This window comes from Bubalus bubalis, chromosome 13, assembly GCF_019923935.1.
Source record: "Bubalus bubalis isolate 160015118507 breed Murrah chromosome 13, NDDB_SH_1, whole genome shotgun sequence".
NCBI lineage: Eukaryota > Metazoa > Chordata > Mammalia > Artiodactyla > Bovidae > Bubalus > Bubalus bubalis.
Genome location: NC_059169.1, coordinates 56,952,236 through 57,082,193, shown reverse-complemented (window position 1 = coordinate 57,082,193; position 129,958 = coordinate 56,952,236). Strand labels below are relative to the sequence as shown.

The 129,958-nt window shown below is 45.8% G+C and overlaps 1 protein-coding gene and 2 long non-coding RNA genes across 3 annotated transcripts; all 3 read left to right on the top strand.

Moving 5' to 3' along the window:
* Positions 1-6,386: 6,386 nt before the first annotated feature.
* Positions 6,387-9,681, top strand: LOC123328912. Its single transcript, XR_006543914.2, has 2 exons — positions 6,387-6,701; positions 9,477-9,681. It is a non-coding gene; the product is annotated as an uncharacterized LOC123328912 (long non-coding RNA).
* A 15,510-nt stretch (positions 9,682-25,191) lies between these two features.
* Positions 25,192-31,913, top strand: LOC123328995. Its single transcript, XR_006544077.2, has 4 exons — positions 25,192-25,346; positions 25,612-25,741; positions 27,856-28,042; positions 31,454-31,913. It is a non-coding gene; the product is annotated as an uncharacterized LOC123328995 (long non-coding RNA).
* Positions 31,914-35,233: 3,320 nt separating this feature from the next.
* On the top strand, positions 35,234-94,652 carry USP12 (ubiquitin specific peptidase 12). Its single transcript, XM_025262864.3, has 9 exons — positions 35,234-35,477; positions 67,524-67,604; positions 75,196-75,409; positions 80,808-81,034; positions 82,985-83,061; positions 83,182-83,265; positions 87,561-87,758; positions 90,240-90,318; positions 91,442-94,652. The coding sequence occupies exons 1-9, from the start codon at positions 35,430-35,432 to the stop codon at positions 91,541-91,543; spliced, it is 1,110 nt and encodes a 369-aa protein (XP_025118649.1). The 5' UTR covers positions 35,234-35,429; the 3' UTR covers positions 91,544-94,652.
* The last annotated feature ends 35,306 nt before the right edge of the window (positions 94,653-129,958 follow it).

The following is a 129,958-nucleotide window of genomic DNA, read 5'->3' as shown; positions in this document are numbered from 1 at the left end:
GGACCCCGCTTTCCCAATGCAGGGGTCCCTGGCTCCATCCCTGGTGGAGGATCTAGATTCCTATCTGTCGCATCTTGTGTTGCGACTAAAGATTCCGCAGGTTTCAGTAAGGATCCTGCTTGCTGCAGCTAAGGCCCTAAGATGGGGGCGGGGGTGGGGGGGCGGGGTGGCAAATAAAGAAGTCTTAAAAATACCAGACTCTGGCATTTTTAGTTGTTGGCCGTTACAATCACTCCCTTCCAGCTCCCACAGGTCATCTTTCCTTTCTTACGATTCTCCTTGCTAAGGCTCCTTGGATAAACGCAGGCTCTGCCTTCTCCCTGACAGCATCTCCACAGTTGAGCGTCGTCCTCAGCTGCACACAGGCCATCTGCAGTCACTATAATAAGTCATATCTGGGCTGTAGTTTGCGTGCATGGACTTTGTTTTCTTCAACACATAGCAGTGTTAAGCCACGTGGCTCAGATGGTAAGGAATCTGCCTGGAATCCGCCTGCAATGCGGGAGACCTGGGTTCCATCGCTGGGTCAGGAAGATGCCCAGGAGGAGGGCATGGCAACCCACTCCAGTATCCTTGCCTAGGGAATCCCATGGCGGACTAGAGTCCATAGGGTCACAACTGAGAGTCGGACACTACTGAGCGACTAGCACACACGTGCACACACATACACACGATTTTAGTTAACTTAAAAAAAAAAAAAATCCTGGGAATTCCCTGGTGATCCAGTGGTTAGGACTCTCTGAGTCCACTGCAGGGGGCATGGATTCGAACCTTGGTCTGGAAACTAAGATCCTGCACTTCAGTTCAGTTCAGTCATGTCCAGCTCTTTGATACCTGATGAACTGCAGCACTCCAGGCTTCCCTGTCCATCACCAACTCCCAGAGCTTGCTCAAACTCAGTCCATCAAGTCGGTGATGCCATCCAACCATCTCATCCTCTGCCGTCCACTTTTCTTCCCACCTTCAATCTTTCCCAGCATCAGGGTCTTTTCCAAGGAGTCAGTTCTTCACATCAGGTGGCCCAAATATTGGAGCTTCAGCTTCAGCATCAGTCCTTCCAATGAACATTCAGGGTAGATTTCCTTAAGGATTGGCTGGTTTGATCTCCTTGCAGTCCGAGGAACTCTCAAGAGTTTTCTCCAACACCACAGTTCAAAAGTTCTGACAAAATGTGGTCCACTGGAGAAGGGAATGACAAACCACTTCAGTATTCTTGCCTTGAGAACCCCATGAATAGTATGAAAAGATCCTGCAAGCTGCGAAGTAAAAAAAAAAAAAAAAAAAAAAAATCCTTACTTGTCATAGTAAAATTGTTCTATGTCAAATTTCTATTTTTTAGCAGATCCTGTTATTTATCTTACTCATCAGTGGATCTGGACTAAGGGTAACATGGTTATTACTCTTAGCCTAAGAAAAACATAATTAGTATGAAAATAATAGTATAACAAGATGAATTCCAAAATTAAATGTGTTCTTGCTGTGGCCTACCGTTTTAGACTTTGTACATATGTATTTGTGCATATGTATGTGTATATTATCGGAGAAGGCAATGGCACCCCACTCCAGTACTCTTGCCTGGAAAATCCCATGAATGGAGGAGCCTGGTAGGCTGCAGTCCATGGGGTTGCTAGGAGTCGCATACGACTGAGCGACTTCACTTTATTTTTTCACTTTCATGCATTGGAGAAGGAAATGGCAACCCACTCCAGTGTTCTTGCCTGAAGAATCCCAGGGACCGGGGAGCCTGTTGGGCTGCCGTCTATGGGGTCGCACAGAGTCGGACATGACTGAAGCGACTTAGCAGCAGCAGCAGCAGGTGTATATTGTATATCTTTGTACATATGTGTGTACATATGGATGTGTGTATTATATATATATATCTGTCTATATACATATATTTGGGTAGAGAGGGAGAAACTGATATAGAATTTTTAAATATATATACCCTGAAATGCACTGATCCTAAGTGTTCATTTGGATGATTTTTGACTAATATATACAATCTACTATATACAATTAGTATATATACAATATACTAATATATATACAATCTATATATACAATCAGTATGTATACTAATATATACAATCTTATAACCAATATCTCCAAGCAAGATTAGAACATTGCCTATGTTTCTTCCCAGGTAATCCCCTCCCCAACTAGAATAATCCAATATTCTGATTTTTATAACCATAGATTAGTTTTACCTATTCTTAAATTTCACATAAATGGAAATGTATGTACAGTATGTACTCTTTGTTGTCTGACTCTTTTTTTTTTTCAGCTTAGTGTTTCTGAGTTTCAATTATGTTGTTGCTGGTATCAGCAGTTGAATTTATTTTTTATTGCTAAGTAGTAGTCCACTGTATGAATATACCACAGTTTGTTTATACATTCTTTTAATGGAAATTTGGTGGTTGTTTTTTTTCCCTTGATTTTATGCTGTATGAATAAGTTTTAGTCACTCAGTTGTATGCAACCCTTTGTGACCCCATGGACTGTAGCCTGCCAGGCTCCCCTGTCCATGGAATTTTCTAGGCAAGAATACTTGCCCTTCCCTTCTCCAGGGGATCTGCCTGATCCAGGGATTGAACCCAGGTCTGATTCTGGGAAAGATCGAAGGTGGGAAGAAAAAGACGACAGAGGATGAGATGATTGGATCGTATCAATGAACGTGAGTGAGTAAACTCTGGGAGTTGGTGATGGACAGGGAGGCCTGGTGTGCTGCTGTCCTTGGGGTTGCAAAGAGTCGGACACAACTGAGTGACTGAACTGAAATATTCTTGAGGATATGTTTTCATTTCTCTTGAGTAAATACTGAGAGCATTGCTTGATCATAAGGTATGTCTAACTTTGGAGAAAATTGCCACATGGTTTTCCAAAGTGAACCCTTATTTTATTTATTTAGCATTTTCCTCTGAAGAGAGACTACAGCATTTATTTTTAACACAGGCTTTTAAAGTAGGTTTGTGTCATTAGCTCCATTGTACAGATCTGAAAACCAAAGTGGTTTCCTAAATGTCTGATGGTCAGTTTATCCCATTTGAGATCATTAACTGTAAAAAGAGTAAGAAAAGGCTTGAAACTTAAAAAGAAATGTGAAGTAAATTAAATGTAGAAAGTAGGAAAACTCAAAATTCATTTAATATTTATAAGCATCTAGATTAAAACAGGTACCGTTCTGAGGGATGGGACCATAAAAATGAATAAAACATGATCCTTGCCTTCAAGGACTCCAAAGAGCTTGGTGGAAGAGGGAGGCCACAGACTGTTCTAGGTGGACTAGCAGAGGACACGGAGTGTGAGCAACACTGGAGTTCTGTGGCTCATTCACTGCGCCAAGGTGAGCGGAAGGGGTGGGATAGAAGAGTCCCTGGGTGAGAAAGGAAGCTTTGCAGAGAAGGCTGAACTTGATGAAGGAGGTACTCTTTGACCAGAGAACCTGTAGCAAGGGTATTTTAGGCAGAAAATATCACTGCTTCTGTAAAGGCATACAGATGGATAATAACTTTAAAAACTCAGAAATGAAAGTCACCTAATAGCTTTAGAAAACAAGGTCAACAAACGAACTGGAGTGTGACATTGAAATGAAACCAATTTTTGACTTCCCTGGTGGCGCGGTGGACAGGAGTCTGCCTGTCAACGCAGGGGACACGGGTTTGATCCCTGGGCCCGGAAGATCCCACATGCTGTGGAGCAACTAAGCACCTGAGCCGCAACTACTGAGCTCGCACTCCAGAGCCCACGCTCTGCAACAGGAGAAACCACTGCAGTGAGAAGCCCGTGCACCGCAACCAAGTGGAGCCCCCGCTGGTTGGCAACTAGAGAAAACCCACGTGCAGCAACGAAGATCCAGCACAGCTGAAAATAAATAAAATATTTTTAAAATAATAATAAAATGAAGCCAATTTTATGATTTTGCACCGGACTTGAGTAAAATACTAAGCAAAATCTGTAAGTTTGCTCACTAAAGTAAGTTCATGGGACTTCCCTAGTGGTCCAGTGGTTAAAAAACTCCACACTCCCAATGCAGGGATGCAGGGAGCATGGGTTTGATCCCTGACCAATCTAGACAGCATATTAAAAAACAGAGACATTGCCTACAAGGGTCCATCTAGTCAAAGCTATGGTTTTTCCAGTAGTCATGTATGGATGTGAGAGCTGGACTATAAAGAAAGCTGAGCACTGAAGAATTGATGCTTTTGAACTGTGGTGTTGGAGAAGATGCTTGAGAGTCCCTTGGACTGCAAGGAAATCCAACCAGTCAACGCTAAAGGAAATCAGTCCTGAATGGAAGGACTGATGCTGAAGCTGAAACTCCAATACTTTGGCCACCTGATGTGAAGAATTGACTCATTAGAAAAGACCCTGATGCTGGGAAAGATTGGAGTCAGGAGGAGAAGGGGAGGACAGAAGATGAGATGGTTGGATGGCATCACCAACTCGATGGACATGAGTTTGAGCAAGCTCTGGGAATTGGTGATGGACAGGGAGGCCTGGTGTGCTGCAGTCCATGGGGTTGCAAAGAGTTGGACACGACTGAGCGACTGAACTAAACTGGGGAACTAAGATCCCTCATAGTGCGTGGCTCACTAAATAATAAGAATAATAAAGTAGCTCATGTCTCTATTTCCTTCCTGTGGGAAGATACTAGCCAAGTGTACATTTTGTTTTATTTGGGTTTTCAGAAGACACTGGCAGTTTAACTCCAGCAAGGCAAAATTTCTAAGCTAGGAGAAAGCATGGATGTGTCCTCTTATGTGTGAGACTCTAGTTGAAGACTCTGCTTGAGTATCAGTAACCTCCATTGGATTTGCCTTTGTCTTGGTGGATTGGCACGAGGACAATTTCAAGAACTGATGAGTTTCTAGTATAAAAAGCATATAATGAGAATTCTTGTCTCCGGGAGAATGTCACTGTAATGATAGCCAAAATAATGAGGCAGAAATACCATGAATAATTGAAAAACACATGGTGAAGAATAATTATGCAAAATAATCTTTTTTCCATTAAAATTTTCATTTGAGATCTTGAGAAGAAGCAAAAAAAAAAAAAAAAAAAATGAACAAGAGAAACTCTTTAAAAAAAAAAAAAGAAATCAAGTAAGACAGGACTTTCCTGGTAGTCCAGTGGTTGGGAGTCTGCCTGCCAGTGCAGGGGACATAGGTTCGATTCCTGGTCTGGGAAGATCCCACATGCTGCAGGGCAGCTGAGGCTGTGTGCCACAACTCCTGAGCTGACATGCTGCAACTACCGAAGCCTGCCTGCCTAGAGCCCGTGCTCTGCAACAAGAGAAGCCCCCGTTCGCCACAACCACAGAAAGCCCACACAGTACCAAACACTCAGGGAAGCCAAAAATAAATATTGATTCTAAAAATCAAGTAAGACAGAGTGTACCCTTTCAGAATTTGATTCTCTCCATGAAAAAGGCATAAACAAACATGTGTCCATGGGATTAGGCATTTAAACTGAATCTCAACTCCCTAACTCAGATCCACTTTATCTGCATCCAGATTTTTCTGTTCCGAAATCCTACTTCTTCCTCCAGCTTCTAAAATATCTTTAACTGCCGTAGACACTAAGGCCAGAGCACCATGAGGAAGAACTGAATCAAATATCAGGAGCCTTGAGGCAGAAAGTGTATTGAAGGGAAAGCTGGGAAAGCCATTGCAGTGATTTATGGAGACCTAGTTATGCTTTGACAGTAAGGCACAGCTTGGAAGTGTGGAAACAGATACAATGTAGGGTTTTCTAGTTTGCAGGAAGCATCTAGGAGATTGTCAGACTTGTAATAAATTCAAGGAGAAAACTAGTCAGTTGGAGTCAACTTATTCCTAACGATTACATTAGTTTTTCCAGGTAACACCATCACTTGGAGCCATTCCCATCTCTTCCAGGCAAACTTACTTTTTGTATTTGTAGAGAAGGAAGAAAGAGACTATCCCTCTGATCCCGTACTCTTGCTTCATAATAATTTTGAATAGGGCTGACAGACCAATTTCATGTCTATTGTTAGCCCTTATTGACTATGGGTACCTGGGCCTGCATTGAGAAATTTCTTCTTCTTTTTTTTAATGACCTTATTCAATGCTCAAAGCAATAAACATAATATTGAGTCTTTATTTCACTTCAAATTTCAAGAATCTAAGTTGAAAAATCAATCGGTCTCTCAAGGCCCAGGCTTCATTCATGTGGAAAATTAGAACTTACTGGTTCAGAGACAAAAGACTTTGTCTTAGAAAGGTTCAAAAGATTTCCTGGATGATAAATGGGTCTTACAGAATGCATTTGGATGAGTTAAGTGTAAATGAATCAAGCACAAGGGATTAAGTTATCCTTAATTTATTTCATTTCCTATTTATTTAGAAAAATGTTGCACTTTGGGGGCTTCCCTGGTGGTCCAGCCCTTAAGATGCTGCACTTCCACTGTAGGGGGTCCAGGTTTGATCCCTGGTCAGGAAACAAAAATCCCACTTGCTGCATGGCTGACCAAAAAAGTTAAAGGAAAATGTGACATTTTGACTCCTTTCACCCCTTTCTCCCATCCTTCATCCCTCTCCATCTCTGGCAACCACCAATCTGTTCCCTATATCTTGTCTTTTTTTTTAATTTTAGAGTCCACATATAAGAGACATCAGGCAGTACTTCTCTGACTTTCACTTAGCTTAATGCCCTCAAGGTCATCCATGTTGTCGCAAATGGTAAGAATTCTTTCTTTTTTTACAGCTGAGTAATACTCTGTATTTTAGTAGGTAATATATATTTTTTTCAATATGTGTGTGTATATACAAATAAACTCTAAAGATATATCAATAAACTGTTAGAACTAATAAATGAATTCAATAAGTTTGCAGGATACAAAATCAATACATAAAAGTCTGGTATATTTCTATATATATACATTGCTAACCATCAGAGAAATTAAGGAAAATTCCCATTTTTAACTACATCAAAAAGAATAAAATTCTTAATAGTTTTAACCAAGGAAATGAAAACCTGTATACTGAAAACTATACCACATTAAGGAAATAAACTGATGAAGGCACACATAAGTGGAAAAATACTCCATTTTCAAGGACTGAAATGAAATTAATACTGTTAAAATGTCCAAACTATTTGAAGCAAGCTATAGATTCAATGCAATTCCTATCAGAATTCCAGTGGCAACTGTACAGCTCCTGAATTGCCTTGAACTGACTTGGATTTTTAATTTATACTGTAATTAGGCTAATTTTGCTTCACTATTATTCTGTTATGTCTGTAAATTTCCAGTGAAACTGCTTGTTAGGTCAAATTTCTGGGAAAAGCACATAAATATGGAACTAGCACTTGATGAGACTTGTTAAAATTTCTCTTGGAGACACTTTAAAAAGAAATCCACAGAAGTTTTCTCAAAACAGCCTTTCTGGTTGTCAAGTGAAATAGGTGAGCAATTAGGCTTTGGTCCTCTGAGTAGACTCAGAATTTTCTGCTGACTGGCCGTGTCCTGTCTCCACTGCTCTGCTATCATTCAGGTCCTTGGCTGTACTCTCAGGGAATAAAGAAGAGTTTGTGGTTGAAATATTTTGACTACAGTACTTGATGACAAAAGACTAAAACCTTTTTAGCCATTAGAAAAATTACTTGGGCTACAGTTTCATAATGCCAGGAATTTCTGAAATAGAATTTTTTGGAAAACTGACAGTAACTTTAACCATTGTAATGAACCACAATGACATCAAAACCATCAAAGTGGTTTTGAAAAATTTTTAGCGCTGGAGTTTGTAGCTGAAGCAAAAAGTGTTATGTGAACAATCTTTGTCAGACATTATTTTAGTGCTGCTAATTTTCACAAAGCTTTCACATTTTGCAAATGCAATCACACTGCCAACTATTTTCTTCAAACTAGTTTTCAAGCATCTGTGATACTTAACAGTTGGTTTCTGTAGTATTTGAAAGCCGATTTAGGTGCACGAAATTGGTAAGGCTCAATTTAAATAATTTGGTAAAATTCTATTTATTTTTAGTTGATCTAGGAGAAGATATTTGAAACTGGAGAATAAACTGGATAGGAAACTTCTTAGGGTAGTGGTCTGATTTCTTTGGCACTGCTGCTGCTGCTAAGTCGCTTCAGTCGTGTCCGACTCTGTGCGACCCCATAGACAGCAGCCCACCAGGCCCCGCCGTCCCTGGGATTCTCCAGGCAAGAACACTGGAGTGGGTTGCCATTTCCTCCTCCAATGCATGAAAGTGAAAAGTGAAAGTGAAGTCGCTCAGTCATGTCCGACTCTTAGCGACTGCAGCCTACCAGGCTCCTCCATCCGTGGGATTTTCCAGGCAAGAGTACTGGAGTGGGGTGCCATTGCCTTCTCACAGGGGATTCCAAAAAATTTAAATGTAAGTTTCGTAAGAGTAAGGACTTAGTCACTTTGTATCCAGTGCTGAGAGAGTGGAGCATGAACGTGGCTCAGTCGCCTCCAACTCTTTGCAACCCCCATGGACTGTACAATTCATGGAATTCTCCAGGCTTAGCATGTAGTAACTGCTCAAGAAATAATTGGAAAGTGAAGTCGCTCAGTCATGTCCGACTCTTTGCGACCCCATGGACTGTAGCCTACCATGCTCTTCCATCTGTGGTATTCTCCAGGCGAGAATACTAGAGTGGGTTGCCATTTCCTTCTCCAGGAGATCTTCACAACCCAGGGATCAAATCTGGGTCTCCCACATTGCAGGCAGATGCTTTACCATCTGAGCCACCAGGGAAGCTCAAGTAAATGCTCAAGAAATAATTGGAAATAGAGATGGAAAAAATGGAACTGGATGGGAGCAATAAGAAAGCCCAATTGGTTCAGTGTTACTATGGTAATTTTTAAAAATACTGATTATTTGGCTGCATCAGGTCTTAGTTGTTGCACGTGGGATCTTCCTTGGGGTCGGCAGGCTCAGTAGCTGTGGCCTGGTGGGCTTAGTTGTCCCACAGTATGTGGGATCTTAGTTCTCCAACCAGGGATTGAACCCACTTCTGCTTCATTGGAAGGCAGATTCTTAACCAATAGATCACCAGGGCAGTCCCTGGGCACAACTTGATAACGCTTTGCTAGGTGAATGTTCCCATGCCCTGTATAACTCAGCAATTCTATCAGTAAGTACCTACAACTGCTTCTGCACATGAACACAAGGAGACATCCTTAAGGACATTCATAGCAAGATGAAAATGGTATTTCCACCTTCTTTTCTGCAAGCATTGAATAGATGCAGAGTCTATCTCTGTGGATGAAGTGACCTGGAATTTTAGTTATATGAATAACTCATTAGGGAAGTGCTTAAAAATAAACAGAAGATTTTCATAGAACTACACATTCCTTTTTTACTCTGGGTAATTTTAACATGGCATCAGACTGGCAAGTCACCTCTAATAAAATATAAACTGAAAACAGATTTTTTTTCCTTCATTGTCTAGACTATTTAATTTTGTTCTCCTTTGCTATTTTGTCTAGTTTCCAAAGGAGCGGCTTCATGTGAAATTTGTGGGAAGGCTGCTATTCAGAGTTTAATGCCATTATGTAGTAGCCCCGTGAAAATCCAGCAGGAAGAATGTAGATACTTCTAGAAGATGCTGAAAACTATTTGAAAAATGAAGAATTCATAGACATAATTTCTCTAAAGTCATCGAGTTGGAGATTGAATAAATGGATAATTGAATGAATGGGTTTTGTAATCAATTATGTCACCTGGTCCTAAAAATATTCCTCTAAGGGCTTCCCTAGTGACTCAGATGGTAAAGAATCTGCCTGGAATGCTGGGTTCAATCCCTGGGTCGAGAAGATCCCCTGGAGAAGGGAATGGATACCCACTCCAGTAATCTTGCCTGGGAAATCTCATCGAGAGAGGAGCCTGGCTTGCTACAGTCCATGGGGTCACAAAGAGTCGGATACAACTGAGTGACTTAGATTTTTTTTTTGTCCTAGAGAATGAAGCATGTGATAAAGCCAGTGAGTTCCATGGTCAAGATCCCACTGGCAAATGACAACCTCTGCAAATGCATCTCTTTACAACATTGTGGTGATAGAGAAGACAGTCTCTGAGTTCGGGAATGCTAGTGCTGGTGGAACTCCTGGGGGGCAGGGAAGGCACATGATTGGAGCAAAGATCTATCCCACTGAGGCTGATTCTGCTGGAGGGGTCTCCTGCTTACCCCTTGGGGCACGGTGCCATCTCAGGGTCTCAGTGTTGATCAGATGCCAGCAGGTTGGACATTCAGCCCCTGAAGAAGCCAGACCAGAGTTGGAGAGGGAATAAGCTACTGGCGTGTAAAGCTTCCACCCTGCCTCCTGAGTCCTTTGTTCATGAGCCCTTGGAGCAGGCTCGCGGGTGACGAGGAAAGACTTACACAGGTCCACAGGGTGGATCAACTTGACCACCTGATTATTGCTAGGGGCTAGGTTTTCCCCTCCTCATATCCATGAATTTATGTATTTGGAGAAGGGCCTTAAGGGAGATTGTTGTTGTTGTTTAGCCAGTAAGTCGTGCCCTATTCTTTGTGACCCCATGGACTGTAGCCCACCAGGCTGCTCTGTCTATGGGGATTCTCCAGGCACGAATACTCAAGTGGTTGGTATTTCCTTCTCCAGGGGATCTTCCCGACCCAGGGATGGAACCCACATCTCCTGCATTGGCAGGAGGATTCTTTACCATCTGAACCACCAGGGAGGCCCCTTAAGGAGCTGCTGCTGCTAAGTCACTTCAGTCGTGTCCGACTCTGTGCGACCCCATAGACGGCAGCCCACCAGGCTCCCCCGTCCCTGGGATTCTCCAGGCAAGAACACTGGAGTGGGTTGCCATTTCCTTCTCCAATGCATGAAAGTGAAAAGTGAAAGTGAAGTCGCTCAGTCGTGTCCGACTCTTAGTGACCTCATGGACTGCAGCCTACCAGGTTCCTCCGTCCGTGGGATTTTCCAGGCAAGAGTACTGGAGTGGGTTGCCATTGCCTTCTCCCTTTAGGTGATTCAAGTTAAATGAGGCCCTATAGAGGGAGCACTAATCCAACAGGACTGTTGTCCTTAGAAGAGGAGGAAGACTAAATGTTCATTATAGCTCAGTAGAGCTGGAAAAAATTTGAATAAACAAAAATGAGGAACAAAGGGGAAAAAAGACGAGGAGACCTCAAAGAGCTCTCTCACCAGTGGTGCTCAGAGGAGAGGCCTGGTGAGGACTGAGAGAAGGCCGCCTTCTCTTAACCAGGAAGAGAGGCTTCACAGAAACCAGCCCTTGTGGCACCTTGCTGTTGGGACTTTTAGCCTCCACAACATGGGGAAAGAAATGGCTGTTGTCTAAGCCTTCCAGGCTGTGGAATTGTAATCTGGCCACCTGTACAGATTCTGTACACATTCCAAAACACATTCCAGCCACACGTCTCTCCCACACCCTCCCGCCACTAAATGGTTTATTTTTTCCAAATCCCCGATCAGCGTGGTGAACCCGCTACCACTGCCCATGAGTCAGGTGATCATTCCTCAGACCTCCTTCCCTTTTCTACAGTAATTCAGGAGGACGCGCCCTACCCTCCCTTCTTTCGGACCACCCCTACTCATTGGCTTATCCCTGCTGTCTGGCTCCATCCTACCATGTACATCCATGAATAAATCCAGCCAGTTTCTCCTTCTCTGCAAGTGGCTGCAAGGAGCTTTCCATCGGTCCACCAGTGTGTGTTGAGAGGGGAGCAGTCAAGCTGTAGGAAGAGGTGCCACGGAGCATGGACCGCCCAATTTGAGGTTTCTAGACCTGCAGAGCCTGGTCTCAGTGCATGGCATGCCCTGGGTGTGAGGGGTAGTGGGTCAAATGGTCAGTCCCTCTGGGGCCCTCAAACTGTCCAGGAGCTGCTTTTCAACTGCAAAAATAGTTATCAGCAGGACTATTTCCCTGGTGGTCCACTGGTTAAGAATCTGCCTGCCAGTGCAGGGGACATGGCTTTGATCCCTGGTCCGGGAAGATCCCACATGCTGAGGAGTAACTAAGCCCATTCACCATAAGTACTGCAGCCTGTGAGCCTAGAGCCTGTGTTCAGCAATAAGAGAAGCCACTGCACTGAGAAGCCCACTCATTGCAACAAAGAGTAGCCCCCACTCATCGAAACTAGAGAAAGTATCCGCTCGCAGCAATGAAGAATCAGAGAGAGTAAAACCAAAAAAATTACTGAAAAAAAATGATTAATCAGCAGTTGGCTTTACTTGGCTCTTATTGGGTCTTCCCAGGCCCTCCCCACCCCCAACCCCACCCCCATAGCATCTCCATCTGCCACAGATTCTCACAGGCCACTGGGTCTGCAGCTCACAGGGCTTGTAACACAGCCTAGATTTGTTTCAGAACCTTTCATACCCTGTGCCCATTCAAAATGGGCAGCCTGGTAGGTTACCTGGTGAGTCGGTCAGAGGGGCACACAGCAACTCGTGGTTGAAGTTGCCTCTAATATCTCGGTGCTGTGTCTCCCAAGGGGGTGTGGGGTGAGGCACAGCAGCTGTCTCCCACTTGCTGAAGAAAACATCCCAGCATGCCCCAGGCCCTGGGGACCATCAGTGATGCAGCAGCCCCTGGACTTCCCAGGGGGTTAACTCCCGACTCCTTGGCACGTGTTTTGCCAACGCACCTAAGGCTCCTGCCACCTCCTGATCCCCGAATCCAATTAGCATAATGCCATCAGAGTAATGGACCAGCATGACGTTCTGCAGAGTATCAAGGCAAACAAGCGCCCTCCCGATCGTGTCCAAACAGCAGGATTTGATTTAGTTCTGAGGCAGAACAGTTACGATAGAGTGTTGTCCTTGACACATGAAGACAAACTGCTTTTAATTTTTTTGCTGATAGAGAAGGAGGGTAGTGAAAGCATTTTACAGATAATTTGGTGCATACTAGGTGCCAGAGAGTTGGACTGTGAAGAAAGCTGAGCACTGAAGTATTGATGCTTTTAAACTGTGGTGTTGGAGCGGACTCTTGAGAGTCCCTTGGACTGCAAGGAGATCCAACCAGTCCATCCTAAAGGAGATCAGTCCTGGGTGTTCATTGGAAGGACTGATGATGAAGCTGAAACTCCAATACTTTGGCCACCTCATGCGAAGAGCTGACTCATTGAAAAATACTCTGATGCTGGGAGGGATTGCGGGCAGGAGGAGAAGGGGATGACAGAGGATGAGATGGCTGGATGGCATCACCTTCTCGATCGACATGAGCTTGGGTAAACTCCAGGAGCTAGTGATAGACAGGGAGGCCTGGCGTGCTGCGATTCACGGGGTCGCAAAGAGTCAGACATGACTGAGCGACTGAACTGAACTGAGGTGCCAGAACAGTGGAAACAGTGACAGACTTTATTTTCTTGGTCTCCAAAATCACTGCAGATGGTGACTGCAGCCATGAAGTTAAAAGGCGCTTGCTCCTTGGAAGAAAAGCTATGACCAACCTAGACAGCATATTAAAAAGCAGGGACATTACTTTTCTGATAAAGGCTTGTCTAGTCAAAGCTACGGTTTTTCCAGTAGTCATGTATGGATGTGAGAGTCAGACTAGAAAGAAAGCTGAGTGTTAAGGAATTGATGCTTTTGAACTGTGGTGTTGGAGAAGATGCTTGAGAGTCCCTTGGACTGCAAGGAAATCCAACCAGTCAATGCTAAAGGAAATGAGTCCTGAATATTCCTTGGAAAGGCTGATGCTGAAGCTGAAACTCCAATACTTTGGCCACCTGGTGTGTAGAACTGACTCATTGGAAAAGACCCTGATGCTGGGAGGGATTGGGGGCAGGAGAAGAAGGGGAGGACAGAAGATGAGATGGTTAGATGGCATCACCAACTCGATAGACATGAGTTTGAGCAAGCTCTGGGAGTTGGTGATGGACAGGGAAGCCTAGCATGCTGCAGTCCTTGGTATCTCAAAGAGTTGGACATAACTGAGCAACTGAACTGAACTGAGATGCCAGAAAGTGTTGCCTTTGGAGCAGCCAACCCACAGCAACTCTGATGAGAGGAAGCCAGGGTTTTAAACACGCTAGCCAGTCTCCAAGCTCCTGCTGGTGCCTCCAGGTACTCAAATCCAAATAAAAGCCAATCCTACAGGTTAGACCATGGGATAGGAGGCAGAGCAGAGGAGGCAGAGACTGGGTCAGAGATGCAAATGGAAACCAGCATGACATAGTGCACACTTGATAAACGAGTGAATAATTGGATTCTGATGTTAAGGGCTTCTCTGGGGGCTCAGTGATAAAGAACCTGCCTGTGATGCAAGAGACCCAGGTTCGATCCCTGGGTTGGGAAGATCCCCTGGAGAAGGGAATGGCTACCCACTCCAGTATTCTTGCTTGGAGAATCCCATGGACAGAGGAGACTCCCAGCTCCCACTGCCTGTTTTGAGACCCATGACCCAGGTCCCACTCGGCTCCAACTCTTTTCTCTTTCTTGCCCTCATAAGTAATTGTCTTATTTCTGAGCCATGTTCTATCTGTTTTTCTTTTCTCCGTGTATATTTTGTTTGGCATTGCTTAACATCTGCAGAGGATGAAGTGCATCCTGACTGGAAAGCCAAGCATTATTATTATAATTTGTATCTTAAATCATGGAAAATTCATTCCTTTCTCCTTATAGGGTCTGTTCTGCAACACACTGACATTGTGTCGTTCTTACTTTTCATGCACAGGCAAAACCAGACATTACCTTTCAGATCATCACAGTATCCCTTTTCTGAACTCCGAAACATAGTTATTTCATAAAGGAAACAGGCATGGGAGAGAAGACCTTTGATGTTCAGGGGGTTCACCTACTGTCTCTACCTGCCGCCAGCCCCGCCTGGGGGGAGGAGCACATGCCGAGGTCGTTTGTAATCTCCACTTGCAGTATTTAATGCCGCCTTGTCAGCAGGCTTCTCCTTATGGGTCACCCTAAGTCACTTCTGCTTCTCCTTCGCTTCTCTCCAGTCTCAATGGAAATGAACAGCTGGCTGGCCATCCTTGCTCCCCTCCTCCCCTCCCCTCTCCTCCGGAGCAGAGTCCTTTTGTAGCAGGAGATCATTCTTTAGTCACTCTGGAGTCATTTCTCTCCCTGGATGACTCACACCCCTTTCTTAAAGGTCCGACCTCGGTTTTATCATTCTGAGCGGTTAGTCGTCTTAGTCATCAGATGGCTTTTCTTTGAAATCCTCCCTAAGCTCTTTTCCTCTCTAAGCGCTGAGGTCTGAATGAGTTGGATACTCTTCTGCAGAGCATTTCCAGGAGGGCTGAGACCATAATCCTTTTCATAATTCTTAGGATTAAAACATAAAACACAATGAAGTAAACCACTGACAACTGTGCCCTGACAAATAAGGAAGCAAATACACGGAGTTGGGGGGTTACCCTCATTTCTCTTAAATATTCCCGTTATGTTTCTTGCTCTGAACCAGGTCCTTACCTGTTAGGCTGCTGTCCTCCCTGATGTCCATTTTCTCCTTTGTAATCAAACCCCTAGTTATTGGCTGGACAAGTGACCCCTCAGAGTAGGGACTCTTTCTTAGGCTCCTTCCTAGCTCAATGGGGCTGTGATCAGCGGAATGATATTGGAAGTGTTGCATGTGACTACTGACAAATAATTTTAAAGGGTAAGCGCAGGCCCTGCGATCCTTTCTCCCTTCTCCTTGCTGGAAAAGGAGATGAGATGGTAGGGACCAAGCACCTTTAGGGACCATGAGGATGCTAAATGCGGAGAGAGACCTGTACAACTATTGGCCTGCATCCAGATGATCATGTTAGAGCAGCCTGGGCTGCCTACCTTCTGGCTTGTTTTATGTGTGAGAGATATTCATTTCTATTTTCATAAGCCTTGTGTGTGTGTGTGTGTGTGTGTATCTGTGTGTGTGTATGTAGGGGCAAGAGTATGTATTTATTTCACGCAGCTAAACTTGACTCAATGGCCTTAGGAGGTGTTTATATATGTTTTGTTTTGTTTCACTGGCAGAGAATGATACAGAGACTATCCACCTGGTTATGTTTTCCTCTCCTCTGTGTAAGAAGAGCTCAAGTGTACCAAATGCTTACTGGGCTTCCCAGGTGGCTGAGTGGTAAAGAATCTGCCTGCCAATGTAGGAGACGCAGGAGATGAGGGTTCGATCCCTGGATTGGGAAGATCCCCTGGAGGAGGAAATGGCAACCCTCTCCAGCATTCTTGCCTGGAGTATCCCATGGGCAGAGGATCCTGGTGGGCTACAGTCCATGGGGTCACATGACTGAGCATGCATGCACCACTAATGCTTTCTCTCTAGCAGGTATTTGGTATGCCTTGATATTAATCCTGATATACATGCTTATATGATGCTGCTTTTATTTTCTTTTTCAATGAAAGTACACTGACACCGAGAGGTAAATAACATGCTCAAGGTCACACAGTTGGTTAAGAGTGGATACAGGATTTGTATCCGACAGCCTGGCCCCAGAGCCCACTGTCTTGGTACTTCATATGAATGTGGATTCTGTTCCCCAAGGACCTATCAAAAAGGTGTTCATAATAGCTACCATTCACTGAGTCCCTGCTCCATGCAGGCGCACTGCTGAGACAGAAAGCAAATTCTAGAAGGCCTGAACTGAACTGGGCAGAGGGAAGCAGAGCGAGCAAGGCAGCCAGGGGCCTGAATGGCATGTGTTTCCAACATCAGAGCACCTTTCAACAGTGCTGGGTGGCATAATTTTCCTCTCTTTCCACTGATGTATTTTGAAATTGTGATTGATACATGCATTCTTTTTGAAGCTCAGTAATCCACAATTCTTTCTTGTACTTCTGTCTAAATTACTCTCTTAAATTGCTTCATCTGGACTCTCCCTTTGTTTTATGTTGAGAATACTGATATCATACAAATCTTATTCATCAAATGCTTAGATTAATTCTGGAAAGTACTTACTCTGAGGTACATCTTGTCTTACTGACTCATATCCAAACTCATCATGAGACAAAAGAACATGACGTATAATAAAAATACAGTAATTTCTCGGCTATTAACCTGCAGATATTATACATGACTTCAGCTACAAATAAAGTCAAATAAAAGATTCTTCGGTGTCACTTAATAAACGAACATTTAAAAATCATCCCCTTTTAGACTAACAACCTTGGGAAAATTCAATACTCTATATCCTCAATAAACTATTGATTGATGGCATGTGAAAATAACCATTCTTTTTTAATTCTCCTTTAGCTGTTCTTTAACAGCACAAAACTCTTCTCCATTTGCATTTTGAACAATTAGTAAGGTGAACTTTCAGTCCAAATTAAGCTATCTTTCCCCATGAAATTCTGTCATACATTTTTATGCTCCTCTGCTTCTTGAATAATTGATCTCACCATCTTTTTAATTGAGAGCTACATATGAAAGTGTGACTCATGAGTATAAATCCTACACATTGTAACTTTGAACCAATATTGCAAATTAGATTCTCTGAGCCATTTTTTTTTTCATGCTGACGCACTGTAATGATACAAATAATATCAGCTGCAGGATATAAAAGCTACTTTTCATAGCTAAATTGGTTATAGCTTTGAACTACCCAACTAGTACTTGAATATGGAAGCAGTATAGTTTCTATAGTATGATGCAGTACTGTAAGAACAAATGGTGAGCATAAAAACCACTCCTTGTTACTCAGTCACTCAGTTGTGTCCGACTGTTTGCGACCCCATGGACTGCAGCACTCCAGGCTTCCCTGTCCTTCACTATCTCCTGGAGTTTGCTCAAACTTATGTCCATTGAATCAATGATGCCATCCAACCAACTTAACCTCTGTTACCCTCTTCTCCTGCTCTCAATCTTTTCCAGCATGTGGGTCTTTTCCAAACCACGTAAAAAGAGACAAACTCCATAGTTTTGATCACTATTAAAAAAATAAAATTCTGTATTGCAAAAATGTGGCATTCAAAAAAGCAAACTACAGATTTGTAAACTAAATATACCAGACAAAAATATAGAGAGCTCACAAAAATAACTTAAAAAACCATAGGACACCAACAGAAGCATAGGGAAAGACTACAGATACAAAATTCATGAAAAAAGAGGTACAAACAGCTAATAAACGTAACAAAAGTTATTCTCAAAAACAAAGAGATGCAAATTAAAATACACAGCGATTTAAAATATCGCACCTTAGCAAACATTTAAAAGTAATGCTCTGTTAAATAAATTTGGTTGGAGTGCACATTCTTGGTTTGTTCTGATCTTAGGGAGAAACCCTTTGGTCTGAATCCATTAACTATGATGCTAGTTGTTCATTTTTCATAGATATTCTTGATCTGGTTGAAAAAGCTCCTTTTTATTCCAAAATTCCCGTTTGTTCTCTAGTTTGCCAACAATGCCCAAGGTTAGCAACAATGTCACAAGACAGACACAGATCCTCTGCTATGGGAGTGTATGTTTGCACACTGTCTCTAAAATCAAGTTAGCACTATGTATCAAATCTATATGCTATATGTTTAATTTTTTTTTCTTTGGCCACACCCTGGGGCATGAGGGATCTTAGTTCCGGACCTGGGATCAAACTGCTTGCAGTGGAAGCTTGATTCCTAAACCCTGGACCACCAGGGAAGTCCCTGTGCCATATTTTATGTCAGTACTTTTGCTTCCACAAACCAGACCTAAGTCAGTCAGTCACTTGATATATGCCTAAAGATTTATTTACAAAAATATTCACTGAAATGTTATTCGTAACAGTGACAAACTGAAAACTAATGTAAGGTCAGTATTAGGACAATGGCTAAGACAATTATGGCTGAACATAAAAGAATAATATGCAACCATTCCTTTTCAATTTGCAGAGGCTTTTTAATGCTTGTAAGTGGTGGGGCGGGAAGTATGATAAAGATCAGTTCTGGTCCAGGACTCTGGCTTCAGGGTCAAAGACGTGCGATGAATGGATTTGAAGTGACAGGGCTCTGAGATCCTGAACAGGGACATGATTGGGGGACCAGAGACTGAGGGAAGACTTAAATTAGGGTCACAAGCCCACAGATCTGCGTTCAGTGGGGGAAGAAGTAGAGCCCAGTGTAGGAAAGAAGAAACAGAGCAAGAGTCATCAGTGAGGAACAGAACAGAGGAGACAGAGACCATGCTGCCAATGCAGGAGATGCAAGAGACTCGGGTTGGATCCCTGGGTCAGGAAAATCCCCTGGAGGAGGAAGTGTCAACCCACTGGAGTATTCTTGCCTGGGAGATCCCATGCACAGAGAAGCCTGGTGGGCTACAGTCTATGCAGTCCTGAAGAGTCAGACACTACTGAGCAATGAGCACTTAAAGTAACTAAGGTTCCAACAGACAGAGAGGGGAGGAAGCCATGATTTCCCAGGGGGTAGGAATTATGTTTATCTTGTTCCCTACTGATTCCCTCGCTATAAGCTCATTCCTGGTTCTTAGTTGGTGTCCAGAAAACATTTACTTAACAAACGTTTGTGGGCAGGGTAAAGGGAAGAGACACATAATCAAATTCCCAGCCATGAGGAAACAGGTTTATTCATATAAAACCTAGTTTTCTTTGGTAGGAAGATAAGCTGCATGAAGAGGAGCATTGGAATTTAAATGGGAAAGTTATCTGTTGAGTCCAAGTGTGCTAGACTAAGGAATACACAGTAGATAATCATGATGGTGGACTGGAAATGTTCACCTGCAGTGGTTTTCAAAATCAATGAAATAGACCAAAGATGAATAACCAAGTGTAAATCTATTAAAAGAGAATTGGGGGACTATAGATGCAGACTGGGTATTTGACAATGTTAAACAATTATTGTTTGTTTAGGTGTGATAATAATAGTTTGGTGATCTCAAAGAAATACAAAGAAATATTTACAGATAAAGTAAGAAGATATCTGGATGTTCTTCAAAGTCATCCTGAGGTGTCCAGGAGTAGGGGTACAGATGAAACAAGCGTGGCTTTGTATTGATAACTGCCAAACTGGGTGATAGCAAAGGAACTTTCTGGGGTGATGGGAAAATTCTTTATATTGATAGGGTGTGGCAGTCAAACAAGTATATGCATGCATGCTGAGTTTTTTGTCCAACTCTATGCAACCCCATGGACTGTAGCTCACCAGACTCCTCTGTCCATGGAATTTTCCAGGCAAGACTACTGGAAGGGTTTGCCATTTCCTACTCCAGAGGTTATTCACAACCCAGGGATTGAATCCAAATCTCCTGCGTCTCCTGCATTGGCAGGCAGATTCTTTAACACTGTGCCACAGGGAAGCCTCAAACAAGCATATGATTTATCAGAGCATATTGTACACTTAAAATCCATGCATTTTACTACATGCAAATTTTCTATAGAAAAATTGGATGATGAGTAAATTGGGTTCTGTTTATTCAATGGGTAAGTTGGTTTGTATTTACCCAATGGGTAAATTGGGTTACTATTCCCTCTGCTTTTTTAATATAGTTGAAAATTTTCATAACAAAAAGCAAAAAGGAAAGAAGAATCTACTGCAGTCTTGGCAGCAGGGAAATTATTTAAATTAGAGTAGTGGCATGGAAAGAAGGCAGAAAGATGAAGAGTGAGATCTTTTAGGTTCAAACAGGTGATGGATTGCTGGATGGAGCAGGATTTGGCCTCCCTGGAACACTCACCTGGTGTTGCAGAACTGCGGTTGGTTTGGGTTGCTTTGACCCAGGCATTAGAACAGGAGAACACAAAAGAATTCATTTGGTATTTTCCAATGCAGTTCCCATTTTCTCCAACCAGCTTCATTACCTGCATCATCAAAATGCCTGCTTGATATTCTCATCCACGGAACTGCTACTCCACCATCTCTCAAGGGAAGAAAAAAAGAAAACAGTGAGAAGAAATTTTCTTTGATGTGCTTTGGTTTTAGGGTTGAGACTTTTTCAGACCATTTCATAGTAGAACCAGGAGGAAGGATATTTAGGGCTTTCCAGGGTATGCTTAATCCTAGAGATCTGGTACCTTGACTCTTTCCCTGGGTGGCTTCTTCTGTTCAAACTATGTCGACAGAATAGACGATATTGCCTTTTTCATGTCTGTTGAGTTGCTTTCATTTTTATATTTGAATGGGAGCAATCTCTCTGGGGGTATTTTCCTGAAGATCTGATATTCTAATTACTAAAAATGACTATGAGTAGTGTTTGATGTAAGAGTTAGGGAGCAGGGATGGTCGAGGAAAGTTTTCAGGACAAGGTTGGCAGGTCCTGAGCATGTAACTAGTGTGAACAGGTTCTAACATGGCATGTGCCTGGGCGGGAAGGCAGGGTATTCACCCAGAGCTTTACAATAACGCTCTGAGTAACAATCAAACATACCGTTAAATGCACTGTCCCAGAAGTATGCTGACAGGGTGGGAAGAAGACACTACCGGAGGCAGCTCTGGCCCGGAGGTGGATCGTTCCCCCAGTCCTACTCCCAGTGGACGCGTTAACCTAGCCTCTCTTCCTTGCTTCTTCTCTTCTCCAGGTTTTTTAGAGCTTAAATGTTTGGTCTTCTGGTCTGAAGATCAGAAGTCTGACACATGCCTCACTGGGCTAAACTCAAGGTCTGGGCCAGGCTGCATTCCTTTCTGGACACTCTAGGGAGGGGTCATTTCCTTGCCTTTTCCAGCTTCAAGGGACCACCCACATTCCTTGGCTTGTCCCCTTCCACCATCTTCAAAGCCAGCATCCTAGCATCTCTTGAACCCCCTCTCGTCATCACATTTTGCTTCTTCCCTTCTGACCGAATGCTTGCTTTGGCCAGGGTGGCCCTCATCCCGCAGACAGTCTCACGCCTCAAGGAGAGCTGACCTACAGAGCAGGTCTGGGGGCGAGCCTGCTTAGTCACCCAGCAAATCCCACACCTGTACCCTGCCAGTGATCTGCTCAGAAACTTACTTGTGTCTGTTTTCTCCACTTAAATGTGGAGGAACTCCACGAGAACGTGGATGGTCACCTGCTTTGCCAAGAACCTGGAACAGTGTTGGGCACAGAATTCTCATTTAATGAATGAATTCATCTTTTCCATTCCCCTTTGGCAAACTTTAATTGCCCACCTACTTTATGTTAGGGATGCTTCTGAGTGCTGGGGATGAGAAGATATGCAAGACTTAAGGATGGGCTTCCCAGGTGGCTTGGTGGTAAAGAATCCACCTGCCAATGCAGGAGACATCAGAGACACAGGTTCGATCCCTGTGTCGGCAAGATCCCCTGGAGGAGGAAATGGCAACCCACTCCAGTATTCTTGTCTGGGAAATCCCATGGACAGAGGATCCTGGTGGGCTACAGTCCATGGGGTCATGAAGAGTTGGACATGACTGAGTGACTGAGCACACCTAAGATCAAGGAGTCTAGCAGGGAAGACAGGCAGTTCCCTAACAATGCAGCCTGGTAAACACTGTCATGAAGTCACAGAGAAGGCAGAGTGGGCAAGGCTTCCCAACACCTCCAACAGGGAGCAGATCATGAAGGATGAAGAATTAGGGCAAATGCAGTGACCACGTACCTTGTTGCCCAAACCAGGACACTGTGCAGAGTAAAAGGAAGGCTATTCATAATTACACCAAACAACAGGTGTAAGCAGAGACCGCTCTGGGCAAACCATGCTATGTGCGCCTTGGCGGAAGCCCGTGGGGATGGGGAGATGTTTGTGTGTTGTGGTGAGGGAGGGGCCGGGCTGGTATGGCAGGTGCCCGTATGGGGGGTGTATTCTGGTGAGCAAGGAGCCCAGGCGTGTCCTCCAGGGTTGGGGCCTGTGGGGCTTCTTGGCAGGAGAGCAGCATGACCAGATCTGCGTTTGGGACAACAGCTCTGGCCATGATGGGGAGAAAGATCTGGAGGGACACAGACCAGAGGAGTGAGGCCAGACCAGAGGAGAGAGACCAGACCAGAGGAGTGAGGCCAGACCAGAGGAGAGAGACCAGACCAGAGGAGTGAGGCCAGACCAGAGGAGAGAGACCAGACCAGAGGAGTGAGGCCAGACCAGAGGAGAGAGACCAGACCAGAGGAGGGACAGAGACCAGAGGAGTGAGGCCAGACCAGAGGAGAGAGACCAGACCAGAGGAGGGACACAGACCAGAGGAGTGAGGCCAGACCAGAGGAGAGAGACCAGACCAGAGGAGGGACACAGACCAGAGGAGTGAGGCCAGACCAGAGGAGAGAGACCAGACCAGAGGAGGGACACAGACCAGAGGAGAGAGACCAGACCAGAGGAGGGACCCAGATCAGAGGAGGGAGACCAGACCAGAGGAGAGAGACCAGACCAGAGGAGGGACACAGACCAGAGGAGTGAGGCCAGACCAGAGGAGAGAGACCAGACCAGAGGAGGGACACAGACCAGAGGAGTGAGGCCAGACCAGAGGAGAGAGACCAGACCAGAGGAGGGACACAGACCAGAGGAGAGAGACCAGACCAGAGGAGGGACCCAGATCAGAGGAGGGAGACCAGACCAGAGGAGAGAGACCAGACCAGAGGAGGGACACAGACCAGAGGAGAGAGACCAGACCAGAGGAGGGACACAGACCAGAGGAGAGAGACCAGACCAGAGGAGTGAGGCCAGACCAGAGGAGAGAGACCAGACCAGAGGAGGGACACAGACCAGAGGAGAGAGACCAGACCAGAGGAGGGACACAGACCAGAGGAGAGAGACCAGACCAGAGGAGGGACACAGACCAGAGGAGAGAGACAAGACTGCAGGAGGAACACAGAATAGAGGGGGCACACCAGACTGGAGGAGGGAGCCAGACCAGAGGTGCACGCAGAGGCTTCTAGCAGGATGCAAGGGCGTGTTCCAAGGACTAGGTGCTCCTGAGGTGGCCCTGATGGAGGGGCAGAGGAGAGAAGGCAGAAATAGGTGACGCTCACGTTCCCAGCCTCAGAGCCCGGTGGCTTCTGCTGGAGACAAGCAGAGAATGACTTCAGCTGCTTGGCAGACTCTGAAGAGTCATCATGGAGCTAACACAGGAAGCTGAACCTCGAAAGGCCAAGTGCCCAGCCAAGCGGGCAATCCAAGGGCTGAGTCACTCCATCAAGGGGTCAGCACGGGTGGAAAAGAGGAGTCCAGGTGACTCACGGGGCCCAGGGAAGCCTGTGAAAGAGAAGTGCAGAAGCAGATGGGCAGTGGGGCAGGAACCGAGGGAGGCCTGGTTTCACACTGAGCCACAGGCGTGCCTGGTGTGTTTGTAGCCTCCGCATCCTAGTAGTGATTCAGAAAGGAGCGGGGACCCCTGGGCAGACCCATGGGGGCACTCGAAGGCAGGCCTTAGGGCGGGGAGGCATACGGGGTGGCAGAAGAGAAGCTGTAGGCAGGTCAGTGTGGGGCCCAGAGGGCGAAGGAACTCAGTCTAAACGAATGCATTGACCCTGTCTGTGTATAAGTCCTTGGGGAGTATTTTTTGTGATTATTTTTTATTATGGTGAAGTGTATAATCCATAGCATAAAATTTACCATATTAACATTATTAAGTACAAAGTCCAATGGCGTTAAATGTGTTCATGTTGCTGTGCACCATCGCCACTGTCCATACCCCAGACCTTTTCATCATCCTTGATCGAGACTCTGTACTCATTATAATAACGCTAACTCTCCATTTCCCTCCTCCCTGTCCCCTGGCAGCCACCATTCTCCTTGTCTCTATGCATTCAACCCATTTTATTATTTATTTATTGGCCACATTCCATGGCACATGGGATCTTAATTCCTTGGCCAGGGATTGAACCTGTGCTATTGCAGTGGAAGCACCGAGTCTTAACCATTGGACTGCCAGGGAAGCCTCTGATCATTTAGGTTCTTCATGTGAGCGGAATTATACAGTATGGCCTTTTGTGACTGGCTCATTTCACTTAGCATCATGGCCTCAAACCACTGCCATGCTGTTGCATGCATCAGAAAGTTGTTCCTTTCACAGGCCAAATAAGAAATAGGAAACACTGTTCTGACTGAATCATCTTGTTGAAGAGAAAAGAGGAAAGAATTCATGAGAACGGTCACGCACTCTCTTATGTCACTCAGCCTGGGGGCCAGCGGAGGCCAGTCCTTACATGCAGTATCTCGTTTAATCTCCCCAACAAGCTGATGACGTCAGGGTCTTCCCCTTTGCAACAAAGAGGAAACTGGAGCTTAGAGGGTGAAGAGTTTGTTCAGGATCACAAACTGGACACCCTGTGGGGGTGAAGGGGAGGGATCCAACCAAGGTGACACCCTAATACTTTAAAAAAAATTTATTTACTTACTATTGGATATATGGGGTCTTCATTGCCGCTTGAGGGCTTTCTCTAGTTGCGGTGAGCGGGTTCTCTTCGTTGAGTGCTGGGCTTCTCACTGCAGCGGCTTCTCTTCTCGCGGAGCACAGGCTTGGGGGCGTGTGGGCTCGCCAGTTGTGGCACATGGGCTTCATTGCTCCGAGGTACGTGGGATCTTCCCAGACCAGACATTGAGCCTGTGTCCCCTGCGTTGGCAGCCGGATTCCTATCCACTGTACCACCAGGGAAGTCTGAGACGCCCTAATTTTAAGTTGAAACCCTCTAGTATTTCAGAAGTCGACCACTGCTATCTACTAAGGAGTTTTATACAATTTTGTTTTTCCCTTATTTATTATTTTCGATGTCTGTTTCCTATTTCTTATGAATGATTAACTATTGAATCCTTAAAAAACTCCTTGCCGCTTGCAGGCAGCAAAGATGAGGGAGCAGTGGGACCAGGTGTGGCCAGTTTGTCAGAAGCAGCAGCCCCTGGCTTGAGCCTTGAACAGATGGGCGTGCGCTTCCCTGTTTCCTGGAAGACCTGTTGAAAGAAATTCTGGTATTATCTGTCATTTTTGCTCAAGCTTTGTGCCAGTAAGCAGATATATCTGCTCCTGTGTGTAACTGTTGTTCAAAAGAGAAATAAATTTTCTACTATGCTTGGTGAGCTTCTCTGGTGGCTCAGACAGTAAAGAATTGGCCTGCAATGCAGGAGACCTGGCTTTGACCTCTGGGTCAGGAAGATCCCCTGGAGAAGGGAATGGCTACCCACTCTAGTATTCTGGCCTGGAGACTTCCATGGACAGAGGAGCCTGGTGGGCTACAGTCCATAGAATCACAGAGTCGGACACGACTGAGCGACTAACACAGACACACACACACACACACACACACACACACACACACACTATGCTTAGTAGAATTGGCCAGAGGGAATTGGGAAAGGCTAAAGCAAAAAAAAAAAAAGTCCTACAAAAACACCTAGAAAAGGTTAAGATGCAGAAGTGTCTGGGAGGATGAGCACTCTTCTGGAGAAAAGCACCGGACTGTTTCCTGGACAGGTGTCAGGCAGGAGGTCATGTGATGGTGGTCGTTGGTTCATTGGTTATATGATCACATGAGGGTGATCTCAAAAGAGATGAAAAGAAATATCATCTCTTTTCCATCTGGGCCTTGAGGATGGAGCACCAGGAACAGGAGAACAGACAGGGTTTTCTGTGTTCACCTCCTTTCTTCCCATCTCTCATTTCCTCCATGACCTCTTCCTTTTGACAGAAAGTGAAAGTGAAAGTGAAGTAGCTCAGTCGTGTCCCACTTTTTGCTACCCCGTGGATTGTAGCCTACTAGGCTCTTCCCTCCATGGGATTCTCCAGGCAAGAATACTGGAGTGGGTTGCCATTTCCTTCTCCAGGGGATCTTCCCAGCTCAGGGATTGAACCCGCATCTCCCGCATTGCAGGCAGACGCTTTAACCTCTGAGCCACCAGAGCAGGAGAAATACCCATGGCTAGCCCTCTTGAGGCAGGCAGACAAAAGCTTGCCCTTCTGTAAAGAGACTGCTATCTTTCTTAACTCACAGAGTCTGAGCTAGTGTAGACAGAAGAGTCCAGAGTCTTACAGGAGGTAGTGTCAGACGTCAAATGTGTGTTCTATTTAGGCAGAGATGGACCAGAACTGAACTAGGCTCCCATTGACAAGTTACTTAAAAAAAAAAAAAATTTAGATTGTGCCCAATAATTTTAAAATATTGTCACATAACTACATCTTTTGGTTTAAAAAAATTCAATTTACTCAACATTTGAAATTGACATACTTTTGCATATTCCCAAACTCGAAAAGCATAAAGAGTTTGCACCCATTCCCACTTCCTCAGTCCTGGGAAATCACCATGAACAGTTTCCTGTATGTTCAACAAGAGTTTCTGTATGCTAAATATAGTTTGGAATTTTTGCCTTTGTCTAACATCACTATGCTCGGCTATTTTAATAGAAGATTCTTCTAAAAAGAAGAAGTGGGTGTCACGCCTGTCTGTCTCAAGTGATGACAGAGCTTGCGCGTCTCAGGAAACCCCTGGGGGCTACACTGCCCCCTACTAGGTGCCCTCGGCAGGCTCCTCAAAGTCAAGTGCACAGGAGGCCCGGTGGGTGGTAAGATGCAAAAATGGCAGTAAAATCACAGGTCAGAGGCAAATGTTTACGATACAAACTCCAAGTACATGGTTAAATTCTGGTGAATCATATAGAAAAACTGCCCTGACATTTTTGAGAAGTAAGTCATAAGGAGAGGTCAGGATGAAGTAAGATGCTGCCTCCACAGAAAAATCCTAAAGGCACAATCAAGAAAGTCAGAGTCATGATTGGGAAAGTCAGATGTAGGTGCTTCAGACTTTCAGAGTCCACAAAGTGCATTTTCTCTCTTTTTTTTTCCTGATGCACTTTCTTACAAGAGCTGAGCAAATGCTGAAATGAAAATGCTAAACTCCAGACGGAAGAGACTCAGAGAAGCACTGGAGTGTCTCTGAGTGCTTTCGGAGATTTCACATTCACTGCGTGGATTATTTAGCATAAAACAGTTCTACCTGCTCTGGAGGGGGCATGCTTAAAGAGTAGGTGTTTATCAGTTTCTGTTCATTCACTGACGTTTATTCACTGAACACTTAACTGTTCTTTCTCAGGCCTTGGGGATAGCTCTAAAACAGACAGGGTTCCAGTTATCACAAATTTACACACGGTGGCATCAGAGTGGGCCTCCTGGAGAAGGTGACCATGTAAAGGAGGAGAGTGTTCCTGGGAGAAGGAATGGCCAGTACAAAGGCTCAGAAATGTCTTGGAGCTCGTTGGTGTTTGAGGAAGAAGACGGAGGTGAGTGTTACTTAAAAGATATAATTATGTTACTCTGAGATTTTCCAATTTTTCCCTTTGGATCAGATGACCCTACTCTCCAGTAAGTGGTAGAATTCTGGATGACCTAAAGAAGAAACAAGCACCTTCTTCTCTGCACAATGATAATGCTACAAATCACACAGTTGGTACTTAGCTGACTTAAAGTGGTTTGTGTACACGTCTTCTCTCTCAACTAGATGGCAAGCTTCTCGAAGGAGTAAGCTTTTTGTTCCTGAAGTGTCGGAAGTATTCAACAGATATGTGTCACTAAAAAAATGCAATTCAGATGCACAAAGTTGAGTAATCGCATGACTGGAATGGTTCACGTTTGTATCCAAGGTTGTCACTCTATGGCTGTCTCTCTGTGTTCTCCCCTTTTCACAGGAGATAGAGTGGCTGATTGAAACCATTTGAAAACATATCCACTTCTCAAGTCACACTCAGCAGCTTTTGCACTTTTTCTAATCAGCCAGGATGCTCCCCAGTTTTCTCCCCAGCCTCCCACAGTCAGGCCCTGCTTAGTAAGGAGCCAAGTACTGAACAAAACCATTCTGGGTTACCGCTGTGCTCACCAGAAGTCACGGTTTTTCTCCCCAGTTACAGATCAGTTAGTTTGGTGTCTCCTTGAGATTCTCTACCATGTTTAGGCTCAAAAACAGCAGGATGAAGAATCCAAATAGAGAATGGGAAGGACTAGAAACAGGTTTCTCTCTTTTTTAATATTTATTTATTTTTATTAAACAGTTCATTTTGTATTGGGGTACCACCATAGCCAGTTAATGATGTTGTGATGGTTTCAGGTGAACAGCAAAGGGACTCAGCCATACATATACACGTGTCCATGTATTTACTTGGCTGCTCCAGGTTGTAGTTGCAGCATGTGGGATCTAGTTCCCTAACCAGGGATCAAACCCAGGGCCCCCTGCATCGGGAGCATGGAGTCTTAGCCACTGGACCACCAGGGAAGTCCCAGGAAACAGTGGAGTAGGCTGCTTCTACCACTTAGTATGGATGGAGATAGCCGTAGAGGTTCCAGAGACCATAGCCCTTGCTGGTCATTGTAGGTTGGATTGCATCCCCTTAACACTCCACCATCATCTCCACAGATACCATGGACCACTCAGTGCCCCAGCCTTAGACGAGCCTCAGGCTCAGATGGGTGTCCTCTGTGGTCCCATCCCTCACCACTGTTCGTCCTGTTCTCCCAGGTTGTGAAGCTGGCCTCACCTCGTCCCTCCTGCAGGCAGACGTTCTTCACTCTCTCAGCTTGTTTTCCGTAAAACTCACCTGTTCGTCCCCAGAGGACCATGTACTTCCTGAGGCCACAGATTTCTCTTAAATTGGTCAGTAGATGACCAACTGATATTGGTTTTAAGGAATGAACTAATTTTTTTCAGTTTTAAATAGAGTATAAAGGGGCTGTGCCTTTGGCCCTCTATTTGAAGACCTCGATTTAAACAATGACAAAGTTTTAAATATATTAGCTACAATGCCATGCTGCCCAGCAAAATAGAGTTGTATATCCATAGAGCATATGGTTCAACTTCATTCGTCTGAATTAGAAATCAGCCTTGAAAAGACAGTCACTGATTTGTTGATTGACCAACAAAAGAACATCATTGTTTTGATTAAATGATGGGGGGGCTTCCCAGGTGGCACTAGTGGTAAAGAACCTGCCTGCCAATGCAGCAGACGTTAGAGATGTGGGTTCGATACCTGGGTCAGGAAGATCCCCTGAAGGAGAGCATGGCAACCCACTCAGGTTTTCTTGCCTGGGAAATCCCATGGACAGAGGAGCTGGCAGGCTACAATCCATAGGGTGGTACAGAGTTGGCACGACTGAAGCAACTTAGCATGCTGGACAGTTTGTTGTTTTTCAGTCACTCAGTCATATCCAACTCTTTGTAACTCCATGGACTGCAGCACTCCAGGCTTCTCATCCTTCACTGTCTCCAGGAGCTTGCTCAAACTCATGTCCATTGAGTCAGCGATGCCATCCAGCATCTCATCCTCTGTCGTCCACTTCTTCTCCTGCCTTCAATCTTTCCCAGCATCAGCATCTTTGCCAATGAGTTGACTCTGTGTCAGATGGCTAAAGTATTGGAGCTTCAGCTTCAGCATCAGTCCTGCCAATGAATTTTGTTGTTCAGTTCCTCAGTCATGTCTGACTGTTTGTGACCCCATGGACTGCAGCACACCAGGCTGTCCTTCACCATCTTCAGCAGCTTGCTCAAACTCATGTCTGTTGAGTTGGTGATGCCATCCAACCATCATTCATTCATTTCAATGAATATTCAAGGTTGATATCCTTTAGGATTGACTAGTTTGATCTCCTTGCTGTCCAAGGGACTCTCAAATTTGAAACCATCAGTTTCACAGTTCGAAAGCATCAGTTCTTTGGTGCTCAACCTTCTTTATGATCCAGCTCTCACATGCAACTGGATAGGTAGATGATGTCAATTAGTGCCACCAAGAAGGTTAATTCATTCAACTGTCAAGCATCCAGAGAGAGAAGGGGAGACACCCTGGGTTTTCAGTGTTTGGTCTGGCCCCTGGCCCTGTACTGTGTGGGCAGTGCTGAGATAAACATGGTAAAATGAGCACAAAATGATCCAGGTCCAAGGGCCTTGGGAGCTTCTGTTAGAAAATGCATCTAAAATACAGATCAGATTACTGGCACACAGCAGAGCCTTGTCCCATCAGAGGGAGTGAGCTAGCAGCCTGCGAGCTGTACTCGCCCATCCTGATTATTAAAACGCCGAAAAGCTTGCCAGTCTATGCTGAATGCCAGACACGTTTATAACCGTGTCTCCAGGTTTTATCCTTGTCACACTCCTCTCTCTCTCTCTCTTTTTTTTTAATATGCTGTTGAGTCTCTTAAGTTGTGCTCCTCTGTCCTCCACTATCTCCTGGAGTTTGCTCCAATTCAAGTCCATTGAGTCCGTGATGCTCTCTGAACATCACACCCGTCACACCCCTCTGGGGTAGGCATAAACATTACTCTTATCTTCCAATTGAGGAAAGTAAGGCAAAGCACTATCTGAGTATATTTTGTAGCTAAAACCTGGATTTGGGTCCCAAAGGAGTGAGTACCTTTCAACCTCATTCTGTTAGAATCAAAATGAGGCACTTTGACATTTACTGGGTTAGCAGGGTATATAGAAGTGTGACCTCGGGAGCTGGGTTAAAATCCTGGTTCTATTGCTTACTAGTTGTGCAAGCTTGGAAAGTTATTTCTGGGCCTGTGTTTCCTCATCTGGAATGAGGTGGTGGTGGCACTGACTCCATGCCTGGTGCACAGAGAAGCCCTTGATAAGCACATCCTGTCATTGTGGGTGTCTTCCGCACTTCTCCCCACCTCCTCACCGTGTCCTTCCCTCCCCATCACAGGCAACATCTCACTCACTGATGTCAGCTGGCTGCAAACCCTAATGCCTGCAGGGGAGAGAGAGGCAGCAGAAATATACAAAGTGACACATGGTGAACTGGAGGCAGGAAGAGAACAGAAAATACAAAGTGACTTGCAAGGAACTATACAAGGAAATATATAAAAGATTGTGCAAAATTATTCAGATGAAGCCATTTAAATAAATATCGTGCTGACCAAATGGAATCAGCTTGGCCCTAGGTTGTTTACTTGGTTGGTCCCTGAAGTTATCTGGGTGTAAACTGGAGCTGATACACTCAGGGAGGCCCGAAAGAAGTCAGTTGCACACAAACTCATCTTTTCCCTGCATACAATGAAGCTCTTTGTGAAGCTGATATGGCTACAGGTGAAGACTGTGTTCTAAGCCCAGATAATCCCTTTCAAGCTCTGGGGGCGAAAGTGTGACATTTCAGCTTAATCTTATCTTCAACAGCATTGCTGCTGCTGCTGCTAAGTCGCTTCAGTCGTGTCCGACTCTGTGCGACCCCATAGACGGCAGCCCACCAGGCTCCCCCATCCCTGGGATTCTCCAGGCAAGAACACTGGAGTGGTTTGCCATTTCCTTCTCCAATGCATGAAAAGTGAAAGTGAAGTCTCTGAGTCGTGTCCGACTCCTAGCGACCCCATGGACTGCAGCCTACCAGGCTCCTCCGTCCATGGGATTTTCCAGGCAAGAGTACTGGAGTGGGGTGCCATTGCCTTCAACAGCATTAAAGATGGTAGAAAACAAAAACCAAAAAACACACACCAGCGTAGCACCTAGTGCATGGAAGACGTTCTTCTTTACATTTGTATTTTTCTATTCAACTTTAGGCTGGAGACCCGAGGCATTGAGATATTTGCCTTTTGGATCTGTGATATCACCCAATTTATTTAAGTTTTTTACCTCACTGTGAGGCATGAGAGGTCTTAGTTCCCCGACCAGGGATCAAACCTGCATCCCCTGCAATGGAAGCACAAGAGTCTTAACTGCCGGACCGCCAGGGAAGTCCCTCACCTGAAATTTGATGACTCTAAATTACAAAGGTCTGTACAGTCAAAGCTCTGATTTTTCCAGTAGTCATGTATGGATGTGAGAATAGGACCATAAAGAAGACTGAGTGCTGAAGAACTGATGCTTTTGAATTGTGTTGGAGAAGACTCCTGAGAGTCCTTTGGACAGCAAGGAGATCAAACCCATGAATCCTAAAGGAAATCAATCCTGAATATTGGAAGGGCTGATGCTGAAGTTGAAGCTCCAATACTTTGGCCACCTGATGCAAAGAGCTGACTCATTAGAGAATACCCTGATGCTGGGAAAGATCTAAGGCAGGAGGAGAAGGGGACAACAGAGGATGAGATGGTTGGATAGCATCACCAACTTAATGGACATGAGTTTGAACAAGCTCCAGGAGATGGTGAAGGACAAGGAAGCCTGGTGTGCTACAGACCATGGGGTCACAAAGAGTTGGACATGACTGCGCAAACTGAACATCAACCAACACAACTCCAGGTAATTCTACCAGAAATCCATGTAGGAAAGTCCTTGTTCTTACGTGCATGATTGCAAGCTCATCAGTTGTGTCTGACTCTTTATGACCCTATGGACTGTAGCCTGCCAGGCTCCTCTGTCCATGGGTTACACTTACATGTAAATCTGGTGGCTTCTGTTCCATGGACAAGGAAAGATCTCGGTGGGCAGCATAGACAGAGGTGGGGCTCAAGTTCTGGTGTGGACCTGCTTGATGGGACTAGATGAAGATAGATTTCAACCCAAATAGGGAGACAGCATCGAGGGGCATGGCGACACTGGTAGGAGGCCCAGGCACACACTGGAGGCCTCAGCAAGATGGACCATAAAGAAGGAATTCAGGCGGTGATACTTCCCGGTCTGGGCAGAGAAACAGGGAGATGAGCACCCACCACCCTGAACGTGTGTCTTGGAGCTTTCTAGTACTGGCTCAGGTACCAGGGCAAAGAGGGTGGGCCTGGCTTCCCAGGAGGCAGGTGCCTGGAGCATCAGGCCAGCTACTATGGGACTTAGTTATATTCTGTTTGCAATTTATTTTCCCCCCAAGCAAGCTTATAATGGAAATCACTATGGAAACAGCATGCATGTACCAGAAATCTATTTTTCACCTAAATTTTGTTTGAATGTTTTGTTTTTTTGAATGTTTTGAACTGAGGAGATAAGGAATATCTGATTTTAGAGATGTGTCTGAATTTCTGCCCCACTGAAATGGGGGAACCCAAAAAAGCATTCCATGACCACAGTTCTTTAATTGTGAAAAATCACAGCTTTCTAATACAATAAGGGCTTTCCAGGTGGCTCAGTGGTGGAGAATCCGCCTGCCAATGCAGGAGCCACAGGAGATGCAGGTTCGATCCCTGTGTGGGGAAGATTCCCCTGGAGAAGGGAATGGCAACCCACCCCAGTGTTCTTGCCTAGAGAATCCCATGGACAGAGGAGCCTGGCCAGCCACAGTCCTTGGGGTCGGTAACAGTCATACATGACTGAGTGACTGAGCACACATCCAGGCTAATACAATAATTTATATTCTATTAACTTGAACTTCTTTCTCAAATAGGAAGAAGTGAAGCTGAGCTGCCTGACAGGAAGGACAGGGTGCAATGATGCATTTTACAAAAGTGGAAAATGGTAACTGTCCTCACGGCTAACACCAGCTTCACCATTTCTCACAGGACCTTTTTCTCGCTTGCGGGACTACTTGTCCCTGGGAACATCATCGTCACTGCTGGGTTGAGATCTTTCCTATTTTGCAACTCGATTTTCAGAACAAATATATTTAGAAACTATATTTATAGCCAAATTCTAAATTTATGGCCAACAAGCAGGCAGGAAAGCAGCTTCGCCCCCTTCCTCGTAATTTACCTTTCTTGATTCAAAGAGCTAAATATATATAGTTTCTTCTTTGCCCCTTTCATGTTTATTGAATTAATTTGTCTTTCGCTAAATCATGGTGTTTTGACCCAGGTTATTCACCCAAAGTGTGTAAAAAGAGACAAACCACCTTGCATTTTAGCTGTTTGGGATGTTGGATGACCCGGGCTATTTTAACCGTCCAGAAGCAGGTTTCCTCCCATCGCACCCAGGATTATCGAGACCGCCCCTCAGTTTTCTGGGCAGTGGAGGCTATCTGTTCCTTCGGCCGTGGTAGAGGCTGGAGGTCAGCTCCTTTCAGGATGGACGCTGGTCGCCCCTGCGACCCTCTTCGTCCCTCACAAGAAGCTGAGGCTCTAGGACCGCGAGGGCCGCGGGCGGGAGGCGGTGCCGCTCGAGCCCCGCCCCGGCCGAGCGCGGGGTGGAGCCGGCGCGGGAGTTCCCAGAGTGGCGCGTTCAGGGAGGCGGAGGGAGGTGGAGGGAGGTGTCCACGGGGAGAGGGAGGGCCCGGCGCTGGAGTGGGCGGGGCTCGCGGCGGCAGGAGGGGCTCGCTGCTGTGGGCGGGGCCGGCACGGGAGAGGGCGGGGGTGCGCGGCGGTGGGCGGGGCGGCGGCGGCGGCGGGCGGGACCGGAGCGGGACTGGGCAGGGCGCGCGGAGGTGGGAGGGGCGGGGCGGTGGCGGTGGCGGTGGCGGTGGGCGGGGCGGGCGCGCCGCCGGGCCGCGCAGCTGCCGGGCAGGCTGGGCATTAGGGCCTCGGCGGAGCCCGCTCCCCAGCGCGCTGGGCGGGGTGCGCGGCGGGCAGGCGCGGGCCCGGAGGCAGCGGCTGCGCCCTGCGCCGGGGAGGAGCCGGGGGCGGGCGGGCGGCCGGCAGGCGGGGGCTGGGGCCCGCGGCGGGGAGTGCCGGAGCGCCGGCGGCGAAAGCGGCAGCGGCGGCTGAGCAGGTTCGGTGCGTGGGTCCGCGGCGGCTCGGGGTCGGCCCGCCGTGCGAGCGGGCGGCCCGGCTGCCTCCCTCCCCGCCCGCCGCCGCCGCGATTGGGTGGAAGATGGCGCTGGGCGGATGGAAATCCTAATGACGGTCTCCAAACTCGCCTCCATCTGTACCATGGTAGGTGCGGCGGGCGGGTGGCCCGCGTCCCCGCCCTTGCCGCCCGCGGGGCCTAGCGCGGGGCCGGCCGGGGGCGGTTGGACGGCGCGGCCCGAGCGCGGGCGGAGCGGTCCCGGGGCGCTCGGGGGCAGGGAGGGGCGCGGGCCGGCGGTGCTCCCGATCGCCGCGGCTCTGGGGGACCGGAGGCGGGAGCACGCGCGTGGTGCCCCCGCCTTTGCGTCCGGAGCGCGCGGGGCCGCGGCGGGGTAGGCAGGTCCCGCTGCCGGCCCGCGCGCACGGAAGTCGGCGCAGGTCTGCTCCCCGCGCCCTGGCGAGGCCGCGTCCCCTCGCCGGGCCCCGGGGACGTGTGTGTGTGCGCGAAGGGGGAAACTTTCAAGTGCTGTCGAAACTGACCCCCCACGCCCCCCCCCCCCCCACCGTGTCTCCTCCTCGAAGGTGACTGAGCTCCCCAATTTGCAGCCGGGGAGTCTTGTCTGGGAATGCCCGCTGATCCTGAGAACAGCTTAAGCGTTCCTGTCGTTTGTTTACTTGAACGCACCAGACGCATCGGTGTGTGACTTGGAAGTATTTCTGTGCGGGAACTGACGGCAGCATCTCTGTCTTGTGTTGTGTCGGGGGCTTTTAAGTAGAAGGGGAAAAGAGCTCCTGCCTCGTGGACAAGTCCCGAGTTAAGCAGAGCGAGCGTGCGTTTAAATCTTGGTGTTCTGTGCGTGGCCGGGGTACCCGTTGTCACTCCACAAGGTGGGGGCGAATTCGTTTCCTTAGCTCCTCATGGCTTTAACATCTGGCGATCTCTCTGGCGATCTTAGTTATGAGCAGTCTCAGGAAAAAAAAAAAAAGTTATTCTTCTACCACGTGGGCCTAGCGATCACGTTTATTAAAGACTCCTGCAGTCTTTCCTTCTGTTTTACGCCTTCCCAGCCCTTTTTGTGCCTGTGGGAAATTCCCCCCGCCCCCCACCAGCTGTCTTCCTCGTATGGGTGGTACATTTCCTGTACCTTTCTTTAAGGAGCGGCGAATCCGATCGGAAAGATGGCTTTTAGCCGCAGATTTCTGAACTGCACCCTGAGAAACAGTATTTTTAAAAATGGCTGAAATCAGGTGGGATTAAAATCTACAGTATTAAAGACATCACGCTGAAGAATGAATCATGAAGAGTCCATTTCCTCAAGTGGATGTTTTTCTCCAAGAGTTCACGTTTTAGGAAAGCATTGATGTTAAAGGGACCGTTTTAAAGGATGATTTCCAAGGGTCAGGTAGATTAATTACGCTTAGATGTGTCAGTTATCATCTTACTCTGTTTCAGAAGGAATGTGATAATTAAGTCTTTGAAAATGGTAATCTCGATAATCTCGCCAGATTGCTGAGCCTGCACAGATTGCCGGGTCATGGTTCCCTGTCAAAGTCTAGAGTTTCTGGAGAGATGTGTCTGTCTTACTGACTGCTCATCCACTCCAGTATTTCAGGTATACATTTAGCACCTACTTCGTGCAGGAGGGTGTGCTGAGCACTGGGGATACAACAGGAGTCAAGTGGGACTCTTGCTTTCATGGTTGTTTACCTTCTAGTTAAGGGAAACAAGCGTCATTCACATCAACGAATTTATAGATGCACTAGTCACATTAAGAAAATGAGGCAGAGCAATTTGCCACGTCAAACACTGAGTGGGATCTTGATCTCAAGAACCTTATACTCTAGAGTTCTTTCTAGGGCTTCTGCTCTGGTCCATTAATTGCATGTAGTGTGATGTGTGTATTGTTGGCAGATACAGAAACATCAGTGCTCAGCCAAATGAGATTGCTCCTGAAGCAGTGTTAAAGTTGGGTGTGTCAGTGTTCATATTTGAATAAAAACTCTGACGCTGTCCGAGATAGAGCTGAACATCTCAAAGTAGCCTGCGATCTTTTGCTTAAGGAGCACTTCAGCCTATGTTCTGAGATATCACCAAGTAGACAACGAAGCAAAGCAAAGTATTTACCTGTGTGTCTTTGTAGATTTCTGGCGCATTCACAGCTCTCTCTCAAGCAGGTAGCCTTACTTGAATAATCTTACAGCTGTCCATCCCCAGCCTTCATCCCCACTCATGTCTTTTCACAGCATTTTTTTAATCTCAGTACTTCCCACACTAGCTATGTTGTAAAGTTTTCTCTTATCGCCTTATTATGATGGATTGTAAAGGCCTTAAGCGGAGGGACTGTTGTTTATTTGTGCAGTTTGGTAGAGCACTACCTTCTGCGGACGGTCAAGAGTTTCTCCGGGTCCCTTCCATCCCATGCTGATGTCTGGGGGGAGTGAGTTTGTCTAAATGTGGCTGAGATTGAGGTTGTGTGTTGGGTGGTGGGAGGAGGGAGCTGGATCTCTCAGAGAATCAGCAGCTGTGAAAACATTTATAATGAGTTGACATTTTATACTATAAATAATAAAGTTGACAGAATTTTATTTCACCTGTCAACATAAGGCACTTGGGCAAATCAGCAGTCCCTTGGACTTGGATTGGATTAAGTACCTGTTAAAAGCAAATGTCTTCCAAAGTGTCTTCTCCTAGATCACTGTTCTGCTGGCATGGGAATGTTAGTCGTTTGTTGCTCTTAAGTCAATGTTACAGCCTAATCGAGTGAGGAATTGCGTTTAGGCTGCAGGGAATCCATCTGCAGGGTGCCTCTAGAAACCCTTCTTATTTATAATGTCCAGGAAGTAATTTCAGTATCACATGGTGCTTTTGCCGCCAAAGTAGCTCCTGACTTGAGGGCCTGACATGGAGTATTTACCCAGTATTTAATATTGTACTTCATCGTGGTGAAATAATGGGAAAGTGACAAATGCATGTAGAGGGGCGGCCTGCGTTTGGAAATGGAAGTGAACTTGTAGAGCAGCTTGTAGCGGCTGGGACCAGGTGGGTGACCACACGGGCTGTCAGGAAGCACAGTAGGGGTGCTCCGGGGATGTGAGAGACATCTAGGCTTGTTTGGGTTGTAGGAGTCCTGGCCAGGGACGGGGCATGGGCCGGGGCTTAAGTAAAGGAGAAGTTGTGGCAAAGGAAGGTGGTAGGCGGTGGGGTGGCCTGGCTTCTTGCCCGTCCCCAGTCCCTGGGGTCAGCTAGGTCCCCTGGAACATGGGACTGCTGAGCCAAGACCATAACCTGCAGCTTGGTGTCTGACAAGTTTGCTTTGAAAAAGGCGTGGGAATCTTGAAACTGACTGTACTTACTGCAGGAAAGTCACAGGTGAGACTGGCTACTTGTCTTTTCTTATTGAGTCTCACTGGGGTCACTCACCCATGGTGCCTTGTTCATGGGGGTGAGGCTGTAGGGTAGGCTCTTCTTGTAGTCTGAATATTCTATTAAATAATAACATTCTGTGTTCCTTCTTAGGAAGTAGGGTGGATGTGCTGTGCTCAGTTGCTCAGTCATGTCTGACTTTGCAACCCCGTCGACTGTAGCTCATGGGGATTCTCCGGGCAAGAATACTGGAGTGGGTTGCCATTCCCTTCTCCAGGGGATCTTCCTGACCCAGGGATCGCACCCAGGTCTCCTGCATTGCAGACAGATTCTTTACCATCTGAGCCACCAGGGAAGGGTGGATGTAATTCTTTTATTGGCAAAATATTTAATTAATTTTTATCTATATTTTAGTAGTAAAATTAGTGTTTCTGTGACAGGAATATTTAAAGTGAGTTGCTGTTGGTTTTCTAATTTTGCTGTTTTTAACATTAACTTAGGAGGGATGAAAACTTCAAAAATAAGGCGTCTTCTGTCATATAATTGGTTGGATAGGAAATGTTTGAAGATGTGTTTGAGGACCTTAGTGGATAAATCGTTGAGAATAAGTTTTATTTAAGCCGGCTGATCTTCTGAATTTGGCCAGAATACGTACTGAACATAAAAAATTATTCTCATTATAGAAAATTTGGAAAATATTCTATTAAAAAGAGTTTGGAAACTCTGAAGGCAGCAGAAAATAATTTACTTTACCCTCCCCCCCACCCCCAGAGCTTGTTTTGTCTTTAAAAAAAAAAAAAAATTCATCTGTTTTTGGCTGCTCTGGGTCTTTGTTGCTGCTCAAGGGCTTTCTTTAGTTGCGGTGCACAGACTTCATTGTGGTGGCTTCTCTTGTTGTGGAGCCACAACTCAGAAGTTGGGGTGCATGGGCTTTAGTTGCCTGAGATATGTGAGATCTTCCACCATCAGGGATCAAACCCTCGACCCTGTGTCTCCCTGTATTAGCAGGCAGATTCTTTACCACTAAGCCACCAGCCTCCCTTTAAAGTCAGATTAACTGAAGCTTTCCTGAAAGTTTTACTGTCTCGAGAAAGATTATGTTAGCACTTGTTTATTTAGCATTAATTCGTTTCCAGCAATCTTCATTTTTTAGATTTAAACGATCTGATTTTGTTTTGATTTCTCTCTCAGTAGCTCCGTTCTAGAAGCTTAATATAGTATTTTATAATGTGTCCTACCGCATGGTATAATTAAAAAGAGCAGTTGGACCAGAAGGAAAACTCTAGTCCAGATTTTGACATTTAGATCTGCGCATATGGGAAAGTCTCTTAAAACTTTCCGAGTTCATTTTTCTCATTTGTAAAATAAAGGGGTTGGACTAGACGCTAATAAATATTCCTTCTGTGTTTGTTTCCTTCTAGATCTAAAACTCAGTATTCTCTAATCCTTTTAGAGTTTATAAATGACTGTTGATTTCATCATTTTGGGAATGTTAATCATGTTTAATTAATTAATTTTACTTTTACTTTTTTGACCTCCTTCACCCAGTTCTCTCTACACTTCACCCTTGTCGCCTCTGGCAGCCACCACTCTTGTTTTCTGTTATCTATGAGCCTTTTTTTTTTTTTTAAGATGCCACATATAAGTGAGCTTATATGGTATTTGTCTGTCTGACTTATTTCACCTAGCATAATAACAGTAATATCCATTCATGTTGTTGGAAATGGCAAGATTTTTTTTTAGTGGTTGAGTCACATTCCATTGTATACATATACCTCATGTTCTTTATCCATTCATCCATTGATGAACAACCTCATGTTCTTTATCCATTCAACCATTGATGAACAACCTCATGTTCTTTATCCATTCATCCATTGATGAACATTTAGATAGTTTTTTTCCATATCTTGGCTATTGTAAATAGTGCTGCACTGAACAGAGGGGTCCATTTATCTTTTTGGATTAGTGTTCTCATTTGATGTGATAAATGTCCAGAAGAGGAATTGCTGGATCATATGGTAGTTCTATTTTAATTTTTTGAGGAGCCTCCATATTGTTTTCCATAGTTGCTGTATCAACTTACATTCCTGCCAACAGTGAGCAGATTCTCTTTTCTCCACCTCCCCACTAACACTTGTTATTTTTTGTCTTTTTGACACATTCTAACAGGTGTGAGGTGATACTTCCTTGTGGTTTTGATTTGTATTTCCCTGGTGATTAATGATATAGAGTATCTTTTCATGTAACTTTTGGCAAATGTGTATGTGTTTTTTTCAAAAGATGTCTGTTGAGATCTTCTGCCTGCTTGGTAATTGGATTGGCTTTTTGCTATTGATTTGTATTAGTTCTTTCATATATTTTGGATATTCGTCCCTTAGCAGATACATGATTTACAGTAGTTTCTCCTGTTCAGTAGGTTGCATCTGATCATGTTTTAGATAACATGAAGAGCATGGACTTAGATATAGTTAAATATGGATTATACCTAGTTTGCTAGTTTTTAAAAAAATGTTGTGGAATTTATGGATAATTATGGTCCAAAGTAAATGTTTCTTCTTTCAAAAGCATTTAGTGGAGGTGGAGAAGGCAATGGCGACCCACTCCAGTACTCTTGCCTGGAAAATCCTATGGACGGGGGAGCCTGGTAGGCTGTGGTTCATGGGGTCGCTAAGAGTCGAACACAACTGAGTGACTTCACTTTCACTTTTCACTTTCATGCATTGGAGAAGGAAATGGCAACCCACTCCAGTGTTCTTGCCTGGAGAATCCCAGGGATGGAGGAGCCTGGTGGGCTGCCGTCTATGGGGTCGCACAGAGTCGGACACGACTGAAGCGACTTAGCAGCAGCAGCAGCGATATCACTATTTTATTCATTATGGGGCTCAATCCACATAGCTGTTTACTTATTTTTGACATTTTTTTCTTTTCCGATACCATTTTTTAAAGATTTTTGAATTGCTGCCCTTTTTGAGGGCTTTCCTGGTGGCTTAGATGGTAAGGAATCCACCTGCAATGCAAGAGACCTAGGTTCAATCCCTGGGTCAGGAAGATAGATCCCCTGGAGAAGGAAATGGCAACCCGCTCCAGTGTTCTTGCCTGGAGAATCCCATGGACAGAGGAGCCTTTACATCCATCGGTTGCAAACAGTCGGTCACGACTGAGTGACTGAGCAGGTATAAGCCCTTTTTGAGATTCCACATTTATTTTCACGGGTGTGAGTGTGATCTTGGACAAATTAGTTCTCTGTACCACGATTTTCTTATCTGTAAAATGGGGGTGAAATAACGCCCACTTTATAGGGTTCTAGAATGGTACTGGCCCATGACTAATCATCTGTTGTGTTTGTAGTTATTATTATTACCTTTGTAAAGTGGTTTGCTCCCCTCCATGAGGTAAGGACTCATTGGCACTTCTAGTTAATGTCAGGTTAGCAAATACTAGTAACCAAAATGGAAATCTTTTAAATAAAATGCCATTATTTTAGTTCATTTTCATCATAAGCAACATGAGTTTATTAATAGTATATGCTTCTGAGAAAGCACACATTTATTTTGAAGTTAAGTGGGTTAGATCATAATATTCAAACTAAGAATGTGGATTGTCTTTTTTCTCCTGTTTTGAGTAGTTTGTAAGAACTACTGCTTTTGGCTGGGAATAAAAATGGTCTAAATTTGCAACATTCTCAAACATGTTTGAGAAGTTTAGATAAGTTGGGAATAGTACTTTGAGAAGACAAGTCTTATTTTTTATACTGAAAAAAAGCACACCAACTTGTCATCATTGGTAGAATGGAGTTTGTGTTTTAAAGTCAGCTTCAGGCCTTATTTCCTTTTGGATTTTCCTGTTTATTCCTGGGGCCACATTGTTGCATTTGATTCCTTCATGCCCTGGTTCCCTACCAGGATGATACTTCTTGTTGGCCTGTGGTGCAGTTACCGAACCCGCTTTTCCAAGAGGATTGTTGAAATATCTGTAAAATGCTTTGTGTTGGAAGAAAAAGGTAAATGCCAGGTATAACGGTGAGTTATATGAGATGCTGAATCAATAATCCAGAGACCCAGTACTGTTGAAAATACCCATATAGAAGTCATCATCATTTAACACCTTATGCACAGAATTTATATTAGAAGGAGATGAGAGAGATGGTTTGTATACATAATTCATCTTGGAAGAAAAACCCTGACGTCTACTTTCCCAGAAGTACTCAATCAAGAAGAATTTTGTGATGCTGTGAAGTACATGATATTTAATATAGAATGTGATTGTGTGAGTGGTGTGGGTCTTCATAATCCTGTATGTTCACTGGCTTATCCTTTGCTGCTGCGGCTTCCAAAGAAAGATCGGCTTTTTCTCAGAGTTGTGTGACGTCTATAGAACGATGTCGAAGCTTGCTTAGGACCTCCATCTGTAGTAATCCACACATCGAAAGCTGCAGGCCAGTAAAAATTTTTTCCAGCTCAGAACAAGTGGATATTTTTCCAGTGCCAGCTGACAGATATTCTTATTGAAATGCTTCATAGGTTCAGGGACCAACCCTGCACTTTCTACTTGTGAATAGTGGTCTCATCATGGTATATTTTAAAGGAGTTAGAGTATTGTTGCCTTTGGTTTTATTTTAGTCTTTTTTCTTTCAGTGACCTAAGCCAGGCTTCTTCCTGATGCTAAGTGTGTAAATGCTTTTCATGGACGGTGTGATGGATTTATTCTTTTTAAGCTAATAGCGATGTGTTCTTTTTTGTTGCCCCCTGTAAAGAGTGCCTTTTCTTCATAAGTGCTTTGAGGAAGTGTTCACTGGGACCTGCATGCTGTCAGGGTGTACGCGGTACTGAGAATACGCAGATGAGCATGATGAGCTCTGGTCTCACAGGACCTTCCCGTTCAGTGTGTCCCGAACAGGTCATAGTTGTGCCCAGAGAGAAATCTTCTTGGCTGCTGGGCAACCAGGAGCTGTCTGGATTGACCAGAGACCCTTGACCAATTTGCTTCCAGAAAAGAACCCGCCTGCCAGTGCAGGAGACATGAGAGACTTGGGTTCAGTCCCTGGGTCAGGAAGATCCCCTAGAGAGGGAAATGGCAGCCCACTCCAGTATTCTTGCCTGGAGAATCCCATGGATAGAGGAACCTGGCAGGCTACAGTCCAGGGAGCCACAAAGAGTCGGACACGACCGAAGCGACTTAGCAGACAAGTACGCGTGAGAATAGGCTTACCTGTATGTTCCTGTGGGCTCCACACTTAGTACTCACTGTGTGTACCATGATGAGAAAAAGGTCGGGGAGGAGGCCAGACGTATACAGCACATCAGGAGTGAGGAATAATCAGTATGTGAAAGAGGAAGTGGTCGTTTCTCCCTCGGAGAGAGAGGAGGGCTTGGGGAGGAAACCTCTCGGAAGAGATCGGAACTTTGTGCTGTTGCTGTTGTTCAGTCGCTCGGTTGTGTCCGACTCCTTGCAATCCCATGGACTGCAGCACGCCAGGCTTCCCTGTCCTCCAGTGTCTCCCGGAATTTGCTCAAATTCGTGTCCATTGAGTCACTGAAGCTATGTAACCATCTCATCCTCTGCTGCCCCCTTCTCTTGCCCTCAGTCTTTCCCAGCATCGGAGTCTTTTCCAGTGAGTCGGCTCTTTGCATCAGGTGGCCAAAGTCTTGGAGCTTCAGTTTCAGCATCAGTCCTTCCAGTGAATATTCAGGGTTGAATTTAGTGCAAGGAAGTCAGTCACTGTGTGAGCAGGAAGAGAGGGGATTCCAGGGGTGAGCAGAGGTGCAGCCTCCTGGGATCTGCATTTATCCTGAGAAGGTGTAAGTTCAGAGGAGAGTTGGGATAAAGGTATAGTGGAGTTGATAAAGGTAATTGGTAAATTTTACTACATTAATTGTTAAAATGTTGCTTTTAAAAAAATATGGTGACAATAACATGATGAAGTAGAAGGGACTAATGGTAGTTAAAAACTTGTTAAAAGTCTTATCCCCTATCCAAAAAACCTCCCAAAAAACAGTATTAGAAAATTTTAAGTTGTATATGCATGGTAAAAATTAAGGCTAAATAGATACCTACACAAGAAATGATTTTCCTTGTTTCCAAACTAGCTGAAACTTTATCACTCAAATTCTGAGGGCAGGAAAATAGGAAATATAAGATTGAAAAAAAAAACAAAAGAAGAAGATAAACAGAAAACCAAAGTAAAATGGAAGAAAGCTGTTTTATTAATTATAATAAATCTAAATGGATTAAATTCATCTGTATTATAGTGAAGGAACTATCAGATTACATAAAGAACAAAATATCGCTTAAAAACCATTGTAAAGCAAAAGGACAATGTATATAACAATAACACAATACTATCATCACCTCTAAGAACTTAATGTGCAGATAGCTTTTCTAGATATTTTAAGATCATTTAAGTCCTTTTTTTGTTAGTCTCATACTCCTTCTCACATCTGTCATCTTTAAGATCCTTTCAGAGCGAGGGAAGCTCAGGGAATATCAGCCCCACTTTCACAGAGTAAAAAAACAAGCTTCAAGTCGTCCCCAAAGCGACTGGGGGTGAGATCGATGTTTCTTGACTCCGTAGTCCGTGATGGTATCTACAAGGCAATACGTTGCCTCTTTCATGGTTGAGATAAAATTGTTTTTCTTTCCTTTTTAAACAAGAATTTGGGAAACTTTTTTGTCCCTAATTTCTAAGCTTCTCTGTATGTGTGTGTAGCTTTGAGTCCCACTCCACTTACTAATTATGTGTATTTGGATGGACCACTTACCGTGAGATGGAATCATTCTCCCCATTAGATCAAATGAGAGAATGCCTGTGAAGGGAGATGATCCATGTGGAACTGCTTTCTTTGCACTGGAAACATATATGGAGATCCCCGTGGTGGTTGATGATGGGCATTCGTCCTCAGGGGCAGAGGGCGGGGCGTGTCTGGCCATCTGGGCTGTGGCATGGCAGCGGGCTCCCAGGTTCCCTTTGACGAAATAGAAGTCAGTGCAGAGTTTGAAAATGAATGTTTTAGTGATCCTGGTCTTGCGGTGCTCAGGTAACTGATGAAGCACAATTTTAGGTTCTCTTTCATTAAAAAAGTCTTTTAGGGATTTATGGTTCATAGACTTTTTTTTTTCTTTTCTTTCTAATGAGGTATCTGTGGGCTTGGTTCTCCTACGACATGCAGTTCTTTGCCAAATTATTTGTGCTGTGAGGGAGCAGTTTACTTGTGATGTCAGCTAACTTCTTGTTGTTTCCTTCTAGTGACATTTTTTTTTTAAGGTCTAAAATTATAGTGAATCAATTGTGTTAATCTCTATAGTATTCATCTACCTGAGTTTTTCAGGAATGCCTGAAAAGAGAGCTTTAGTAATTCTTTCAAATTATGATTGTAGAAAGAGAGCCCATCTGGGCACAAAGAAAGGAAGCAGTGGAGTAAGTCCTAGGGGCAAGGAAAGAAGAAAATAAGAGCCCCCTATTCTCTGGAGTGGAAAATATGTTTATAATGTGAGATCCTGTAGACATAAACATTTCCTCTGCTCTGAACCTCAGTCCAGAAAGCCAGCCACTGTCATTTTGAAGAATTTGTTTTTTCTTTCTTCCCTAGAATGTTGTTCCACAGTTTTTTTTTTTTTTTTTTGGTTTGTTTGCTTTCCCTGATGTTGAGACGATTCCCTGGTGTTTAATCTGCTTCACGGAAGTGCTCTTCTGCAGGATGATCAAGGTGGTACCTTGGGGTAGCAGTTGGTACTTTGAAGTTTGCACGAGGAAGATGTGTCTTGAAATAGCAGAGGAAGGGTGTTCTGGTTTCTACTGAACAAGACAGCATGTTTAGACGGTTTCAGACTTCGGCCGTGAATGACGTGGCTTTGGTTCATCCAGGAGCAGGCGAGGAATGGAAATCAAGTGTTCTCCGTGTCCCCCTGAGGGAATCAGGGTTACTAAAGGTGAACAGAAGTCAGAACAGTTTTGAAATGTCAAAGGCTCAAAACTAGATACAGTTGATCAAAAACGAAACCCCAGGTACTGTATTAACGACTCTGCTAGGCAAATTTATTATTTTTGTTTTTGTTAATTTGCATGTCATTCTTTAAAAAGACAGTTCATTTTTTTTGTTTGTTTTTCAAGACTAGTTTCTCTAGTTTACTAGTGAGTTTTATTTGTTTTTGCTGCATATTTTAACTTAAAGGAGGCTTACGTCTCCCTCCCAGGGGACGCAGCCAGCCCACAGGACGATTCCCCTCCCTGGTTAAGCAGGTGCCCCGGGGGAGCTGGTCAGCCCAGCAGGAGAAACCTAGAGGCACCTGTGAGCGCTCTGGTGGGTTTTCCCTGTGAAAATCCAGCCCTTGCCCCATGACCACGCTTGCAAATCTGCCTCGTTGTCTTCTTCTTTGAAGACGTTCATACATTGCCCTTTTCGACCGAAAAGTGGACTCTCTTACCTTTTCTCATCTCTGCCTGTGGTTTGTTTTTATTTTTGTCCTTTCGAGGCGGCGTGGCTGCCTCTCGCATGTCCTCCTGCCTCTCCCCCGTGGTTGCAGTGTTTCACCCCAGATGTCATCTTCTCTCCTTTTCGCTCCGGGAACTGTGCTGTGGTTCTTATACCACCCTGTATGTTGTGCTAGTGATGAGCTGGCTCATTTCCGTGGTCACTTTCGAGGCAGGGTGGTGCCTCTCTCTCTTGTCCTCCCACCTGTCCCCCTGTGTGTTAGACATGGGGTGGTAGATATGCCTCTGAGGTTGCATAAATTGTTTTGAACTATTAAAAATGAGGATTTTAAAAGGGAGCACTTTGAATGTGTTACCCCACCTCCTCATCCTTGCTCCTGCTGAGAAGGTGTCCCTTCTAAGTGACTCGTCCTTTTTCTCATGCTTTGAATTTTTTCTCCTTGTCTTTGACTTTCAGCGTTTTCACTATCACATGCCTGGTTGTGGGTCTGTGTGTTTATGACCTATAGATTCTTAAATTCGGGTTTATGTTAAATGCCTATACCATTCAGTTGAAAGTTTGGGTTTTTTTTTAGGGGGGTACATTTCAGTTATAATATATCAACTTCATAGGCCAGAGTGATTAAATTCATTCAAAATCATTGTGTCTCAACCAAGAATATATTACTGCAGTTAAATATTACAAACATTCTCACAGAAGACATTCTTAAGAAAATTGGAAGCAAACTAAAATGAAATGATAGTATGAATTCCTTTCAGGAGTTGTATATTGGCATGCCTTTAGACTAGCCTCGCTGAGTATTTATGCTACAGATGAAATTGCTCGGTGTGAGCTCTTTGGAAAGGCAGTGCTCTTGAGGGTGTCCTGCATGCTTATCGGATGGTGTATTAGCTTCGTAGGGCTTCTGTAACAGGAGCTGCAAGCTGAATGGCTTAGAACAAGGGAAATTGATTGTCTTACAGTCTGGAGGCCAGAGTCCAAGTCCACGGTCTTGACAGTGTACTGCCCACTTGGAAGGTGCTGGGCTCCCTGCCCCGCTGCCAGCATCTGAGCGCCTCACTTGGAAGTCTGAGCCTCAGGTGTCCCGTGGCTTGTCAGTGGCCACCTTCCCCTGTGTCCCTTCACATCATTTTTCCTCTGTGCATGTCTATGTCTCAATTCCCCTTTTTAAAAGGACACCAGTCATACTGAATTGGAGTTCACCTTAGTGACCTCATTCTAGCTTGATTACTTCTGTAAAGACCCAGTTTTTAAATAAGGTCACAATCCACGCTGCTGTGAGTTAAGTTTTACATGCATTTTTTTTTTTTTTTTTTTGGTGGGGAGGGTGGGAATGGATACAGTTCAGTTCATAACGGGTGACTTAAAGAAACATTGCCATCTCAATCCTTTCAGAAATCAGATAGGGACTTAAAGAGCTGTAGTTTTTTGGTGGTGAGGGGGGAGCAACCAGTTTAAGTGTCTTTTAAACTAACTAGTGTAAATATCTCTAACGTCACTTGTGAGCCAAGATTGGACCTGTGCAGTGGTGGACACTTAATATTCCATTAAACCAATGATGGCTGACATTTTCTGGAAGTGGATGTAGTTGGCTAGCTGTGTCATTTTTTTTTTTTTTTTTCCTTTGTGATTGATCATTTGCTACCCTCTACCCAGCTTCCCACTCCCAAGTCTTTCACAGATGTGTGATGTTTTCTTTTAGTTACATGGATACTTACTAAGAAATTTTACTGTCTTACTGATTATAACAGGAAAAAAATGTGATGGACAGCAATGTGTAAAGAAGCCAGAAGTCACCAGTAACCCATTAATCATTTACTCGTATTTGATAACATGTTTTTGTATCTCTCCTGGTCTTTTCCATACATGGCAGACATGATTTTTAAAACACAATTTGTATTATTAAATATGCTCCTACCGTCTTGTGGGTAATTGAGTTAATTATTAATGCTAGTGCTCTCATAGCAGATGTTTTATTTGCTCTTGTATCTTTCTATTCTCTGACCTCTTGGAAACCAAGATATATTTATTTTTGTTGTTTCTTGTTCTGTCTTCTGACAACCAGAGTTTGGTATTACAGATTTACAGTTTTGGAGTTTAAAAAGAACCTTTTGACAACTGGCCCTTTACAGTAAGTATGTGGTGCAGGGGAGCTAAATCTGACATCCTGATACTTCACAGTGATGCGCAGATTCTGAATGAACTCCTTAAGCATCATGGTTTAGTTTGAAGCTCAATGGGAGCTAGTGTACATTATTATTAATTTGTCCTTCCTTCTGAAAAGCTGCCAAACTGGAATGGCAAGCATTGGAAGAGAGTGGTTATGCAGGAAGTCTCCAGCCAGCAGACTGATTTCCAGAGGTCTTTTTGAAAGTCAGTCAGTTGGTGCTCATTGACTCTCCCGCGGAAACAGTGTATATAATTTAGTTCCTTAGCCAAACGGATAAGGCCTGTTTTAGCCGGAGGGTTACTGTGGTTCAGCCACATTATGACATGTGGTTCATGCAGAGGGGCTGCTGTTGCCACCTGGGAAGGTGGGACTCAGTCGCATGTTTTTGCTGCCTGTTGTTTTTCAAGAAGACTCCCTGGGGAAGGTCTTGCACTTCGCTAGTGATCTGAGGTGGACCTGACATGGGGAGGGGGTGTGATGAGGAGGGGGAGCTCTGTGATTCTGACCCGCGTTGCACTTTCCCCTCTGCCATTTATTAGTTACAGCCATGGGCCTATTGCCTTCAACCCTTGAGTTTATTTTCTGTATAAAGTGGGCCCCACATAATGTGCGTAATAGCTGGGTAGTGCTGACTGCATGCTTGTCATTATTCTAAGCCCTTTGCATACATGAATCCGTTTAGTTTTCATGGTAGTTCCATGGGGTTGGAACTGTTGTTTTCCTTTATGGGTGGGAAAAGTGAAACTGAAAGTCGCTCAGTCATGTCTGACTCTTTGTGACCCCATGGACTATACAGTCCATGGAATTCTCCAGGCCAAAATACTGGAATGGCTAGCCGTGCTCTTCTCCAGGGGATATTCCCAACCCAGGGATCGAATCCAGGTCTTCTGCATTGCAGGCGGAAAAAGAAGAGAAGCGAAAAGCAAAGGAGAAAAGAAAAGATATAACCATCTGAATGCAGAGTCCCAAAGACTCGCAAGAAGAGAGACGAAAGCCTTCTTCAGCGATCAATGCAAAGAAATAGAGGAAGACAACAGAATGGGAAAGACAAGAGATCTCTTCAAGAAAATCAGAGATACCAAAGGAACATTTCATGCAAAGATGGGCTCAATAAAGGACAGAAATGGTATGGACTTAACAGAAGCAGAAGATATTAAGAAGAGATGGCAAGAATACACAGAAGAACTGTACAAAAAAGATCTTCACGACCCAGATAATCACGATGGTGTGATCACTCACCTAGAGCCAGACATCCTGGAATGTGAAGTCAAGTGGGCCTTAGAAAGCATCACTACGAACAAAGCTAGTGGAGGTGATGAAATTCCATTTGAGCTATTCCAAATCCTGAAAGATGATGCTGTGAAAGTGCTGCACTCAATAGGCCAGCAAATTTGGAAAACTCAGCAGTGGCCACAGGACTGGAAAAGGTCAGTTTTCATTCCAATCCCCAAAAAACGCAATACCAAAGAATGCTCAAACTACCGCACAATTGTACTCATCTCACACGCTAGTAAAGTAATGCTCAAAATTCTCCAAGCCAGGCTTCAGTAATATGTGAACCGTGAACTTCCTGATGTGCAAGCTAGTTTTAGAAAAGGCAGAGGAACCAGAGATCAAATTGCCAACATCCACTGGATCATGGAAAAAGCAAGAGAGTTCCAGAAAAACATCTATTTCTGCTTTATTGACTATGTCAAAGCCTTTGACTGTGTGGATCACAATAAACTGTGGAAATTTCTGAAAGAGATGGGAATACTAGACCACCTGACCTGCCTCTTGAGAAATTTGTACGCAGGTCAGGAAGCAACAGGTAGAACTGGGCATGGAACAACAGACTGGTTCCAAATAGGAAAAGGAGTACGTCAAGACTCTATATTGTTACCCTGTTTATTTAACTTATATGCAGAGTACATCATGAGAAACGCTGGACTGGAAGAAACACTAGCTGGAATCAAGATTGCCGGGAGAAATATCAGTAACCTCAGATATGCAGATGACACCACCCTTATGGCAGAAAGTGAAGAGGATCTAAAAAGCCTCTTGATGAAAGTGAAAGTGGAGAGTGAAAAAGTTGGCTTAAAGCTCAACATTCAGAAAACGAAGATCATGGCATCCGGTCCCATCACTTCATGGGAAATAGATGGGGAAACAGTGGAAACAGTGTCAGACTTTATTTTTCTGGGCTCCAAAATCACTGCAGATGGTGACTGCAGCCATGAAATTAGAAGACGTTTACTCCTTGGAAGGAAAGTTATGACCAACCTAGATAGCATATTCAAAAGCAGAGACATTACTTTGCCAACAAAAGTTCGTCTAGTCAAGGCTGTGGTTTTTCCAGTGGTCATGTATGGATGTGAGAGTTGGACTGTGAAGAAGGCTGAGCACCAAAGAATTGATGCTTTTAAACTGTGGTGTTGGAGAAGACTCTTGAGAGTCCCTTGGACTGCAAGGAGATCCAACCAGTCCATTCGGAAGGAGATCAGCCCTGGGATTTCTTTGGAAGGAATGATGTTGAAGCTGAAACTCTAGTACTTTGGCCACCTCATGCGGAGAGTTGACTCATTGGAAAAGACTCTGATGCTGGGAGGGATTGCGGGCAGGAGGAGAAGGGGATGACAGAGGATGAGATGGCTGGATGGCATCACCGACTCGATGGACTTGAGTCTCAGTGAACTCCGGGAGTTGGTGATGACAGGGAGGCCTGGCGTGCTGCAGTTCATGGGATCGCAAAGAGTCGGACACAACTGAGTGACTGATCTGATCTGATCTTTACCAGCTGAGCCAACAGGGAAGCAAACTGAGGCACAAAAAGCTGAAGGAGTTTTCCTACCGTCATGCAGATCTAGGGTTCAGATCCCTTGAGTCTGGGTCCAGAGTCTTGGTTTATAACTGTCTCACTTAACCGGTTGTCCAGAAGCACTGCTCTGAGGTTAATGGGGGGCTCGCAGGTGGCTCAGTGGTAAAATACCCACCTGGCTATGTAGGAGACGTGAATTCGATCCCTGGCTTGGGAAGATCCTCTGGAGAAGGAAATGACAACCCACTCCAGTGTTCTTCCCCAGGAAATCCCATGGACAGAGGAGCCTGGCAGGCTAGAGTCCATGCGGTGGTGAAGAGTCAGACATAACTAGGCGACTGAGCACACACACATGAGGTTACTAGGAGGAGTAAATGAGATGGTATATTAGGGATCTGGTTCAGTAAATGTTAACTCCCTTCTTCAGCTCTCAAGTAGTCTTCCAGGAACCCTGTGTATTCATGGCTGACTATATACTCAATCAAATTATGAATTTCCTGTATCAGCAAGGTAAATTTTAGTAACATAGTAGTACTTCGCTTGACCTGTCTGCACATTACCTTCTTATTTCAGGTGGAAATCCTCAGTCAAAATTCAGGCAGTTTTGGGGTGAGTGGAAAGGGAGGGACAGACCCTGGGAAGGGTCTGCCCAGGACATGGTGGAGTCGCTTGGTGTCAGGCATCATCGGCAGCTGGAAAGTCTGAGGTGTCAGCGCACTTGCCGCTGGAGGGTAGGGCCATCTCTCTGTGCTGGTTCTGAGTTATACTTAGCTCTTTCTTAGTTTAGGTTCTAGTGGGAGAAATTAACCTTTCGATTAAAAGTTATGTGTTCAATAAAGGAATTGAATTCTAAGTGGGCAGATTCTGATGGATCATCTCAAAATCAGGGCTTCCTTCGACCTGACAGATCCATTCCTCACCTGTGACAAGCCGTGGCAGTTTTCTAATGCTGTCTCTCATGTACAACATAGTACCTGTGTGTGACTTCACCTGCGTTTATATATATCCTAAGATCCGCTGGAGGAGGGCATGGCAGTTCACTCCACTGTTCTTACCTGGAGAATTCCATGCACAGAGGAGCCTGGTGGGCTACAGTCCAGCAGGGGTCGCAAAGAGTTGGACGCAAATGAAGAGACTTAGCATGCATGTACCACATAAAATAAAGTGGGCCTAGGGCTTCCCTGGTGGCTCAGATGGTAAAGTGTGTGCCTGCAATGCGGGAGATCTGGGTTCGATCCCTGGCCAGGAAGATCCCCTGGAGAAGGAAACGGCAACCCACTCCAGTACCCTTCCCTGGACAATCCAATGGACAGAGAGTCCCTGTAGGCTACAGTCCATGGGGTCGCAGAGAGTCAGGCACGACTGAGTGACTTCAATTGGGTATATGAAATTGCTGTAGGAAAGCTCTGTCTTTCTAAAGAAGTTTCTGACATTATTTTATCTAAGAACAACTGTTTTAGAAACAATTTTATACACGTGTGTAGCACAAGCTGGAGGAACCTTACTACTGTGGTAGGAATATTGGATGTATCAGCATTACAGAAATGAATCTTCCTCCATTAGATGTAAACTAAGGAAAGCTCTGTTGAATGTGTCTGCAAGCTTAAATGTTGTATTTTGATCTGTACGCTGAACTTCTTTACCAAAGAAATCATTAATCTGGGCAAAGTCCAGCAGAATGTTAACGGTAATAGATAGAGATGTGTAGGGTGTTCAGTTGGAGCAAACTGAAAAGAATGAAAGGTGCAGTCGTGCTTGGGAAGGTAAAGATTTAAGGTGTAGAATGTGAATACAAGGCTGCGTTCTCGTCTCACCTGGGGCCCTCTGGGACTGAAATGTGTGCCGACACCTGGCCCACACTGTCTCAGGCAGAGCAGGGCACCGTGGTCCTTCTGCAGGGTCAACGTTGATCTCTCTGTTGTATCCTGGGGTTCCAGAATCAGTGTTTCTTTAAACTCAAGAGACAGAACGATGGCAAAACTAAAGGGGCAAACACCGCACGAGCTGTGACAAATGCAGAGCTTCAGAATTGAAGACTGTCACAAAGTTCGCAGCTTAAACCAGCATGCGTTTGTCATCGAGCAGATCCACTGCCAGGTGAGGCTCTGATGAGAACTGACCTCTGGCCAGGGCACCAGCTGCAGCCTTGCAGAGGGCACAGGTTGGAGGGGTCTGGCTTTTGGCCGGCTGTCTGTAGGAGACAACCCTCAGCACTGAGAGGTCGCCTCTATTTCCTGGCTGTGAGACCTCTCTGCAGGACCCCTCCTCCATGTAGCCCTCCCCTCCACGTGGCCCCCCTCTGTCCTGGGATGGTCCTCTCAGCTCCTGGCAGCCTGTTCCTTCAGAGCCAGTCAGTGAGTCAGACAGCACGCCAGGGAGCGGTGCAGAGTCTTCTATAACCAAAGAATCGTTGTCCCGTGACCTTCGTCAGATTCTGTTGGTTAGAAGCAAGTTGCTGGCCCTTCCTGCAGTCGAGGGGAGCCCTTTAACTCTGTCCACCACAGTGATGCCTTCCCAGCAGCTTGTCAGTGTGAAGTCAGCCTGACTGAGGCTGTTTCTCCCCTTGCTTGGTAAATGTCCTGCTTGTGATTATTTTCTGTGAAGGGGCCACCTCTTTCTAAATGAATCCGTTATCTGAATCACTTCTTTGGCAGTTCATCATGTTTCCCATTCTGTTTTAACCAAGCGCAGTCTTCTTTCCTAAAGAAAAACAGACGTCTCTCGGGTCAGCGCTTCATGTCGCGTGCCGCCGTGCACCATCTGCTGTCTGCAGCCCAGGGTGTCTCTTGACCAGCCTGTCTTCTTCCTTCCCACCTGCTGTACACCTCCTGGGTTATTCTGAGGTGAATCCCAGGTACCATGTTATCACTGAAATTAACTTTTCCTGTTGGGCCCTGGTTCTCCTCTCCTACGCTGTGGGTTCCCTGCAAATAGGGATCGCCTTGTCCACATCTTGCTTTGCCTGGTGGTGCCAAGTGGGTAGGCAGCTACACACACATGTGCAAAGTCATTTCAGAATCCCTATCGCTTTCCACATAGACTTGTGATGGTGAAGCAGTCCTTTGATAACAAGACTCCGCAGTAACTCAGGCCTGTGGTGGGAGGATTCCTAGACAGAATCCTGCCTGAGTTCTAGCCGGAAGGAACCCTGTTCACACAAAGCTCGTGTGTTCTGGGTGGGGGAGACGTGTCCTGGCCCCCTCCCCAGTGCACTCCTGGCTGCACTTGTTGATGTATGATTGTATCCTCCACAGAGACCAGCCGATATCTTAGGATTTGTGTATTTCATAGACCTCAGTGGCTAAGTGTTTATGTAAATGTTTGGAGGTGCAGCTGAGACCATAAAGCATTACCTGTATTCAGCTGATAAATTTTGTTACACTTAGAGATCTGAGATAAAAAAAAAAAAACTCGGAATGTTTTCATTCATTTTTGATGCCTCTTCGTTCATCTTCAGGCTGCTTGTAGGTGCCTCTGGCAGCAGCGTTTTGTTCCTGATGTCTCTGTGTCATCCGGCCCAGCGTGTCTGCATGGCATCTCCTCTCTCGTTTAAGTGCATCCTGTGTAGGTCTCTCTTTATGACACTGGTGGATACTATGGCTTGGGATGGCGTTCCTGTTCACAGAATGGAGCACTGCTTTTTATCTGCGTTCCTGTTCACAGAATGGAGCACTGTTTTTTGTCTGCTTGTTTGCTGATACCCCACATAATATATCACTAATTGCTGACCTAGTCTTTCCTTTATAAAAGTGATTTTTAAAAGACTATTTATTTTATTTATTTGGCTGCACTGGGTCTTAGTTGTGGCATGTGGCATCTAGTTCTCAGACCAGGGATCGAACCCAGGCTCCCTGCATTGGGAGCTTGGAGTCTTAGCCACTGGACCCCCAGGGCAGCTCCCTGTAAAAGTGATTTTAAAACTTTGTTAGAACATCCATTGGGAGAAGGCAATGGCACCCCACTCCAGTACTGTTGCCTGGAAAATCCATGGATGGAGGAGCCTGGTAGGCTGCAGTCCATGGGGTCACTAAGAGTCGGACACGACTGAGCGACTTCACTTTCACTTTCCACTTTCATGCATTGGAGAAGGAAATGGCAACCCACTCCAGTGTTCTTGCCTGGAGAATCCCATGGACGGAGAAGCCTGGTAGGCTGCAGTCCATGGGGTCGCACGGAGTTGACTGAAGCAACTTAGCAGCAGCAGCAGCAGAACATCCATCACATTCTGTAATGAGATCACGTCTCTAGCATTACAAAATTATGTTCAAGTTGTGTTCAAGTTCCTTACTTCTTCTGTAGAGGAATTAGAATTACTGTTTGTTGGGGTTGTTTCAGACTTCCTCGGCTTACTCTTCGCTGTTCAGAAGGAAGTAACTGTGAGAGTATTTTTGGTAGTAGGAAAGACTTAAGGGGACCTGAGTGGAGAGCAGGTCCCTATTCTTTGGGATTTGGGGGAGGGGGCACCATGTGTCTGGGCAGGTGATGTGTGTGCTCACCGTGGGACTCACGTTTCCCTCCTCAGACTGAATAGAGGAGACCTGTTCCCCACCTCTGTGTCAGTTTCAGAATATAATGGAAGATGATTCTAGACGGCAAACCAAATGGGATAAGGATATTTTTGAAGTTGAGTCACCTTTGGTCTGCACACTGCTTCTCTCCATGTTCTATCCCGTGGGAATCAGCATCACTAGAAAGAGCAGTCCTTTAGTCCTCTTCTTTGGAGTGTGGTGACATAGTCATAGTGTGACTAATAAGTTTTCAAATTTGTTCTAATTTATAAAATCTATTCTGAAGTAGATAATGGATCTATGAGTTTCTTTTACATTTCTGGATGTAATAAGAAAGCATTGTTGGAAGTGACTTCAGGGAACAGCGGTCTGAGTGAAACAGCCTTTGCTGTGGGGTGCGAGTTTCTGCTGAGATTGGTTTAGCACCAAGAAGGACTCCTTTCATGACTGTAGATGTTTATTAGCAGAGCTTGTTATAGGATTTAGATATATTAGTGTTGTGTGGAGCGCAGACTACTGGAAGTGATATTATACTTGTTAATATAAAAACTCTTATGAGATCTGCTATAAAGGACCCTGTGGCCAGTGTGAGCACATGCACGTCTGCTTCTTCAGTGGCACCATCTGTGGGAGTCACAGAAAGGTGTGTCGGCGTGCATGTGCTGAGTGGCTGGCTATTGGTGCTTTGTCTGTTGAACTGCAATAGAGCTAGAGGGTGAGCGGCGTTACCGATGCACCAGATCCTTTGAGGGATTCCTAGAGGACTGGAAAGTAGTGATGGGAAAGAAAAGAAGCAAAAAACAGACCAGCCAGCTGTGGTCCTCCCCAGAGAGCCCCTGTGGAAGCTTGAACTTGGAATCTGCCGTTCATGGTTGGCTGTGGCTGTGATGCCGTCACCATGGTAATCGCATCTAGCCTCTGGCTTGGGAGAGCTGGGTCAGGGAGCCTTCTCGCTTCCTATTGACACAGAGTAGTGGGCACGTGGGGTCAGGCCAGAGACCTGGTCTTTGCAGAGAGTGGCTGACCTTCTGTCTGGGGGTGGGTGGACTGGCCGTTAGGGCTGGGGAGAGAGCAGGGACCGGCATGTGATGGACTGGGTCCCCGAAGACCTAGGGCCAGCCCAGGGTGCAGCCACCCCCAGCCACGCCCCCTGGCGCTCTGCCTCCCTGTCCCTCCTAGCTCTTCCAGGACCAGTGGGGAGGAATCCCAATCAGAGATGCAGATGCTGGCCATCTTTCTTTCACAAGTTATATCTGCTAAGCGGGGGTTTCCAGACACTTAAGGGAAACCGGGGAGGGAGAAAGAGAACGGGAAACTTGAAAAGTTCTCCTTTAAGTGACAATAGTTAAATGTCCAAGGGCCATGTGTCTGTTCCTTAGGTTTTTTTCTTGTTGACTTTCCTGAACTTTGTTGCAGCGATGATTTTTTTTTTGGTTTTTGATAGTTGTAAAGTTTTGCCGCCTTTGTAACTCACCTTTTCTTACGTCGAAGTTACTCAACGTCTTTTTGTCTGCTTTCGAGTTGAGCTCCCGGGCAGCATTGGCTGCCCTCCAAGCTGCTGTCTGTGGAGCTCCTGTGTTGTGAGTGAAGTGTGGTGGGTGAATTGTCACAGAAGCAAATGTGAGTGGTCCAGCCTCTGCCCAGGTAAACAGGTAGTAGGGATGGGGAGGAAGGAGGGACATAGAAGGAGAGTTTCACAGCAGTAATTTACCTACTTTATGAGATTGGTAAATCTGGCTAGAGAGTTAAATATAGAATTACTAGATTCCCTAAAGCAATCTTATACCCAGTAATTCGTAATAAAAACTGGGAGGTGGCGTGGGGAAGGAGAACCGGAGGCGTGTGTGTGCCAGTTTCGCATTTGCAGAGCAGATTTAAAGCTGGTAACGAGACATCTGTAATTTACAGCTGTGATAATAACCACTGTAGCGCTGAAACCAAGCTGTTAGCAGCCGGTGTCTCTGGGGAAAGGAACTGAAGGGAGGGGGCGACCAACAACACCTTGCTTTTACTCTCTACCCTCTGCACTTTGCATTGTGTTCAGTATATGAGCTTGCAGTATTTATTAAATAAGGTGTTACATGAGGCGCACAAAAGGGATTTGGTGCTTGTTCTAGTATTTATTACAACTGTCCAGGGGGTGCTAACTTAAGACTTTTGGATAAAGAGCTATGTGTTTTCTTTAACCTGCCCAGTAGCTTCCCAAACAAAGTACAAGTGAGGTAGTTCGCTGTCTTCTGTTGGAATTTTCCGTTGTGTTGTTCCGTTTGGTTGAAACCATCACTTGAGTGACTGATGCTTCTGATAGCCTTACAAAGGGCAGCTTCACTCTCGTTGTTTGCTTTCCAGCCCCATGAGCTTGGCAGAGTAGGTGTTTTCCTGTATTAGGAGGTGCAGAGACCACACCAGCCTTGGTGACTTGTCCGGAGGTGGTGCTGAGCTTGGGCTCAGACTCTGTCCCCGATTCCCAGCCCCCACACAGGATCTCTGTAGCATTCCCAAACTCAGGCTCCCACTCCGATTTCTCCCTGCATTTGGAACATTGTGTTCTAGTTGTATTAAAACAGGTAAGCCTGTGTTTATTTTGAAAGGTGAGTTCTGTTGAGGTTTTTCAGCAGTGCCGCACACGACGCTGGGAGTCACTCAGCCTCTCACTGTTGGGCATCTGGACCGCACTTGCTCTCTGCCCTTCTGTCCCCGTCTTTCCTCAGACAGCAGTGCCTCCCGGAATTTTCCCTGTGTCTTTATTTTGCACTCTTGTAGCTAGCTCAGTCAGAGCAGTGGAAGGTAGGTATTGTTTGCTTCAAGGTTTAACTCATCTTTTGGGCTTATGACACTAAACAAGCAATGCTTGGCCTTATCCGATCCTCATGGTGAGGTTTTTTAACTCAAGAAATTATGGATTTCAGTAGTGACTTGCTCTCCAGGAAAACAATGGTGGGGGAGGACGCGTGATTAACTCTTGTCTTGGGATCCCAGTATAACAGCCTTGACACTTGATCATGAAGTCCTTTTCTTAAAATTGTGGTCAGATATATATAACAAAAAAAAAATTGCCTCTTCAGCTAATCTTATGTATAGATTTCAGTAACATTAATTACATTTGCCATGTCGTGGCAGCTGTCACCGCTGTCTTATTCTAGAATGTTTTCATCACCCCAGCCGGAGCTCCATGGCCATTCAGTAGAACTCCCCATTCCTCCCTGTCTGCAGACTTTGCTTAATCTAAAGTTAATCTACTTTCTGTCTTCTGTGAATTTGCCCAGTGGAGGTGTTCCATGTCAATGGAATCCTACACTATTTGTCCTCTTGGGTCTGGGTCCTCTTATTTCACTTAGCATAATGTTTTCAAAGTTTATGCATGTCATGGCATGAATCAGTACTTCATTTCTTCTTATGGCTCAATGATACTCCATTGTATTAGTCCATGGTTTGTGTATCTGTTCCTCTCTTGATGGGCATTTGGGGTTCTTTCTGCCTTTTGCCTTTAATGACTAATGCTGCTGTGAATGTTGACCTTCCTGTTTTCAGACCTTTTGGATATGTACCTAGGATGGAAATTGTTGAGCCATATGGGAATGCCATATTAAATTTTTGGAGGAACCAGTAAGTTTCTTCACATCCTCACCAATGCCTGTTTTCTGTTTCCCCCCCTTGATTCTGGCCAGTTTGATGGGTGTGAAGTGGCACCTTGTGATTTTGATTTGCATTTCCCTAGTGAGTAGTGATACTGAGCATCTTTAAATGTACTTGTTTGCCATTTGTGTATCATCTTTGGAGAAATGTCAGTTTGAGTCACTTGCCTATTTTTTGGTTGGGTTGTTTTTTTGTTTTGTTTTGTTTTAATTTAACTTTACAATATTGTATTGGTTTTGCTGGGTTGTTTTTTTTTTGTTCTTGGATTGTAAGAGTGCTTTATTCTGGGTGTTTATCCCACTTGGTCATGGTCGGTAATCCTTTTAGTACATCCTTGAATTTGGTTCACTAGTGCTTTGTTGGGGTTTCTGCATCTATATTCATAAGGGATAGCGCCTGTAGTTTTTAGTGTCTTAGTCTAGCTTCAGAGTCAGGGTGATGCTGGTTTCATAAAATGAGAAAGTATTCTCCCCTCATTTTTTCCGAAGGGTTTTAAAGCCTGTGGTTGTAAGTCTTCTGACATAGTTAATGCTGAGGGTTTTTTAGCTGAACAGTGGTGGTGGAGGGCCTGACCCCAGGAACTTCCCCCTGTGTCTCCTCTGTGACGTCTTTCCATTCTGCGGGGTGTTTTGGACAGGACTCCGCGTGCTGCCAGCTGCAGTCAGTTCCTTTCTGTGTCTAACAACTATTTCAGTTTGATGATAATTTTAGTTTTTATTACAGTTAGCCCCTGGAATCTGGAGTATGAACCCTGTTGTTACAGTAACAGAATAATTCAGTCAGTCAATAATTTACATAGTTTTGATTTCACTTCAGCTTAATAATACGTTGTAGCTGGATGGTGATTTTCCTTGCAGGAGTGTGAGGGACTTTTCACATAGTTCACTTTACTGTAACACAGGATTTGGGGAAAACTGAGGGGTTCATGTTTTTGTAAGTGGGAAAACGTTGGTCCCCGTTTTCTGATTGAGCGGTTTGGCAGTTAGACCTAATATACGTGTACTTGAATATTGGAACAGAAGTCTCACAAACCACCGTTTACTCTCTCGGTAGGGAGAGGCACTGTGACCTCTTGAGCGTCACTGAAAAGGGAGCAGCGGTTGTGATACTCTGCTACCTACTGAGGGCTGCGGCCTTTTTGGTTCTCAGATGCTTACTGAGGTTCATCCTTTCTGGAGGACTACTGCTTTGGGATGACTTTTAGGATGCCTGAGACTGAGAGTATGGGAATGGTTTGTTTTCTCATGAAAATGTTTGTTGTCTCTGGTTTAGTGTCGGGGTACAGTGTCTGGTTTAGCGTCGGGGCATGGCGTCTCTGGTTTAGCGTCGGGGTATGGCGTCTTCCAGGGGAACAGTCGTGGGCTCTCAGCCTTGTCTCCCTTCTCCATCTTCTGGTTTGGGAGACAGGAGCTTGCTTCTCACATCTCACTCTGGATTCACCCCTTTCCTGCCCGCACTCACTTCCTCCTTGCTTTGTCCACATCCTACCTCGCCTCTTCCTGTGCCTCCCGCACTGTTCTCGGTTTGTAGGGTCACTTGCTTCTTTGATCTTCAGGAAGCCTTTCCTGCCTGTTTTGGCAGTTCTCCTTTGGCTCCCGACCTGATCTGACCCTCTTCAGTATTAAACTGGGAATGATAAATGCTGGATTTCAAGATAGGACTTGAAACACAACAGTGGGGGAAATGTGTTTTCTCATATTTGTATTAAATACAGGCTATCTAGTATAAAGAACTGTAAGCTGTCTAATGGAAAGAAGGAAGTGCCGGTCCTCTGTATCTGTGGGTTCCGCCTTCCAGGATCAAAAACATTTGTGAACAAAGTCCCAGAAAGTTCGTAAAAGCAAAACTTGAATGTGCCGTGCGCTGGCAGCTGTTCACATGGCATTTACACTGCACTAGGTGTGACATGACCTCGAGAGATGGCTCATGGGTCATATGCAAGAACCGCGTCGTTTCGCATGATGGGTTTGCGCATCCTTGGGTTTTGGGATCTGTGGAGGTCCTGGAACCAGTTCCCCACAGATACAGACAGACGACTATGTTCTTGATAAGTCCATTTTCTATATGGAGGTGTTGATCTTTTACATTTTCATCCCTTTTTATTTCTTGCTAAAATGTATAAAGTTTGCTATTTTCTTAAGCATTGTACACTGAACATAATTAGCTTTTCCAAATACATCTTCACAGATAACCATTTTTTAATCATAGTCAAGCTTTAGATGGTAGAAGAGATTTCCTTAATTTACTGCCTTGAAAACATTCCTGGGTGTCACTTTGCTTTTGTGTAATTGTTTCTTTCAACGGCAGAATGCAGGGCGGTCAGATGTGTTTTCATGGTTGACTGTGTAAACGTTGTCCTTCAGAAGAGCCATCTCCCGACTGGTTTTCTTTTTTCCTATTTGCAGCTGTGTCCTCAAAACACAGTATCTTTATCAGTAAACAGAAGGTATCCTTATAGTTTCTACTTCTCTTCTTTCACATGGGTTGGTGGTTAATTTTCGGTGAGACACTCAGTTTTTTAAGAATTGGACTAGGCCAGGCCAGGGTGTTGTTAGGAGAAGGCGATGGCACCCCACTCCAGTACTCTTGCCTGGAAAATCCCATGGACGGAGGAGCCTGGTAGGCTGCAGTCCATGGGGTCGCTAGGAGTCGGACACAACTGAGCGACTTCACTTTCACTTTTCACTTTCATGCATTGGAGAAGGAAATGGCAACCCACTCCAGTGTTCTTGCCTGGAGAATCCCAGGGACGGGGAAGCCTGGTGGGCTGCCGTCTATGGGGTTGCACAGAGTCGGACATGACTGAAGCGACTTAGCAGCAGCAGAGTGTTGCTAAGTTGCTCAGTTGTGTCTGACTCTTCATGACCCCATGGATGGCAGCATGCCAGGCTGTCCATCACCAACTCCCGGAGCTTGTTCAAGCTCAAGTCCATTGAGTCAGTGATGCCATCCAACCATCTCATCCTCTGTCATCCCCAGCATCCAGGGTCTTTTCCAGTGAGTTGGCTCTTCATATCAGGTGGCCAAAGTATTGGAGCTTTTTTTTTTTAAACTGTCTCCATAATTACCATTGAGTTTTTTACTTTCCATTATAATTTTCAGATTTGAAAGTTTTATTTGATTCTTTAAAAACAAATCAGCTTAGGCTTTAAATTCTGATGTTTGTTCTTATAATCAGGCTTTTGCTGTTTCTTTGTATATACCAACCATTTGCTTTATGTCATGTCTGAAGTATATTAGCATCTTGAGCCTTAATTCTTCTGTCTGTATTTTCACTGGTTTTTACACATGGTGCTTTGTTTTTCTGCTTTTGTGTGTATGTGTGATTTTTGACTGTGAACTCAATCTCCTGGGAGTTTTACTTGCGGGAATTCCTTGTGGGTGGATTGAATTTGTCTTCTGGAATGAGTCTGTAATTCCCCTGTTTGCTAGTTGTGGGCACCATCCACTTAGGACCTTGTTGAATTACATTTCCTGCCTGATTTTGTTTGTGTGTGTGAATCTGGGTCACAAGCTTTGATGGGGGCCAGCTTGTGGTTATGACTGTTAGGAAGATACTGGTCGTCTCTCCCACCCCCAGGCCAAGGACAAGGCCGGCAGGTTCTTTTGCCATCTCCTCTTGTGGTGCAGGGTTATTTCTTGTTCCGCCTTTGCTGAAGACACAGCCCTCTCGGCTCCCTTGCCATGCTTGGGTCTCCTGCCGGTCCCCGTCTTGAGTGGGCCCTGAGCCTCAGCCCTGGTCTCCGTGCCCTGCTCGATCTGGCCATCAGCGTAGGGTGCTCGGGTCGCTGGTGTCGGCAGGTGCCTCCTCGTGAAATCCATCTTTGGCATTTGCTCATCTCTCAGGTTCTCCCATCACTTGATTTTTGGTTTCTGCAGATTTCTTATTTTCTCACCAGCTCACTAAATTACTGTATATTTTTTTTAATTAAAAAATTCATCCACTTTTTGGTGGTTTTCATCAGGAGGGTCATAAATATCTAATCACTTCTTTGTGATGAATTTGTAGCAATAGGTCCTGAGTCTAAAATAATCTTACGTGGTAACAGAAGAGTCAGAAAGAATGTTTTTTTCCTTTAGTGTGTTGTGTTCTCAGACAAAACAGATGACATTCCTGATCCCCATGGCTTTAGAGCAGAGATTCCTGAGAGTGCCAACATTTCTTCCCTTTGTCCCAGTGAAGAACCATGATTTCACGCAGCGTTGTTAATTGCAGTAGGAACATATTTCTCAAGTGTGGGGATGGGAGACTGTTCAGAGCCATCCCCGTTGGATGTTGACAGGTTCTAGGCTCAATTTAAATCTTGGGCTGCTGGATGGACTATTACTTGATGTGATACGGTTTGGCAACCTTCAACAGAATCTTAGAATCTTCAGGGGATGGTGTTTGAGAACTCTTGTAAATGTACTAAAAAAAATTGTATAGCACATTTTCAACTTGGTGGGGTTTTTTTCTTTATTATTATTTTTAACCAATTAATGTCTAACTACAGTGTTGAAAACACTTCTAAATTAAAAAACAAAAAAAGAACCACTCATCAGCCACTGGATGAGTCTACACTCTGCCTTTGTAGTTAGCGTTTGGCTAGAGGCAGGAATGTGCTCTGGTCGTTTCTGCAAGAGTCTTGAATTCCTGCCATGAGACTGTCCTCCGGCACGTTCACAGAATCAGCGCCGCAGTGTCATCGCGCTGCACTAAGGTATAGTTTACTGCGCTGGACCTTAACTTAGCAGTCACGTCCGTAAGTTCCGTGCTCTCTGTACTTCCCATTGCAGTCTGCTGCCCTTACTCCATCTATAACCATCTATGGTGCTTGTCATGTGCTGGTTGACTTGGTTCCTAGAGTTTTGTGTTAATCTAGTAATGTCCTCAGAAGTGTGGATAAAAGTGATTAGACATGATAGAATGTTGAGTTAGAAGAGACTTTAGAAATTATCTGACCTTTAGCTGTGAAAACCTAAGTTGGTATAAGGGCTTCCTTGAACACCCAACAGATGAGCTTAGAGCTGGGGTTTGGAAAATTGCTGAAGAAATCTACCCTGGATATTCATTGGAACGACTGATGCTGAAGCTGAAGCTCCAACACTTTGGCCACCTGATGCAAAGAGCTGACTCATTGCAAAAGACCTTGATGCTGGGAAAGATTGAGGGCAGGAGGAGAAGCGGGGGACAGAGGGTGAGATGGTTGGAAGGTATCACTGATGCAATGGACATGAGTTTGAGCAAGCTCTGGGAGATAGGGAAGGACAGGGAAGCCTGGCATGCTGGGTTCTTGATTCACCCTGAGGGCGAGAAATGCTTTCCTTGGGTGTGCCTGCTGGCTTTTACTGTTGCAAGTAGATGTCCTTTGACAGTAGCACCTTTTCTAGCTTTTGTGTATGTGTGTATGGAAAGAGGTTATACTTGTTTGAATGACACCAGTATCAGTTTGAATTCTTAGTGATAGTTTTCAGCACACGTGAGGAAATTCCGTGACAAGACACTCGAGCTGGCGGTATGGACAGTGGGCTGGTAGGCTCCCCACAAAGGGCTCTGGTTCAGTGGATCTTGAAGTTGCTGTCATAACTGAATTTCGTGTTATTATTAAAAAGTTCATGGAATGCCAAATTTAAATAGTATCTGTGAGCTAGGGATTGTATCAAGGTCTTATATAAAGCCGAATAGTATGTCTTAAACAAGTAAACATCATGTATAAATACAGGTGCTGGGTGGCTGGAATGTATTCAGGCAAATGTCTTGCTTTGGTTGAGCTTGACCACCAGCCTGCCTGGTCCCTTCCATCAGGCCTTGTTTTCGGGCCTGGTGTGTCAGGAAGCCAAGGAGGCGCCACCTGACAAAGGGCCGGGCTTCCAGGCTCAGGAGGCAGCAGGGGCGCGCTGGGCACCGGGTGGTGTTGAGTGCGGCTGTCCTGGGGAGGCACCGTGTGCGTGTCGTCCTGTCCGCGGCTTCATACACAAGGCAGCGTTCGGCTGTTTTGTGGGTAGTGTCAGTTGTATTCGTCTGGTCCTGTGTTTTCTGGGGAATTTTGAAGTTAACAGCTACTCTGTCTCCAGAATCGCTCTGACTTCCCTTTCAGACTGCGTCTGGAGTGCATTTGCTAGCACGCGCTGGTGCTCGGGGCCTTTGTCACCCCCGTCCCCCCAGTCCCTTTTCCTTCGGGGCCCCAGATGCACAGACATGTCGACCATATCCCTGAGACCGTGGCACACGGTTACTCTCTGAGCAAGGCCCTTCTTTTGTTGGGTGTCGTCTCATTCTCTGCTCTTGTCTTTCACCCCCTTCACTTCTGCGTCCTGGCCTCCTCCGGCCCCACTCAGGTGTGTGTCATGTACATCCTCCCAGCCCCCTTGCCGTGTGCTATTGTGTATATACGTGGTGGTGGTTGTGTTGATCTTTTTTCTGTGTGTACCTAGTATTATGTGTTTGAGAAATAACTGTGTTTGAATGCACTCTGCTTCGTGTCTTCTGACGGCTACGTGGTATCTGTCATTTTATAGGCCATCTGTTCGTAGATTGCGGTCAGCTGTGCCGTCATCGGTGAGATTTAAGGAAGCGTTCTTTTTTTAATTTTTTTTCATATTATTTATCTATTTTTGGCAGTGTTGTGTCGGTCTTTGTCGCTGTGCAGGCCTTTTCTCAGGGGCTGTCCTCTAGTTTCTCGTAGCAGTGGCTTCTCTTGCTGTGGAGCACACGCTCGAGGCGCGCGGGCTCCTGTAGTGCCAGCACGCGGGCTCAGGAGCTGTGGCCACGGGCTGAGCTGCTCCGGGGCACGTGGGATTTTCCTGGACCAGGGATTGAACCCATGTCTCCTGCGTTGGCACGTGGATTCCTTACCACTGAACCACCAGGGAAGCCCTCAGCAAACATTCTTGTCCCCCTTTGTTCTGCGTGAGAAATTTTCATGCGTACACTGCTGAAGAAGTGTTAGGTTGCTGAAGGTTGCTAAGGTTCCTGTTTAACTTCATGTTGTCTCTGAGATCACGCACCTGTGAGACCACAGATACAGCAGGGGCTCTCATCCATCACATAAGAATCATGTAGGAAAAGGAGCAGGATTTAGTAGAATTCCTTGATCCAACTGTTCCTGCAAACTGTTTTTTGTTTTTTTTTTTTTAGTCATATTATTAAAAGGCTTTCTTCTTCATTGTCACCCTTTATTTTCTTTCCATAATGTTAGGTAGTTACAGGAAACAAAATCATTTTAAGGATCTCTCTGTAATGTGTATGCATCTGTGATAGTATTGGGAAAATACCCTGAATACTGAGATTTCTCCTTTTCATCCCATAGGGCGCCAATGCCTCGGCATTAGAGAAAGAGATTGGTCCAGAACAGTTTCCAGTCAACGAGCACTATTTCGGATTAGTCAATGTAAGTATCAATGTAAGTTAATACATAAGTAGCCTATAGAATTGTGCTTGGAAGTAGTCTTAAGGACGATGAATGCAGTTCATAATTTATTAAAGGAAAATTGTTCATTCGCATCAGCAGATTTAATGCAAGAAACTCGACTTGGAATTTCAGAATTCTCTCTAATGGAAGAGAGAGAGGCACTGCCTGAAGCCTTAAGAGTCTTGGAACAGTTTCTAATTTATCAGCCTGATTTTTTTTTTTTTTTTTTTCTATTTTGTGTCAGAATTTTCTCATAACCAAAATCTCATATGGCCTAGACCAAATGATCTGATTCTTTGAGAATTATATACATGTCTAAATATAAGTGGTCTACATGTACAGATAGAAATAAATATAGTTTTGTAAATGTCTCTGTGTGTCTGTAGAATCTAAAGAATTTTCTTTAGAATTTTGAACTCTTTCGTGAATCATCAGAGAACACCACAGATCTTTACACGTTTGGCATGGTAGTTTATGCTATTGTACTGTACTGTTCGGTGGATCTGTAGCATTTTAAATATATATATATATATATATGTATGTGATAATGCAGGTATGAAAGTAAGTTTTATTAAACTTGGTTCTAGCATGTCGTTATGTACACATGGATTTCTTGTGCGATTTGAGGAGGGCAGATAAAGTGGTGTGTGGTGTCACCTTGCCAGGGGACTCTTCTTTGTCTGTGCTGGACACAGAATCAGCAGTGCCCACCCTCCTCTGTATTCCCCTCCCTGGAGGAGACCACTCATCAATCCTCTGGCTCTTTTTTCTGGAATATGTCCTTATAGAGTAAATAAGGTAGTTATACTTCTATTTATATATATATATACTGACTTGCTGTTTTGGCAGAAACAGAAGCAGGAACTTTGCTGTCTTTTCCCGTCATCCCTACCCAACTTCACTTTCCCTGGTTCTCCCAGTATGAAATTAATCTTGGCCTTAATTGTCACTTATTCTTAACCAAAGTCTTCAAGAGAACCAAAGAAAGCCAAGAAGACCTTGTGTCAGTTTCCACGGAGCTGTGCCCAGCAGGCCCCCTCTGTGCTCTCCTGGTGCCTGGCAGCGTCTCTTCTGTTGCCCTGCACGGCCCCTGCACTTGACTCCTTCCCTCCATCCCGACCCCTTCCCAGCGGTTTCCTCCCTTGCTTTGCAGAACACAGCCTGCAGTCACTTGTTAAGGAGGTGTGCACAGGTATAAACTCTGAGGTCGTGTGTACCAAAGACAGGTTTGGTTGTCTGTCTCTAAGTGTCAGTTGGACGTCCATCCTAGGGTATACCTGTCCTTCAGAGTCTTTGGGGCTTGCTCGGGTGCTTTCTGGCTTCTCTTGATGCTGAGAGGGCGCTTGCCTCTCAGCAAGTCAGAGAGCCTCTCAGTAAGAGAGCCATTCTGGCTCTTTCTCTCTTACGAACGTGCCTTCTTTTCCCCTTTAGAAGGTGTCTGGGAGTCCTGAAGGGTGTTCTCTGTCCCCAGTGTTCTGAAATCTCATCCTGTCTCTTGATGGGAACCCTGTTGTGTTGTTTACTGACCCATTCAGACTAATGATGTGTGTCCCTCAGGTCTAAGCCATTTCTGGTACTATTATTGGGATAGTTTTCTTCCTGTTACTGTAAAGTCTGTTTTGTCTTTTTTTTTTTTTTTAATGGTTAATTGCATATTGAAACAGACTGATTCCTTATTTTTATTTTTTATTCCATTTTTGATCATTTCCCTTAGTCTGCATTTTAGACTGTATCTTCAACTGTTTTATCCACCCTTTGCATGTTTCATTTTTTAGAGTATTACCTTGTTTGTTTTTTTTTTTAAATCTTGTTTCATGGAGGCAATATCTTCTGCTCCTTTTCTTACGATATTATTCAAAGATTTTGTTGTTGCCGAGGTTTTCTTGCACTCACTGGATTGTTTCTGAGACCTTTGAGTTTATTTCCACTCCCCCCTTCACCTCTTTTTTAGTATCTTTACTATTGGAAGGTTTCCTCAAATTTTGTTCATCTAAAAGAGTGAAATTTTCTCTAAGTTTGCTGCTGTCTCTAGTCTATTGTCATCTTCTTTAGCCTTTTGAGTTTTTGCCTAATCTATTCTTTTACTGTCATTTTATTTGGGGTTTCCTGGGGAAGAGAGTTAAATGAATATTTAATTTCCCTTGTTAATTGAGAAGTCTAGCCTCGACTTCTGTATAGTATCTGAAATGCTTGCACTTACATTTAGAGTTGCCTAGCGATCAGAAGCCTCATTTCAGTTCTGGGGGAGTAGACCCCATTTTCTTCAGTCTCACTGCTCCTTTTCTGTGGGAACCACTCTTACCTGGTTCAGACCCCAAAGCTCATTTGTGTCTTGAACTGTCGTAAAGCTGTGCCCATTGTTAGTGTCCCGGGAGAACCTCTTTTCTTTAAAACAGTAGTGTTTTCTATATTGAAGGCTGTCTTGCCTTTAGCTTGTCCTGTGTAAGCATTCCAGCCTTCTCCCTTTTGTGCCTAAGTAACTTTTTTGCAAATAACCTCCAAACAAGTAAAACAACATACTTGATAGGATATGAGTCCTAAAGCTCTGTGGGGCTTCTTGAGTGGCTCTGTTGGTAAAGAATCTGCCTGCAATGCGGGAAACCTGGGTTTGATCTCTGAGTTAGGAAGATCCCCTGGAGGAGGGCATGGCAACCCACTCCGGTATTCTTGCCTGGAAAATCCCCAAAGACAGAAGAACCTGGTGGGCTGCAGTCCATGGGGTCTCAAAGAGTTGGACACGACTAAGCACAAAGCTCTGTGGTATTTTTTTTTTTCTGCTAATGTTTTTAACTCAATATGATACCAGTATCCAAAAACCATTGTTGATTGTGTTACCAAAAGTTTCTAAGAAGGTATCATTTATATTACTTCGTATGCACCAGTCTAAATTCAGAAGGTAGAGTTTGTGTTTCTCCCTGAAGCTGAATAAACGAGGTTCCAATAAAGCCAAGGAAAGCCGGAATTTCCGATCTCTGTGCCTTGTTACAGTGATGAAGAATTGAGATCCCTGAGATCCTGAGGTAGCCAGGGCTCCGGCTGTGAAGGGTTGATGAGACCTCGAACTCTGCTCAGAGATCAGTGGTGGTGAGAGTAGGCTCAGCTGACCTGGGACAACGATACATGCTCCTGTGATCTTTGGTCTTGGGCCACTTTACAGCTGTGTTGTGTGCCTTGAACCGTTTTCCATGAGCTCTATTTTCAACTGTTACATTGTCATCACCCTTCTCTCTAGTTTCCTTCTCCTTTTTTATTTGGAGTTATCACACTATTTATAGAGTCCCTTAAAAGCTAAGGTTGGAGCTCTGAGGAGTTGGGGAGATGGCTTAGTTAATTCAGAGGTGAACATTTGAGCATTTTCCTCCTGTCCCTATGCCTGTCTGCCAAGTCGTTAGTGTTTATAAACAACACGGAATGCAGCTGCTTTCGGAACTCGGTGGTTAATCTTTCCTAATAATTGGATTGAGGCACGTGTCTGTTTTCTTCTAATCAATCTGTTCTAGCAAAGCGTGCATTTCCAGGTTCATTTTAATCAATCTTACAAAAAGCAAATACTGAAAGCGAATACTGAAAAGAGTTCCTGTTAGGTCTGCCTGATTGAATCCCTTTTTGCAACTAGTAAAGTACTAGAATCACTCAAAGGCATTTGCTTTTGGGAAACTGTCTGTGCATTTGGGCAATTAGAAAAGTAGACTTTTTTTTTTAATGAAGAGAAGGAAAAAAACCCCATAGTTTAATTAACCTACCAGAAAATTCAGAGTGGTTACTCTTCACTTTGTTCATAACAATCTAGTTTCCATTACTTTCAGTTGTAGATATTTTTATCTTGGAGGAACATTTTCGCAAATGATAGCTTTCATGGCAGTTGACTCTTCATGATAACTCTGATGTCTATCCCTGTGATTTGCATAATACATATAGTGGGGGTTTCCTATTGAGTTAACCCTTGTGGATATGTTAGTATTTCTGATGTTGCAGGATGTCAGGAGAAATGTAGGTGCCTGGTGGGGTACAGGGGAGTGCAGAAACCATCTCGAGAGGCGGAGGAGCCTTTGGGTGCTTTCTCTTGCTGTAAAATCCCTCTTTTACATGTCGGCTGTTTGTGCAGTTAGCTGAATTCGTTGAAAACAAATGGTTTTAATCTGATCAGCCAACTTGCCTTTTCCCCTTTATATCTTGTAGCCAATAAATACTTAGTCTAGTGAAGTTGAGTGAAGAGTCATTTAGACTGCTAGTGTCTTTTTCCTACGTTTTGTGCAGTTGCTCCATTTTTAGCAGCCTTTCGAGAATCATTTTAACTTTCTAATACATAAGCCCCCAAACACAAGTTGGTTGGGATTAATGAATCTTTTTGTGAGGCTGAACCATCTTATAAAAGGCTTTCTCCAACCTGAACTGATAGTAGTCATTAGTTGGAACTCTGAATGCAGGGAACAAGGGTCACCATGGAGGAAAGAGAAATAAAAATGAAACTTACCATTTGCAGGTTACAGGGTTGAGTAGGCTGATGTCTCTTGGTTCTATTTTCTTTTGTGTTGATTTCATTCTCCGTTAGTTTCTTCCCACCTGGTGTCCTTAGGCTGCTCAAAGCCTATATTGTCAGAGATCGCAGACTGTTCATATCAAACCTGACCAAAGAACTCGGGCCAGATTGGATCAAGTGCCTGACCCTGTGGCAGCATCTGCAGAAGGGCTTGTGACTGACCCCCTTACAGAATTTGCATAGAGAAGTCAGTTCCTGTGAGGAGGCCTGGGGCTGGGGAGCAGGTGAAGGGGGGAGGAGCAGGTGAGTAGGGGGGAGTAGGTGGGGGGGGCAGGTCAGGAAGGGGGTCAGGATGAGGGTCAGGTGAGGGGGAGGAACAGCATCCCTGAGAATCTGGATTAGGTACCCTTGGCTGCAGGGAGCAGGTGGTTGGGGACGTGCCTGAATAGAAATTGTGGGGAGAAGAGGGTCTTCCCTTAGAAGGGGATGTTCATGGGACAGGCATCATCACCAACCAGTGTGGGCGACAGTGGAGCAGTTAGCCATTTAAAACATTCTGTTGACATTCTGTTGACATAATAGTGGTTAAAACCAGTAGTTTCCAAATGGAATATGTAAGATGATTCATTGGGGGGTGGGGGCAAAAGTATGAGCACTGCTAATGTTTACTTTTATCTAAAAATGGAAGATAGATTAAGCTTTGCTGATTCTTAATAAATGGACAGTGCTGGTACCCGTACGCTGTCCACACGTGTGATGGCTCTTATCACTTCAAGTTGCACAGTGCTGCAGGCTGATGCTACCACCCCTCTGGTTTATTTGTGCCTCTGCCATCTATCATGATTTAAGTGTAGACCTGGGGATTATAGGATTTAATCTGTTTCAGCTAAGCTAATTTTCCAAAAGGGACAGATGACTCAAAAAAGGTTGTTTCAAAAATAACCATGTAGTGATGAGGTGTGCCAAACCACACTAAGTTCTTCATGCAGATCATTGAGTTACTTCTTCACAAGATTGTAGAGGTTGGTGCTGGTATAAACGTCATTTACAGATGAGGAAACCGATAAAGAGAGTGGCTTGGTAACTTCCCTAGGAAGGCGTTGATAGTAAAAACCCATCCTGTGCTTTAAAGTCATCTGAAGTCATTCTTTAAGTAATTCTGCCACCAATTTGATAGACATTTAGGTTTATTTCTCTTTATTTTCGATTTTAGGAATTTATTTTTTCTTCCTGTTTTAATTCAGTTTTTTAAAAATATGGATACAGGGCCTTTCCTGGTGGTCCAGTGGCTAAGATTCTGAGCTCCCAATGCAGAGGGCCCAGGTTCGATCCCTGGTTGGGGAACTAGATCTAACATGCTGCAGCTAAAAGTCGGCATGCTGTAACTAAAGATCCTGTGTTCCTCAGTTGAGACCCAGGGCAGCCAAATAAATCTTTTCTTAAAAATATGGGTGCAAAAGAAACTTCTTATAACCATGTACATGCACAGCGGTCTCACTTTCATTGCTCTCTCCTCTTTTCCTTCTCTCTATAAATAATCATTTATATTAGCTTTTGGTTTAGCCTTCCTAATTTTAAAATATCAGCAGACGTGTGCATGTGTTGATGGACATAGTTGAAGGGTTGCATTCTTCAGCACTCCTCTGCAGGTAGCCTATTAGAGTTTCGCGTATAGGACCTTACCCTGGGAGAGTGCTCTGAGAACTGTCCTCGGTCCTTGTTTACTCCCTGGATCCTCCCTGAGTGACTTCCAGGTGTTTTATTAGCCTGCTTTTCACGTCATCGTCTATTCATGGGAAGGAAGAAGGAAGGCAGAAAATATTTGTCAAGCTCTGTGTTCTACTCTTTGTAAAGTAAGACTGTTTCCTCCCTTGTCATTAAATAGAAGGAAACTCGTGCCTCCCTGACATCTAGTGGTTAAGACTTCGTGTCTCCAATGCAGGGGTGCAGGTTTGATCCCTAGTTGGGGAACTAAGATCCCACGTGCCTTGGGGCAAGGCCAAAAAAAAAAGAAGGAAACTGAAGCTGAGTAGTCGTGGTCGCCTGCTCCAGGCCACGTGGCCAGTGAGAGGTGGCGCAGCCATTCAAGATTCAACTCCAGAGCGAGTCCACGTCCTCCTCATGGATTGAGCATGGTGTGACCTGGCATTTCAGCATGTCAGTGGTTAGGCTGTCACACTGTTGATTCTTTCATCTAATACTTCAGAGTATCCTGTTTTTTTCTTATTTTCTGTTTTTATTTTTTGGGTGGCACTGAAGAACTTGATAGTAAACTTCACTATTATGTTTTTATAAAATAATTTTTGAGAGTTATATTTTTAAATGTACAGTATAGAAAATAGTTCTTATACAACCAATCCTATCAAAAGAGTGAGAATTGGGAAAGAAAAAAATTCTCCAGAATCCTAAACCTTATCTAATTTCACTATTTAAACTGTAGTTCTTTAACTCAGTGGTCATAAAGGCCAAATTTATCACATGTATCTTTCTTCCATTTTAACCTGAAACTAATGTCAAGAGCATCCATTTAATGTTAAAATCTCTAATTTGCAGTCAGGACAATTATTTTTACCCTCAGTTCAGTTCAGTCGCTCAGTCGTGTCCAACTCTTTGCGACCCCATGGACTGCAGCATGCCAGGCCTCCCTGTCCATCGCCAACTCCCAGAGTTCACTCAAACTCATGTCCATCGAGTCAGTGATGCCATCCAGCCATCTCATCCTCTGTTGTCCCCTTCTCCGGCTGCCTTCAATCTTTCCCAGCATCAGGGTCTTTTCAAATGAGTCTTTGCAGCAGGTGGCCAAAGTATTGGAGTTTCAGCTTCAGCATCAGTCCTTCCAATGACTATTCAGGGTTGATCCTATAGGATGGACTGGGTGGATCTCCTTGCAGTCCAAAGGACTCTCAAGCATCTTCTCCACACCACAGTTCTACCCTCGGGTACCTTTTGATTTATGAGGATCATAAATATTCCCTATCTTGCTCTTTCTCTTCTCTCAACAACTCTAGGCTTGGAAATTCTTTCTCTGGAAATTGTTTTGCCCCCAATTTTAACCAAAAAAAATTTTTTTTTCTTCTTTTTCTATCCTAGTTTGGGAATACCTGCTACTGCAATTCAGTTCTTCAGGCACTTTACTTCTGTCGTCCGTTTCGGGAAAAAGTTCTCGCGTATAAGAGTCAGCCCCGGAAGAAGGAGAGCCTTCTCACGTGCTTAGCAGACCTCTTCCACAGCATCGCCACCCAGAAGAAGAAGGTTGGAGTCATACCTCCTAAGAAGTTCATAACGAGATTGCGGAAAGAAAATGGTAAATAACTCTTCTGCTTCTCAACCTGCTGCTGAGGTAACAGGACGGTCAGGTGCAGCAAGTGTCGGCTGGGCATCCTCACGCCCGATGGTGCAGCGGCCTCTGAGAAGCCAAAGGCGGTGTTCCTGCCTGGAAGGCAGCGCCAGCCAGCTCAGTGAGGACACAGTCACTTGGGTTCCTGTGAGGTGTGGCTGCCGTCTGAAGTGTGCTGTACAGAGATTAAATTCTGTACGCCCAGAAATGAGAAATCGTCATTTCTCTTTTTTTGCCTACTTGGCTCTTTGATCAAGGAAAGTTGTTGGGAGATACTTCCCCAGTGGTCCAGTGGCTAAGACTCCAGGCTCCCAATGCGGGCGGGGGTGGGCGGGTTGGGGGTGGCTGGGTTTGATCCCTGATCAGGGAACTAGATCCTGCATGCTACAGCTAAGACCTGGTGCAGCCAAATATTGAAAAAAGAAAAGTTGCGGGGTCTTCTGCAGTTTTTTTGTTGATTTTTTTTTCCCAATTACTGTTCATTTGTGTGTTTTTTTGGTAATGCTTTTTATGCATATTAACTCATTTGATCCTTACAATAACCTGATGAAAGGCCATTATATTTCCCCCACTTTAGCCATGAAAAAAAAAAACCAAAAACTGAAGCTAAAAGACTTGCCGGGAGTCACACCCCAGGCAAAGGAAAGCGCCAACACAATAAATGAAACTTTCTGGCTTAGATATATGGTTTTAACTCCACCGCCTACCCCACCCCACCCTTTTAAAAATAGTTACTGGCTGCACCCCCCACTTCCCTTTTCTCTCTTCAAATAGTTTTCATTTGATTTCCCTAGCAAGCTCATCATTAGTCACTGCTTCCTCACTTGCCTTAACATCACTGGCACTCAGGGATGTTACGGTGACCTGTCAGGCCCGTGTCCTCCCTGATGTCTGAGCCCAGCGTCTGTCCAGGGTGGTGAACCGCCACGGGAAGTTCGGATGGACTTGAGAAACGTGTGGAATTCTTTTTGCTTATTTGCTTGGAATTAGGCATTTCAGTCACTGTAGAAAGAAAATTGGGTGTTATTTTTAGTTTCATTTGTTATCTGTCGAATATAAAAATGCCAATAGAAATATAATTTGAGAAGTTTCTAAGGTTGGTTATTAATGGGGAGTCCTGCCCTTAACTCAGTTGAACTGTTCATTGTCACATGAATCGAGAAAAGCATGGGTCATACTGAATTTCCTAAAACATATGAAGATGCTGGAATAATATGATTATAGGTTACTATTTATTAATCTGATAACCATGTTAAAAGTTTTGTTCATTTTCTCCATATACAAATAGATTAATTGCTCACAAAAGCACTTTTTAAAATATTTCCCTGATTCAAAGCTAAACCTACTTACTGTCTTAAATTCCAGATGTGTCGAGTATCTGCTGTTTGTGAGAAAGCCAAATACAACTCTGTTAGAATGAGACTGATTCAGGTCTTCTCGGAGAGTTGTTTTTTTTTTGTCTGTGTTGGTGGGACACTTAAAAATTTTGTCCTGGTAGAAAGCTCATGTACAGTTGACGTTTGGACAGCATGGGTTTATATTACACGGGTCCACTTGTACGAGGATTGTTTCAGTAGTCAATACTAGAGCCCTGCTCGTCTGTGGCGGCTCAAATCCACAGGTGCACCACCAGGTACGGAGGGTCCTCACATACAAGGGGCCAACTATGGTTTTACGTGGGTTTTCACCTGTGCAGAGGGTCACCTCTCCTAAGGTGGCTTGAAGTCAGAACAGCTGGCTTGTGGCTCTGTGCATCATTCACACTGCTGTTGGGGGCCAAGTTTATTCTTCTTATGTTACCTTCACTGTTTCAGTGCCTGTGGTCTGTTCATTCATTCATTCATTCATTCAAAAAATGCCAAATGACCTCTTTGGTTTACCATGGGGTTGAATGTTTTTTCATGTATTTTATTTAACCTTTAAAATTTTGTTTCTATAAGTTGTTGATTTCAAGTCTTTTGCTGACTTTGTCTTTTGTATAAATTCTTTTTGTGTTGAAGATGTTGATACCTTTCAGGTTTCACCATCTTAAACTTTTTAAATGATTTCTAATGTATAGAACTTAGTCTTACGTGGTCATATCTGCAGCTCTTCTGTAATGTAATTTTTAAAGTCCTTGTGTCTTAGGGAGGCTTTCCCTCGATTTTCTAATCTGTTTCTATTCTATCATTTTGAAAATGTAAACCATAAACTTCCTGAACTTATATAAGCTCTGGAGGTGAAACTTCCTGGCGGGGTGGTGGTCTGAGTGCATCTTGTTGGCTGGGTGCAGATGCCTATGTGGCCAGGTGGCCTGGCTGCCCAAGTCCCCTGGGTGGGGCCTGACGGCCTGCCTTGAGTCCTGGTCCTGCTGATTCCTGGCAGTGTCTTTACCGCTCTCTTCTGTTTCCTCACATGTGAAATACTGCTAATAGCGGTGTCACGGGGTTGTTAGGAAGATGGCATGAGGCCCTGCCCTGGAAGGTCTTCCTCTCCAGGCTCAGGGTACATCATGTGAGCACAGGTCAAATGCTTAGTGTTTCCATGACAGGACTCATTTGAGTAGCTACGGGGGACGTTCCACGGAGTTACAGGTCTTTGGAAGGGCCCTTAGAGATTCTCTGGATTAAATATATTTTCCATGATGCCTTTGTTCCCTAAACTTGACTGCACAGCAGAATCACCTGGAGGAGCTTGGAGAAGTGCAGGTTCCAGGCCTCACCTGACTCTGGCAGAGGGTGTACACGGGGCTGTGTGGCCCAGTGATTTATCATGTTCAAGGCTTCCTCTGTGATTTGTATACATTTGCCCTGGCACTGCCACAAGGTCCACTTTCTGCTTTAAAAGTTGCCCTGTTGTAGTATTTATCAGTTCAGTCCAATCGCTCAGTTGTGTCTGACTCTGTGACCCCATGGACTGCAGCATGCCAGGCCTCCTTGTCCATCAGCAACTCCTGGAGCTTGCTCAAACTCATGTCCATTGAGTCGGTGATGCCATCCAACCATTTCGTCCTCTGTCATCCCCTTCTCCTCCTCCCTTCAGTCTTTCCCAGCATCAGGATCTTTTCCAATGAGTCAGTTCTTCACATCAGGTGGCCAAAGTATTGGAGTTTCAGCTTCAGCATCAGTTTTTCCAATGACTGTTCAGGACTGATTTCCTTTAGGATGGACTGGTGTGATCTCCTTGCAGTCCAGGGGACTCTCAAGAGTCTTCTCCAACACCATAGTTCAAGAGCATCAATTCCTCAGCACTCAGTTTTCTTTATAATCTGACTCTCAAATCCATACATGAGTACTGGAAAAACCATAGCCTTGACCAAATGGACCTTTGTTGGCAAAGTAATGTCTCTGCGTTTTAATATGCTGTCTAGGTTGATCGTATCTTTTCTTCCAAGGAATAAGCGTCTTTTAATTTCATGGCTGCAGTCACCATCTGCAGTGATTTTGAAGCCCCTAAAAATAAAGTCTGTCAAATGTTCCCATTGTTTCCCCATCTATTTCCCATGAAGTGATGGGACCAGATGCCATGATCTCAGTTTTCTGAATGTTGAGTTTTAAGCCAACTTTTTCACTCTCCATTTTCACTTTCATCAAGAGGCTCTTTAGATCGTCTTCATTTTCTGCCATAAGGGTGGTGTCATCTGCATATCTGAGGTTATTGATATTTCTCCCGGCAATCTTGATTCCAGTTTGTGTTTCTTCCAGTCCAGCATTTCTCATGATGTACTCTGCATATAAGTTAAATAAACAGGGTGACAGTATACAGCCTTGATGTACTCCTTTTCCTATTTGGAACCAGTCTGTTGTTCCATGCCCAGTTCTAACTGTTGCTTCCCGACCTGCATACAGGTTTCTCAAGAGGCAGGTCAGGTGGTCTGGTATTCCCATCGCTTTCAGAATTTTCCACAGTTTATTGTGATCCACACAGTCAAAGGCTTTGGTATAGCCAATAAAGCAGAAATAGATGTTTTTCTGGAACTCTCTTGCTTTTTCCATGATCCAGCGGATGTTGGCAATTTGACCTCTGGTTCCTCTGCCTTTTCTAAATCCAGCTAGAACATCTGGAAGTTCACAGTTCACATATTGCTGAAGCCTGGCTTGGAGAATTTTGAGCATTACTTTACTAGTGTGTGAGATGAGTGCAATTGTGTGGTAGTCTGAGCATTCTTTGGCATTGCCTTTCTTTGGGATTGGAATGGAAACTGACCTTTTCCAGTCCTGTGGCCACTGCTGTTTTCCAAATGTGCTGGCATATTGAGTGGAGCACTTTCACAGCATCATCTTTTAGGATTTGAAAGAGCTCAACTGGAATTCCATCACCTCCACTAGCTTTGTTCGTAGTGATGCTTCCTAAGACCCACTTGACTTCACACTGCAGGATGTCTGGCTGTAGGTGAGTGATCATACCATCGTGATTATCTGGGTTGTGAAGATCTTTTTTGTATAGTTCTTCTGTGTATTCTTGCCACCTCTTCTTAATATCTTCTGCTTCTGTTAGGTCTGTGTCATTTCTGTCCTTTATTGAGCCCATCTTTGCATGAAATGTTCCCTTGGTATCTCTAATTTTCTTGAAGAGATTTCTAGTCTTTCCCATTCTATTATTTTCCTCTATTTCTTTGCATTCATCACTGAGGAAGGCTTATCTCTCCTTGCTCTTCTTTGGAACTCTGCATTCAAATGGGTATATCTTTCCTTTTCTTCTTTGCCTTTCACTTCTCTTCTTTTCACAACTATTTGTAAGGCCTCCGCAGACAACCATTTTGCCTTTTTGTAGTATTTATGGGACAACAGATTAAGTGAACTAATAAAAAGCAGTTGATTCTTACCACCTCAATACATTCTGTATGAGGATAGGTTTTCTCTTTTTTGATCAATTAGTATTTTTTAGAAGATTTTTGGAGAAGGCAATGGCACCCCACTCCAGTACTCTTGCCTGGAAAATCCCATGGACGGAGGAGCCTGGTAGGCAGTGGTCCATGGGGTTGCACAGAGTCGGACACAACTGAGCAACTTCGCTTTCACTTTTCACTTTCATGCATTGGAGAAGGCAATGGCACCCCACTCCAGTACTCTTGCCTGGAGAATCCCAGGGATGGGGAACCCTGGTGGGCTGCTGTCTGTGGGGTCGCACAGAGTCAGACACGACTGAAGTGACTTAGCAGCAGCAGCAGCAGCAGCAGCAGAAGACTTTTATTCATCATAACTTTATTTTCCCCACATTTGAGTCATAATTTGTATATGTGAAAGGTACGTGTTTCTTGTTCATTACTAACAGTCCCAAACATTTTATGTAATTCTGATAGAGTACTAGATATACTTTTTTTAATTTAGTTTTTTTAATGAAGTTATTCATTCTGAAATAATTCTCTATGTGTCATTATTTTTAGAGCTCTTTGACAACTACATGCAGCAAGATGCCCACGAATTCCTAAATTACCTACTAAACACCATTGCTGATATTTTACAAGAAGAGAGAAAGCAGGAGAAGCAAAATGGTCGTTTGCCTAACGGCAACATCGACAGTGAAAATAACAGCACACCAGACCCAACATGGGTTCATGAGATCTTTCAGGGAACGCTGACTAATGAAACCAGGTGTCTTACTTGTGAAACCGTAAGTATATCATAAAATGTCATACAGAACACATCTAACCCCTTGTGTTAAAAGTTCTTTGAAGATGAGTGTGAGAGTGAACTTGAGAGTTGTGGTGCCTGTGACCGACGAGCCTCTCAGCTGTCTCTTGTTGACTGAACCCTGACCCGGCAGAGGAACACTCGCTGCGGTGTGAACTGTGTTGAGACTTCATGTTGAACAGGAGGGCTGTGTTGTGACCTCAGTGTCGTACAGAGTAGTCTCGCTGCTCTGACGGCCCTCTGTGCCCCGTGTATTTGCGCCTCCCCCTGCCCCAGCCCCTAGCGGCCGCGGTCATTTTATGCCTCCATAGTTTGCCCTTTCCAGATGCCACGTGGTTGGAATCGTAGAGCACGTGGCCTTTTCATATTGGCTTCTTGCACTCAGCAGTAGGTATTTAAGGTTCCCGCCCGTCTTTTCACAGCTTGATAGCTCATTTCTTTTTATTGCTGAATTACATTTTATTGTCTGGATGTACCAGAGTTTATCCATTCACCTACTGAAGGACGTCTCGGTTGCTTGTTTTGGTAATTATGAATAAAGCTGCTCTGAACAGGCATGTGCAGGATTTTGTGTGGATATGTTTTCAGTGCCTCAGTTGGTGGTCAGGGGCGCAGTTGCTAGATCGTGTGGTAGCAAGAGTATGTTTAGTTTTGGAAGGAACTACATTCACATTCCCACCAGCAATGAGGGAGAGTTCCTGCTGCTCCACGTCCTGGTCAGCACATGCTGATGTCGGTGTTTTGGATTTTGGCTGTTCTAATAGGTGTGTAGTGTTGTCTCATTTTAATTTGCATTTCTCTGATGGCATATAATGTGGAACATCTTTTCATGCACCTGTTTGCCATCTATATATCTTCTTTGCTGAGGTACCAGTACTAGTCTTTGGCCCATTTTTCAAATCAGGTTGTTTGTTTTCTAGTTGTTGAGTTTTAGGAGTACTTTGTACATTTTAGATACCAGGCCTTTGTCAGCTGTGTCATTTGCAAGGATTTCTCCCAGCCTGTGGCTCATCTTTACTTTCTCTGAACCATGCCTTTGGCAGATCAGAAGTTTTTAATGTTTTAATTTTAAATTTTAATCAAGTCCAGTTTGTTTGTTTGTTTTCCTTCATGGAAGTGCTTTTGATATTCTTTAAATGCTTTTGGTGTCATATCGAGAAAGTCATCACAGACCATCTGTGCGTGTAGAGTCGTGTGGTGGGGGGGGTCCCGGGCACCGAGTCTGACGTCCCTCCTGTTGCATCCTGTCAAGGGAGGCAGCCAGCGCGAGGGATGTGTCCTACTCCAGTTCACTGAATCAGTAGTAACTTTAGATCATGACAGATGATTTATTCATAGTTCAAACAGAACATGGTTAAATTCGGAGGGTAAATGAAAGAAGGTCATAAATGAAGGCTCATTTGGCATTGTTGGACTAACATTTTTTCTTAAATGGTAGTTTTTTTCTTAAATAATTAAACAGTACAGAGATCATGTCCTTTACCAGCCATTCTCATTCAGCCTTGTCCTGTGTTCTTTTAAGAATTACTGTGTATGGCATAGTTTGTTTTATGCTTTACACCATGGACACAGGAGCCTGGCGGGCTACAGTCCATGGGGTTGAAAGGGTGGGCCACGACTGAGTGACTAAACCACCCCCATACCAGGATTCGGGGAAGTGATAGGATTTCACATCACACCAGCCTTTGCCAGTAAGGAGAGCAGCCGTAGGTGCACTTTGGTATTTTCCTCTAAATATAATGAAGGGTGTTGATTCAGCGTCCTTTTGTAAACTTGCATGACTCAAGTAGTTTCTTTTCAACTTGGGGGAAAAGGTTCTTTATGTATTTGATAATACTGATAATAACCCACATTTAATTCTATCATTTTGAAGCAGTAATTTCCTGATATCTAAAGAAATCAAAGGTAATTAATTCTCTTATTTTTACAGATAAGCAGCAAAGATGAAGATTTTTTAGACCTTTCTGTTGACGTGGAACAAAACACATCAATTACTCACTGCTTAAGGTAAGCGTGGAATTATTTATTTTGACAGTTAATGATTATCTTTGGTTTTTAGAATATCTTTAAATGAATACATCATTTTCTGGTATAGGCAAAACTAATTTATTTTGAATTTTACAACAGGGGTTTTAGCAACACAGAAACTCTATGCAGTGAATACAAATATTACTGTGAAGAATGTCGCAGCAAACAGGAAGCACACAAACGGTAATTTAGTGTTTTCTGAAATTCATAGTGATTCTTTGGCCATGGATGTTCTAACCAAAAGTGATCTCTGGCAGTTTGCATTGAGTAATCATCCTTCATTTTATCACCAACTGTTAAGACTCATTAGGTAATTACTAGACAAACACATTAGGTGGTTACCAGGCAAACAGTGCTCAACTCTGTGCTGCCTTGACTGTCCACACTTGGTGAGTGTTTAATCACCATAAACCAACACAGTGAGAGGGTTCTGCTTTGAAGCTCTCCTCGTTGTGTAAGCTTTCTCTTGGTGAGGAAAGAAGAGGGGGAAAGTGCTTTCCTCACGCCCACTCCAATCTCCACTGTTCCTCCATAGGATTCATGCCTTCTCTCAGTGTGTTACCATGAAGACTGTATTCTGGTATCAGAAAAGGGACTCATCATCACCCTGATTATTTTACTTTTTATTTTGAAGCAGCCTCAAAGTCTTGTGAGCAATATACCAAGAATGCCTTTTCACCCTTAACCATTTGAGAGTGGGTCCCTGCTGTGATGTCTCACATTTCTGAGGCTTCGGTAGCAGTGTCCTGCCAGTGGAGACGTTTCCCCTGTACCATGTCCGGCCACGTCAGGACAGCAGCACTGACATGTTACTGTTGTCGTAGACCTTCCTTTAGCATCACCAGATGTCCCAGTAATGTCCTTTATAGAAAAAAAGGGTCCAGTCCAGAAGCACACGTTGCATTTAGCATTCGTGTCTCTGTCGTCTTTCTACATCAGGAGCAGTTCCTTATTAGTCTTTGCTTGACTTTCACTCTCTTGACACTTAAAAATTACAGGTTAGGAGAAGGCAATGGCACCCCACTCCAGTAATCCTGCCTGGAAAATCCCATGGACGGAGGAGCCTGGTAGGCTGCAGTCCATGGGGTCGCTGAGGGTCAGACACGACTGAGTGACTTCACTTTCACTTTTCACTTTCATGCATTGGAGAAGGAAATGGCAACCCACTCCAGTGTTCTTGCCTGGAGAATCCCAGAGACGGGGGAGCCTGGTAGGCTGCTGTCTATGGGGTCACACAGAGTCGGACATGACTGAAGTGACTTAACAGCAGCAGCAGCAGCATAGTGTTTCTGAATGAGAGCACAGGGATGGGAGGAGAATATATGTAAAACAATGATGTAAGTCATAATAATTCCAGATCCTCATGTACAGGTTTGTTGCTATGACTGAGGACCCACTGGATTCTGAGAAACCAGTGCTCTACCAGTCGAGTGTGAAACAGAGCAGCTATTAAGAGAATGAGATTTTCATTACAGTAGGATGATATGTTAGTAGGGATTGCTTTATGTGGTAGAACTAATGGAGAGGAAATCACGGTCATCCTCTCTTTTCAAAGAAAATAACTGTTGTATGTCAAAGATGAGGGAAAAATTAGTCTTAGTAACTAAAGAGAGCAGTTATCTGGGACATCCCTGGTGGTCCAGGGCTTCCCTGATGGCTCAGACTGTAAAGAATCCGCCTGCATTGCAGGAGACCTGGGTTCGATCCCTGGGTCGGGAAGATCCCCTGGAGAATGGCGTGGCAACCCACTCCAGTATTTTTGCTTGGGAATTCCATGGACAGGGAGCCTGGTGGGCTATAGTCCATGGAGTCACAAAGTGTCAGACATGACTGAGAAACTAACACCTCAAACTTCCCTGGTGGTCCAGTGGCTAAGACTCCTTGCTTCCAATGCAGGGGGCCCGGGTTTGGTCCTTGGTCAGGGAACTAGATCCCACTTGCTGCAAAAACATCCCATAAATAAATTCAAAAAAGAGAGATCAGTTATCAGAGAGGAAAACTTAATCAAAACACCCAGAATGTACTATGCACGTGTAAGATTCATGTGTAAGCACTATATCACTATGATACTATTTTATTCAGAATGTGTCATAGTTGTCAGGTTTATTAATAAAATTTAATAATTGTAGTTATTTTACTTAGTTTACTTATTTTACTTAGTTATTTTAATAGTTATTTTACAGAATGTCCTTCTTTGGGTCCATCTCATATTTTCATGTGATGAGGTTCAGATTATGTATTCTGGGCAGGAATCACACAGAGGTGAGGCTGTGTTCTTTTTAAATACACGATTTTGATGCGTGTCATGTGTCAGGGCCCCACGACCACTCCTGGATTTGATGCTTCCCTAGAAGGACTCACAGGATTCAGCGTCTGTAGTCCTGCTCACAGCTAAGGTTTGTCACAGGGAACAGTGACAGGTCCGATCAGCAAAGGGGAAGCCAGGTGTCCTGTCCACATGGAGTCACTTGGACACACTTGTTTCTCCAGCATCGAATGTGGCAGCATTGTCTCCCAGAGAAGCTCATCACAGACTCAGTGTGGTGCCCGAGATTTACTGGGGGCAGGTCGCCTAGGCATTGCCTGCCTGTGTGTGTGCATACACGCTCAGTCACTCAGTATCCGACTCTTTGCGGCCCCACGGACCATAGTCCGCCAGGCTCCTCTGTCTATGGGGTTCTCCAGGCAAGAATACTGGAGTGGGTTGCCATCTCCTCCTCCAGGGGATCTTCCTGACCCAGGGATCAAGGCTGAGTCTCTTATGTCTAATGCATCTCAGGCGGATTCTTCACCCGCCAAGCCATCAGGCCTGTACCAAAACTCCAGGCTCCTGGAAGGGAAGCAAGAGCTCAGCATAAACCATATGATCTGTACCACAAGTTCAGGCACATCAAGCACCGCTTACCAGCTAGGGAACAGCGGGAGCACCCCCAGATCAGGTTCCCAGATGCCAGCTGAGGGTCAGCCCCACAGCCAGCCCTTCCCAGGACGGTCTGGGGCTGCTCTGTAGGTCCCGTGACTCCCACCGTTCTCTCTGGTCACTTGACTGAGGTGCTGTCTCCAAATGTTAAGCTGTGCTTTCTCCCTAGTTTGTTACTTATATGCATTTTGTGTGGAGGTATTTTGAGATTATGAATATCCCTGTTTCTCAGTCTCAGTGAGGGCTCAGGGATATTGCATTTGAGGTTATATATTTAATTTCTAGAAATGGAATTATTGAGGAAAAGGGCATAAAGACTGTTGGTTCCTGTGGCTGGCTGGTTTTCCAGGAAAGATTAGGTTTTTACATTTATTTTCACTAATGTTTTTCACTGGCCAGGTTAGTAAATATTTCTGGGATAATCAGCTGCTCCTCCGCACTTAAGATCTGTAGAATGCAGGTTTCGAATAAGGCTACAAAATTTTTTTTTCACTTTATTAGAGGCAGTGGCTTAGTAATTTTTATTTTAAAGTATGAAAAGTGTTTTGCTTCACTGAACACATACAGAATTCAGTCCTGCACTGTCAAGTACCTGCTGTGTGCCAGGCATTATTACTGGGGGGTGGAGAAATACGATGAAAGAGATGGTTTCTGTCTGCCCAGAGTCCAGACCCTAGACAGAGAGAGAGACCACAACCATCTCTGTATTTTGTCGTGTAGCAAACTGTACCGAGACAGAGTGAGTCTGTAAAGTGCTGGTGGAGGGCGGAGGAGAACAGCTGTTTCTCTTGGACGGGAAAGCGTTGGCGAATTTTGTTAAGAAGAGGCTGCCGTGCGGTGACATGGGGGAGTGGAGATGGCATGGAGGGGGTCTTCAGGATTGTTGAGGATGAGGAGGCCTGGACTTCACAGGTAGAAACCTCATTCCTGTGTTTCCAGGTTATTTTATTGCCTTTCTGGGATCCACGCAGTAAGGAACTGTATCCTGTCTGTGAAACGCCCTGAGTGGCTGGTCTTCATTGCTCTTCTCTCTCTCTCTCCTGTTCCCAGTCTGTTCCTGACTTATATAGATGAGTAGAACAAATGTATTTCAGTCTCTGCTCTCAGCAGCTCTTAGGAACCGGTTTTTCCTCTACCAGACACAGGCATCGCCTGCAGTCTGCCTTGTCTTAAGGGACCTCTATTTCAGGAGTTCAGAGTTCTTAAAATAACGGGCTAGACCTCTGTCTGGGAGCCACACGGAGTTCCAGGTCGCATTATGTGGTTTGGAGATGATGAGGGACAGGGGGCCGTCTTAAGACCGTCAGAATGTTGCTCTGCTGATGTAAGAGTCCCAGGAGATTGCTGTTCACCTCAGACCGTCACAGCATTATTAATCAGTTCTACCCCAACACAAAATAAAAAGCTTAAAAAAGGCACAGGTAGAAATAATGCGGAAGTGGGCAGTGCTGGGCTAATAAAACTGTCAACGGTTAATTGAATCCTGCAGTTTGATAGTTCTTTTAAGCACATGGTGAATGTCTGTTATGAGATTCTGTCTTCATGTTTATTCTGACAGGATGAAAGTGAAAAAGCTGCCCATGATTCTAGCTCTGCATCTGAAAAGATTTAAGTATATGGATCAACTTCATCGATACACAAAACTTTCTTACCGGGTGGTTTTTCCTTTAGAACTTCGTCTGTTTAACACTTCAGGCGATGCGACCAATCCTGACAGAATGTACGACCTCGTGGCCGTCGTGGTTCACTGTGGAAGGTAACGGGTGTGGGCCGTGCCGGCGGGAAGCTCGGGGGCGGGCAGTGCGCACAGGACACCCCAGAGCCACTCAGAGGCGGGCCTGCCAGAGATCCTGTACCCCCGGTGCTCTAGGACCGAGATGAGTTTATTTCAGAATGAGTATTTCAGATCCATTTTACCGTTTCCTCCTTAAAGCTTTTATCTGTTAAAATAGTGCATTATTGCTTGGATCTGATATTTGTTCTTATTATCTAAATAGGGGCTTCCCTCGTAGCTCAGCTGGTAAAGAATCTGCCTGCAGTGCAGGAGTCTCGGGTTCAATTCCTGGGTTGGGAAGATCCCCTGGAGAAGGGGATAGCAACCCATTCCAGTATTCTGGCTTGGTGAATCCCATGGACAGAGGAGCCTGGCGGGCTACAGTCCATGGGGTTGCAAAGAGTCAGAAACGACTTAGTGACTAAACCACCACCACCACCATCTAAATATTACTCTGAGAACTTTTAAGTCCTGTTAGTTTTCTTTTTTGTTTTTCTTGGTTGTTGGTTAAAAAAAAGAAAAAAGATGCTCCTTAAAGAGATTTTATAAAATAAGTTCTTTATTTTTACAAAATCTGAGACTAGTTGGATATGTTCATCATATTAATAATAATGAAAAACACTTTTAGAAGGCCTTGGAGATAACCTTCAAAGATAAGTTTTCTGATTTTACAAGTCTGTGTGTGTGTTTCCTATTAGCTAATTTAGTGTACTATCTCATCTATAGACCTTAATTCATAAAATAGCTCAAAAAGATTCTCAGACCACAAGAGCATTGCATAATCAACATTTATGTTTAGAACATACAATCTTCATTGACTGTTTACAATTTCCTGTATTAATTTTATTATATATATATACATACACACACACACTTTGGCTGTACTGTACAGCTTGTGGGGTCTTAGTTCCCTCACCACGGACTGAACCAGGGCCTAGCCAGTGGAAGTGCAAGTCCTAACCACTGGACCACCAAGAAATTCCCTTTTGTAATAATTTTAAAACAAGACACTCCTCCATTTCCCCTGGTGTTTGGAAACGTGTACTAACAGCGTATTGTATCCCAGAGAACGAGAACGTTAGCTGTCCCTCCCTCCCACCTTTCTGCTCAGAATATGTCAAGAGAGCTGGGAGGGGGGTCCACCCTGTCACAGACTTTAACCTCCGTGGTCTGCGTCAGCCCATTTCCTGTCATTTATCCTCAGCAGTAATCTTGCTTTTCCATTTTTGGAGCATTCTGTTTCTAAAGTAAGTAATGACATCTGAACAGAGGAAAACAGTATCAGATAACTTACAGAACCCTACTGTAATGATCAGACTGGAGGTTTATGTTAGCATTAAGATTTTTTTTTTAAGTTTAAGATGTTTTCATCCGCAGGGAAAAAGTACTCTCGTCATATCGTTCTGTCAACAAAGATACTCATTTTAACTACGGGATCAAAGATCTAAAGAAACTGGGAGGCAGCTTATTCTCAGATCTGAGGTTGCTGCTTTTAAAATAGTATTCAGAGCCATAAAGGATAATTTGTGTTGAAAATTTTTTCAAGGCCTATAATGTAATAATTGTGGTAGAATTGTAATTTAATTAAAAATTATATAAGCTTTTCTAGTGAGTCATACTTAAATAACTGGGAGAAGTTAAAAAAAATCTTTGATATGTTCTTTAAAAAGAATTTCTTTTAGGGAATTGGCTGGTGGTCCGGTGGTTGGGACTCTATGCTTCCACTGCAGGGGACACGAGTTCAGTCTCTGGTTGGGGAATGAAGAGCCCACAAGCCATGCAGCATGGCCAAAAAAAAAAAAAAAAAAAAACAAACCCCACCTTTATTTTTACATTTTTCTAGATTTCTGTATCCCAGATTTATTTAAAATGAAATGCAGAGGCAATTATAATAATTACATGTTGCTAAGAATTAAAACTAGCACTAATAATACTAAAAATAAGTTATTTGTTTAGAGAAGTTTATGAAGTTGGAGCTTGATTGCAGATCCAAGGTTTCAATATCTTTTTCAAGCATCATGTGGAATTTTTCCTCAAGAAAAACTATTGCCAAGGGTTAAGACTCAGAAATAATTCTATGTACATTGTTTGATGGTTATAATTCAGTGTGTTCTGGCCTCTCTTGCCCCACAAAAATGCTAGAAAATTTTATTTAAGTCTCTTGCAGAATCAAATTTGAACTTTACTTTAAAAATAATAATTTTAAAAGGCAACAAAGAATTTTAATAGCATAGCTTTATATAAATAGAATACTGGTTATATCTCTCAAAGCAGAGTACAAATTATTTTAAAATCGAATGACAGTTCAGATCAATGTAGCTTGATCTCTTGGGGGGAAAGAATAAGTAAGGAACATTTTTACCTGTTTCAGTTTTTCTCCTTTACAGAACATGGAATTTAGGACAAGAAGAGTAATACTAATAAACTTTATATAAAGTTAACTTTTATTTCTCTTTGTTTTAGTGGTCCCAATCGAGGCCATTATATTGCAATAGTTAAGAGTCATGATTTTTGGTTGTTGTTTGATGACGACATTGTAGAAGTAAGTAGTTTCCTGATTTCTTGTTTTCCTTCAAAGTTATATGTGTATCTTGCTCGTGACTTTTTCCTTCCAGCTTCTCATTGTATATGACAGGTCTTCAGGTTGTAATCGAATTCCTACTTCTCAGTCCCTAATATCCAGTTCCAGTGCTGCTGGAACGGTCAGGTAGCCTTGAAAATGTTTAGAATAAAACAAGTGAGATCTTTCAACCACAGAGCTAGTTAAGAAAAAGAACTTACACTATGAAAAAAATAATTTATTGAGCTATAAGACACAGTTAAGTATGCAGATTTTAAGCAACAGTTTAAATTGTTACATGTGAACACACACATGAGTGCACACACATAACTGCCATCTAGATCAAGAAATAGTGTATTTCACCACCCCAACAAGCTCTCTTATTCGTTTATAGTACCTACAGCTTTCCTCCCCCATCCCCCATCCCCTGGAACCCACTATTTCTAATTTTATTATCTTTACTGGGGTTAATTTTGTCTATGTTTGAATACAAGTGGACTCATCCAGTATGACTTCTTTGGTGTCTTTTTTCACTCATTCCTATTTATGCAGTTCATTCTTGTTACTTGCAGTAGTAGTTCTTTTTTAAAATTGCTATCTAATTTTTCATTGTACAGATATACCATGTTAGAAACTTGGCTTTTTGTCCATTAATGACTATTAAAATAAAACTGCCTTGGTTACCCTCGTACAAGTCTTTCACTGAACATGTGCACTCAGTTTTTTCTTAAGTATATATTAGATTGGACCTTATGAAATTGCCATGTTCATAGATCCCCAATGGTTGACAATCCGTTGTTTCTTATAGTTCGGCCTGTACCTAGGAATAGAGTTGCTGGGTCACAGGGTATGTTCAGGCTTAGAAGATGATGAAAGCATTTTGTCTGTTTCTGGTGACGTTTTGCACTCCCAGCTGTGAATGAGAGTTCCATTCGTTCCACGTTCTCACCAATACTGGGCATCATCCAAGCCATTCTGATTGTGCAGAGCTGTTTTACAAATGAGAAAATGAAAGACATTATCCTAAGAAAGGTTGAAGCTTTTACTGGATTCCAGGAGTCCAAAGAGCTCATTTTTCTACTGACGTTTGTTTTTTTCCTTGCAGAAAATAGATGCACAAGCTATTGAAGAATTCTACGGGTTAACATCAGATATCTCGAAGAACTCTGAGTCTGGCTACATCCTTTTCTATCAGTCCCGGGACTGAGGGAACCGCGATGAAGAGAGACTTTCTGCCTCATTTCTTCTCTGGTTATTTGGGAAAGGATCAAGCACCGATTTTTCCAAGAAAAGAGAACTGCAGGGAGCTCAGGGGGGCAGCAGCACACTTTGCACACAATAAAGCAAAGACCGTGGGTTAACACGCTCTTCCTATCCTGGTAGTTGATTGATTCGCTCAGGTATCATGCTGTCTGTGCAGCTCTGCATAAGGCAGTGAAATCAGAGATACCAGCTCCTCTTGTAAAACAGCCTTCCAGTAACCGACATGCATTTTCTCTTCCTTCATTGCACCGGTAGTGATTGAGCTCCTTGGGGGTGCAGCAGAGAGAACGGGAGTCTGTGCGAGGTTATACTGACGATGGCAGGAGGTGATGCTGAACACGCCGCACACGCGCGTGCCTGGGTTGGACACAGAGAGAGAGAACACTGGGTAGTCTTTTCGAGCGTAAACCAGAAATGCTTTTTGGGCCCAACACTTGCAGTCGCCTTCCTGATGTAAAGAGACTGAACAGATATTAGAATCCAGTGTCAGGAAGGCAAATAACGTTTGCTTCTCTGAAGAAGCTTATAATCATATACAGTATATGTATATCTAGGGAACAATTGGTCAAAAGCGGCTTTTTGTTTCCCCAAGGGGAAAGACTGGCTTTGTAATTATAATTTTTTTCCTTATTTATTTTACTTAAAACTGGTAGAGTCTAAGTATTGTATGAAATGCCCATGATTCTGTCGGTAAATTTGAGCATATTTTTATTAGTTTTTGTCAGTTTAATGAATCCTTTCGTTTGTTTCTATTTTTAAGGTGAATTTTTAAACTATTTTAAATCATAAGTTACCCTAAGAAAAATTGCAGTGAGAGAAGGTAAATTATTCTTTTTCCAGGAGGAACTGATATCTCTGGCTCTAAATATTTGTTCCTAGTTGTAAGTTTTATTCAGCTTTAATTTCAGTAAAATTTAAAAAAATAGTCAAAAAATTCCCTATTGTTGTGGAATGATGGAAGAAATCCTGGTGTGGTAGTGGTGTGCTAGTCTTGAGGGTTCTTCAGTACTCTGTTTCAGGCTGAGGTCATGTTTGGAAAACTCATGTCACAGCAGTTACCTTATTTTCAGATGTTCTTTATTCTGGAAAGAAGTGACCATCCCAACCCCAGCCTTCCTGGGGGAGCTGACAGACCCTGTGAGGAGTGCATTAATGAGGTCAACCAGGAGTACTTTGAAAGCAAGTCCTTTTTTCCCCCCTTCCACCTTTACAGATCTTACTGGAAGAGTGTTTAGAAATTTAACTTTGTGTTTGTAAAGACTTCATTCTGTTGGGAGTTTCAAGAAGTGACATGCGTGATGTAAGATGTATGTAAACCATTGCAGTTGACACTTTCCTATACATCAGTAAGTTGTCTGACAGTGGCCGAATGTGACTTGCAGAAAGTAATTGAATATATATTCAAAATAATAGCAATCAGGTCTTAGATGTTCTTTATTCAAGTCTTTTTAAGGCAGTAATCTTTTTTTTTAATTGCTGTAATTTTCTAAACTTATTTTACTAATACTGTTGAATCTGAAAAAAAAAAAAGCAACAAAGAAGAATGTTTTTGTCTGCTGCTATTATTAACATTTATTATCTGTATCTTTTAGCTCAGGAAATGACTTCACCTATTCGTTCCACGAATAGATCTTTAACAGGGTCACTTTGCTAATTGGGCTGTTGAAACAAATGTGCCAGGAGAAAATGATGATGTCTTCTGACAGATTGCTTTTGCAGATAACAGTTTCTAAAGCCTTACCCTTGGCTGGGATGGTTTCGTACAAATTACATGGCCTGCCCAATCTACCAGTGTGGCTCAGAGAATCACAACCAAGAATGTGGGCAAGGTCAGAGCTCTGGAGGTGCATACATTTTTTTTGCTTTGAGGGCTTCAGCCAAATCGTCTTCTAATTTAAAGCTGAAGGTCTGCAGCTTTCAGTCCAGAGACGAGGAGTAACGTGAAGCTGAACCAGCTTTGACTTGCACTGGGCCGCAGCATGTAGAAGAAAGATAGATGAAGTCATTTGCATAAAGGTACAGCGTTGGGATACTGTGTTGTGTTTGTAAACTTTACATTTTGCATTAAAAAAAAAAAGTACAGTAAAGTAAAAGCCAAGGTTAAATTTTCTATGAAAGCAAGTTCTCACATTTTTCTTGAGTTCCACAGTAGTCGCACACTGTTCACATCTACACCCTGTTTAATAGGACGACCTGTCAGGGGCAGGACAATGGCATGATGGTTCTCCATTCACTTTGTTCTCTTAAGTGCAGCTGCATCTACGTGTAATGTCTCGAAGCTTCTCAGAAACGCAGTATGCTTGAAAAACTCGGAGGGTTTAGGGCTAGGGGGAGAAATGCAGACAGAGGAAGAAAAGTGACACGTCTAGAAAGCGACATGAGGGTGTGTGTTGGCTGACCAACTGAAAGGAGGGGCGGGTTCCAGTTGTACACAGTGGTGATTGCCGTCTAACTGTGTACATGTTTGTTGGGATGGCTGTCCCGTATTTTGTGTATTGGAATAAGAATTTCTATGAATTATTGTAACTGAAAGTAAGTATTCTAAATTAAGTCTCACTTCTAAGTCATATGGTTTCTGCCTTGGCAGTGGTACCTTTAGAAGCTGGCTGGAGACAGGAGCCCTGAGACTCTAGGCAGAGGGAGAAGGGGGGGTGTGTAATATATGGGTCTCGTCGCCTCTAACCATCCGTGTAGAGTTTTTTCCTTTCCTTGGTGGCAGTAGAAAGACCTCACTTCCATAACATACTACTCTTGATACTTTCTTTAAAGCTACTTTTTCATTGAAGATTTCTCTCATGAGGTATTTAACCTGGGAGCCGGGAGGCTAAGGCGCTCAGGTCCTGGCTCTTCAGTGAATTTAACTGTGTGACCTTGGGCAAGTCACTTAACCTCTCTGTGCTTCAGTCTCCCTATCTTGTAAAATGGGAGTAATACCTACCTCACAGGGTTGTTGTGGGGATTAATTAGATACAATGTCTGTAAAGCATCTAAGGTTCTTGAAGAAGGCGCTATATAAATACAAAATAATATCTATTAAAGTTGGTCTATTTGTGCCTGTGGGGTTGCGTGTGTTTTTTTTCTTTTTTTTTTTCTCCTTAAAATGCATTTACGAAATAGAAATATACACCGTGGGCGCTGTCTTACTGCTTTTCCTCAAAAGTTGACTACTCCTGCCGCCCAAAGAGATTTTCCCAGAAAGCATCCCACAAGTGTAAACCTGTATTCCATCCGCGCCTATGTTTATTCAGCATGCACCGTGCATGTATTCGTCTTTATTTAGTGGCATTGTCTTTCCCCAAATCCCAAATTTAAAAATTTAACTTTCACGTCGTAGAATCTTAGAGGGCAAGATGCCTTTGCAGTCACTGTTCCTAATGCCCCATCCTCCCTTCCACGGGCCTACTTGCTCCTGGAAAATGATCACATGACCTTGAGATGAAGCCTGGTCCTCTGTAGAGTGACTTAAAAATTGCTGTTTCTTGATCCCCATGGTTCTTGGGAAGCCTGGCTAGGCAGCACTCTCATTGGAGTCTCTGAAGGAGAGTTCTCAGAGTTAAACACAGTAACAGGGCAGCCAGCTACCTGGGGACCTGAGATAAACATCTGTAACATACTGAACTTTGAGTAAATGACATTGTCTGTATTCAAGAGAGTGTTTCACAGACTGTTGAAAAAGCCGTGACTGCCTCTCACCTTTTCCACCTTGTCACTGGGTGCTTGTGTGTAAGTTATTTGAAACCCTCTCTACCTTTCTTCATTGGTCTGTTCTTTATGATAAGCTATCAACCATTTTTTAAAATCTCCAGGTTTGCTGAAATAACCCATCATTTTTGAGTTGAGTGTGTGATAGGCTCTGTACTCAGCATTTTACATTTTTAAAAAGGTAGCTTGAAGACTATCACAGAGGTCATGATATCCTCACTTTACAAAAATGGAAACCAGGTCTCTCCAAGGTTAAGTGACTCCAAAGTCGCTCAGCTGGAAGGTGTCAACTAGGTATAAGTTGACTTCCAAGCGCTTAACCCCTTGGTTCCTAAAGAGGGTTCTACAGGGCTCTTAGGAATTCTTTCTCAAGCAACCACTGTGGACCTGATTCCTGAAGAAACAAGCTCACACTATTTGTCATATGCCACTTACTATGAAAGTGAAATAGTAATGAAAGTATTAGGCATTTGTTCAGTCATGTCCGACTCTTTTTACAACCCCATGGACTATAGCCCAGCAGGCTCCTCTGTCCATGGGATTTCCCAGGCAAAAAGACTGGAGTGGGTAGCCATCCCCACCCAGGGATCGAACCCCAGACTCCTGCATTACAGGCGATCTTTACCATCTGAGCCACCAGGCTTACAGTAAGACACTTATTATCCACCTTTATAACGGGTTCCTTTCTTAAATTTCCTCACTTGCTGTCAAGGATTTGCCTATAATGAAACTGATGCAGAACTAAATGAACACTTCATTTCTCCAAATTGTTTTTAAATAAGCAAAACTTTCAAGAGCAAGGAAAATCGTCCCACTCTACTACAAGTCATATCCAAACTTGGACAGTTCAACTCGCTGGCCTTGAGAAAGCTAATTCACAAAGGCTCCCAGGTGGTTCTCATCCCACTCTACTACAAGTCATATCCAAACTTGGACAATTCAACTTGCTGGCCTTGAGAAAGCTAATTCACAAAGGCTCCCAGGTAGTTCTAATCATCCAGTTTGGGGCCTGTGTTAGGACTCCTTTGAAGTTCTAGATTATGTTTCTGTAAGGTCACGGCCAGTCTGGAGTGGACCTGATGGGAGCACTGTTGAAAAATCAAATTAAGCAATGGTCAGGGTTGATTTCCTTTAGGATTGTCTGGTTTGATCTGTCCAAAGGACTCTCAAGAATCTTATCCAGCACCACAATTCAAAAACATCAATTCTTCGGCACTCAGTCTTCTTTATGGTCCAGCTCTCACATCCATACATGACTACTGGAAAAACCATAGCTTTGACTATATGGACCATTGGAAGGGCTGAAGCTGAAGCTCCAATACTTTGGCCACCTGATTCGAAGAGCCAACTCATTGGAAAAGACCCTGATGCTGGCCAAGATTGAGGGCAGGAGAAGGGGATGACAGGGGATGGGATGGTTGGATGTCATCACTGACTCAATGGACAGGAGTTTGAGCAAACTCTCGGAGAAGGACAGGGAAGCCTGGCATGCTGCAGTCCATGGGGTTGCGAAGAGTCAGACCCGACCGAGCAACTAAATGACAAATTATCAGGTCATTCAGAAATGGACTCCAAAATGGGAGTCAAAACAGCAGAACTGGCTCATATCTGTGTCGCACATGGTGACTGTGGTTCCATCCATCAGAGAAGGGGGTGGGGGGTGGTGTCTGGCTGGTGGCTCTGGTCTGGTGAAAACAGTTGTCATTAACACACGCCCCAGAGGGACAGATCTGGGCCTCAGACTCCATCCTCCTCATTGCCAAGCAGGATTTGAAAATCGCCTTGAAAGCTGCAGTGAAAATTTTACCTAAAGGATGATAGACATTTAGCTTTGCTTTTAGAGCTCATGGCTGATCCTACATCTGAAGTGGGTTGCGGGATGGCAGGCTAGAGCCCAGGAGCTTCTGAGGCCCACACATCTGAGAAGGTGGGAGGGGGAAAGCTTCCCATGACCAAGGTGTGTGCATGTGTGAGCCCACCAGCCTGGGACCCCAGCAGGGGGCCTTTGGAAGAGGGTGTCAGCGAGTGACCAGACCAGGAGCATGGGGATACGAGACCCACAGTTGAGACAAGTGTAGGGAATGTGTAGACAGGTCAAGAGAAGTACTACTACATTATTAAAATTTACTTTGCTGATACAGGGAATTCGTAATTTGAATACACAGTCAGCCATGAAAACACAGGGTTCCTCGCAGACTACTAAACAGCTGAAGAAGGGAGCTCGCATTTACTGAACCAGACCCCTGACATACTATCTCATTTACTTCTCCTAGTAACCTTGTGTGAGTGTCCTCAGTCGCTCAGTTGTGTCTGACTCTTTGCGACCCCATGGACTGTAGCCTGCCAGACTCCTCTGTCCATGGGATTTTCCAGGCAAGAATACTGGAGTGGGTTGCCATTTCCTTCTCCAGGGGATCCTCCTAACCTAGGGATCGAACCCACGTCTCCTGAGTCTCCTTCATTGGCAGGTGGATTCTCTACCACCGGGAAAGCCCCTTCACCACATCTAGCTGCCCTCAGTTTGCTTTTCTGATTCTTCCCTATGGCGCCAGACCAGTTTCCATCACAACGGCTGCATGTTGCGTCAGGGACTTGCATTCTACAGAAGGGCTCTTCCACCTCCACTCCAAGTCTCACTGGAGCAAACTTGCTGGCAGGTGCAAGTGAACCTGGAATCTCTCCAGCTCACCTGCACGCCTTTGAAGGGAGCTTTGTTTTTTCCTAAACCAGCTGATGCCTGAGGTTCATGATATTGTGCTTAAGACATGTGATTCCCTACTACATCAGTCAATTAAATATTACGTATGCAAATATAATGAGTTTGGAAGGGAGAGTTGCTTCTTTGAAAGCTCAGTTGAATGAAAAGATTCAATGAAGGTAACAATATTTGCTTTAAATTAGGTGTAGGGGACACTGGGGGAAAATAAGAACAGAAGGATTCTGTACTGAAATGGTTTTTCAACAGTCTTTAAGATCTCCAACCCCTTTAAAGAAAACAAAATCTGAAATTGTAGATAATTCATTACAGATGTGATTTATGCAAAAACCAAGACAGCAAGATTCCCCAGCGAGGGCATCACTCGAAGAAAGACTTTGCCCCTGAGTCAAAATATTGGCAAGTAAATTACCATGTATGTGTTTTAAGGTAAAAGAAAATGTTGAAAGTATTTATATAATTTTTAAATCCTTGGTTCATCCATGTACTTATCGAGAGCCTACTACATGTCAGTGTTGTTAGCTCTGGGAATAAAGAAATAATTGATTCAGACCAACAAGTCCCTGGCACGGAATGTACCTGCTAGTGTAGGCCAAGGCAGGAAACAGGCCTGTAAAACATACCTATGATGTCATGTATGTGTGTGGACCGCACAGGAGGGCAGACCCGGGGATGCGGTGAAAAGGCAGGGGCAGGGAAGGGCTTGTTATGAAGGGACATGAAAGCAGAGAGGAAATCTGACGGGAACCACCTGGACATCTTAAGGGGAGACTCAAGAGGCAGAGCGGCCAGGGGCAAGACCCCCAGCCCGGCCTTAGCCGGACGTATTGAAGGAACCTGGAAGCAGGTTGGAAGATGGGCACTAAGGAGAGAGGAGAGACACAGGCAGGGCCATGTCACGGGGGCGGGGGTGGGGGGGGGGTGGGGGCTGGCTTTGGAACTTATCCAGAAAATGAGGGGAGGAACCTGGGTAGGTCTGATTTCCAGGGATTTTTTTTTTGTTTTGGCTGAGCAGGGCACATGGGATCTTAGTTCCCAACCAGGGAGTCGAACCTGTGCCTCTTGCCATGGAAGTGCAGAGTGCTAACCACTGGACCGCCAGAGAAGTCCCAGATTTCCAATTTTAAAAGGACGCTCTGCTACTGTATGGATAATTGAGGCCAGGGTGTGGGGTGTAGGGCGGGTGCTGGGCTGTGCTTAGTGGTTCAGTCCTGTCTGCACTCTTTGCGACCCCATGGACTGTAGCCCACCAGGCTCCTCTGTCCATGGGATTGTCCATGCAAGGATACTGGAGTGGGTTGCCATGTCCTCCTCCAGGGGATCTTCCCCACCCAGGGATCAAATCCTGGTCATCCGCATCTGCAGGGGGATTCTTGACCATCTGGGCCAGCAGGGAAGCCCACGGGGTGGGGGTGTGGGGTTAAAAGTGGAAGCAAAAAGCCAGAAATGGGCCAGACAGGGCTGAGCAGAGATGCTGAGGACAGCAGGGAGGCAGGATGCCCAGGGCGGCAGCGGAGAGGAGCGGGTGGGGGTGGAGGGAGTGACCCCCTATCAGTGGCATGATGGACGCAGGAGGGAGGGGGCCAGGGAGTTTAGGGAAGGGACGGGGTGCGGGGGGGGGCGGGGCGCCTTGGCACGGGTGGGGAGGTGTGGGAGCGGCGAGGGGCAGGGGGCGCCGCGTTGGGCGGGGAGTGGAGACTGCGGACTTTTTCATCACAAGGGAGAAGGCCAGAGGCGAAGCCTGCTTTCCATCTGTCTCGCGGCCAGCCGAGGGTGCGGGAGGTGTGCCCGGCCGCTCTAGCCCATTTTTGGCCGCTCCGCTGGGGCTGCTGCTGGGCCTGGTTCCCATGTGGAGGGTAAATAAAGCCCCAAGCTTACATTTCTCAGGCTTTAGGTAGACGCCTTGTGGTTGGAAAGCTTTTGGAAAATGTCTGTTTATAGGAATATATTTTATATACAGGTGTCAACAATCTATTAAAAATAATAAGAAGAAGAGTTTCTGGAAGCCTCTGGGCCTGGCTGGGTCCCCAACACAGACGGGAAGTACCCTGAGTGGGGTCACTCTTGGGAACCGTGTGCTTCTGCTGAGTATGGAAGGCTCTTGACATCTTCAGAGATGTCGTGCCCCCTCTCCCCACCCTCCTGGCTTTAATTTTCTGTCATTTCTGCCTCTGCCCCTTGGTACTGGACTTCGGGAACAGACGATGCCAAAAGGTTGAAGATCTGAAATGTTTGAATTTTGCTTCAACATAGCCCTTTCTCACCCTTGATAAGCCCAAGACAGGGAAGGTGAAGGCAGATGTACCTTTTACAAGGAGGAAGCCCCATGTGCGTCCTTACAGACCAGTGTGGCCCTATGAGGAATTCCTTTCTTCCAGCTGGACGTAGGTCAGGGCCCAGAACCAGATAGGCTGGGCCTTGCCTCCTATCCCACAGCTGCCTCTTTCCTGGTGGGAGACAGCAGTGGGGGAGGGTGTGGTGTTGGGGGGCACCTGCGGGGGTGGGCAGGGAGGATCAGGTGCCTGAGAGGAGCAGAGAAGAAGAGGGCAGAGCTGCTCTGGGCAGGACAGCTCCCAGGGCCTCTCCAGCTTTCTTAAGTTTGAAAAATATTGCTTTTACCAGTAAATAATAGCCAACATACCTGAAATTGCTATGAAAGTATCGGGTTGGCCAATGAGGCCATTCGGGTGGGAAGAGAAAAACCCGAATGAATTTATTGGCCAACCCAAATATACGTACAGTTTAACACCTAGGAGACCCCCGTGTGCCTCTCTCTAGTCTACCTCCGACCCCTCAGAGTGACCGCCCACCTGACTGTCCACTGCAGTGTGAGCACGCAGGTCTCTATCTTAAGCACGGCACGTGAGCTTTGACTCTTTCTAAACTGTGTGGGAGTGGAGTCATCCTCTGTTCCTTTATCCCAGCTTTCATGCTTTGAGATTCATCCATGCTGTTTTGTGCAGACTTAGCCCTCTGGTTCTACTGCCGTGTAGGGTTCTCTCTGGTGAACATACCCCGGTTACTTACTCATTTGACTGTGGATGGGAATTGGCTGTTGTACAAGTCCGTTGGCAACGAGCAGCACTATTGTGAATATTTTTGTATATGAGTCACATGTGTCGTTTCTCTGCAGGTTATACCTCGAAAATTGGGAGTTCTGGGTTGCATATCTGTGATTTTAAAGATAATGCCAAGCTGCTTTTCAAAGACATATCTGGCTTGTCCAAATCTATATCCTGGCTGATTTTTATCTGTTAATTATGAAAATAGGTCAAAATCACTGTATGTGTTTGTAGATTTGTCTTATTTATTTATTGCTTTATATATTTGACTCTCCCAAGTGGTGATTCAAATCGTCAGTGGTGCAGTAAAGAATACACCTGCCTAGGCAGGAGACGCCAGAGATGTGAGTTTGATCCCTGGATTGGGAAGATCCCCTGGAGGAGGAAATGGCATCCCACTCCAGTGTTCTTGCCTGGGAAATCCCATGGACAGAGGAGTCTGGTGGTCTACAGTCCGTAGGGTCGCAAAGAGTTGAACACGACTGAGCACATGAGCGCACACACACACACACCCATATATTTGAATCCAGGTTATTAGACACATAAAATTATTATATCTTCTTGGTTAACTGATCATATCCAAAACAATTTTGATTTAAATGCAAGAATGTTGATAAGAGGGACCTCTCTGGTGGTCCACTGGTTAAGAATCCACCTTGCCAAGCAAGAATCCACCTTGCAAAGGTTCCCAATGGGGGACCCATTCGGATCTCTGGTCAGAAAACTAAGATCCCACATGCCTCAGAGCAACTATGCCTGTGCCCTGCAACTAGAGATTCTGTGCGCTGCAGCGGAAGATCCCTCATGGTGAAATGAAGATCTGGCATGCCAAAACTAAGACCCGATGCAGCTGAATAAATAAATATTAAAAAAAGACTGTTGTAAGAGCATTGTGCACTGCCAACAAGGCCGGACAGCCCCAAGTGGGCAACTGTCCGTGTGTTATCATTTTATCACTATGAAGTGGCCCTCATCATCCCTGCAGATGCTTTGTGCTGTAAAGTCAACTTTGTACTGCTAACCCTGTTGCCTCCAGGATCCTGGGAGAAAAAGAATCAGAGAGAGTGAAGCTGCTGAGTGAGCTCAAGAAGACAGGAGAGTCAGGCTGCCCCTTCTTGAGGCACCTAGTCCTTGGGGTGCAGAGAGGTTGGGGGACCCTCGGTTCACTCCCTCCAGGGGCTGGAAGGAGGCAGGAGGAGAAGCAGAGACTTGAGGCCAGTGCTTCCCACTGGGACACCTGCTGGCTGGGGGTCAGCTGTGCACACGGCCTCCCAAGGGGCTCACCCCAGGGCTCTGAGAGTCTGTTTCTAAGGCTCCTGTTTCTATGCTGTGATGTGGTTATCAACCATATTTTCAGAGGAGAAGATGTAAAAGGCGAAGGCAGGTGTGATGGTGGAGGGACTCAGGCTGGGCCTCTGCTCTGGGGGGCTGGGGAGCTGGGTCCCGGGTAGGGGGCTTCCTGGGGCTTGTAGGGCTTGTTACTGTGCAGTCAGCAGGAGCCTGGACCCCTTCAACTGAGATTCAGGCTCCTCGGCGGCCCCCAAGAGGTAGGAGGGCTGCTGGAAGGACTGGAGGCCCAGCTGGCATGTCACAGCTTCCATCCACATCACCACAGGCAGGGCAGCCTTATGACTCACCCCCTGCTCATCTCTGCCTCATGTCTCCTTAAAGCCTGTCAGCAGAGAAGCCACATGTGTCTGTGCATGAGTGGGTCCTTCCAGTCGTGCCTGGCTCCCTCCTCACCCAGAAGCTGTCCTGTCTTCCTTGGGAGCCCCAGCCCTCCATCAGCGGTCCACTGGTCCCATGGTCATTGGAGTTATGTGCCCCTAAAGGTAATAAGTGATCCCATCACTTCATATGGGATCAGCCAACACCGTCTTACTCTTACTGGGTGAATTTCAATGTTTTTAATCTTCATGTATCTTAAATCTGACATAGAGCCTAAAACCCCAAATGCACTCCTTGCATCAGGCCCTCTGTTCCATGGTCTCAACCACCTGGGCTTCTTGTCTGTTCAGTAAACCCTCTTTGGGACAGAAAGGAGGAAATATAGATTCTCCTCCAGACCTCCAGACACAACTCTAAAGTATCATCTCTACCCAAGAACCGGATGCCTGTGGACTATGCACCCCGTGTCATTTTCTTTCTGTGTTACTGGATGGTGTTTAGAAGCTTCTTTTCTATAGTTAGAAATTATTTGGCAGGTCAACAGCAAGCTCCAGGCCTTATTCTCTGTCTTGAATTTATAGACAAAGCACCTTAGCTCCACGAAGCTGGTTTGAGATAGCAGCAACCTGTTTCAGCTCTTGCATGGAGGAGCTGGGACTGGTCTGCAGGGATCTGGAGGGGCAGGGAGACGTGAGAAGGCAAGTCCAGGCCTGAGGGCCGCGGGTGTGACAGCAGGAGAAAGTTCAAACGGATGCTTATAAAATAGGGAAGAGCAGAAAAACAGGTTATGAGAGTTCAGGGTCAAATAAGTGGGACATGGCATCTCATTCCTTGTGTATTTTTCCCAGGGATCTAGAACTAGTTTTTCCTCCATGGTCACATGCGTCGCCTGGGACACAGAGAGGGGCCCAGGCTCTTGGCCGCCAGCATGGTCAGCTCAGGGTTGGGGCTGTGGCATGTCCTTCCTTTATGAGATATGGGAGACCCGGCTTCAGCTTCCATCTGTTCCAAAGCAGAGTGTATGACGCATGTGTCCTTCTCCCCAAAACACTAATTTAATGCTCTTCAGTGCAAGGCACCACCTGCAGCTGAATTTTCACACTGAAAGTGGCTGCTGAGTACTGGAGTTGGTCAGAGTGATGTGACACCATGGTGCTGGCGAACAGCTGAAACCTCCCTTGGGAGCAACTTGAGGGATAAAAGCCAAAAGGCCCAGGGCCCAGGGATGCCAGAGGAGCCCACGATTGTCCAACGGGGTTGCCTTGAGTTCCTACCTCCTCAGCAGAGGGTGTTTGTATGGATAACACCAAGTCAGCCTGGAAATCGGTGACTCAGGTTTGAAGTCAATGCACCCTTGGGTGCCCCTCACCCCCCTCCAGTTGTGCCCAAGCAGGACCCGAGCCCTCCCCACACCCATGTTAAGAGCCACGACTGCCTCTCAGTGTCCTCTCTCGGGGTCAGGCCCCGTGCATAGTAGGCTTATTCCTAGTCGAAGCGGAGCCTCGCCTGGTTAAGGAGCTCAGAGCCCGAAGAATTCCACCCTGACCCCCACCCTGGCCAGTGACCGGCAGAGGTCAAAGTTAGTCCTCGTGTTTCTGGCTTCAGCTTGTGTCTGTCCGTCACCCCACACAGCACGTTTGCCATCTTTGCCTCTTTTGTTTCCTTCATTTCCCTCTCTCCAGAGAAGCTCTCCGGAGGAGACTCCTGCTTGCACACAAGGACACTTTCCTGGCAGTGGGACCCCCAGCAGGTGCCTCTGACTCCCCGGGTCTCCTTCCCCCACACAAGCATCACGCCCCCGGATGTGGACCGCTGGGCAGCAGATGTGTGTCTTGCTGTCTCTGCATCCTGGAGCCGAGCCCCTCCTGGCCTGCAGTCAGTGCTCAGTGTGGACAGAGCCCCGACCTTCCTCCCTCTGCACTGGTCCCACTAGGCTTTCCTCCCACGCCCCAGGGTTCTGATTGTCCCCCACGGCCACCTACGTGGCCTTTCTCAGTGCATTGCTCTCTCCTAGGCCTGAGGGAAGGGGCAGGGTGGGGCCAGAGCACGAAGCTCAGGCCACAGGGAGGGTCTCAGCGAGGTGGACTGACCACCTCAGGGTTCACACCTGACTCTGGTTTCCTCCACGCAGGCCTGTGTGGGGCCCCAGAAGGTGGGGGAAGTTAGCATTCAAGTTTCCTTCTGCTGCGTGTTGGGGGGCAGTTTGCTCTGTGTTTGAAAGAGAAGCTAATGTTTAGCTGAGCCCGTGACAGGAAGGTTCAGGACAAAGAAGTGGCCTATTAGTTGCAGGGCCTGGGGTATGGTTTTGTGGCCTCGAGTAGACATGGGCTCACATCAGTGACGGCTTCTGTCCGTCTTGGTCCAGGCTGCTGGTGGGAGCCCTGCAATCAGGGTGAGAAGAAACCTGTGCTCGGGGCTGGCCGTGAAGTGTTGGGGACCCACCCACCCCAGGGGACAGAGCAGTTAGAGAACCGCCCTTATTACTGGAGGGTTGGGTCGCTATCCCCCAGCCAACCCTGCCTGTGGAGCTGAGTCTGGAACCCCATAGCCTGGTGGCCTCATTACAGATTAAAGGAGACTTGACTCGCATGATTTGAGGCCTATTTTGCCACCGAAATACAAAGTATTGACCACAAGACAAAGCACAGAAGTCTGTAACTATTATTACTTTCGCCTTGTTGCTGAGTTCAGTCACTCAGTTGTGTCCTACTCTGCGACCCCGTGGACGGCAGCACACCAGGCTTCTCTGTCCTTCACTATCTCCCGGAGTTTGCTCAGATTCATGTCCATTGAGTCGTTGATGCCATCCAACCATCTGTCGCCAACCTCTGTCCAACCTCTGCCGCCCCCTTCTCCTTTTGCCTCAGAGTTGCCATAAGTTTTGTGATAAAAACAAAATTCGACTGAGTAAACTTGAAGATGTGATGTGCTCTGTTAGCTGAGTAATGAATTGGACAGCAGCATCTCATCCAGGTGGGCTTGTACAAAACTGTGGGTTTTTTTAGGCAGAAGGGGGTGGGGAAAGGGGAGGTATTAGCAGAAGAAAAGAAAGGATTGTCCCAGGCCAGGCCAACTCTTTTGGGGGGAAGGGGAGACAGGCAGGGGTCTTACCTCTCTAGACTGGATCAGGAAGTGTCAGATCGGCTGTTTCAAAGCTGACATCTGGAAGGGACTGAAACTGTCAGTAAGTCTTGCTTTGCTGCAGGGGTGGGGCTGGGGCACAAATGGCTCCATCTGGGCCTTGTAATTTCTTATTAACAGTTTTCTCAGTCAGTGGCTCGAGGCTTCTGTGAAGTCCTGCTCCTAAATGAGGGCTTCCCAGGTGGCTCAGATGGTAAAGAATCTGCCTGCAATGCGGGAGACCTAGGTTCGATTCCTGGGTCGGGAAGATCTCGTGGAGGAGAGCATGGCAACCCAGTCCAGTATTCTTGTCTGGAGAATCCCCATGGACAGAGGAGCCTGGCGGGCTGCAGTCCATGGGATGGCAAAGAGTGGACTGAGCAACTACATATGCACACACACACACACTCTCCATAAATGACCAGCGTGTAGTTCAGGCTTCCTTACAGAGAGCTTTATCACATTTGACTTCTGCTCCAAAGTTGATGAATGTCAGGCAAATTTTTTGCCGCATGAATGTAGTGAGTGCTTGGATGACATTTTTATACACACCCAAAATACTTTAAATTATAATGATAGCAAATGAGGAAATAATGACACACGAGCCATCAAAATCCCTCCCATACTTGGGTTTCTGAAGTGTCTGGAGTACAGAAGCTGAGGTTTATCTTCCAACCGTAGTTAGCAGTATGAACACAACTTACAGTTTTCCCATCCATCCAGCTTTGGAAATGTATGGATCTTGATGAATTCTTATAACTTGGAAACATTTGAATCGCTTTACATTTTGCAAACAAAGTGAGGCTTTATTAATATTTTGCATGACACCATTTCAACTTTGCAAAATTTGAGTTAGCATGGGATATATTCATTCATCCCACAAATCTTTTTGGAGTCTGGTCTGCTGTGGACCAGACTCTTCTAAGGTGTTGGAGATTCTGCAGGGACAAAACCAGGTCCCCCCCTCGGAGGACTTAACAGTCTCGTGGGAGGACTGACAATAAATAAATAATCAATATATTATGAGATCAGGTCAGGTAAATTCAGTGAACAAAAATAAGGCTGAGTAAAGATGGAGAAAGCGGTGCTTCTTCAAATAGGGTACCATACGGGAAGGGAGGGGGTAGGGAAGGGAAGGGCGGAGGCAGCAGTGAGCAGAGTGCCTTTCGTGACTCTATAACACACACCGATTAACTGTGTGTCTTTGGGCAAGTGATTTAATTAATCTTTCTGTGTCTGTTTGCTCATCTGTGGAGCCAGATGTAATAGTACTTGGCTTGCAGGTTTGTGGTAAATACAGGATGTGATCATGTGCATCAAACCTCTGTCTCTGACCCCAGCACATACAGAGACTGTGCTGAGAAGAAGGCGGCTGTCACTCTTGTTATCATCACCAGGATGATGCGGAAGAGAGAGTGGTACTCAGAAGAAGGGTGGTCTCTGTGTTAGTTTCCACTCACAGGCAGTTCTGTTATGAAGCCTGTGAATTTGTTCCAGAGCGACTGATACATTAGGGCAGCCGTCCCCAACCTTTTTGGTTCCAGGGACTGTTTTCAGGGGAGACAACTTTTCCATTGAGTGGAGGTGGGTGGGGGAACAGTTTCAGGATAATTCAAGCGCATCACATTTCTTGCTCCTGCGTGTGCCTGCTCAGTCGTGTCCAACTGTTTGTGACCCCCTGGACTGTAGCCTGTCAGGCTCCTCTGTCCATGGGATTCTCCAGGCCAGGATACTGGAGTGGGTTGCCATTTCCTTCTCCAGGGCATCTTCCTGACCCAGGGTTCCAACCCATATCTCTTGCATTAGTAGACAGATTCTTTACCGCTGAGCCACCTGGGAAGCCTACATCTATTGTGCACTTTATTTCTTTTATTATTACACCAGCTCCACCTGGGGTCATCAGGCATTAGTCTCCAGACCTTGGGGATGCCTGCCATTAGGGGAAATTTAAGCATAATGTGAATTTTGTGTTTGCTTATGAGCGTTAACCTGCACCCACCTAAAATGAGCAGGGTAGGGACTGTGAACATGGGCATGTATATATGTGTCCGAATATGCACACTAGCACATGTGCCCACGTGAATGCTAGCACTGGTGTGAGCATGCACGTGCACAGCCCTCTCAGACAGCTCCCAGCGACTTGGCTTCCCTGCACCCGTGGTCCTGAAAGACTTCGCTCTGCTTGTGCATATGTGAGTTTTTCTCTATTAAATAAAAAAGAAGAAATGGTTATTCCACACCTAACTTGAGTGTGAGGCTCCAGGCCCACGACTCCAGGGAGCATGTGTGGGGAAGGCATTGCAGGTGTGCAGACACCTTCGCAGGAATCCCCGAGCCCTGCGGAAGCCACCCAGCTCCACGCCATCCCGGTGGCTCAGTGGTTTCAGGTCCTGTCACATTTCCCCAGGTGCTGAGCGCCGATGAGAAAAACAGGAAGATCAGAAACACATTTCCAGCAGTGATTCCCAAGTTGATTGTAAGAGAAGTCAATAATACTGGATTTGATTCTCAGCTTTGATAAAAACAAATATTTACCATAAACACTTGCTTCAAAGGACCTGCCTCTCCAAGGCAGGAAACCAGACCTCAGGATAAAAGGCTGGAAAGATTGCCTCCCTTTGGTCAAGGATAACCAAGGATAAGGGGCCCTGCCCCCGGCCCGTGGGTGTCATACTTCCCACCTTTCACGAAGACACACAGGCTGCAGCCCTGCCCAGCCCCCTCCCTGAACCACTTCAGGTCATTTCCAAGGTACAGTGCCATGTTCATTCTCCTCTTTTTTTGTATTTGTGAACCATTGATTGTGTTAAAATACGATCCCTAGTGGGTCCTGTCTGTGTATGAAGGTGTCCTTGGTCTTCAGGGTTGTTCCATGGGCCCCATTTACTCCTGTGAGTCCAGGGCTGTTCATGGAGTGATTTTTGATTTTGCGCCCAGAGGGGGATTTTTCAGAACACAGGCATCACTTAAAGCACAGCGGACTGTACTTGGCAATGGTTTGTCAGCTGCAGTTACTTAAGGAGGCTTAGTAATCTCCCCATGTGGCTCATGGAGTATGGGGGTGGGGGTGGGGAGCCAGTGTTAATATTCTGAGGAGCCTCACGTTTATTTATTAATCGAGTTTTTATTACATTTTTTCCCAAACATACACAAATATTGAGAATACCTCTCTGGAGCTTATGATGTACAAGAAAGAGCCTAGGACTGAGAACCAGAAAAAGGACCCTAGGGCAGGCATGAAAAATTCAGTTAGGGAAGTGAGACCTGGGGACAAAACCAACCAGAGGCAACTTGAGAAAATACTCCTAGAGTGGTCCGTGATCTTTGAAGACTCGGGTCAGAGCTGTGAGCTGAGGGTATCCTGGAGAAAGGGGGGCCAGTAGGATTTGGAGGGAGGCAAGAGGGGACATCACAAGCAAGAGAAGAGCAGGTCCAAAAGCCTGGGTGTGAGGAGGTCACCAGGCATCATCCGTCAAGAGCTTCGCAGAATATTAACACTGGCTCCCCACCCCTACCCCCATGCTCCAAGAGCCACGTGGGGAGATTACTAAGCCTCCTTAAGTAACCGCAGCCGACAATGAGTTGTGCCACAACACATTCGGGGCTCCTGGCATCCACTGCTGGCTCTGTCGGTGATGCTTGGGCCTCTGACCAGCTTAGATTGTCCGTCAGCAATCTGGAGCCTCCCAGCTGCAGCCCTGGGTCCATATGGCAGAGTGACTGCCTGCACAATGTGTAAATGCCCCAGCAGAAGTCACCAGATCCATAGCTGGAGGGAGCAGAGGGTATGACTCCTTTCTCAGGGCTGAGTGGGGTCACGGCAGCCTCACGTCTTCACTGGGGACCGGGCTGAAGGCTCCGAGAGGCTGGGCAAGGCAGAAGGAATGGAAAGAGCCTTGGGGTGGGGTGGTGTCATGATAACCTGACGCCCTACCCAGGGTTATCCTGGAAAAGGTACCTGGAGAGGCCATGAAGGGGTTCCCCCCAGCACATGCCACCCCCAGGGTCAGCTGTCGGGGCTTGTGTAGAAGCTCAGGGATTAATCCCTCCTCAGCTGCTCCATCCAACCTCCTGGCACTCCGCAGGTCTGACTGCACCGCTGGCGTGGCTTCCCGCTCTAGGCTGGGGGCTGCAGTCCCCTCGCTAGCTTGGGAGCAGTGGAGGGAGCAGAACCTCTCCTCCTCTGAGTGGGCGAGGAGTGATACCATCACCCTGACCAGTCCCTGCTGGAACTCCTTCCTTCGCACTGATCATCTCCCTCCATCCTCTCCCATCACTCCCGGCTCAGATGGAGACTGTTTCTGGGGCACCTGTGAGCGATATTGCCATAGATGGTCCAGCATCTTTGGAGCATGTGGGTACCTGTCACCTGTTCTCAGCTGCGGGGCCTCAGCTGAAACACCAAGACAAGGACAGCGTCTGATCACAATCCTACACACATAGATCTTCTGTGAATTTACTGCTCTGTCCCACCGGCCGCTGAGTGTGTCCTGTGCCACAACTGCGGTGTTTTTATTTCTAGAACCTGTTGCATGTTTGATTCTCTAGAAATGTGGCTTATCTCTGACGACGGGATATGTTTTAAGATCAAAAAGAATAGCAGAGAAATCTTGAATTTCATTCACTGTTATTATCTGTAGTAATGTTGGTCTAGTAATTTTGAAGCTAATTACATAGGAGGATGAAATCAATAGGTAAATTTGTTGATGGAGTGAGCCAAGCTTTTCAAGGTGAGAGAAAAGCCACAAAGACTCTATAAACTAATTCGATGACTGTAGTTAAAATAATATATCCTAAAGGTTCTCATCACAAGTAAAAAATGTTTCCCTTTTTTCTTGTTTCCCCTTGTGTCTATATGAGGTAGCAGCTGTTAACTAAATTTATTGTGATAACCATTTTACAATAGCTGTAAGTCATTATGCTGCACACCTTAAACTTACATACTGCTCTATGTCAACTTTGCTTCAGTGAAACTGAAAGAAAAAAGCTGATTAAAAATGTGTATTCTAGATATAAGTTCTTTAACAGCTATATGATTTTTCAGATATTTCTCCCAGTCTATGGCTGGTTTTATTTATTTTCTTGTTCTCTTAATAATATTCTCAAAAAAGCAGAGGTTTTAGTCTTGGTAAAGTCTGCCTTTTTCTTTAATGGATCATTTTTACTTTGCATCTTTGTAAAAAGTCAGTTGTGCGCTTATGTGTGGGTCTGTTTCATTCATCTCTTTGCCTTCTGCCTTGACTAGATAATTGTAGCCTATGCATAGTCTTGAAATTAGGTGGTGTTATTGGATCTTCATTTTCAGAGTTGTTTCAGTATTCTTGGCTGGGCCATGGGGGTGCCCAGATATTCAGCCAAATGTAATTCTGTGTGTTGAAGTGAGGGTATTTGGGATGAGATTAACATTTATTTCGGAGAAGGCAATGGCACCCGACTCCAGTACTCTTGCCTGGAAAATCCCATGGACGGAGGAGCCTGGTAGGCTGCAGTCAATGGGGTCGCGAAGAGTTCGACATGACTGAGCGATTTCACTTTCACTTTTCACTTTCATGCATTGGAGAAGGAAATGGCAACCCACTCCAGTGTTCTTGCCTGGAGAATCCCAGGGACGGGGGAGCCTGGTGGGCTGCCATCTGTGGAGTCTCACAGAGTCGGACACGACTGAAGCAAATTAGTAGTAGTAATAGTAGTAGTAAGAGTAGTAGTAACATTTATTTATTTTTATTGGAGTATAATTGATTTACAATGTTGCATTAGTTTCTGCTAACCACAGAGTGTATCAACCATACGGATACACATAGCTCCTCCCTCCTAGACCTCCCTCCCACTCCCCATCTTACTCCTCCAGGTCATCACAGAGCACCCAGCTGAGCTCCCTGGGCTATACAGCAGGTTCCCACTAGCTATCTATTTCACACATGGTAGGGTATATATGTCAAACCTAGAGATTAACATTTGAATCAGTAGACTGAGAAAAGCACGTTGTTCTCCCTAATGTGGGTGGGCCTCGTCCAATCGGTTGAAGGTCTGGATAGCACTGGAAGGTTAACTGGAACATCGTCTCTTTCTGGGCTTAGAGTCTGCTGGCTGTCTGACCAGAGCTTACATCACTGACTCTCCTGGTTCTCAGACCTTCAGACTTGGACTGGAGTCATACCATCTGCTCCCGTGGGTCTCTAGCTGACAACCCACCCTGCAGGTCTTGGCACTCCCCAGCCTCCAGGATTGCATGAGCCAGTTCCTTATAATGAATCTCTCTCTTTTCTCTCTTGATAAACAGATAAGTGTGTGTGTGTGTATATATATGTGTGTGTGTATGTGTGTATATATATATGTATATATATGGATGGAGATTGGGACTTCCCAGGTGGCACTAGTGGTAAAGAATCCACCTGCAAATACAGGGGATGTAAGAGATGCAGTTTTGATCCCTGGGTTGGGAAGATCCCCTGCAGGAGGAAATGGCAACCCACTCCGGTATTCATGCCTGGAGAATCCCATAGACAGAGGAGCCTGGCGGGCTACAGTCCACGGGGTTGCAAAGAGTTGGTCATGACTAAGTGACTAAGCATATGGGGAGGTTTTTCTCCTTGATGAAAAGGAAGAGCCCTGGGAGGAGGAGACCTCTTTGCTCTTGGCTTTATTGTGGTGTGGCAGGATGAACTGTCTAGAGATGTAATGCTCAGCTTTGATGACAAGAACATGAGACTAGGACAGTGGTGCTGGGAAGCAGGGTTGCTGCTAAGTCGCTTCAGTCGTGTCCGACTCTGTGCGACCCCATAGACGGCAGCCCACCAGGCTCCCCCATCCCTGGGATTCTCCAGGCAAGAACACTGGAGTGGGTTGCCATTTCCTTCCCCAGTGCATGAAAGTGAAAAGTGAAAGTGAAGTCACTCAGTCGTGTCCGACTCTTAGCGACCCCATGGACTGCAGCCCACCAGGCTCCTCCGTCCATGGGATTTTCCAGGCAAGAGTACTGGAGTGGAGTGCCATTGCCTTCTCTGGAGAAGCAGGGTAGAAAGACAGAAAACTGGACCCCTGGTGATGTGGCCAAGCCACTGGATCCACGGTCCAACAACCTGATCCAGGCATCTCCTGGAAGTTTAACCCTTGCCACCAGAAGTGTGGTCCACATCTCACCCTGATTGTATTATCCATTATCTTGGCCAATTACTTTGTCAGTTATGTTCCACATTTCTAATAGGGATTTCCCTGGTGGCTCAGATGGTAAAACATCTGCCTACGATGTGGGAGACCCGGGTTTGATCCCTGGGTCGGGAAGATCCTCTGCAGAAGGAAATGGTAACCCACTCCACTACTCTTGCCTGGAAAATCCTGCGGATGGAGGAGCCTGGTGGGCTACAGTCCATGGGGTCGCAAAGAGTCAGACACGACTGAGCGTCTTCATTTCACTTTAGGCCCCACCCCAGGTCTTCTCATTTGAATCATTTAAAAATCAGCATCTTCATTTTAATGAGATCCCTGGGTGATTTGTATACACTCTGAAGTTTGGAAAGCCCTTGAGTGACTTTTTGCTGGGTGTTAATTTTCTTGTACCCGAGCATATCCTCATATAACTGACATGACCTCATTCAGATTCATTTGGCTTGTGTGGTTTTCTGACTGTGCGGGGCCCCTTCTTTCTTGCTTGTTCCTTTGGACAGTCTGATCTCTGTCCCTTACTCCCAGTTTTTCATGCAGCTAGTGATTCTGCTTCATGACTCAGTTAAGGCATGATTGCCTCCTCCAGGGAGCCCCCCTGACTCCCCCCAGGTGGAATGCAGCGTGCTTCCTGTACTGGCTGCTGTATCCTGTTTCATTTGCACTTTATTCAGCTCTTCAGCTGGAACCCAGGCGCCTTGAGGAGAACTGATGTTTACTCTTCATACCCTCCATGTCTGCCCACCATCTAGCACAGCTAACAGCTGAGGAAGTGTTTCTAAAGGCTGGGTGTAGAGTGCTTTGCTGGCGATCCTTGCTGCTGTGTCCCACTCCACCAGGGTTCTGGGCACCCGAGGAGGCACGCAGATGGGTTAGGAAGCCGGGTGGTGTTAGGGAGAGAGGAGGCCAGCTGGCCCAGCAGCTGTCTCTCCCTGCACCCCCCACCCCACCCCAGGTCCCCAGAGTGCACACACGTCAGAAGCAGCTGTCGGGGCCTCCCTCTCCCTTTCCCAGAAACAAATGTCACAAAGCACCAGACAGCTGAGGAAGAAGCATTTGGCTGAAGAGTGTGTGTGTGCTCAGTCCCTCAGTCGTGCCTGACTCTTTGCGACCCCATGGACTATAGCCCGTCAGGCTCCTCTGTCCATGGGGATTCTCCAGGCCAGAATACCAGACTGGGTTGCCATGCCCTCCTCCAGGGGATCTGGAGACCCCACAAATGTGAGCTGGAGCACCTCTGTCCTCCCTATACTGGGGCCAGTCTGTGGAGGCTATCAAGCTGCTCAGGCCCGGGCTGTCATTTTAAAAGCCGAGTGAGTAAGGATAAAACCTCAGAGGATAGGTCTGGGGCAGCCCTCTGCAGTTAAACCTGGCATGTTCATGGCGCTTTCTTATTAAGGCATGGTTAGAGGGGTGTTCAGAGAAGGCAATGGCAACCCACTCCACTACTCTTGCCTGGAAAATCCCATGGACGGCGGAGCCTGGTGGGCTGCTGTCTATGGGGTCGCATAGAGTCAGATATGACTGAAGCAACTTAGCAGCAGCAGCAGCAAAGGCGCGTTGTCGCTTCCTCGCTGGATGCAGCGTCATTTGTTTGTGTGGACGGAGGCTTCCTGCAGAAGCAGCCTGACTTTCATCTTGGCCTTTGATGGGCGCAGACTCTCTGGGCAGGTGAGGGGAGGAGGTCAGTTGCGGTTCCCCAGCAGCTGAGGCAGGGCCCTGACCTCACCAGGGCGCTCTAGCGTTTGGGGTGTCACCTGTCGGGGACTGCTTGCTGAATCAGCTCTTGAGCTGAGCGGCCCCTCCAGCTGGTGCCCTCCTGGCCTGATGTGCAGATGTGCTAATTGGCCTGACTGCAGGTGGAGGAAAGTAGTGAGGACTCGGGGTGGGGATGTGTGTGCATCTGTCCCCAGAGGGGCCCACGGGGAACAGTCCCCTGGTTGAAGCTGCAGTGAATTTGCTCATTTTGCAGATGTTTATGGGTGAGCCCCTGTCACCAGGATCTGGGTGGGCCTTGGGAGTCAGAGTTGGAGGGCCTGTTCCTGCCCTCAGAGTGCCCCGTCCAGCAGGGGAGACAGACAGACAGACAGACGGACAGTCTGATGTAGGAAGTGCTGACCTAAAGGTGACCACAGGGAGCCAGGGGAACAGAACCCAGACCGAGGGGTCAGAGGACGGGTACCTGAGCCCCTTCCTGGAGGGCCAGGGCCAGAAAAGAGTCGACTGATGTCTGTTGGTGCTGGCCTGTAGTAGTCCACTGTGTGTGTATATATACACCATATCTTCTTTATCCAGTCACCTATATATGGGAACTTAGGTTGCTTCCATGTTTTGGCTCTTGCAGATAATGCTGCAATGAACATGGAGGTCCATGTGTCTTTCTGAATTAGTGTTTTCTTTTTCTTTGGATAAATACCTGGAAGTATTTACCCGAATTGCTAGATCATATGATCATTCAATTTTTTAATTTTTGGAGGAATTGCAGGTAACTTTAAATTGGGTGTCATCAAACTGTGTCAGAAGTGGTCAGCACGTGAGTGACAATACGGGCGTCTGACCTGTTGGTGTTTGTCCTGCAACCAGGTCTAAATTCCACCTACAGGGAAGACACACCTGCTTTGCTGGTGGCTGCATCCCAATGCCTAGCACAGTGCCTGATGCAGAGCCAGTGTGCAGAAGGAATTCACTGAATTGGTAGATGAAGGAGCTGATGAACAGGCGATGACTGTTTCCATTAGCTAATTAAAGACCTAGGAGGCCAATGGCAGACTAGTGGCCAAATTGACCAAGACACGGTTGTCTGTGACACAGCTGTTAGAGTTGTTTTCTGTACAGATACGAGATCTGTTTCTGGAGAATTTTTAACAATGTGGGGAAATGCTTACGATTTGTCATAGAATGACATTGTAGAATATGACTGTTTATTAAATTTCAATTATTTGAAAAAAGAAGAGGAGAGTGAAATAGGGTCCAGCATTGAACCTCATGATGACTGAAAATCCTAATATAAACTCTGATAAAGTTTGTTGTTTTCTACATTGAATTTATTTAGCTCCTCTGTTTCATTTGCTAGGTGCCTTCATGTCATGGCTAAAGAATGATTAGCACCTTTAAAAATTAGAATCCTATTAAATATCCTCCTATATTCTTTGGGGCATAAAAAATGAGGAAATGAAAAATAAATAGGGCCTCTGGGCTAAGACAATCTTATTTTTAGTCACTCATTTTGCCATTAATAAAACCATATCTGATAGAATGTAAAATGATAGGTTGAAACTTATTTTGCACATTTATTCTTTAAAATTAAAAAATGATTTTTTTTCTGATTTCAGAACTAATACATGCTCATTAGCAAAAGGTTCAATATCAAAGTAAAGTAGAAACTTAGAGTACTCTAAAATTCAGCTTCAACCAGAGCAATAACCATTAGTTACATTTAGGTAATATTCTCCAGAGTTTACTCTAAACACACACTACCCCATACAGATGTTGCGTAGAAATGAATTCATAGTACAGGATGGTCTACAAATAGCTTTTTCAGTTAAAGCATTTCTTTGGCTAAAGCTTCATGTCAATTTCCATCACCTCTCTGGTTCTTATTATCCCAGGAAGGTCTCAGACTCAGACTCGGCAACTTAGGATCTGAGGAAGGTCTCTGAAATACAGGAAGATGGCTGCCCCCAAGGGCAGGATGGCCACGGTCCAGATGCCTAGACTGGTTCATACTCTGTTGATCATCGCTCTTCCTGGCTGTGGAGATGAAGTTCATACTCCAAGTGTGCTGGGTGGTTGGATGAACTGTTTGTGGAGTCCTTTTGGATAGAAGCAGCTGTGTAGGTAACATTACAAGAGAACCTGGGCTGTCCTGTGCTTACTGGAGTTAAAAGTCCCACCACTTGGTAGAATTCTCTGAAGGTTAATGGAGTTATTTCACTATCATTCGGAGCTGTGATGGAATATATGGAACTGTGTGAAATGGCTAAGCATACAGATTAAATGGACTTCCCCAGTGGCTCAGCAGTAAAGAATCCACCTGCACTGCAGGAAACTTGGAGATGTGGGTTTGATCTGTGGGTTAAGAAGATCCCCTAGAGGAGGAAATGACAGCCACTCTAGTATTCTTGCCTGGAAAATCCTATGGACAGAGGAACCTGGTGGGCTACAATCCATGGGGTCCCAAAGAGTCGGACATGACTGAGCAACTAACACATTCTCATTTCAAGTAGTGATGGTATGGGATGTGTGCTATTCGTGTTTGTGTGTATCTGTATGTCTGAGTGTTTTACTAAAATTTAGGAAATTTCAGTCTCCGCATTTTCTTAAGTTATGCTCTTCACGTATTCTCAGTGACTTTTTCCCCCTCCATTTGGTGAGTGAAAAATTGTATCTTTAAGTATGCTGCTGCTGCTGCTAAGTCACTTCAGTTGTGTCCGACTCTGTGTGACCCCATAGACGGCAGCCCACCAGGCTCCCCCGTCCCTGGGATTCTCCAGGCAAGAACACTGGAGGGGGTTGCCATTTCCTTCTCCAATGCATGAAAGTGAAAAGTGAAAGTGAAGTCTCTCATTCATGTCCAACTCTTCGCGACCCCATGGACTGCAGCCTACCAGGCTCCTCCATCCATGGGATTTTCCAGGCAAGAGTACTGGAGTGGGGTGCCATTGCCTTCTCCATCTTTAAGTATACCGATACATTAATACATCTGAAACATCAGAATTATATTTTGAGGTATCTAATGCAAAGCAGAGGTTACTGTTGTTTAGTCACCAAGTCATGCCCCACTCTTTGAGACCCCTTGTACTGTGTAGCCCACCAGGCTCCTCTGTCCATGGGATTTCCCAGGCAAGAATACTGGAGTGGGTTACCTTGTCCTCCTCCAGGGAATTTTCCTGAACCAGGGCTCGAACCCACATCTCTTGAGTCTCCTGCTTTGGCAGGTGGGTTATTTACCACGGGGCCACCTGGGAAGCCCAGTGGTTACTGCAGGGTCTGTAAACAGCCTTTGCCCCTCAAGTTTGGAACGCCATGAAGTGCCAATGTTTCTATGTTTCAAGGCTGATTTTTCCAAATGAACTCTGCCCTGCCCTGTTTTCCAGCCTCTTACCTTGTGCAGGGAGGGCTTCATGTCACATTCCCAGGGGATGATGGTACATCATCCTACCACACTTACAGTGAACAAGGACATCAGCTTCGAGCTGCAGGAAAGAAAACCTCTGCTGAGAGGAAGACTGCAATTTCAAGTTGGTTTGAAAATGCTTTCATTGTCTTATATTTTATAGAATGCTATATAAGATAACCTATTAATTATTCCATACTTAGAACAGCTTTTTCATTCATTTAACAAAGCAACCTGTTCACCTTCTCTCAAGGTACAGAACAAAATGTAACAGCCAACAATCACGAGTAACGGGCTCAGGGGAGCTCTATTCCTGCCTGTGGTGCACACCTCATCCATGTTCATTGGTTTCACCTTTGAGACTAAGCATCAGACACATCCTTTTATGTCAGAATCAGGAGATTCTGGAAAGAAGAGCAATTGCACAGTATTTCAGAGATAAAGACAGGAGCAGATGGCAAGGAGACATGAAGAAGGACTTTGAGCCTGAACCTTGATTTTAAATGTCATCGATGGTACTTTCCTTGTCTGGGCGGCAGGGAGGAGGGGACTGTCTGCTAGTCTATCACACACAGCCCAGGCGGGAGAGCATTTAGTGCTTTGCTAGTCAGTCTGCAGCCCGAGCTGGGTCCTGTACATAGCAGGAGCATGCCTGACAAACACTGCTCTCACTTCCCAGTTGGCACTAGGGGTAAAGAACCTGCCTGCCAATGCAGGAGACCTGGGTTCGATCCCTGGGTGGGGAAGATGCCCTGGAGGAGGAAATGGCAACCCACTCCAGTATTCTTGCCTGGAGAATCCTGTGGACACAGGAGCCTGGTGGGCTACAGTCCATGGGGTCTCAAAGAGTCAGACACGACTGAAGTGGCTTAGCATGCACACAAATCTGAGTGGGCCAGTGGTGCCCAGACAGCTGGTTAAGCATTATTTCTGGATGTGTCTATGTGGCTGTGGTTCTGTTTCTCTGAAGGACCCCTACTATCAACAATGGACTTAGGGTGTCAGTTTTGCAAGGTGAGAAGAGTTCCAGAGATGGATGGTGTCGACTGCAGGGCGATGTGCAGATGTGTGTGAGGCCACTAACCCATGCACTCGAAAATAATTCAAATGGCAGGTTTTGTTACATATATTCTACTGTAATAAAAAAATGGGGGAAAAGGTAGTACATGATTTGCTCTCAGTCACATGAGGGGTTAATGCCGGAGTTCAGATTTACAGTGGGATCGTTGAGATTCCAGAGTTCTGACTAAACACTGCACAGTGGGTATGTCTGTCTGTGTAACTGAGGCTGACCACGTGTTGCTGTGCTGAATATCTTGCCATCGTGAAGGTGGCTAGGGCGGTTGTCCGCCACCCTGAGAAGCCGGGAAGCAGCCGCCCAGCGTGCAGAGAGGTGGGGTGGGGGTGGGGCTTCAGGGAAGCCGCAGGGATGCCCATGCTGGTGGCTGCGGGCGCATCTGGATGTTACCCGCCTCTGTGCTAGGACCTCGTGGGAGAAGCTAGGGGACGCCCCCGCCCCGACACAGGCTCCTCTCTGCAGCTCAGCTCTGCCGCCGTCTGCCCCTGTCGCACAGCAAATGAGAAGGAAATTAGACTCTGGTTGGAAAAATTAAACAAATGAGATAGAGCAAATCCCTTACCGTGTCTGGAAAATTCTACCATCTAATTATACTGTCTAATTAGAAATATTGAAGATGCCAACAGAACAGACACTAAGTTCATACAAGTGAGAAATCTCTGTTTCATAGTCTCTGGGAGAGGGTGCAACTGGCTTGTTAATAACAATGTGTGTGTTCTCGGTCGTTTCAGTTGTGTCCAACTTTTTGCGATCCCATGGACTGCAGCCCGCCAGGCTCCTCTGTCCATGGGATTCTCTAGGCAAGAATACTGAAGTGGGTTGCCATGTCCTCCTCCAGGGGATCTTCCTGACTCAGGGATCAAACTTGTTTCTTCTGTGTCTCCTGCATTACAGGTGGATTCTTTACGCTGAGCCACTGGAGAAACCCTGTTAATAACAATGGCGGACACTGAGCAAAGCTTTGCTGCCCAGGCATTGCAGTGGCCAGGTTCTCGACACTCTCTCTGATCTGCCCTCTTCATGAAGCCTGTAGCCTGCTGAGCTTTCCTTGGCCCAGCTCTTCCTTGGATTCTCTGATTGATCCCAGCATCCCTTTAGTAACTTACCTGCCCCCCCCTTTTTTTTTTGACTTGAGCCAGTTCAGTGGGCCTCTGTTACTTTCAACCAATGGTCCATGACTGAGGGGTTATACCCATTATACAGTTGATGGACCTGATGCTCAAGGGATTTGAGTGATGTGCCCAAAGGTAGCAAGTGGCAGCTGCAGAATCTACCCCTTAGTCTGTTTGGCACTGAAGCGCATCACCTTTTCAAGCTGCATTCCCAGGGTGCTTGTCCGAGGGGGTGGCTGGAGGTGCAGGCTGTGGGAAGGCTGGAAAACCTTGCCTGCTGGTCTGCATGGAAGAGAGAGGAACAGGCTGGGCAGGGGCCTGAGGTTGGCAGCTGGACAGGCCTGCAGGGAGCGCAGAGTCAGGAGGTGGAAGTGAAAGAGGGGCACCCACGTCCACCACGCTATTAACATCTCAAATGCTCTCCCGGTCTAGGTCTTGGTTGGACTTAGCATTTGAAAAGGAGGAGGGCCATCAGTCAGGATTTTACTTTGAAAATCCATTTGCTTGAAGGCAGTTTTATCGAGAAAGCTCTTGGGTGGATTTTGCTTTTCCACCTTCCTGCTCCCTTTCCTGCCCCCCGGCCTCACGCTTGCTCGTACACACAACACACATACACACACACACACACACACACACATCTGGTTGGCAGAGCCCCGTCTGTTAAGGAGTGTCCCCGCTGAGGGCCAGACAACCTAGCTTTGTCCAAGTTCATGGGCTCTTCTTCAAAACACCTAAGTCTCTGTTTGGGTTGTATGCCCCTCAACCCCTGGTCTTTGGGCCACCGAGGGCGCCAAGGATGATTGAGGGAGCCCCCTGTGAAGGCCTCACTGGGCCGTTCTGTCCTTGGGGAGCCCCTGTGTTTGGAGGATGCGCATGTCCTGCTGGAGAAAGGCTGGATGGTCCATTTTCTTTAAGCCATGCCTCGAGGTGCAGGCAGAGAGCTTTGCTTGCTGGCTGGGGTTCTCAGGCCTTGTTGAGGTTGCCCAAGCAGAACGAAGCTGGCGTCTCCCCTGCTGCCTCACCTGGGCTCCTGGACTGGAGGCAGAGGTCGTTGGAAGGGAGAAACCAGGCATGGCAGTAAAGCAGGCAGCACCCTGCCTTCTCCTGCCTCCTGCCTCAGTGATCAGTGATTGAACTGGCACCACCTGGCGATTCTGCGCTCCCCTGGGCTGGCACTGACTGCCACCCACACTCCAGCTGGCATTCTGAGATAAACCCATCCGGACTATTCTGAAAACACGGAGGCTTAGTGATATTGTTGAATACTGAAAAAAAAAAATCAATACCCGAGGCTGCTTTTAAAGTATAACCATATGAATATATAAAAGCTAAGGTAGTGATTTGTCCATTTAGCAACCTGCTCTGAGGGCGGTGGCTGAATTTCTCCCTAATTCACGCCTCCTTGTGATCGCCGAGGTTCTGTCCAGGCCCCAGGCTTGGGTTGACAGCTGAGGTATCTAGGGGTGCTGAGCAAGCCGGCGGTTACCTGCTGCTCTCTGCCCAGGATAAACCACTTGAATTGGAAGATTCACAAACTGCCTAGTCTAAACTGAACACATGTAGTAAGTGGTCTTAGCAGAGAAACTGGTCCGTTTGTTGCTTACACAGATATTTTAGTGGTCTTGAACTACAATTCGCATCATGGTGTATAGCAGCCCAGCATCCGATGTTTTGTTTTTTTAATTTTATTTTCGGTTGCACCGGATCTTCATTGCTACACACCAGCTTTCTCCAGTTGTGGAATCGAGGGCTCTCTTCCTTGTGGACAGGCCCACAGGGAGTGCAGAGTCAGGAGGTGGAGGTTTACGAGGGGACGTGTCCAGTGGGCTCCTGTTCTGTGCTAGTAACGTTCTCGCTGTGGGGACGTCTCTTGTTGTGGAGTGCCGGCTCCAGGCGCACAGGCTCACTGGTTGTGGCCCACAGGCGTTCAGGCTTCAGTAGTTGGAGCACTCGGGCTCAGTAGTTGTGCCGCACAGACTTAGTTCCTCCGAGGCATGTCGGATCTTCCCAGACCAGGGATTGAACCTCTGTCCCCTGCATTGGTAGGCAGAGTCTTATCTACTGCACCACCAGGGACGTCCTGATGGCTTTTAAAAGGTGTCCACTTGTTCCTTCAGCAAGTGTTTGTCTAGCACCTGCTTCCTGTGTATGGTGGGGTTGGTCCTGCCCTCAGGGGCACTGACTGCTGGAGAAAGGGGGGCAGTGGCTATGGGTTCATGCTCTACAGGGAAGTACAGCTTGGATGGGAGGCACCTGGACTACTCAAGGCTCCTGGGAGGGCTCCTCACGGAAGGGTGTCCAGGGTCAGACCCAGTGAGTAGCTGGGAGTCAGCAGCGGCAGATGCTGCAGGCAGAGGGTGTCCTGGGCAAATGCTCAATGGTTACTGAGAACACAGCTCCCACCTCGGGTCAGCGGTGGGCCAACGGGGTGCCCTGGGAGGACTTGCATCGATGGATGACTGTGCTGATAGGTCCCACTGCCCCCGTCACCCTTTCAAGCACACGGGGTCTGGGGGAACCACTGCCAGCCCCGGGTCCCATGGGCCATCCATCCCACTCGGGGGAGCCTTGGGTAGAGGTGCCCAGGGTCCACACCAGTCATCGGGCTACTCCAGGAAGGTCCCCATTTCACAGGGTCACTTGTGCTCTGCGGTCCACCCAGTCTGCCCCACCATTCCCAAGTGAAGGCCCTGTGTCCAGAGATGAGGGACTTGCCCAGTGACCTCAGCTTGTCCGGTGCCCGGCCGGGTCTCCTGACTCACCAGCATGGCTGCATCCGGGCTTCTTGCCCAGAGCCTCTGAGTTGTGCCCAGAAGGATGTTTTCCAAAGCGCTAATGGATGTGACAGTTTCCTGCTTAAACCCTCCTGAGGTTTCGCTTTGCATCAGGAATAAAATGCACACCTGTCCTCAGAGTCTCCAGGACTCTGGTCAAGGACTTTGTCTGGGTCAGTGCTTTGTCTCTGGGGGGCCCCACCCAGAATCCCCTGGATTGTTGATGATGCTTTGTGCGGTGTCTGGCATGCAGCAGGGACTCAGCAGGTGTTTGTGGAATGCTGTGTGGACAAGCCGGATTTCCTCGGGTCCAAGTGGCTCCATTGGAGCAACGATCACACTTGGTGAGCTTACAACGAGCTGTTTGAGGACCAGCATGGGCATCTCATTTTATCTTGGGCACTCTTCCCGGAGGGCTGGGTGAGGCCAGAGGTCAGCCAGGCTCCCAGAGAACCAGCCCTGACGGGCGCACAGGGGCCGGGCTCCCTCTTTGGTCTGCGCCCTGGGAACACACTGGACATGGGGCAGAGTGGTCAGGAACCTTAGTGCAGGCCCTTGCTGTCTAATTTTCTACATCTGGAGATCGACAGATTAACCATCAAGTCAGAGGCTGTCCCCAGACACAAACCTCGCAGTTAGCAAAGGCAAGGCTTCCCGAGCTGAGTTGATGTGAGGTCTCAGTGTAGCACGCGGTGAAGTAGAGAGTGACTGAAATCATTTCCACCTGAACAAAGCTGGGAAGATCCACTGGAGGCTGCTCTGTCTAAGGAAATGTTAAGTTGCAGTTAGAAGTGACTGAAGATCAAGAGTCATCTTTTTCTCTGTCCAAGTTGACACATGACATCCCAAACCTGCCCACAGACCCCGGGGGGCTCCATGACCCCGGGTGAGAAGTCCTTGGGGTCGGCAGGGGTGTTGGTCAACTGCGCCGAGTTGAGGCAGGAGAGGGATTGGGAGACCCTCTGCAGGAGGGGACAGAGGAGCTGCCCTTGCCCGCTGCTTAGGGTCTGGGTGTCTGTGACTCAGAGTTGCTGCAGGGCTGGCTCTTGTTTAACCGGGGACCCTGGTTTCTTTCCTGTCACTTGAATCTCATGTCACAAAGGGGAATGACTTTAGAGGAATGGGGAAACTAGACTAGAGTCAAGGTTCAAGGTCAGGGAGGGTAGTTGTTCACATCAACCCCACAATGCGGCAGAACTGGGGCGGGGAGGAGCCTACCTGGCCAGGGGCGTTTCCAGGTGAGGGCCCTTTTAAATTCGATTCTATTTATTTTGTGGCCTTGTCCACCCTGGCCCTACCTGTATCATGAGAGAAGGGAGTGGCCTTCCCTTGTCTTTGACCCTACAGGTTATAAACTCGAGGGCAGAGAGGTGGCGGCACAGTGGTGGGGCGGGGCAAGGGGAGGCTTGGGATGATGCGCCAGGAGCCTGGACCCCCTGCCGCCCCCTGAACCACAGGGTCACTGCCCCGCCCACCTCGGTGTCCTCGGGTGTGAGCGTGAAGTGCTGCTGACCTCTGCCACAGAGATCTCGGGCCGTGATGAACGCACATACACTCTGCTGTGTCCAGTCCCCACGGTCACGGACACAAATAAAAACAGGACAGAAAAGTAAATAGAGAAGAAAACCGGACCGAAGGGAAACTATGGGCAGGAAAATGTGATAAAAGGCGCAGTTACACACGATCCTGTAGAGAAGGAGGAATAGGGGAACGTGGGTGCTTGGGGAGGAGGGGAGGAGCTCAGGGTCGGGGGCACGTAGGGTGGGGAGGGTGCTCTGCTCCCGGCCGCTGGGGACAGCAGGGTGGGCGAGGCCAGGGGGCCCTTGGGTTTCCAGCTCAGCTCCTGGGGACAGTGGAGCAGAGCCTGGGCTTGGGGGCAGACCCCGAGCTCACCTGGTCTGTGGAGTTGGAGTGCTGCTTTGATTTCATTGCTCTGGACATTGGGCATCATTGGTTCTAGGAAAGCAGAGGTTGGGCTTGGTGTGACTGTCGCTCCTGGGGGTATCCAGGGGCTTTCATTAGGACGTTTTCTCTGAAGAGAGGAGGCAAGAGATGGCAAGGTTTGGGAGCAAGAAGCGGCTGAGCGTCCGTATGTGAGGTCTGGGGAGGAAAAGAGGAGAAAACGTCCTTATTTCAAAAGATCTTTACAAATGCGTTAGCCTTGAGCTGAGATCTTAGGTGACTTCTCTGAGAACTGAGTGTTTAGTTTAACCAGGGTTCTGGGTGAATGGCGTTCCTCTGGGAATCCCTGAGCTGGAACCAGCACACAATTAATTCGGGAGAGTGGGTGTGTCTGCTGCTCACAGCCAGCAAAGGGAGGGTCTCTCCTTGGGGAGTTCTCTCCTTGGGGAGTTCACATGTTGGGCTCCTGGCAGGAGGCCATGTGTCTAAGACGTGTGGCTACACGGCACAGTTTGTTTCGTGCACAAACCAGGAACGATCATGGGACACGGAGATCCTGGAACACTGAGGGTGGGGCCCGGGCCACCACCACACCGTTCCCCCTAACCCTGCCGGCCATGTGTGCAGTTACACACTCCTGCTGTCATTTAAAAGACTGACTCAATGTTTCTGGCATTGGGGAAATTGAGCGTCTTTAAGCCTCGGCTTTCATCTCTGTGATGGAAGGATGATAATCACAGCCTCACTGAGGTGTGACTATCGAGGGGGTGCCCTGGCCTCCTCTCACGATTCCGGGCGTGAGCACGTACATGCTCAGAAAATGGTACGGAAATCACCGAATCCTGGTTCATGCTGTATGAGGAGCTGGGGGAAACCGAGAAGGAAATTGAATGTGCTTTGGTGCCTGAACTGCACAGTCTAGGGGTTACTGATGTCGTCTTGGAGTCAGGGTGGTGCCCTGCTGGAGAGCTCGCTCTCGCGTGTGGTGGACAGAAGCGATGCGTATTTATTAGAAACCACGCCCCCCATGCCTGCACAGTGCTTGTGCAGGAGACGCAGCGGGGAAGCTCCGCAGTGTAGGCGCTCAAGCACCTTATGGAAGAGGCATCAAGCCAGAGAGTGGGGACCCTGCTTGGGGGCCTGTGTGTCTCCAGCATCCGGCCTGGACCCCAGGACACAAAGGACCCTCAAAGGTTGTTTCCTGATGATACAGCGAAGGTACTGACTCGACGAATTTGGAGACCTCATGCTGCAAAGACCATCTTCCACAATTTAATATTCTTCGCTTTTTTTTTAAGTCCTCAAAAGCACCACATCTCAAATTACACTGTTTTTCTAACTTAGGATCTTTTCTGACTTCCAATACCTGTTTAAATGTAGTTGGGGTCACAGAGGAAAAGAAACACGTAGAGAAAAGGAGCTATAATTCTTCATGTTACTTTTGCTCCTTAGGCTGTTGGCATAAAGACAGAGATTTGATTTATTTGACAACTGGGTCACACCCTCTCTGAGTGGAGGTACAGCTTTGGGTTCACAGAGGGAATTAATCAGCCTGGAGGTGTTGCTTCACAGAAAATAGATTGTCTTAGCCTGACACCTGCTGGTCAACCCTGTACTTACATGTTTGTGTAACGACAGATCCAAGTTCCACCATTGTTTTTAATGTAAAATGGTCTGGCTAATCAAAGCTATGGTTTTTCCAGTAGTCATGTATGGATGTGAGAGTTGGACCATAAAGAAAGCTGGGTGCCGAAGAATCGATGCTTTTGAACTTTGGTGTTGGAGAAGACTCTTGAGCGTCCTTTGGACAGCAAGGAGATCAAACCAGTCAATCCTAAAGGAAATCAGTCCTGAATATTCATTGTAAGGACTGAAGCTGAATCTCCAATACTTTGGCCACCTGATGCAAAGAGCCAACTCATTAGAAAAGACCCTGATGCTGGGAAAGATTGAAGGCAAGAGGAGAAGGGGCAACAGAGGATGAGATGGTTGGGTGCCATCACCGACTCAATGGACACGAGTTTGAGCAAGCTCCGAGAGGTGGTGAAGGACGGGGAAGCCTGGCCATGCTGCAGTCCATGGGGTTGTGGAGAGCTGAACGACTGAGCGACTGAACAACAGTCAAGCACTTTCTCATTTCCACCCCTCTGCCCCCTGCCCTCAAGCCTAGTTGTCCCTTTCTCCTAGATCTTGGAAGCTAGAAGGCCTCACCCTCTCCTACTTTCTTCTCCTGACCAATCTTTGACCTCTCTCTGCAGTCAGCCCCAGGGGGCATCTCTCTCTCTACTTTGCTCTTTGTCACCTGTGGCTTCCCTCCGACCCGGCTCACAGCCTGCATGAGCACCCCTCTCTGCTGGTAGCCGACCTCCGGAGCAGAGCCCAGGATTCCAGGGATCCGAGTCCTGAATACAGCACCTCCTCCCCACCGACCGGGGGACTCCAGTTGTTAAACCCCTCCAGGGAAGGCATTTATAAAGAGCCTTCCAGGAGTCTCTTGCCCTGTCTCCTGTTCCTGGAACTGCGGCTAAACTCTGCCTTAAGAACGATCCCCCAGAGCCTTGATGGCAAGGGAGGTGTGAGCCCGGGTGTAGCCAGGGGCCCATCCACAATTATTGTCTCTGTAGCAGCTCAGATGTGGAGGTGGTGGTTTAGTTGCTAAGTCATGTCGGACTCTTTGTGACCCCGTGGACAGTAGCTCCTGGTTTAACATTTGTGGAGCTTGGCTTTGAGGCAGCAGGTGTGGGAAATTTCCACCCCACCGAACTCTGCCTTGCAAGATTAGAAAAGCCTTGCAGCTGTTGTGGAAGGCTCTCAAGTGAGACCAGCCTGAGTGCCAAGAGTCCAGGTGAGGTAGCGGAAAACAGATGAAACGGTCATTTGTGACCTGAAGACGTGTAAGCTTGCCTTTGGGAGCGCGCTGGCCATGGAGTGATGCCAGCGCAGAAGTTGTGGGCGTTTTATTGGTGTTTCAGGGTGACATTCTGAGCGGCCGTGATGCTTACTCACTGCTGGTTATCAGCGAGCTGTAATGCTTCCAACTGCCAGCGGACATCTGAGATAAACACAGGCAGCCTCAGACTGAGTGGCGCCTGGGCCCTGCTTCACGTGCTACGTTTCCTTTCTCTTTCCCTTTTACTGTAGGGTGAGCATTATTTCTTGACCTGGAAATATTTATGCAAGATATAAAAAGGAAAAAAAAAATCCCCCAAATCTAAGGGGAACCCTTAGAGAGAATTCTGCTGCTGCTGCTGCTAAGTCGCGTCAGTCGTGTCTGACTCTGTGCGACCCCATAGACGGCAGCCCGACAGGCTCCCCTGTCCCTGGGATTCTCCAGGTAAGAACACTGGAGTGGGTTGCCATTTCCTTCTCCAATGCATGAAAGTGAAAAGTGAAAGTGAAATCACTCAGTCGTGTCCAAATCTTAGTGACCCCATGGACTGTAGCCTACCAGGCTCCTCCGTCCATGGGATTCGCCAGGCAAGAGTAGTGGAGTGGGGTGCCATTGCCTTCTCCAAGAGAGAATTCTATTAATCCTATTAATGTATTCCTCCTGTCTTTGCTTTTTTCTTCTCTGTATTTGATGACAGAGAAGTAGAAGAAGACACAAAACAGTCCGGGTTTTTAGGGGGAAGTGCATTCCCCGAACTGGCTCTGAGAGAGCAGGAAGAACTCACCTGGGAGAACTGAGTGAGCAGGGTGTTAACATTCATTGATTTCCTGGTTATGTGGTTGGGGGGGAGGATTGCACACGGGTTAGCTTCTGATATCAACACGAAAGGCAAAAATCGTGTCCAACCAAAATTACCTTTGAAATTCCCTTCAGCCTCGCATAAAGCATCCTGAAATGGTTTTAATTCAACAGTTGTGCAGGATACTTATAAACACGTGAGTTTGAAAACCACTGACCTTGACTGGAAGGGAACTCTGTAGGTAGACTTTGGGCTTAATATTGCAATGTAAGAAAACTGTCAATACAGTTGTGTACAGAACAGCGGTGAAGAATGCCTGTTTCCCTGTGGAGTCCCTCTGTTTTATTTCAGTCCCTATAACTTTAACCCTGGGAAGGAGGTTTGCCATTTAAGGAGTGACTGAGATGGGGAGCTCCCTCTTAACCTCTGGTCCATGAAGGGGAGAGCCTCATTTCAAGTAGGACTTTGAATGTAGGCTACTGACAAGATCTTCGGGAACCATGCACTTTTTAATTAAATTAGAAAAAAAATTTTTTTGGCTGCACTGTGAGACATGTGAGATCTGATTCCCCAACCAGGGATTGAACCCACGCCCCTGCAGTGGAAGCACGAAGTCTTAACTATGGGGCCACCAGGGAAGTCCGAGAACCTGGCATTTTTGATGCCGATAATAAGACTGATGAGAACTCTGCAGACAGTCAGCATCCTTTTCTCTTTGGTCAGCTTGCCCCCAAAAGGACTCATCTAACCCCCCTGCTGCCACCTCCCCACCTGGCAGCAGGCACAGAGTCAGCAGAGTCACCACAGACCACCTCCAAACAGCAAGCCTGCGTGCCCACCTGCTCACGTCCTTTACGGGCTTCCCTGATGGCTCAGTGGTAAAGAACTTGCCTGCCAGTGCAGGAGATGCTGGAGATGCGAGTTTGATCCCTGGGTCGGGAAGATCCCCTGGAGAAGAGAATGGCAACCCACTCCAGTATCCTTTCCTGGAGAATCCCATGGACAGAGGAGCCTGGTGGGCTACAGTCCATGGGGTCGCCAAGAGTCAGACAGGACAGCATGCACACACTCGTGTCCTGTATACCTTCAGTTAGACCAGTTCCTGATGGCAGTTCTGCTGCTTTGGAGACCCATTAAACCGAATTCCATAGCAATCCTTCAGGCTTTGTAGAAGATCTGAGTATTTAGACACTTGCGTTCTGCCATTTTGTTCAAGTTGGTGGAGGGAACCATCTGGAGTCCAGGGCATAGCTTGACAT

Bases quoted from the DNA above. Each gene is read 5' to 3' on its own strand.
- USP12 (XM_025262864.3), top strand. From the start codon at position 35,430: ATGGAAATCCTAATGACGGTCTCCAAACTCGCCTCCATCTGTACCATG. The intron at 81,035-82,984 runs GTAAGTATATCA...TTATTTTTACAG, and splicing joins GGTGTCTTACTTGTGAAACC to ATAAGCAGCAAAGATGAAGA. The intron at 83,266-87,560 runs GTAATTTAGTGT...TTATTCTGACAG, and splicing joins AAACAGGAAGCACACAAACG to GATGAAAGTGAAAAAGCTGC.